This window comes from Galeopterus variegatus, unplaced genomic scaffold (genome assembly GCF_000696425.1).
Source record: "Galeopterus variegatus unplaced genomic scaffold, G_variegatus-3.0.2 Scaffold128, whole genome shotgun sequence".
Classification (NCBI taxonomy): domain Eukaryota; kingdom Metazoa; phylum Chordata; class Mammalia; order Dermoptera; family Cynocephalidae; genus Galeopterus; species Galeopterus variegatus.
This window is the reverse complement of record NW_007726239.1, coordinates 371,199-508,790: the sequence shown is the minus strand read 5'-3', so window position 1 is coordinate 508,790 and position 137,592 is coordinate 371,199. Positions and strand designations below refer to the sequence as shown.

The 137,592-nt window shown below is 33.5% G+C and overlaps 1 protein-coding gene across 2 annotated transcripts; it reads right to left on the bottom strand.

Moving 5' to 3' along the window:
* Positions 1–46,382: 46,382 nt before the first annotated feature.
* HNF4G (hepatocyte nuclear factor 4, gamma) lies at positions 46,383–108,157 on the bottom strand. Of its 2 annotated transcripts, none has more exons than XM_008588468.1 (10): positions 108,033–108,157; positions 65,627–65,798; positions 61,853–61,947; positions 59,117–59,223; positions 57,143–57,298; positions 54,042–54,129; positions 51,728–51,880; positions 51,365–51,601; positions 50,222–50,344; positions 46,383–46,723 (listed from the first exon to the last, which is right to left on the bottom strand). In XM_008588468.1, the coding sequence occupies exons 2-10, from the start codon at positions 65,770–65,772 to the stop codon at positions 46,602–46,604; spliced, it is 1,227 nt and encodes a 408-aa protein (XP_008586690.1). In that variant the 5' UTR covers positions 65,773–65,798; positions 108,033–108,157; the 3' UTR covers positions 46,383–46,601. The 2 variants fall into 2 exon arrangements, with proteins under 2 accessions (XP_008586690.1, XP_008586683.1); XM_008588461.1 differs by lacking the exon at positions 108,033–108,157 and adding an exon at positions 68,861–68,975 and having other exon boundaries at positions 46,429–46,723.
* Positions 108,158–137,592: the final 29,435 nt, after the last annotated feature.

Genomic DNA, 137,592 nt, shown 5'->3' with positions numbered 1-137,592 from the left:
AAAACCACCAAACCCAAACACACAAACACACGAAAACAAAAGAGGGGGGGGGGGGGGGGGGGAGAGGGGGGGGGGGGGGGGGGGGGGGAAGGGGGGGGGGGGGGGGGGCGGGGAAGAAGATATAACAACTATACTTTCATGAGGTTACTACAACAAGCAAACGGAAAAGACATTCTTGGGGGGGAGGGGAGAGAGGGAGGAGGGAGGGAGGTGTCGGTGATGGGCCATAATAATCATATACAGTGTATATTGACAAAATAAAAATTTAAAAAAAAAAAAAAAAAAAAACTGTCCTGTGTGTCAAATTCTCCTAGCTAATGCTCGACCTCTCCTCCCAGACTCAGATCAATCTCCTGATCTGTCAGCTCTCCACATTTCTCTTTCTTCCTCACACCTGGCCTCCAGATGCTCGTCCTCATCTCAACCCTCCCTTCTTCTTCCCCTTTATCAGGTAACAACCCCGCCTCAGCTCCAGCTTTTTATAACCCTTCTGTGAAGTGGCTGGTATGGAAGGAACTGTCCAAGTCCATGTACAGGGAGCAGGTCTGGATGGTAGCTCAGGTACATGCTCAAAATAATAGGCAGCCTGTGGGAGCTGGTGCTGTTCCTTGCACGGACCCAACTTGGAACTACCAGGCTGGCCACGGGGATCAGGATATCGAGGATAATATGATCACACCTACTTCATGGCCTCCAAAAGGCTACTCACAAGTCAGTCAATTATGACAAGCTCAGAGAAATCACACAGTGATCCACTGAAAATCCCAATGAGTCCCTAACTCGCCTCTCTGAGGTTTTACATGAATACATATGTATAGACCCAAACTCTCCTGCAGGCATGACCCTCTTACACTCTCATTTCATTACCAAATCAGCCCCTGATATTCAAAAAACTATAAAAGAGATCAGGCCAAATACCAGCTCCTGGCGAATGTCATTGAGGCTCACATACTCCAAAGCTGGCTACCTCATGAGGCCATCCACAAGTAAACTGTTTCAGAGGAGGTGAACCAGGCCACTCAGCATGGCCCAGTCCCCAACCTACAGCTTTTGGCTTCACAGCAATCCTTACTGGAGCTTCTTGGCTTTGCCCAGGAGGAGGACTGACGATGCCCAGGGCCTGAGGCCTCCACGGAGATCACCATGCATGAGCCCAAGGTTACTCGCCTTGCAGCAGGTAAGCCGATCTCTTTTGTCATTGATACAGGAGCCATTTACTTTACCCTTCCTAAGTACGCAGGACAAACAACCCTGTTCTCTATCACAATAGTGGGGGTCATGGGATCAGAATACCACCCATGGATCACTCAACCCCTTTCCTGCACCCTACATCACACCCAATTGACACACAAATTCTTAATAATGCCTCAATGCCAAGTCCCCTTACTGGGATGGGACATTCTTTTCAAATTCAAAGCTACTCTTACCCTAAACACTTTAACTCCAGCTACAATACTCCTGTTACAGGCCACCCCAGACCTGGCCCCTGAAGCTTCTACCATCGCCTCCCCCTTGGACAAGGTTAATCCCTAGTATGGGATGCTTCTTCTCCCTCCATTGCTATGCACCATTCCCCTAACCTTGTTAAAGTGCAGAACTCCTCTTTGTTCCCTAATGTCCCACAGTACCCCATCACTAACAAACACCTAATAGGCTTAAAACCTGTCGTACACAAACTCCTTTCTTCTCATCTCTCAGGGCTTACCCACTCACCTTTCAATACACTCATCCTTCTGGTTATAAAGCCTAATGGCTCATACAATTTAGTACAAGACTTATCCTGACACATGTCATTCCCAACAACTTCGATGGACAGTATTACCTCAGGGGTTTCGGGGTAGCCCCCACTTTCTGGTCAGGCCTTAGCTCAAGACTTATCTGAACTCCCCCCCCACCAACCGCTAGCACTTCAATACAATATGTGGATGACCTTCTCCTTTGTAGCCCCTCCTATTAGGATTCACAGGCCCACATTGCTGCTCTCCTTAATTTCCTGGCCTCCAGGGGATATCCAGTGTCCCCAGCAAGGCCCAAATTTTTTCTGCTTCAGTTCAAGAGTCTAATTTCTGAACTCCCTACTCCTACCACAAATGTTGAAATCTTTTCTTTCTTGAGGCTTGCCTATGGATTCCTAACTTTGGCGTGCTAGCAAAACCACTGGGCAGCCGAAGGGGATCCTGCCATTCCTTTAGATCCCACAAAGCCCATTCATTCTCCCTTCCAGCAATTAAAAGCCACTATCCTCACAGCCTCAGCTCTATCTCTCTCAAACCTATCTCATCCTTTTATCCTATACATCACTAAAACCCAAAGATTGGCAGTCAGGGTTTTGGGACAAAAGGCAGGAGAATTTTCTCCTTCGTTACATACCTCTCTAAATAACTGGACACCACATCTCGATAAGGGACCACTGTTTACAGGCCTTGGCAGCAGCTGCCCTTTTAACATACGAAAGCTCTAAACTAACTTTTAAACAACAGACAGTCAAGACCTTCTCAGCCATAAGGCCAAGTCAATTCTCTCTCTTTCCCACCTACAACTTATTCACCTTACTTTCATTGAAAACTCCCAGTTCTCCTTTAAACCTTGCCCTCCCTTAAAATACAGCAGCTCTAATCCCAAAACACTCATGACTCTTAGAATACGATTGCATGGAGGCTTTAGACCTCTTTCTCAATCTCTTTTCACACATTTCCCTGCATCCCATTATATGGTTCATAGATGGGAGCGCCACCTCCACGCCCACCCCCCTGGGCAGTTTATGCCATAGTAACTCTAACACAAGCTATTGAGGCTGCACAACTCCCAAAGGAGTTTGGGGTTACACACTGCAGAGGACACCAAACCTCCAATGACCCCATAGCCCAGGGAAACAAACTGGTGGATCTAACCACAAAACAGTCTGCTCAATCACCAGGCCCCCACTCTTCCTCTCCTGCTCAGGTCCTTCTCATGGCCCCTATGCCCTTAACCTAATACACACCCCAAGATATACAACACCTCCAACAGTTGGGAGGACCGAGGAAGGACAACTGGTATACTCTCTCTGGTCGCTATGTCCTCCCTACCACACAGCTGAGCAAATCCTTTTCGATTCCCATTATTCAGTTCATATAGGCTATGAACTCCGACTACACCTTCTTCAGCCCTTATGTCACTCTCCCCACAAAAGGACACACTATCTTCTAACCTTAGTAGATACCTTTTCAGGTTGGACTGAGGCTTTTCCCTGCACTTCAGAGGATGCTACAGCAGTAACACATGCTCTCACCTCAGAAACCATCCCTCGTTTTGGCTTGCCCACCAGTCGCTCACTCGCCTATGAGCTGCCCCCCACAAAACCACTGGACTCAGCCCCTTCGAACTTATGTATGGCAGACCCTTCACTCTCACACCTCTCCCTTCCAGCTCATCACCTTTAGGCCAGTATCTCCCTACTCTTTCACTCATTAGGGATCTTCTTAAGGAACAGGCCAACTTTCTATTACCTCATGCTTTCTCCACCACCCTCTCAGACTTTAAACTGAGCCCAGGACAACAAATGTATATTAAGACCCAAATCCCCAAACCCCTCTCACCATGCTGGGAAGGGCCTTATACAGAACTTCTCACCACCCCCATGGCAGTAAAAATACTAAGAAAGGCCCCCTTGGTTTCACTTATCATTGGTAAAACTAGCACCTGAGACTTTACCCCAAAATCTGTTAACACCAAGCCAGAGGGGTCCCTCTACTCAACCCCCAACCCAACATCTCCTCACACTTCATCCATTTTAGGACCCACAAAACTAAAAATTTCCAGGACCTTCTCTCTTCCCCCAATCCCAGAAGAAGGCTAATATTTCCCCCGGCGATTATCCTGTCACTCTTGCAGGCCCGCTCCACGTCCTTCACACAAGAGCTACTATTATACTCTCTGTTCTAGTACTTGCTACAGGACTGGCCAGTGCTTCCCCAAAAGATTGTAACATTATAGGAAGGTTTCTCGTGGCACATCCTTACCTCCTATCAGTAGGATGCTTCTTAGCAATGTCATTGTGACAATGTCCCCTTTAAGTTCTTTTGGCTCCCTAACCCTTCACATCCTTCCCGTGTTTTCCTCCTATCTCAATGCTCCCCCTTACCTGGAACATGGAGGTTCCAGGTCTGCAGGAACAATGCAGTCCTCAGCGAATCAGCCTGGTCCCTGAGTCACTCATCTGTCTCCCACTTTGTGAGAAACTTTTTGTGGTCATCCCCTCCCTTTCGATGCAGCCCACAGTGTTTCCACACACGTCTCTTCACTTTCCTCTAATGTCACCTCAGTGGGGACTGTCAGTGTTGTGCGGGGCCTGCCCACACTCTGCCTCACTAACACCAAATGCTGCCACTCACTTACCCCTCCTCATCCAAGCCCTAAAACCGGAATATATTTCCCTTGTAAAACTATGTTATCCTGTTACCTGCCCTCCCTAACATGATTTATTGCATATTCTTTAGGCCCATTCCTGACATCACCATCCAGATAGATGGAGAGATGGAGATGGGACTGGGACTAACTTCAGCTCTCTCCTCAGGAAGTGCCCCCCAATCCCATAGGGCACTAATTTTACCCTTTTAATTAGGGCAGATATCCCTCCTGCAACTGGAGCTGGCATAGCGAGCCCTGCTACTGCCTCTCAATTCTATCAAAAACTCTCAAGAGAACTAAGCATAGACAGCATCCCCTCCCTCCAGTGACAGGTCACCTCACTCACAGCAGTCGCTTTACAGAACCGTCAAGCCCTTTACTTCCTTACAGCCCAGAAGGAAGGCACCTGCCTCTTCTTGGGGGAGGAATGCTGTTATTACATAAATGAGTCTGGGGTGATCCAAAACCAACTTAAACCGTTTCACTGAACCTTTGGATACCCTGGCTTATGCCCCTACTAGGACCCCTAACTGTGCCTCATCCTACTTTTTGGACCCTATCTCTTTTGGTGTTTCTCTAATTTCTTGCAGGAATGTATGCAGGCTTTCACCAACCAAAAGGTCGCCAAATTGTTCCTGCAAGGAGGATATCAGGCCCTCAGAATCAGTGACCCTTCCCCAGAGGATACAGCCTCCCCACACAAGGCCAACATAAGTCTTTTATTTTTTCCATATCTTTGCCCATCTCCAGCAGGAATTAGCTTCAGAAGAATGAGACCTCCGTCCTTTCCCCCTTTTTCCTATACTTAAAAGGCAGGAATAATAGATCTGCAACATAACCAGCACCATTTTAGACAAGCCCAAGTACAAAATGGCTCTGTCCACCTCCTCCCCTGCCCTCCCCCATTATCTTTTATAAGAAGCCTCATGGTGCTGGAGAAAATGAAACTTTCGGTGTTTTTGCATGTGCAGAACTCTCCATTCCCATGACCTAACTCAATCCCCACCCTGGAATTACATCACCCAGCTCTTGGTGCCAACATGCCAATATAAGCTCTACCACCCCCACACCTGGTGCTGTCCACCATTTTCAGGGCAGTCCTGGGCTGCCTGCCACTCTGAGCACAGCCTGGCAGATTTCTTTCTTTGATAAAGCTTGATCAGTATCCAGCACCTCAGCTCACTTTCTTTCATTATTTTGTTTGTTTGTTCTACGATCTATTGTGGCAAATGTGGTACATTTTTCCAGCATGATTGTATATTCATTTATTTATCTATTAGTTCTGCCAAATTTTATTTTATATATTTTTAAGTTATGTTAATAAGTTCATGGCAATTTAGACTTAATCATCTTGATAAATTGATCACTTTTTCATTTTAAAATACTTCTTATCTTTAACGATGTTTCTTATCTAGAATTCTACATAGCATAGAGTTGTTAAATAAACCAGTACTCTTTGACTTAATATTTGTGTGAAATCTCTTTCATTCTCCTTTTTTCTAATTCTGTGTCTTTTATATAAGATGTGTCTCTGTGTGTAGTATATAATCTTGTCTGTTTGCTTTTTTGTTTGTTGTTTTTCCTCCCCAGCCTAAAATTCAGCCTTTTAACTGAAGAAGATTGTCTATTTATTCAGAATATAGTGTATACACTCATACATATAGTTTTTTTTTTCTTTTTGTTTTTTTTTTCCTTTTTGTCTTTTTTTGTGTCCGGCAACGGATCGCAACCCTCAGTGTCGCGCCCGTACCGGACCAGGACCGGCAACGGGATCGCAACCCTCGGTGCTGCGCCCGCACCTCGCTCAGCCAGTGAGCAGGAACCGGTCTGTATGTGGGATCCGAACCCTCGGTGGGAGCGCCACAGTGCTCCCAAGCGGCGCACTGTAGCAGTGCGCCACCGGGCCGGCCCGCATACATATAGTTTTATAGAAATAATTTTACTATTTGTTTCTTACTGTACTGCCTCTTTGCTAATTATCTTTATTTGTTTAAATCAATCAAATAATTTTTATTATTCCTTTTTAACTACTTAGCTATACCTTGGTTGCCTGAAGATTAAAATATGCATCATGTTTACAGTGTAATGCAAATTATTTCTGTTATTACTTATTATATATCTGAGCTTATATATAAATATATATCTATTATATATATATTTATATATATAATAATATATTATTATATATTATTAATATATAGTTATATATATTTACATGGATATATATATATATACATGTAAATGAAAGTGTGTTGGCATTAAATTTTCTTTGTTTTGTAAAAACATTTATATAACTTATATAATTACAGAATTTTTATTAGGTGTAGAATTTGGGGTTGGCAGGTATGTGTGTATGTTTTGAGTGCGTGTATGTTTAAAGATTTCATTTTATCACCTTCTGCCTTTTATATTTTCATTGAAAAGTCAGTTTTCAGTCTTTTAGTTTTGGAATGCAATGTATTATTTTCTGTTGCTACTTTTAAGATTTTCTGTTTGTCTTTTACTTCTCAAGTTTTACTGTGATGCACCTATATGTAATTTGTATTGTTTTGTTTTGTATTTTGTTTTTTGGATTTTTTTGTATTTATCTTTCCTGGCTCTCAAAGATTATAATCCCTGGGGTAAAAATTCTCTTTGGTTTTGGAAAATTCTCAGCCCCTAATTCTTCAAATATTGCTCTGCTCCTTTTTTTTTTCTGGAACGTCACTTATACATGTTAGATTCAAGCATTTATTACATGTCTCTAAAACTGATCCATAAGATTTTTTATTTCAGATTTTTAAAAATTAGGAATAGAATGTTTGAGTTGTTTTTTTAAAAGATTCCAATTTTATAGTAAAATTTACAAGTTTTTATTACTTTTCCACCTTTTTCAGTATTTTCTTTTAAATATTAATCATTATTGTTTTGAATTATTTTGTGAGCCATCTGGATAATCTGATTTTTTTCTTGATTTTCCTTACATGTCTGTGGTCAGTGCTAAGAATTTTTAATATATTTCAGCATATGAAAAAAAAATAGTGTCTCTAGATAATATGATAACTATACAGAGAGAGTTGGTCAATTTGTCTCCCAGTCATATAGAGAGTAAGTTGATCACTACCAGGATCTTCAACTAAGCGGTTTGTTCACCACAGCTCTTCTCTCTCCTAGACTTATTTCCTTGGTGGCATAGGCTACTGAAAACTCCATGCTCATTTTCCAAGGCTTTCAGGTTAGCTTTTAGTCTCCTGTGATGCTTAACTTCAAAACTTATCATATATTTTGAAGGAAATCTGGCCTTGTGTTGGTTTTCAAGACTATAATTCTGCTATTCTAATCTATCAACATCATCAAAACTGCAAATATCTCTACCTCTTAATTGTGGGTGTTGCCTGTTTCTGAATTTCCAACCTCTTTCCAGTGTCCAGAGTTGGTAATTGTCCCAGAGAAAAAGAAGCTGGAGTTCATCAGCTCTATGCTCCAAAATATTCTCTCTCTAAAATCTTAACACTTAATATATAATTTGCTTCAGCAGCTTTCTGGTCCTTTTAAAAACATTACTTTTGAAAATGTATCTGCATTTTCTAACTTTTCATAGGGGGAATAACAGTCTGCCACAGATGAGTACATCATACTTTACCAATTCTGTAAAGCAGAAACCTCACATTTTTCTTTAACATTTTGTTTTTGTTTGTTTTAGATGATCTTTAGGAATCACATCATTTAACACAAAGCCCTTTTATAAGAAGTTAGTATATGCTCTTAATTAACATTCTAAGTTTTTTTGTTTGGTTGATTTTTTTTTGTAAAGAAACACATAAAGTTAATGTTCTTTTAAACTAGCCATTGAATCTGCTTCCCATATGAAGAAAGATCAAATTGGTCTAGGTCTGGTATAAAGGCATTAGATCAATTATAATGGAATTCCAGGGTTTCCATTTTTTATGAGAAGGATCTTAGCTACCATGACTATGAAATCAGGAGAACCCTAAAACATGAGCAGAAAACAAATAAAGATAATTTTCTTATTTTAACAGAGACAAAGAAATGCTAAATCCAGAAGAAATGGTAAACTCAAATATAAATTCTTACCAATAAGCATCTCCAACAGCTGCAAAGATATCCCAGGTTATTTTCTTGAAAATGAAACACAAAAACTGTTTTGGATAGAAAAATATTCTCTGTGAAGGATAAGTACATTTTAACTGCAAAAATTTAGAATTACATATGAAATTAAGATGGTAAATATACACAGTGTAGCTATTGTTATTTTATATCATGTTAATATATAATCATTTGGTATTTCAAGTATTCATTATGTTTAAGAGAACTTGTCATATTAGATTACAATATCAGCTTGTGATTCCAGTTTGAAGTATGTAATAAAGAACTGATACAGATAATTTAAGTTGGAACCGAATTACCCTTAAACAGTTTGGGAATTTCTAAAGACTTAAGCTCACCATACATATAAATTTAATTTATTAGATTATCAAAAGTTATTTTACTGGTTAGACAGATTGTTCGATAACACAACATTTCTTGTAACCAAAACATAATTATTCACTTTGTAAAATTTCCCTTAAAATGTTAATTAAAATCCACTAGATTTAGAGGTAAAATATAGTCATGGTTACTAGGGGCTGGGAAGGGGCGAAGATATGGGGAATAGAAAGAGGTTGGGACAAAATCACAACTAGATAGTACCAACAAGTCCTACTGGTCTGCTCTACTGCTAGACACCTATAATTAACAATAATTTATTGTATATTCTCAACTGGCCAGAGGAGAGGACCTCAAATGCTCTCATCACAAAGAAATAATAAATTTTTGCAACGACGAGAATGCTAATTACCCTGATTTGCTCATCGCACATTGTATACATGTATTGAAATGTAAGTCTGTATCCCATAAATATGTACAATCAGTACATGCCAATTAAAAATAATTAACAAAGAATTCTTTTGCATAGAAAATGTGTCCATTCTCTCCCTTTTAATTTACTTATTCAATCACTTATTTATATCAGTATGGACCCATAGATATTTATTTGATAATTTGGGTTATATAATCTAATACTACATTTTTTTTCTTCCTACCTAAATTGTTTCAGCTTTAGCCACTGGGAGCTTTCTCAGTTGACTCCTAGGTCCCTTTGATATACCCCTACAGTTTTCGGTTTTGTTCTTCTGTGTTTTACATCAAGTCTGACAATTTCTGTCTTTTGACGTGTCTACCTAAACCATTCACATTTAAAGTACCTATTGGTATAGCTGGATTACTACCTATCATCTTTGTGACTGTTCCTGTTCTTTGCATTTGTTCTTTTTTGTTTTTTTTCCCTCTCTTTTTCTGCCTTCTGTGATTTTAACTGGACAATTGATATGATCCCATTTATTTTCTCTTTTCATATTACTTGTATTTCTTTGTAAAAAATTAGTGGTTACCCTAGAGTTCACAATGTTCATTTTAAAAAATTTAAGGTCACCTTTATGTAACACTGTACTGCTTAACGTGTAGTGCAATTAACTCTGAGTATTCCCAATTCCTCCCTCCCATTCTTTTTGACGTTGTTGCCATTCCCTTGCTGAGTAAAACTTGCCATGTGTAGAAATTATATAATACACTGTTCCTATTATTGTTTTAAACAAACAGCTATCTTTTAGATCAACTAGAAATTATAAAACAGATATTTTATTTTACCTTTATTTCTTCTCTAATGACCATCCTTTTTCTTTATACAAAAAAATTGTCTAATACATTTTTCTTCTGACTGAAAAACTTCCTTTAACTTTTTTTTTTTTTTACAAGAAAGTTCTGTTGGCAATAAATTCTTTGTTTTTGTTTGTCTGAGGATGCCTCTATTTCTCGTTCACTTCTGAAGACAAATTTCACAGATATAGAATTCTAAGTTGGTAGGGCTTACATGGCTTTTCATGAAAATTGTGCCATAATTTCTATCCTTTTTCCTATAGAGAAATTTTCTCTTTTTTTTAAAAAAAAATTTGGGCTTCCTTCAAGATTTTCTCTTCATCTTTTGTTTTTTGCAGTTTGAATACGATATGCCAAGCTGTGTATTTTTGTGGGGGAGGGCTTGGAGTTCGCTGAGCTTTCTGAACCTCTGTTTTGATCCTTGTCATTAATTTTGGAAAGTTCTAAGTTATCACTACTTCAAAAAATTTTTCTGATCCATTTTTTTTTCTGTTATTATAATTATAAATATGTTTCACATTTTGATATTGTCCCATAGTTCTTAGATGTTCTCTCTCTCTCTTTCTCTTTTTTCTTTCATTCCTTTTTCTCTTTGTATTCCAGGTGAGGATGTTTCTATTGCTCTACCTGCAGGTTCACTGATTCTTTCCCCATCTGCATTGAGGCAACTAATAAGCCTATCAAAGACATTCTTCATTTCTGTTACTCTGTTTTTTTTATTTCTAGCATTTTCTTTCATTATTAGAGTTTCCATCTTTCTGCTGGCATTACCTATCTGGTCTCACATGCTGGTTACTTTTTTTTATTACTGCTCTTAACATATTTAGTCAGTTATTGTAAATTCCCCATTTAAGAAATATGTCATCTGTTTCATATCTGAGTCTGATTCTGATGATTACATTGTTTCTCCAGACGGTGCTTTTTCTTGCCTTTTTTCTTATAATTTTTTGTTGGAAGCTGAATATACTGTATTAGATAATAGAAACTGAGGCAAATAGAAATTTAATGTGAGAATTTGTTTTAATCTTATTGGTGTTGGGCTGTGTCTAATGTTTGTTCGAGCTAAGATGGCCGGAGTCACAAATTCTTCTCGAGTTTGTGTTTTTGTCCTCCTTCTTGACTTTGGTGTTTCACTAAGCACTGCTACCCAAAGAGAATCTGATCCATGCAGCTCTTACTATTATCATATTAGAGCTGCCTTAGTGTGGTGGTAGAGTGTAGGGGAGACTGAGAATTCTATAATCTTCTAATTAAGTCTCATTCTTGACCAGCACAAACTGCTGCCTCATCAGTGACCCTGCCCTGATAGCTGGTGACTGTGAATGATGGCACCAACATGACCTGCCACCTCACCAGCAGCAGCACTCCCTACCACTGCCACAGACACCAGTGCTGAATGTGTGGTCATATGTGCAGCAACTGCTGCTGCAAGGGTGGCTTGCTGCTTCATAAGTGGCTTGCTGACTGCTCATCAGCATAGACCTAAGGAGAGTCACCAGTAGAGCCCAGGTAAAGAAGGGTGTGAGTGCAGACCTGTGACCCAGTGGCTCAGCCCACAGGGAGAATTACACTGCCTTATGCAGTAGCACAACTGGGGGTGGGAGCTATGTGCACAGCCCATGGACTGCCTTCATGTGGCAAGAGGCCCATGGAGACCCCACCAAGAGTACAGAAACCTAGGATACTCAAATAGAGCAAGGATGAAAATTCCCTATCACCATCAACTCATCTTTCAACTGGGGAAAGCAAGATCCCAGGAGGAACCTCTGCCTGTAGGAAAGAAGAAAGAAAAAACTCACCCATGGTCACCCATTCAAATTGAGGAGCACTAGCTCACCCATCAAGGTAAGGGGCTGCTAGCCAGAGTGCCAACAGGCCTGCTCAAGGTAACCCACCATAGCCAAAGAGTGACAGGGCTCTGAGACACTTACCACAGGAATTCAAGAGCTTGCCCGCTTCCTGCTGAACCAACATAGCATCACCCACCTCAGCAAGGAATTACTGTCTCAGGAACTAGGCTGCAGAGGCACTCACACATAACTCTAACACTGAATTCAGCCAAAATACCTACCTGGAGACTACACTACTGTGTCCACCTGGAACCAATACTAAGACACCCCATTCAATGGTCATTAAAAATTACATATACAGGAAGGACTCTCTCTCCTCAAAACCCACTCCAGAGTACTAGAAAAAGCAGCTGCTCTACCAGACGACTAGACACCAAGGTAGAAATATTAGAAATATGAAAAAACAAGAAACTATGATATCACCAAAGAAATATAATAATTCTCAGGTACAAGACCCTGTAGAGCAGGAAGTCCTTGAAATGACTGAGAAGGAATTAGAGCAGCAATCTTAAAAAACTCAATGAGATACTAGAAGACTCAATTAGATGACACAGCAAACTGAGAAAAAATATACAGGATCTCAATGAGGAGAAGTACAAAGAAATTAATGCCATAAAAAAATGTACCAGAGCTCATAGAGCTGAAGGATTCATTTAATGGAATAAAAAATACAACTGAGGGCTTAAACAGCAGGCGAGAATAAGCAGAAGAAAGGCTTTCTGATCTTGAAGATGGTCTTCTAGAAATAACCCAGGCAGACACACACACACACACACACACACACACACACACACACACACACTCACAAAGAAAGAAATAAGAAATTAAAAACTGATGAAAATCTAAGAGAGCTAGCAGACAGCATGAATTGCACAAACATCTGAATAATGGGGGTTCCAGAGGGGGAAAAAAAGGAAGAGTCATTGAAAACATATTTAATGAAATAATTGCAGAAAAATTCCCAGGTATAGGGAGAGATACAGATGTTCCGATCCAGAAGGCTCAAAGATCCCCAAACAGATTCAGCCCAAAAAGATCCTCTCTGAGACATTTTATAGTCAAACTGGCAAAGCTCAAAGACAAATACAGAATCATAAAAGCAGCAAGAGAAAAGTGTCAAGTCACCTTGGATTTGAGAATTAACATTGTGAAAATGTCCATACTGCCCAAAGTGATCTATGGATTCAATGCAATCCCCATTAAAATACCTATGACATTCTTCACAGAAATGGAATAAACAATCCTAACATTTATATGGAACAACAGAAGACCCTGAATAGACAAAACAATCTTGAGCAAAATAAATAAATAAGTAAATAAAGCTGGAGGCATAACACTCCCTGACTTCACAGTATGCTACAAAGCTATAGTAACAAAACAGACACATAGACCAATGGAACAGAATAGAGAACCCAGAAATCAGCCTATTACCTACAGCAATCTGGTCTTTGACAAAGGCATCAAGAAAACATACTGGGGAAAACATGCCTCTTTGATAAATGGTGCTGGGAATATTGGACATCCATTTGTAGAAGAATGAAACTAGACCCATACTTCTTGCCATCTACCAAAATCAACACAAAATGGATTAATGAATTAAATATACAACCTGAAACTACAATAGTCCTAAAAGAAAACACAGGAGAAATACTTCAGGAAGTAGGACTGGGCATAAACTTTATGAATATGACCCCAAAAGCACAGGCAACAAAAGAAAAAAAATAAACAAATGTGATTATATTAAACTAAAAAGTTTCTGTATAGTAAAAGAAACAATTAACAGAGCAAATAGACAACCAGCAGAATGGGAGAGGATATTTGCAAAATATGCACCAACAAAAGATAAATATGCAAAATATACACAGAACTCATGCACCTTAACAGCAAAAAAAACAAGTAACTGATTAAAAAATGGGCAAAAGAGCTGAGTAGGCATTTCTCAAAGGAAGATATAAGAATGGCCAAAAGACACATGAAAGAAATGCTCAACATCACACAGCATCTGGGAAATGCAAATCAAAACCACGTTGAGACATCATGTCACTCCGGTTAGGCTGGCTAATATCAAAAAGACTGAGAATAACAAATGCTGGCAAGGATGCAGAGAAAGATGAACCCTCCTACACTGTTAGTGGGACTGTAAAATGGTGCAGCCATTATGGAAAGTGTTATGGAGATCCTTAAACAACTTCAGATAAAACTTCCATATGACCCAGCTACCCTTTTGCTCTATACATATCCAAAGGAATGGGAATCATCATGTTAACGAGATCCCTGTACTCTCATGTTTATTGCAGCACTATTTACAATAACCAAGAGTTGGAACCAGTTTAAATGCCCATCATTGCACAAGTGGATGAGGAAAATGTGGTATATTTACACAACCAAATAGTACTCTGCTATAAAAAAGAATGAAATTCTCCCATCTGCAGCAACATGGATGAACTTAGAGAAAATTATGTTAGGTGAAATAAGACAGGCACAGAAAGAGAAATACCACATGTTCTCACTTATATGTGGGAACTAATTTAGATAAATAAATAATAAATAAATAAATAAGGGGAAAAAAAGACATAACAATCACAGTAATTCTTTGAACTTGTCAAGAGAAGTAAACAAAACTAAGGTTTCCAGGGCTGGGAAAGAGTGAGAAGGAGGGGGGAAAGGGAGGAATTGGTAAAGGGCCATGAGAATCAATTACATTCTATAATGATAAATTAAAAGAATAATAATAATTATACACCACGATCAAGTAGGACTCATCCCAGGGATGCAAGGATGGCTCAACATACGCAAATCAAAAATTATGATACACCACATGAACAAAATCAAGGACAAAAACCTTTTGATTATCTCAGAAAGATGCAGAAAAAGCATTTGACAAAATTCTACATCACTTCATGATAAAAGCCATCAGGAAACTAGGTATAAAAGGAAAGCATCCCAACACTATAAAAGCCATATAAGACAAACCCACTGCCAATATCGTCCTGAATGGGAACAAGACAAGGACTCCCACTGTCATCATGCCTACTTAATATAGTACTGAGATTACTAACAAGAGCAGTAAGACAAGAGATTGAAACAAATGGCATCCAGATTGGAAAAGATGAAGCCAAACTCTCCCTGTTTGCAGATGACATGATCCTATATAGAGAAAAACCTAAAGACTCTACCTAAAAACTCTTAGATCTGATGAATAATTTCAATAATGTTGCAGGATGCAAAATTGACACCCCCAAATCAGTAGTATTTTATGCTCCAGTGATGAACTAGCAGAAAAATAAATCAAGAAAGCAAGCCCATTTACGATAGCCGCCAAAAAGATAAAATACCTAGGAATCAATTTAACCAAGGAGGTGCAAGATCTCTACAACGAGAACTATAAAACACTACTAGAAAAAGTTAAAGAGGACACAAAAAGTGGAAAGACATTCCGTGCTCTTGGATTGGAAGAATTAACATTGTGAAAAAGCACATACTACCCAACGTGATCGACAGATTCAATGCAATCCCCATGAAAATACCAAGGACATTCTACACAGAAAGAGAAGAATCACTCAGCATACTGACACCAAGAATAATATTTAAAGATGATTTTTTAGAAGAGGAAAAATTACATCAGATAAAAGCTCAAAGATGCAGTATGAAATAAAGAGTAATGAAAATGGCTTTCATATAAAAGTAAAACTAACTAAATGTATAACATAATAAAATGCTTTTTGAGATTCAAAGTATATATGAGTTAGAATACAAAACAGCAATAACAAATGAGGTAAGAAGTAAGTGGAGTTAAAGAATTCCACGTTCTTTGCATTGTATGTGGTTTCTTAAAATAATTAATTTATATTATCCTTTAATAAGTCAAGGGTATACATTGTAATCTCTAAGGTAGCCAGGAAAATAATAGTAAGAGAATACATTAGTAAGCCAATAGAGGTAGGACAAAACTTATAAATATTTTAATACATGCAAAAGAAAGCAAAATTGAGAAGAAAAGAAATATAAAGCAGATGGGTTAAGGAGAAGGCAGAAAGAAAGCGATTTAAGTATATCAGCAATTACATTGAACATGTGGATAAAATATTTCAAATAAAAGGCACGATTTGTTAAACTGGGTAAAATAGCAAAACTGACTATATGCTGCTTATGAAATACACTATCAAAATTACGAAGCTTAGCCCTAGCAAATTCAAAGAAATTAGACTTCAAGACAACAAAGCATTAAAAGAGCTGAAAAGAAATATTTTCCAATGACAAAAGATTAGCTAACCCTAGAAGATATATAAAAAAATTAATAGGTATGCATCTAATAAATTAGTGTCATAACATAAAAAGCTAAAAATATGAGAACTAAACGTTCTGTGGGAAAGCACTTTGAAATCTTGAATAATACTGTAAACATGTGGTATTATTTTTACCATTATTTGTTTTATCAAATTTTTTCTATTTTTACAAAATGTGTTGTATATGAAAAGTCTCATTTTCCATGAACTTTGAGATAGTTTCGAGTTTTTAAATTCATATTACAATATGAAACTGCATTTAATTATCTTCTTGATTTCAAGTTAGCAGTCTTGTTAAGTTCTATCTTTTCATGCTTGAAGGATGCAAAATTAAAAGATTATTGAAGCATTTGTTAGGAATCCAATCAGTAGGCAGATATCTTACCACAGGGATAAGGTATCAAAAAATTGTAACAGAGCCATGGTTTATCTTTGATACACAAAAATAGAATAGGGTGTATCACATAGTGATTTTGAAAGTGTGATTGATATGCAGCTGATTTTTGCATATTCTGCTTTCAGTTATTATTTTCCCACACATAACTCAGAACAGAACTATTTAGAACACTGGTACCTTTGTAAGAGATGAATTACATTGCAGGATTTTATTAGTGGGATCTAACTGCTTAATGGGGATTACAGATAAAAATGTTCAGAAAGTTAAATTTTGTAAATACAGGTCTCTATTTGGAGATCATTTGTACTCCATAAACTCTCCTTTTACCCCACACTATCCAGAACCTGATTTCAATTCTCTCTTTTACTTTGCTTTTCGTGTATGCTCATTACCTCTGTGTTTGGAATACTGCCTGCACAGTCATTATATAAGTAAAAATACAGATATGGCTATATAAAATAACATTTACAAAATAATATAAATATAAAAACATAAATGCATAATTATTTATATAATCATGTACATATCATTTATACATATTATAGATATTTAGTGTCATAAATACAACTTTAACTTAACTGAGCAATATATTACCCAAAGGTTTCATGATTGCACTCTCCCAAGCCAAATGTCCAAATCAGACAAACGAGTCACAACTGAACACCAAGTAATATCGTTGGAAGATTGTTTGTAAACAAGTTATTGATCCTAGTTTTATTCTAAGGTACTAAACTCATGGCCAAAGATGATTATGTCTGTATATTGAACAAGCAATGACAAGTATCTGGCTAATAAAGAAAAACATACTTTTGATTTATTTGTTTAGATATTTTTAAGAGAATCAATTATAATGTTGAATTGCTACATAGATTATCTTAGCGTTGTACTTTAATTAATTGCTTTTCCAATTAGACATCCAATCCCTACTCTAGAGATCCTCTCACCCATCTCAGATCATTTTCCTTCCTGTTCTTGGTTCCTGCTACACTTATATCTTTACTCCCCTAACTGGACATGTCCTCTTAGGAATTAGGTTCTAATGGGAATTCTTTCAGCACTAAGTATTATAAGAACAAACATTGACAAATTATTGGATCAGACCACTACTGCAAAAGGTTTAACCTCAAGCAGAAGTAAAGAAAAGAAATATGCACATATACATACACACTAGTGTACTTCAAAAAGTTCATGGAAAGATTTGTATTGTCTTTTAATTCTATTTTTCCAAGAACTTTTTGAAGTAACTTCATATGTTACGTATGTACTATATATAGTGTATGTATATGTATATATATAGGGTGTGTATATATATATTATAGCATGTTTGTGTGTGTTGTATATATATTATATATGTATGCCTTGCAATCATGTGAAAGTTCTCATTTAAGATCTTGGAATTTCTCTGGAGCTACAGAAGATCCAGAATATATGTTAACAGTCAGCAGGATCCCAGTGTGTGACTCTGTACCTTATTTACTGATTAAATTGCAAGAAAGATCTGAAAGTTAAAAGTGGGCATCAGTAAAGGAGAAAAATTTGTAGACTTAAGAAACAGACAAGAAAAAACAAAAATACAGTAGTAAGTAAGTAGTAATAAGGGAATGCTTAATTAGTTGAAGAACTTCTGCTATCCAAGAACTTCAGGAATTATGTCTTAGAATGTACTATTAAAGAATAATTTTATATCCTTAGTGTAACATCCCTAGTTTTACCAATAGGAAATGGTTTAAAGTTTTGGGTTATCTCAAGCATTAAAGTGTCATCATTTCCTAATTTCATTTTGCATCACTGCCATTTAGTCACAATCACATCAAATTTGGAAGTGTCACAGAAATTCCAAATTGAAAGACTGCCAAATTCAGTCAAATTTAGTTTTGTTTAGCTTTTTCTCTTTATGCTTGAGGGCCAGATTATTGTACCTTTTAGATGCTTTCAGGGTTTTAATAGTCGGAGTGCTTGCCTCTAAGATTCTTGGTGCAAATTCCTGGCCTGGCTGCCACCCCAAAATAGTGTTATGAGCACACTGCTCATATTGGATGAAACTGCACAGAACACAATGTGATTTGGTGTGATATTTTGAGCATTATACTTCTAGAAAAAGTGTTCATTTGAGAATATAATTCTATGCTGGGAAAGGACTGAGTAACTATTAGTGCAATTTTTGGAATATCAGGCTTATGTTTACTATTATTCCCAAATTCCTTAGAGTACTTTCTCCATTTAATTAATACAAAAGCAAAGATTCACAGAATATTAATCTGATTTTTGATATGTTTTCATAAGCTTTATATTTAAAGTTTCTGAAATGTTCACATTTGAAATAACAAGATTTCCTGTTTGCATATATATGCCATAATAAGTAAATGTATATTTTAAAAATTAATTGCAATTGAATGACCATAGATTTAGTATTTGCATAAAAATATATGCCAGAAAAGTGAAGAGACCCATAATGTCAAGTTTTTATGTGGTCACATATTTAACAGCAGCATTTATTGGGAAAAAAACGACAAAATGACAGCTTTAAAAACAAAAATAATGTCAATAAATCATTTTAAAACTAACACTTTGGCAGCCCCCTCCACCTGTAAACAGGCAAGAGAGCATGCCCAGGGTACTAGGCAAGGAGCCAGGGGCTACATTCCTCTCCTCCCAAAAGCAGGCAAGGAAGCACACCAAAAACACCACTTCCGCATGGGTGGCTCATCATACTCACCACCACAGCCATGGCTGCCAAAAAAGCAGGTTGATGTCACAGCAGCAGCCATAGCCACTGTGCAGGTGGCCTGCCTGACACTCAACTGCATTGACACAAGAAGCGTCATCAGCAGAGACTGGAAACAGAAGAGGACATCTCCCTCCCCAAAGCCCACTCCAGAGTAACAGAAGAAGTAACTGCTCTACCAGATGGCCAGACATCAATGTATATATACTAGAAATACAAAAACAGAAGAAAATATGAAACCATCCAAAGAATGCAATAATTCTCCAATACCAGACCCTATCTAGCAGGAAACCCTTGGAATGACTGAGAAAGAATTATGAGCAACAATCTCACTGAGGTCTGAGAAGACTCAGACAGCATAATAAAATGAGAAAAAAACATCCAGGCTAAAAAGGAGGAAGTTTACAAAGAGACTAATACCTTAGAAAATAATGTAGCAGAATTCATGGAACTGAAGATTCACTCAATGAAACAAAAACCACAACTGATAGCTTAAGCAACAGAATAGAACAAGCAGAAAAAAAAAATTCTGATCTTGAAGATAATCTTTTCAAAATAACCCAAGTGGACCAATAAAAAAAAGGAAAAAAAAAAATTAAATAAAAAATAATCTGGGAAAGCTAGCAGATAGCTTTAAGCTCACACACATTTAAATCTTGAGTGTTCCAGAAAGGGATGAGAAAGGAAAAGGCAATGACAACCTATTCAACAAGAGGTCAAGAAGGTTTCAATAGTGAATTCTATCAACATTTATGGAATAAATTATACAAATTCTGCACCATTTCTTCCAGAAAAGTGAAGCAGTGGAAATACATTCTCATTCTTAATAATTGCCATTAGTAAGCTAACACCAAAAGCATACAGAGATACTGCAAGTAAAGAAAATTATAAAACAATATCTCTCATAAAATACATGCAAAATGTTCAACAAATTATTACCGACTCAGATCCAATAATGTATAAAAGGAATCATACAACTTAGACAAATAGGACTTATCCCAGGTATGCAGGAGTGGTTCAACATTTGAAAATCAATTAATGTAATTTACATCATTAACAGGCTAAAGAGAAAAGGCACATGACAGCATATAAATAGGTACAGAAAAAGCATTTGAAAAAATCCAACACCCATTCATGACAAAAACTCTCCAAAATTAGGATAAAAGGGAATTTCTTAACTTGAAAAAGAACATTTAGAAATAATCTGCAACTAGCCTTATACTTAGCATTTTCCCACTAAGTTTAGGAACAACATTATACCAGAAGTCCTAACTGACGCAATAACACAAGAAAAGGAAATAGAAGGTATACAGATTAGTAAGGAAGAAATAAAACTGTTTTTATTCACTGCATAAGGCATAATTGTCTATGCATAAAATCTGAAAGAATTGCCCAAAAGTCCTGGAACTAATAATTGATTATAGCAAAGTTGCAGAATACAACTTTGGTGTTTTGGAGGGTTATTATTGATTCAATTTCTGTAACAGCTATAGGCCTATTTAGAACGTCTATTTCTTCTTGTGTGAGTTTTGGCAAATAGTGTATTTCAAGAAATTGGTTCATTTTATCTAGGTCACTAAATTTAGGAGCATAGACCCTATCACAGTATTTCTTTATTATTCTTTTAATATCCACGGGATCTATAAGGATACCCCTTCTTTCATTTCTGATACTAGTAATTTTTTTTTTCCTAGTTAGCACAGGGTAATACATTTTATTGATATTTTCAAAGAACCACCTTGATTTGTTGATTTTCTCTTTTGATTTCCTGTTACCAATTTTATTGATTTCTGCTCTAATTTTTTATTAATTCTTTTCTTCTGCTCACTTTGGAATTTTTTTTTCTAGTTTCCTAAGGAAGCTTATATAATTGATTTTAAATCTTCTTTTCTAATACATGCATACAATGCTCTAAATTTTTCTCTAAGCACTGTTTTTGCTGCATCTCACAAATTTGGTATGTTTTATTTTCATTTTCATATGTTCAAAATGTTTAAAATGTTTTTTTGAGATTTCTTCTTTGATCTATGTTTTACTTAAAATGTGTTGTTTATTATCCAAGTATTTTGGTATTTTTCAGCTATTACTCTGTTATTGATTTCTACTTTAATTCCATTGTAGTCTGAGAGCAAACAGTGTTTTAGGCATTTTGAAAACTGTTTTTAGGTATATACACATTAAAAATTATATATTCTTGAAGATTGACCCCTTTTTCATTTTGTAATGCCCCTCCTTTTTTCTGATAATATTTTTTTGCCTTGAAGGATGGTCTGTCTAAGATTAATATAGTTTTTCTTGCTTTATTTTACTTAGTGTTAGAATGATACATTTTTTCATCATTTACTTCGTATCTATATAAGACTTTATGTGTAAAGTGGGTTTGTTTTTAAATCTACTTTGACAATTTATTTTTTAATTTGTGTATTTAGAGGCTTAATGTGGAAAGTAGTTATAGATACAGTTGGATTAATATCTACCATATTTATAACTGTTTTCTATGCATTTTTTTCTATAAATTTCTGTTCCTATTTTTGACTTTTGCTCTTATTCTCTTTTGTTGTTTTAAGCGGAGACTATTTTATACAATTCTATTTTCTCTCCTTTCTTAGCATAGCAGTTATACTTTTTTTTGGCTTTCTTTAGTGGTTACCTTAAAGTTTTTAATATACATTTACAACTAATTCATATCCACTTTCAAGTAGTACTATAACACTTCATGAGTAGTAGTGTAAGTACCTTATAGTAACAAAATATTCTTAATTCCTCCCTCCTGTCTCTTGTCATTGCATTATTCATGTCACTTATCCATAAACTCTTTTTATGAAATACATTGCTGCTATTATTATTTTGAACTGTTATCTATTAGATCAATTAAGAATAAGGAGTAAAAGCTTTTGCTCTTCTCATATGTGAGGATACAGTAAGTCAGCATCTTAAAACCCAGAAGATAACTCAACAGAACTCAGTGATGTCAGCATCCTGATTTCAGACCTCAAGCTTCCAGAACTATCTTGTTATTGTCAGCCTATTCTTGGACAAAAAAGAGGAAATATGAAGAGAAAGACTCATTCTCTCTACCTTTATGTCTGCTGCAGAATATCCCACTGGTCCAAAAACTGCATCAGCTACCAGGAACCTTTCATGTTTATTTCTAATATAGCTTTTGACAAAGTCCTTGTGGCATTAGACACTTTCACATTGTGTCACTTCTAAATATCTACTCATTTTTCCCCCATACTAACGGAAGTATCAGCTTTCATTTTTTTCCAAACTGAGTCTCTCTGTGTTCTTTTTATTCACGATTCGGTCCACTTCTACCCAATCAGGCACAGGATTTAAAAACAAAACTACTTGTGTTGTCAACTACCTGACAATGTTCTTATAAAGTAAGCAGGCATGAATATTTTAAATACTTAAAAACGTAACATTTTATCCAAAGTTTATAGGACATGCTGGCAGACATTTTACTCATTTAGGAAATATTCATTGAGTACCTCGCATGTGCCAAGCACTATTGTAAGTGATAGTTACACAGGTGTGACAAGAAACCATTTCTGCCCACAAGGAGTTTGGCCTAAATATTCTTCAGTAAACACCAGCCCATTTTTGTAAGCTGTGTAAAATTGGATGGGTATTATGGAAAAAGAAATTATTAACATTAAATAGTTTTTGAATCATAGTTAAGTTGTATCTTGCTTGAGGACTGAGTTCTAAAAAAAGAATTAAGGTGAAAATTGAATTTGAAAACATTACCCTTTAAACATTAGAATTACATTGAGAACTGTCAGATACTGACACTCTTTTCCCTCTTTATTTTCTAAATAAAATATTAAAGTTCAAAATAAATTTGACTATTCTTCAGCTTCATAATTTTTTAAAAAAGGAAAAAGAATTATCACCTTCACTTATTTCTTCTTCCCTAATGTTCTTCCTTTGTTTAATGTAGAACCCAGTTTCTAACCTATATCATCGCTCTGTGAAGAACTTCTATTAACATTTCTTGCAAGGCACATCTACTGGCAACAAATACTCTTGCGTTTTGTTTTTCTGAAATTGTCCTATTGTTCTTTCACTTTTAAAGAGTAATTTTTCAGGATACAAAACTCTAGGTTGGTGTTCATTTGTTATCAATACTTCACTTTACTCTTCTTGCTTTCATGGTTTCTGAGAAGGAGTCAGGGGTAATTTTTTTCTTTGCTCCTCTATAGGTAAGGTGTTTTTATCCCTGCTTCCTTCAAAATTTTTTTTCATCCTTGGTTTTCTGCAGTTTGCATATGATGTTATGAATAGGTGTAGTTCTTTTGGTATTTATTCTGGTTGCTGATCTCTGAGTTCCCTGGGTCTGTGATTTGTTGTCAGACATTAATAAGGGGGAATTCTGTCACTAGTGCTGTAAGTATTTCTTTGGTTGCTTTCTGTCTTTCTTTTTTCTCCGGTATTTCTATTTCATGTATGTTACACTTTTTATAGTTGTTTCACAGCTCTTGAATGTTCTGATCTTGTGTCTTGTTTTGTTTTCAGCCTTTTTTCTCTTTGCATTTTAGATTGGGAAGATGCTACTAACATATCTTGAAGCTGGAAGATTCTTTCCTAGGCTGTGTTTAGTAGACTAAGGAGCCCATCAAAGACATCTTCACTTCTGTTACATTGTTTTTGATCTCTAACATTTCTTAACATTTTTTTTTTGGTTCGTAGAATTTCCATCTTCATTTGGTTTTGTATGTTGTCTACTTTTTTTGTTAGATCCCTTAGCATATTATTAATCATTGTTGTTTTGAATTTACTCTCTGTTATTTCCAACATCCCTGACATACCTGGTTCTGATGCTCCCTTTGTCTTCTCAAACTATGTTTTTACGTTTTACTATGCCTTGTAAGTTTTCATTGAACCTTCCTTGATTAACTGGGCAAATTTAAGAAATTACAGTAAATAGCCCTTTAGTAATGTAATGATAAAGTATAGGGGGAGGAGAAGCTTTCTATAGTTCTATGCTTAAGTCTCAGTCCTTTAGTGAGTCTGTGCCCTCGGACTGTGAATTTCACAAGTGCTTCTCAGTCCCCCTCCCTTGGGTGGTACAGGATGGCTAGAAGTGGCTAGAATCAGATATTTCTCTTTCCACACATGAAAGCCTAGAGCAGACTGGAGTTGAGATTTCTTTTCCCCAGGTCAATTAGGCTCTGATAAAATCCTACTAGGTTAGGCGCTTGTAAAATAATTTATCTTAAGGGCAGGTCTTGTTGAGAAAACTGAATACTCTTGTGTATCATAAAATAGTTACTTTTTCCTGACCTCTGCTGGGAACCAGAAGGGATTTTTCTCCTACCTTCACTGTGAGAAACTGGCAGAGCTCCTGAAGATAGAACTCACAGAAGTGTGAGGGCCCTGCTATGACTGGGCTCCACCTGGAAATTTTATCTCACAGACTTGTCCACGATAAGCTTCCAGCACTTCATCAATTGCAGTTTAGGTTTTCCTACCTTTTAACTGATTCCTGCAGAGGTTTTTGCTCACAGATTTCTGCTTCAGTAGGTTGTGATTCTCTGTATCCACCTGTCTGTCTCTCCAACTTCTGGGGCAGCAGTTTGTCCTACTACCTCACATAACTGACAGATCTAAGAAGTGTTGTTGATTTTTCAGTTGGTTCAGGATTTTACTTGTTGTTAGAAAAGAGAGATGACTTCTAAGCTCCTTACATGCTTAGAACCATAAACTGTAAGTCAGTATACACTTAATTCTGTTTTTTAGTGTTCTGTTATTCTTCAAGCTTTATTTGACAGATAAAAGCATACTTCAAAAGTTTGTGGAAATACTGAATTAAGAGATAATACAAATCTTTCCATGAACTTCTTGAAAACACCCTACATACCTACATACAACTAATTGTTGAAGAACAGTATATTTTCTAATGAGGGTTATCTAAACCAAATTGTTGCTGTCAAAACCTGCATACTAATAATATCAAAGTTTTTTTCTTTTTAAGTATATCTATTAGAATTATCAACATTTATTTCTGCTTAGGTTGGACCTGATTGTATAAAGAAATTGCAAAGAAAAGATGACAACTTACATTTATTTTGATTTTACTACTCCAGCTATTTGTTTTTGCATTGCAAACTACCATAAAACTTAGCGGTTTAGGATTTGGTAAAGGGACACAAAAATCAACCACATTATATTTGATAAAATTAAATTAAATTAAATTAAATTAAAACCATGCTGCATATATTAAACATACTTTAGTATACTTTTAGATTTTCCAATAGAATCAGTTTGAGCCACATCTCCCAAAATATAATCACTTTTTATTTTTCTTTCACTAATATTTCACAACTACCAATACCATAAATAGATAAATAAATAAATAAATAAATAAATAAATAAATAAATAAATAGATGAACCCTAATAGTTCCACCACAGTATACATAAATCATCATTTTGGAAATTCTCTTTCTGATATTAACCACAGACATTCATATATATTTGCATAGATAAAATCAGAGGAGATACAATTTTTTTCTCTAAGCATTATAGCAGAACAATTTCTCGACGGATACAATTGTCCATAGCTATTGGAGTCATAATGTTTCATTACATGATTTGCTTGGTCATTCCTCTAATTTTGTTGACACTAATTTTAATGAATAATATGCATCTTTGTGTTTCCTACTTTTTTCTCTGCCTTTTCCTCCTCTTCCTCCTCCTGCTTTTTTTCTCCTCTCCTTTCTTTTCTTTCATTCGTATTGCATTGATTCCATAGCAGTATGGAGAGAATTAAAATCTTAATATTGATGAACCTTTCAATTCTCAAGTTGGTGTGTCTTTTCACTGTATTTTTTATCAGAAATATTTTGTATTCATTTATAGAGGTTTTGCATGTTTTTGCTTAATCTATTCTTAATTATGATTTGATGCTGTTGTAAATGGTATTTTTTGTTTTATTATTACCTGAATTATATAGAAATAATTTTTATTTATATTTTTGTATACTAGGATATTGTTGTAGTTTGTATACTGGGATATTGCTGTAGTGGATTGAATTATGTCTCCCTAAAATTCATTGAAGTTTGAATTGTGTCCCCCAATTTTTACATATTAGAAACTTAGCCCCCACTGTGACTGTTAAGAGGGTGGGAAATTCTATATAATAATTGAAGGATGGAGCCTTGAAGAGGCAATCCGATTGTAGGACCATGCAGTAGTGAATGGATTAAAAATGGTGTTCATGGGCATGGTTCTGAGGGCTTTAAAAGAAGAGGAGAGTCTGTCTTTCTCTCTTTCCTGCTCTCTCTGCTTCCACCATCTTGCAACGTGAGACCCCTGGGTCACTGTTGCCACCATAAGATGTGTTCTTTGGACTTTGGACTCCCGAGCCTCTGAAACTGTAAGCAGTAAATTCCATTCTCTTATAAATTACCCATTTCCAGGTATTTCTGTGATAGCAACACAAAAAGGACTAATACAATTGATAAATTCACTTATTAGTTCTAGGAATTTTAGTCTCTTTGATACGCACAATCAACACATATAAAATAAGATTCTTTTCGTTTCTCAGTCTTTATATTCCTTCCTTCTTTCCTTCCTTCCTTCTTTTCTTACTTTTTGCTTTATTGCTCAAGGTTAAACTTCCAGTACAATTTTAAATAAAAATGGTAAGAGTGTGGATATTTTTGACTAGTTACTCATTTCAAGAGGAAAGTGATCAATATTTTATCATGATTATTTTAGACTAAAGAAGTTCCACTCTAGCTCTAATTTACTGTTAATAATAATTTTTTCCATTATTTATTGCATCTATTGAGATTATCAGATAATTTCCCTACTTTATATCATTAATATGCTGAATTACATTTATTGACAGTTGAAACAACCTTACATTCCTGGAATAAATTGCTCTTCATCAAGATGTACAACTCTTTATATATATTGTCACATTTTATTTGACAATATTTTGTTAAGGATTTCTCTGTGTGTGTTCATGAAGATATATGTTTGCCTTCATTTTTACTTGAACTGTCTTTTCAGGATTAGGCTTTAGGGTTATTCTGGCCTCATAAGGAAGCTGGGAAGTGTTTTCTCTTCCTCTAATTTCTGAAACATTTGTACAGAATCAGTCACATTTTCTTCTTAAAAGTTTAATAGAATTTGCCATTGAAGGTATCTGGGCCTGGGAAAAGGTTTTCCTAAGAATTCAATTGATTTGACAAATATGTGGTTACTTAAATTTTATGCTCTTCTTATGGTAACTACAGAAAATTATCTTTTAAGAAATTTATTCATTTTATATGTTTTTATATTTGTTCCTATAAATTGTTAATAATTTTTATTATACTTTAATTTATAAAGAATTATCTTGATATCTACTCCTTTTTTACTTGTATTGGTAATCTGTTTTCTCTCATTTTTCTTGATTTTTCTTAATAGGGGTTTATCAATTTTATAAATTTTTTAAAGAAACAGTCTTTTATGTGTTAATTTTGTCTAATGTTTGTCTCATTTAACTTAGTTAATTCTTATTTTTTCTTCTAATTATTTAGGGTATAATTTTAATTTATTTTTTTAGTTTCTTAAGGAGCAAAGATATATCCTTGTACATTTTTCTTTAAGAACTGCTTCAATAAATGTTGATGTCATTCTTTCGTTAAAATCAGTTTAAATGATTTCCTATTTTTCTTGTGATTTCTTCTTTGACCCAAGAGTTATAGAAGTGTGCTGCTTAACTTCAAATATTTTTGACTTTCTAAATATGTTTGTTGAATTCTAATTTAGTTCTGCTGTGGTCAGAAACCATACTCGATGTTATTTCAGAAATTTGAAAATTATCATAACAAGTTTATATTACAATATATAGTTTTTCCTTATTAAAGATCCATCTACTTTTGAAAAGAATAACTATTTCACAATTGTTGGGTGTAATATGCAACAATTAAAGTTAGATGATAATTTTGTTTAAATCTTCTATGTGCTTACTGATTTCTCAATAAGTTTTTGCTTTATCAATTATTTAGAGACAAATACAAAAAATTTTCTAGCTCTGATTGTAAATTTGTCTATTTTCCTCTTTAGTTATCGATTTGCTTCATAGAATTTTCAGTTCTGATATTAAATACGTACACATTTATTATCATTATGGGTTCCTGATGAATTATGTAATATTATAAAAAGGTCCATATTAATATAGCCACTCCTTTTTTGTTATTTTCTACTCTTTATTTTTAGTCTCTTTGTGTTTTTATATTTGAATAGTGAATAACATATAGTTGGATTTTGCTTTATATCTAGTCTGAGTATCTCAAACTTTAAATGTTTAATTTATTTTAATGCTATTATTGATAGATTTGAGTTTGTTTATTATCTCATATTTTCACTATATTGTCTATCTTGTATTTATTTTCTAAATATAAAATGTGTTTTCTCTTTGTTTTCCCTGTTCCTTCCTGCTGTTGTCATTTTCTACTGTTTTAAAGCTTTCTTAAAGGTTAGTTTAATATTTTTAAGTATTCCATTTTGTCCCTATTATCATTTTATCTGTCACTCTTTGTAACATTTTTGTGGTTGCTTTAGGGATAACAATGTGTAGTCTTAACCTATTGCATCCTGCTTTGAAATAAAATTATATTATTTCATTTATAATGTAAGAACCTGACAGCAATAAAATTTCATTTACCCTCTCCCACATTTTGTTGCATAATTTACTATTACATATGTTAAAAAAACACCATAATACATTATTATTTTTTTGCTTTAAATTATCAAATTGTATTTTATATATTAATTTTTATTGACTTATATATTTACCATTTCCAGAGCTCATTTTTCTTCATCTAGATCCAAAGTTCAATTATTTACTATCAGGCAGAAGCATGTCCTTGACATTTCTTGTATTTTGAGGGTCTTGCAACTAATTCTGTTTTTATTTATATAAAGAAGTTTATTTGACCTCAATTTTGTAGAATATTTTCACTGTATAGAAATTTTAGATTGACTTTACAGGACATATACTGGGGATTCCCATTAGGGGAAAATTTCATTACATGTAATCTCACCCAATAGGCTACTCTTCTTTCAAGGTTGTATAATTTACAATTTTTGCTGCTCTCACCTTCTCTCCAGTCTTCAAAGAGTTATTTTCCATGTGCGATCCAGAGTTTATAATTTTTATCAGTAGGAGGATTAGTCTAACATAAGATAGTCCAACATAATGTAAACCAGAACTCTGTTCCTTGCTTCTACTGAATTATTTCCCTGAATAAAAATAGCTAAAATTTATTGAAACATTCTTAGCAAAAATAAAATCACATATTTTGATGACACATCTCATTCACCATGCTTGTAGCCATAAGTCATTTGAAATTGCCTTAATCCAAGTGTGGTGAGCCGAAAAGAGTCCCCCAAAATTTATGTCCACCTGAAATCTCAGAATGTGACCTTATTTGAAAATAGCTTCTTTTTAGATGTAGTTAGTTAAAAAGAGGTCATACTGGATTAAGGTGGACCTTTGTGAGGAAAATAGAGTAGTTTGGTCAGGCCCCCTAGCCTCGGGTCCAGTTGGGTGTGATGCAGCACATTCTTTGTAAACAAGTTGTATGGGGGTGGAGTTAGTGAGCATGCATGCCCACATATTTTTAGCTTGTTGCTATTCTTGTGTGTTCTTCAGTGTGTGTGAAGTAGTTGCTCTGAAGGCTGGTCAGTAGAGCTCACATCTAGAAATAAAGCCTATTATTTCTTCTTCCATGGCTCTAAGGACCTTTTCCTGCTACCTAGCTCATAGACCTGTGTGTGAAGGCTTTGTGAGTGGGCTTGAGGGGTCTGTGAGACCTAGCCCTAGCTCTACAACCTCAAATCCTATTAATGGTGTCATTATAAAAGGAGAGGACACACGGAGATGCACACAGAGAAGAAAGCCATGTAACTACAGAGACAGAGATTGGAGCTATGTAGCTACAAGCCAACAACTTCCAAGGACTGCTGGCAGCCAACACAAGCTGGCAGAGGGGCATGGAACAGATTCTTCCTCAGAGTCTCCAGAAGGAACCAACCTTTATGTTAGACTTATAGCCTCCTGAACTGTGAAAAAGTAAATTTTAGTTACTTTAATCTATCCAGCTGTGGTGAAAAACTGTGCTAGAAAACTGATATGCCACCTTAAAGTAAAAAGCACATAGTTGATGATATTAAGGTCATAACCCAGAATATGGTTTAAGGTACATAGGTAATTCACAAAGTGGACATTATATATTATAAGTGAGTATAGAAAAAGGCCAAAATACATTTAGAAGTTTAATTTCTAAAACTTTTGTTTAAAAATAAACCTGAGATGGCATTTATTTGGTATAATAGCCATGACTATCATTATAAAATAATGATTAAGAATGTAAGCTTTGGATTAAGATAAACCTTACTGATTTGAACTCCGATCACACTTAACAAATTTTGTGACCCAGAACGAATTAGCTCCTCAAATAAGTTGCTTCATAAATATAATACAGGCTTGTTGTGCGAATTAGATGATATTGTGTATGTTAATTCTGGGCTCAGTGATTAAAAAATAGTGAGAACTTAGGAACTTATTGGGGAAACGATTTTCCTATCATAATTTTGTGGCTATTACAAGTAGTGAGGGTGGGAAGCAATTCATGTGATTTGAGCAGGCATTCAAGAAAAAAATTGAGTTTTCATAAATTAACTTATGATTAGAAGAAGAAAAGGTAGAAGCAAGCACTGGCTGTATATAATAGCCCTGAAAATGAGTGTCTGTCTTTTAATTAATTAATTCAACAAATATTTGTCTATACAAGCCACATTCTATATAAACCTGCTAGGAGTACCGTGGTGAACAATCAGACAGACATGTTTTTTTGTCTTTCTCGGTAGAGAAAATAGCATGGTGAAAAGTCCTAAGTTCTATTAATCAAAACAATAATGAGGGTGATGATAAGAGTTTGATGTAGTGAGTGAAGGGTGTCTAATGAGAAATGATGAGGTTGGAGAGATAGCATGTATACATGATATAGGGCTTGGTGGGATCATGGCATGGAATTTACATTTTACTCTAGAGTAATTGAAAACCACTATGGAGCTTTAAAATGGGGACAGCCGTGATTATTTATGTTTATTTGTGACATACAAATTCAGAATTTCAATAGAACACTTTTTCTATTTATACCTTTACATCTTAGCCCAATTTTATAGGTTTGTGAAGGCATCTTCCTATGCAAAATAATTACCTCTTTCAAAATAGATTTTAAACAAATCAAAATATTTCACTTCATAAATCATAAGTGAAAATGTAAGTTTAAGCAAATATCTTCCTTTTTATTCTGGTTGCTACTAAAATTTCATGATTTTTTTTTTTTTTTAGCTGTTAAAATGAAGCAATAATTTTGCAATTTTTTTCAAGTGGTTTTCTAGGCAAGGGTATTCTCTGTATCTGAGTTTATCTGAATCTACCTGGGAGTCAGGAGACCATGTTGGCCCCAGAGTGAATGGCTGTGAAGACTTGACCAGATCTCAAAATTCGTGTGCAATGAGCACTTTGAGCTTTCTTAACTACAGGAAATCCTCAACTTATAGGAACTGAAGTGATTCTCATTTACAGTACTCTTGCAATTGCTCCTGTGTAATTATTTATGGCACTTAGAGCAGCAAGAGCACAGATTATGCCACTCAGGCTGTTTGGGTCTTATGATTGCCACATAAAACTTGAACCCCTGGATGGTGTCCCTGAGGTCATTCTAGCTACCTGTTTCAGCAACACCACCAATTCCTCAACAAGAACTAACCACTTCCTTACATTTCCACCATTTCTTTCCCTGCCAAGCATTTCTTATATAACCAAAAAAATTATGAGAGTTAACATTGCATATCTCTTTAAAATTATTATTTACCAGTTCAAAAACCTTTATTCTATACAATGACCAGATATTTGTTTTTCATTTCATAGTTCGATAATTATAATGTTCCTAGAAATATTTATAGGCTATTGGTCAGTAGGTCCTTGGGTAGTTTATGAAACTACTACAATGCTTAACCAGAATATGAAAATAGCATTGTCATATTAGAATACTATATTTTTAAAAAGTAATATGCAATATGCTTAAAAATTTCTTGTATCTATTCAAGTTATGATCAATACCAGATTAGTGGATTACTTTTTAAATGAGAAATATAGTTTGAGAATTTAACTAGTAAAAATGGGTTTATTCACCCAAGCACTTAAAATTTACCTGGCAGCATTATTAAGATGATTTATCATAAATATTCTGGAGAAAAAACACATTATTTTCAAAATGCTACTTTAAAGAGAAATTCACTCATGGTATGTTCTAAGGAACTAATGGAAGGAGTATGTAGAAGTTACAGTATTCTTAAGAGAAATATCTAATATGTGCATTAGTTCATAATTTTACAGGCAGACTTTAATCAAATATAATGATGAAGATAATTCTGCCATGAAATTCTATAAGAAATTTTAAGAGATTTTTTTCCTAAATTGTATTGACCTATTTTTCCAATAGTTTTTCAAAACTTAAAAATAATTTTAACACCTTCCTGGATTCTTCCTTCAATAAAAATCATCTTTTCGTTTGTGATTTGTATCCCTACCTATTCCAGCTCCATTTTCCAGGCTTCACAACTTGCCTCTCAGATGATGCTTTATTTCAACTACAGTAGTCCCTGTGGTTCAACTGCAATGGCTGATTCATAATTTTTCTCATATTTCATGGTTTCCACGTCTTTTACCATTGTGTTCCCTCAACCAAAAATGTATTTCACAACTCCTCATATAGTTTATATCCAAATCTTGCTTACAAACTCACCTCAAATATCTATCCTTTAGTAAACATTCACAATACTCATAAATGAAAATAATTGATCTTTTATCTGTGCTCTCAGGCCTCATTGTTTGCACCTTTAATAATAGTGGCTAACTTTTTCTAGTGCTTTCTGATCGCCTGATTCCATGATAAGCATGTTTTATAAACTTTCTCAATTCACCCTAATAATAGCGTAACTGAAGTTAGTACTCTTTGTTTTGCTTTGTTTGGAAATTGGTTCTCAGGAAGAACTTGAACATAATTTTACAGGTATTACACAACAGAACACACTTTTGAACCGAGGCTAAAGCTAAACTTTTAATGTCTATGATACATTTATTGCATCCTAATACTTATTGCAGTCTCTGTTATAAAGCAATAACTTGACAACTTTTTTCACTAGATTTCAAACCTTCTGAAGTACAAAACAAAAATATATGTCATCCGTCTTTGTGTGTCTGACTCTACTTAATGCTTTCTTGACCCTAGCATGCACAAAATAAATATTTGTGAAATATTAAATATGCATATATTAAAATTCTTCTTAATTTCATTTTTATTTTTAAATTACCAAGACATCTTTTATTAGAAGAATCTTTTCTGTATACTGGTAGAGAAATGTAGAGGCAATTCTGTGGCAATTCAGTGGCATACTACTTTAAGTATTTTGCTGAAACATCACCAAATTGTGTGTCTTGTGATGCCTTTAGAAGTCATTTCAAATTTTTTTTCTTTAAACAAAGAAGTTTTACTCTAGACTAAGGTCATTGTTTTTCTAAACAAATACCACTACAGGTTTTGATTTGCACTTCTGATCTTATTTATCTGCCAGTGAACTGCTCATTAGATCTTTACATTTATGTTTAAATTGAATTATTGTATAATGCAAGGGCAGTGATGATTTATATATAAAATAATCAGTACTATAACCTCAATTCATTTCTTTTACTGCCATTATCTTAGAGAAATCAGCATTTTTATTCTAAATTATCAGTCTATTAAACTCATGTGATTCCAAAGCTAAAAAATAAAATATTTATTTTATTCTAGATTATTAGTATATTGAACCCAAATGCGTCCATAGCTAAAAAATAAAATAAATAGGCAATGTTGTAACTGTAGATAAGCTTCCTGTGACCCTAATATCTAATATAAGTAGGAAAATTATTTGTATGAATGAGAATTTTGAGTAAATGAACATAAAAATGCCTAACATATTATAAGTAAAAAACATTTTTATGCTGTTTTTGATGTATAAAAATATATTATATTTTGTGTTGCAAAATATCCTTTTACAAAGTTTATACTTTAAGATAAAAATATAAGTAGAAATCTGTTTTAAAATATGAGAAAAAAATTATGATTTGATAATATAGATGAAGGTAAATGATGTTTTACTTACTAAAAAGTTGCATCTATTTTACTACCCAAATTTTCATTTTTAAAAATTAATATGAAAAATGTATAGTTTTATTAAAATAGTCACAATTATCCTAAAACAATCCATTGAATGAAAAGTATATATATTATTTTTTTCTTCAGCACATTTCTTTCTTCACCTTTATAAAAGTAATTAATAGCAATGAGTATCTCTTGTCTAATTTGGAAATCACTACTGATCACCTGCTAATTTCTGGGAATTCTGCTGAATCTTGGAAATTTAAAAATGTATCTGACATGTTTCCTGTTCTCCTGAGGCTCACTGTATTTGCAATAAACAACAATTAAAATATTGAAATAAATGCTATAAGTAGAAATATATGCAACAAATTGTGAGACACATGAGGGAAGTCTTTAATTTTACCTGAGAAAGATGTAAACATGTTCATGGAAGGAGTAAGCGTGATATGTTAACAGACCTTTAAGGAAAAGTAGGAGTAAGCCCGGAGATCAAAGAAAAGAAGAAAATGCTTTTCAGAAGAAATAGCCTGTGAAAAATAGCCTGCCACTCTTCCATTAATAAAATTCTTAATTATAATGTATTTTTCTTGTCAAAACTCAGATATGGCCAACTTTTCCATTTTAACCGCTATTTCCAAGCATCTATAGTTCAATTTTATACACACTTTTAATGTCTCCTTCCTCTCCCAATCCATCAGTCTTCAATGCCTCAGTTTACCTGGAAATGACTTAGAATCAGAAATCTCTCATTGTTTTCAATGTTTCAGTATAAATAGCTTTCATTAGATTATTTTATAAATTCAAATTCTGTTGACATTGTAATCTATACTTCATAAATCTGATTTTTACAAGTTTGAATTTTACAAATTTGATTTTTGTTATTGTAATCTATATTGTGATTAGTTTAATTTTATAATTGTCTATTGATAACATATAAACATAAATGAAATTTGTTTCTTGTTTCAGATTGGGTTCCCTAGGAATTAGACTCTGAGATTAGTGTGTAGGACATTTCTTAAGGAATGTTCTAAAGATCCGCATCAGAAAGGGAGGATGGAGGCAAACTATGGTAGAACAAGCAGTTAAGCTGTGATGCAGACTCAACAAAAGAATCAGCCAATCGCAAAATGAGATCTGAAATTAGGATGGCTCTTCAGAGTTTTCCTGATTTGGCTCAAGAAGTCGAGGCCTGGTTCTTGAGATGTACCTTCAAGAGGGCATTTCTTCTCTCTGTGTCTCTAACAGTTTCTGGCTGAATAGGAACCAATATGATGTTCTGTAAGATGTCAGGATAATCTAGGTACCCTCAGACTATATTATGGCAGGAGGCAGAGGAGTCAACACAGGCTTAAATCAAGACTGGAAATGTATACTGTCATCTGTTCCCAATGAAAGTAAACTGTTTCTGAACTTTCCGGGAAGAATGGAACAAAATGCATTCATTAGATCAACAGCTACATACCTCACACCTGCAGCCACATTAGTCCACTGCAAATAAGGCTACTATTTGGTTCTAGTTTGTGATGGTCTATTATCATTCTTCAGGGTCTGTCTGCCTTTTTAGGGTCTATGTGATGAATTAAATGGAGATTTAATGAATACCACTGCTTCTGCATTCTATAAATCTTTAAGGAATCATAATATTTGCTCCTTCTGTAAGATGTTGCAGATTGGTTTCCCTGGGAAGCAGCCTATGAAATTGAGGTTGACCTGCAGGAACTTAAGAAATGATCTTGGGATCAGCACAAGTGGGGGAAAGAAAGGATGCATGGCTAGAGGGAGAAGTTATGTTGTACTGCATTCTTAACAGAGAATTCGGCCAACCCCTCAGGAGGACCTAAAGCTAGATGGCTTGTCAAAATTATCTCAGCTGGAAGTGAGGGGACCAAGCTTTTATAGTCCTGCATTACTGGATGCAAGATGCCCAGGTGAAGAGAGTTTGACCTTGCATAAGTAGGCTCTTTACAACCAAGGCCAATTCTCAAAGGCTGTTTAGCACCTTCAGCAAGAAGTGCTACCAGTAGCTAAACGAACGAGTCTTTCAGCCCCGAGGGAGCTATTGTGTATTACATCACATATGATCATCTTGTATACAGTACCCTTCCTAAAGTTACATATAAATCCTAATATTTTGTTTATAGATTTAAATTAGTTTTATGTATACAGTCGCATAATCTTTAAAAACATGACAGTGTTCAGTTATTATTTTCAATATGTGTACATTTAATATCTTTTTCCTACCTTATTGTACCAGCTAGGACACACAATACAGTGTTATTGGAAGTAGAGAGTTTTTTTGTCTTTTAAGAAGAACGATTCAATATTATACCAATAAGTTTAATGTTAATTGCAGAGTTTCAGGAAGTTTTCTTCTATTTTTAGTTTGGTGAGAGATTTTCTTTTTCTATTGATGTTTCATTTTGTTTTATCATGATTAGGTATTGACCTTTATCAAGTGTTTTTTTCTGAATCTGAGACAATCATGATATTGGTCCTTCTATTAATGTTATCAATTACATTGATTTTTAAATATTAAACCAATCTTGCATTTCTGGAAAGCATATTTTGGTATATTATCCTTTTGATGTAGCACTGAATATAATTTAAGAATGTTTTATTTACATATTTTGCATTTGCATTTGTGAGTTTCTGGACTGTATTTTTTGTGCTTCCTCTATTTTTATTGAGTTTAATTAAATACTTTCTTCATTTTATTTTTCAATTCAGAAAACTAATAACTGAAATTAATACAAATTATATATTTTTTCTATTTCCTAAGTATTTTTGTTTTTATGTTTATATATTATTTTCTAGTGCTTTAAGTTTATTTATTCTTTTTATAAATTCTTGATTGTAATTTTATTTTATTTTTGTGTGAATATTATTGAGATTTAATTTAATATTGTAAAATATAACCATTTAAACGTGAAGTATGATAAATTTTTCCAATTTATACACCTGTATAATCACCACCAAAATCAAGGTCTAGAATCTTTCTAACACCACAAACATTCCCTCCTTCCCCTTTGAAGTCAGATTCCACCCCAGGCAATAATCAATTTGCTTTTTTCACTACACACTAGTTTTGCATTTTATACAACTGGAATTATACAGTAAGTATTCTTCTGTCTGGCTTCTTTTGTTCATCATAATATTTTTGAGACTCGTCTATTTTGTAGTGTGTATCCATAGTTTATTTTAATTGCCGAACTAATTTAATCTGTATGTGAATATGCCACAATTTGTTTATTTGTTGGCTTCTGTTGGATGTTTGGATTGTTTGCAGTTTTCAGCTATTACGAATAGAAAACTTTGCACAAGTTTTTAAGTGAAGTACATTTGTATTTCATTTGAGCAAATACCCAAAAGTGGTATTTCTGAGTCATATGGTAATTGTATGTTAACCCTTATAAGAAATTACTCAGGGCCAAATCCATGGCTCACTCGGGAGAGTGCGGCACTTGGAGCGCCGAGGCCACAGGTTCGAATCCTATATAGGGATGGCCGGTGTGCTCACTGGCTGAGCGTGGTGCGGTGACACCAAGCCAAGGGTTCCGATCCCCTTCCTGGTCACAAAAAAAAAATAAAATAAAATAAAATTACTCATTTCTTACCAAAAACAGAGCATGAAAGACAAGAACCATAAAAGACTAAAGGGAAAAATTGAACTTCATCAAAATGAAAAGTCTCTTCTCTTTAACAGAGGAGAATCATTAAGAATATGAAAAGTCAAGCCACAGGCTGGGATAAAATATTTTCAATGAATGTATCTGAATAAAAACTATATAAAGAATTGTACAAGTCATTAAGAAAACAAACAACCTAATTTTAAAAATGGGTAAAGTGTTTAAGTAGAAATGTGACACCGAAAAAGATATACTACTCACCAATGAGCTCATGAAAAGTTGTTCAAAATTACTAGTCATCAGGGCAATCAAACACCCCAATGATATGACACTATGTGCCCACTAGAATGCCTAAAATTTTAAGACTGACCATTTTAACATATTTATTTTTGATTCTTGTTTAAAACTTTTGAAATTATAAGTTTTCTTATATGTATTCTTTGGACTTTATCCCTAAGATTTAACTGTAGTGTTCTTTCTACTTTTGAAAGCTTCATGTCATTGCAGTTTTAATTTAATAGATTTGGATTTGACTTAATTCATTTAATTAATTTTTTGCTTTCAAGAAATGCATTTGTTTTACTTATTTTGTTTTTATTTTTAAGCTTTAATAGAATAATAATGCAGAATTTGTATTTTCTGGTTTTTGCACTGTATTGAGGTTTCTTTGTAGTCTAACATATGATTATTTTGAACTGTCTCTAGAAGCTTGAATATGTGCATATTCTTTCTTCACACAACATTAATTAACACATAAAAAAGTACAGATAACCCAGCTTATTAATTAGAATATTCAATTCTCACATTTAAAAATTTATCATAATTTGTCAAAGATTTAGAGTGGTATGTTAAATTTTCTGGCTGTGATGGTAATTCTTGTCAATCAGATTTATATATATTAATTTATTTTATATATTTAACCTTGGGTTAGACAGTACACACCTGTCATGTCATCATACTGAATGGTTTCTTTTAACAATGTAAAATTATACTCGTTGTTTCACTTGAATTTCTAAACTGTTTTTTTCTGATACCAGGATTCCTGTTTTATAATCATCGTTTTTTTGTTTGTTTGTTTGTTTAGTGTATAATTGGTGAGCCTCCATTGCCAACTCTCTGAAGTAGGCTCATTAAGGACAAGGACTGTGCTAGAGACTTGGTGAAAATGAGCCTTCTGATGAGAAGTTATAGTTTACTGAGAAAGGCTGCAAGGATACATTTTCAGAGAACAGGAGATAACTGTCTAGGGAAGGCTCAGTGTGCACAGCTTCTTAGTCTCCCTGCTACTTCATGGGTTGGTGGTGATGCTGCTCTGCCTTTCCAGGGAGCAGTTCTGCCAGGTCATATTCATAACCACCCAACTCAGACATTCCAACATGATTACCTAATACATGGCAAACACTGATTTTAGTGAACCATATCATCTTGATCTCACATTTGGGTTCCTGGTATAATTTTTTTCTTTTCTTCTCACTAGTGTGTCTTGGTGTGTTGCTACATCATCCACAGGTCATATACTATGATCAAATAGATCACATGTGTAAGTTTCTTTGCAACTTTGTACTAAGGTGAGCATGGCCAGCTGGTCAGACCACTTTACACCCATTTTCTACTTCCCAAGAATCACTCTTGACTTCCTACCTCACATACCGAGCTCAGAAGGTCTTATTGTGTCTGCTTTAAAATACGTACACAATCCATTTGGGTACTCTCATCCTAATCCAAGATAGACATCTTTTTTTCTCTCCCTTTTAATAATATAACTAGTTCCACTGAGGATGCTTCTGTTCCCACTGAACTCATTTTCCATATAGCAGAGTGTTCTATTGTAAAACACAGAATCAGATTATGTACCACCTACTTAAAACAGCTCGATGAATCACTGATATATTTCAACTAAAATGTAAACTACCTTGCATCATCTGTATGGAACTGCATGACCCGCCCTCTGCCTTCCTCCCCATCCTCAAGTTTTGGCCTTAAACTTGTTTGCTAAGTTTTAGCCACTGATATGTTCTTTCAGGTTTTTTTGAAAGTTTTTCTGACCTGAGAGTAAATTCATCTTATAAATTCTGTCATAGTACCCTGTCAACCAATGTAAAATAACCACCTGGTTGGGGATAATCAAAGAGAACTTGGTAAACAATTCTAGAATTAGGCAGCAGTCCAAACAAAATGGTTAAAAATGCTCCACCCCACCACATGTGCAGATCGTATTTACAGCCAGAAGAAAGAAGTGACATTTAGAAAGAACCTGATTGGCTGCAGGCATATTTGCCTTAGGTTACAGGCTGTTTACATATCAAGTTTCATTTCATTATGTGCAGAGAAATAGGCTAAACTCAAAATATGTATGGAGGCAGCTTTAGGCCAAACCTGTTTAAGATGTACCTAAAACTCAAGCTGAGTTGACCTCTTGGCTCTATTTTAGGAGCCTTAAGCAAATTGAAACTACTTTCTTTGTAAACCTTCTTATTACACTACAAAATAATGATTAGTTATTTAAGTTATTTGCAAGACTAGGGCTTAATGTCTCCCTCCCCGCAGCAAATTCCATTAGAAATAAGCACACCAGTGTCTACAAATTTATGGCATCTTGAAGGGGTTCAATATACACTTATTTGATAATTCATAAATGTCTCTTGTGAAAAATTATGTACTGTTAGAAAACATATATAAATTTTGTATTCTGATCTGATCTAAAAAGTAATTACATTGTAAATGTAATTAAAAATTAACTAAAAAAATCACCCATTTTTTAACATGTAAAACTTAATGAGATATCTAAGATTAGTCATATGTTTCCCATATTATTATTATTGTTTATACTTTCTTGATCTCCTTTTTTTTAAACTACTTCTTCACTGAGCTGCTCAATTTTTTTTATTCTGTTTTTCTAGAATTTTATATTTTATGAATCCTATTTTTGTTCTATTAAGGGTTATCCAGAAATTGTTTTTAAATTGCATTTTTTAATGAAGTATCAAGAAGAAATTAGTATATATAGTTGCCCTGTTATTTACATCCTATGTAAAATTAGTTTTAGGATACAATTTCTTCTTCCATCCCACATGACCCCAATTGCCTTTTGAGTACCTACTCTTTTATTTTTTGTCTCATTGGGCAACCTTTATATTATTTAAAGAAGTATTTTTTCCAGACAAGGGATCAAGCTGGCTATAAGAAATATGGTGTTAGCTGACTTTCAAAGGTGGTCATGGCAGGAAAGTTCACTTATTTGTTCATATTTGTTTATTTGCAGAGCTTCCATGTCTGAGTAGGTAGGTGCGATTGCCTTTGTCATTCATCTCATCCAACAGAATCCTTCCCTTTCAAAACATTGCCGTCTACTTAGACATGCCCACGGTTATTTCACAACTCCAGTGAACTGTGGCCAATGAGGAAGACTCTCCATTGTAGGAAAGAAGTTTACTCTTGCATTGGGTCCTTTTTTCTACATGATTGTTATGGCACTCTGACATTAGAGTCTCTCTATCTCTTCTGTAACTGAATGCAAATCTCCTAACGTGGAAATTGCTGTGGCCTTTACCCTCCACTCTGCTTGTCTGGTTCAAAGAGAATCAGATTAATATCACTATGAGTTCTCTATTTTTTGACTGCTGTAATCCCTTGTCTTTGATTTGAACTTCATTAACTGTCCCGTGCTCTATCTTTGGTCTTGGCCTCTAATATTACAACATTGAAATTTCTGAGGGTTCTACTTGTGAAATGTCACATCACTTTTGCAGTCTGTACTTCCCTCACTCTGATGTCATTTATTTTATAAAATGAAGATTTAAAAAAAAATTAAAGTTTTAGTATGTGTATAGGTTGTTTTTATTTTTAAAGTCTTTCTCTAGGTAGTTCAGTGTGATTTTGGAAGGATGTGAGGGAAATTGGTTAAAAGTATCAGCTCAAATAGCCAAGATGAAATGAATATCAAATTGCACTCAAGTATAGTGTTACAATAAGCCATATTATTAACACAGTCCATTTTTTTTTATTATTCTTAGTTATATTCCTCCTGTGACCCAGAGTAAGGACTGTTCTTTCTCTTCTCACTTTCTCTATGAAATTAAGCTATAATTCCTATATTCTTCACTTAGATATACAAATTACCCATTTCATGTTTTAAAAAGGTTTTTAAAATTATTTAAATAGTAATTTACTAATTAGTTATTATTTAAATAATAATTTCTTATGTAAAAAAATATTAATTTATTAAGAAATTTGGTGAATGTGGTGTGGGTTGAGTGTCTCTATAGAGGCAAATGTACTAAAACTTTTTTCATAGTAGGAAGTCAAGAGGCAAAGTCAAAAAAAAAAAAAAGAAAAGTGCAATATAAACATGTTTTCGAACTATGGAGAGAAAATATCAGATAAAAATCACTGCAGTATTTGAATATTGTTGCTTCAAAGTGGAACTTGGAGAAAAAGAGAGTAGTGGAACAGAGGGCTAGAGGTTTTCAACATAACCTTTAAGTGTAATTTGTCTTTTTGAGCGATGTACACATATTATCTCAATAAGAGTAAAAATAAAATAAAATAGAAGTTATTAGTAGAATTCTACAAAAGAAAAGATTTACTGGTCCTCATAATTTAAGAAATTTTACAAGATGATTTAAATATGAACAGAGATACCAGCAATTCAAATGTTTAGGTTAAAAACAAATTAAAGGGGCATGAAAGTCAAGTACAATGTATTTTGAGAAGCAAAATTTAAAAAAATAGAAAATTTAAATTATATTATACTTAAAAAAATTTTTTTCTACTCTCTTTTTTTTCTTCTCTTTTAAATTTACTTAATTGACCCATGATAATTGTACATATTTATGGAGTACAATATGATATTGGGGTACATTTATACTATGTGCAATGATCATACCAGGGTGCTTAGCATATCCATCACCTCAAACATTCGCCATCTCTTTGTGCTGGGAACATTCAACATGACTAGCTACTCGAAGTTACACAACACTATATGGTTGACTGTAGTCTCCCTATATTACTGTAGAACACTAGATCCCATTCTTCCTATCTGTCTACGATTTTGTATCCACTGAGTACCCTTTCCCCATCCCTCCTCCTCCTATCCACCGCCCCATCCATCTCTAGTGACCACAATTCTCCTCTCTCCTTCTATGAGATCAATGTTTTAACTTCCACATAGGAGTGGGAATATGTGGTATTTTTCTCTCTGTGCCTGGCTTATTTCACTTAACATAATTTACTCCAAGCTCATCCATGTTGCTGCAAATGGAAGAATTTCATTCTTTTTTATGGCTGAGAAGTATTCCATTATGTATATATTAGAGTAAAGACTTACGTGCCAAAGTATATCCATATAATGTTTAAGCTAGCTTAGGTCATGTATTTTAATTACTGTGGCAAAACTCAAAACCAAGCGAACTACACAATTAAAGTGCAGATGTGAGGATTCTTCCTTAAATCAGTGTCCAATTCTATAATTATTTGGAGATGTGCTAATTGATTTTGCTCTGGTCTCTGAAGATCATTATTAATAGACTCTATATAAATTTAATTAAATGACTATATGAAGTATATTATCAGTATCTCTAAAATGATGAAATCATTTTTGAACACTAATGAAACACCCCATTTCAGCTTTTTATCCTGTTTTTATTTAGAAACTTCAGTGAAACAACATGGCATCGCAGTTTAGAAATATTTTAATCTTGTTATATTTTAACATTTAAAAAATCTACTAATTTTTTGATTTTTGACAATAAAATTTATAAAAATAATTTTACATTTATAAAATAATTGTTATTTCACAATAAATTATTCATTTCTATTACCTGAAAAAAGTTTTATACTATATAAAAGCAATAACTTTCCTTATCAATATTTTGAAAATATGTTGAAAACATTAGTTCCTCTTTGTCCAGCATTTTTGGCAGTTCAGTATATAAAAACATTATATTACAAATCCCCTGACCATAGTTATTAAAACAAAATCATTAGTAATAATTTTTAAAGCATAGTGGTTTAGTAAATATATGTGGATAAATTAGAGGATTCACTAACAATGAATTTTGTTTTACATTTTCAAGGTATTTGCTATGGTCTGAATGTTTGTGTCCCCCAAAATTCATATGTTGAAATTCTAACCCCCATGTGATGGTTTAGGAGGTGGGCTGCTGGGAGGGGATTAGGTCATGAGGGTGGAGCCCTTATGAACAGGATTAGTGTCCTTATAAAAGAGGCCCGGGAGAGCTGTGTTGCCCCTTCCACATGTGAGGACACATGTAGAAGGTGCCATCTATGGACCAGAGACCAAACCTGATGGTGCCTTAATATTGGATTTCACAGCCTCATGAACTGTGAGAAATAATTTCCATTGTGTATAAGCTGCCCAGTTGACACTCTTTTATTATAGCAGCCTACATAGATTAAGACAGTATTTTTAAATATCTTCTAAGAGAACAACCCAAAAAAGTAAACAAAAACCTACAAAAGATATTTATATTTATAAAAATCAGCCAATCTTAATCATGAAATATACAGTACAGTAAGTTTTCAAAAAATAAGAGTTAAAAAAGTCCCCTCCTATCTCTCTCATCCCTCTCTCAATGTTATATTTTACAGTTTCACAAAGGTAACAGCTCTTGGAGGAATTTTATTGATTCTAGTAAATCAATGATAGCTTCTAAGTAATCATTTTTCCACATTAAGAGTTCGATTTTGCTTTAAGAGCCAATGAGTTAGTTAACATTAACATAAACTTTTTATTTGTAGGATAAATGAGAGTTATGAAATTATAATCTTAGAAATTTTAAAGGGTCTTGGAAAATCATTTAGTTTAGTCTTTTACAGCTTGAGATGCTCTTTTTATATCATTGATAATTATTCAACCAGTTTTTCTCTGCTTCGGCAAATATAGTGAGAGAGAGGAGTTAGTGCTTCGTGAGGCAGCCTGTCATTAATTGTTTTAAAATAAGCTCCAGCTTTAGATATATCAAATGGTTTGGAGCTTCAATGAACTGTACTTCTCAGTCTAGAATTAGATATTTGGTGCATCCCAGGGCTGTAGAATTTTTGAAAATCTGCTAAGTCAGTGATTTAAATTTGTTTTGTTTCTATCAAAATCTATCTGGCGTATCTTTTATTTTCCTTAATGTTTTTAGTGGAAGATTCTTGTTAAAAATGTAAAAGTGGTTTCTTATTCATGCCACAATAATTTTACATTCATTGCTTACATGTATATACACATTATAGGCAACAAGATGGATAGTATTTAATCATCAACCAATTTCATATATTTTAAAACCACACTGTGAGTAAAAAATTCACATTTTTCATTCCACACCAAAGATTTATTTTCATTAAAGTCAGCCAGTCCTGAGTTCGAATGTGGCTTTCTTACTCTTTAGATTTATGAACTTTATGTGTGTTCCTTAAACCCTGAAGCTAAAAGTTTTTCTACTTATAAAGGAGAGATAATAACACCTCATACAAGGTTATTGGGAGGATTAATGAGGCACATTAGTGGTAGATGGCTAATTTGTCTCCCAGAATTGTACAGCCGTAGGTGGCACAGCCTTTCTACCTAAAGACTACTCTCCTGGCCTCTCTGGGAGCTAGATGCGGGCATGTGCTAATTTCTAGTCCATGAATGACTGTTCTAAATTGTTTGAGAGAGAGAAATAAATGTCTCCCTTGGTTGAGCAACTGTTTTAGGGGTTTCTTTGTTACAGTTTAGCCCGTATTCTAACAGATAAAACTAACATGTTTTTACGTTAACATACATCTTCAAATACAATCAGATTCAAAGAATATCCAGTCATACTTGGAATGGCTATTTATAATTTTCTAAACTTAAGACAGGCATATTTAGCTGAGGCCAAAGAAATGCTTCTTATGCTAGCCACAGAATGCCCAGAAGTGATTCTTCTTCATAGAAATACACTCTATTCTAAAGCAACTGCTTTGTTTTTCTAATCTGCAAGTTTATAATTTATAAAAAACTTGGCTCATTTTATATTAACCTGGGATTTCTGATCTACTATTCTCAGTCAACAAACAAACAAACAAAAAACAAACAAAAAAAACACTTAGTTCTGCATCACATCACAATAAAGTAATTATTTACAGATTTAAATTAATATTAAGAAAACAAGTAAAAATAGTACATAAGATTCAACTGGTTCAGGCACAATACAGGGGCAGTTGAAAAAATACACTGTAGAAACATATTCAAATTCAGATATACATTGCTTGTATGTGAAAGCTTTCCACAGTAGCAACAGCAAACAAAAAGCATATAAACAACAAGATACTGTCTTATAACAGCACCATGAAGCCGTGGCTAAGAGTTTGCCAAAAGTACTATCCTGAGATATTTCAAGACCAACGCTTTCCACATTTGTGCAGTGCCATTCAGAAGTAAACATGTTCTCACAGTTGCTTTTGTTTGGAGAGAGGCTGGTGTGAAATGACTGAAGCTTGGTTTGCAGCTATTTTGTAATGTTCTTGCCCAGAGCCTTGAGGTGGGGAAGGGAGTGGGGTTTCAGGAGTTGCTGAAAAAGAACCAGAGAATTGTAATGTGATGGAGGCAGTCAACCTGCCCCACTCCCATTAAACCCTACACAACACCAATATGCACTATCATATTTTGAAAATATTTTAAATATATCATATATAAAATAGTGATTTGCTTTATCTGCCCTTGACATACCATTGGAGAGGCGCTCTCACCCTACCTCCCCAAGTAGCATTAAACAGGAAGAGGTTATGCTAAAAATCTTCATAGTCACTTTAAGGTGTTTTGTGCCCTCTTTTTTTCTTTGGTTGCTGGCCGATGTGTATGGGGAACCTAACCCTGGCCTTGGTGTTATAACACCGTGTTCTAACCAAATGAGCAAACTGGCCGAGCTAGCCCTTCTGCCTTTCTTAATAGCATTTATGAATATTTGGTTATTAAACAAGACCAGCAGAAAAAAGTTAGTGAAAATAATTAACAGAATGCTAGGTTTTTTCAAATATTAGTAAACAATCTTTGTAATTTGGAATTCCAAGTGCAAGTAAATTAAAAATATTTGAATTCCACTGATTCAGACATATTAGATGACATGAAAAGTAAAGGTAAAGGTACTTTAAATGTGTTTTGAAATCTAAGCTGTAGTCAAAAGCATTTGAAAAATACTGGCTTTATCACTTCAAAATTATTCTATTACAATCTGAGCTTGCCTGTTCCTTCCCCTTCAATGCAAAGAGCAAACCTGTGCAACTGAATACAAAGTAACTAAATATTTTAAAAGTTGAATATTAAAAAGTTACAGTTTGAGTACTTCATTGTCTAGAATAGTATTTCTTCCTATGGTAAATTTTACTACATAATGAAATAATATAGGAGCTATTCTGCAGTTTAAAAAACTTGAGATATTTTAGTACTCATACATTATTATTCTATATATTTAATAATAATAATAGAAAATTTTGATGATCAGACTGAGGCATTGTAAACTTCTTAGATTTTTTTTCTCAGTTTAAAAAAATTCTATACAAAAATAAAAACTGTCAACTTTTGCCTGGTGCTCTTTAATATATTAACTTCATGTTACTGTTAATTATGGATTAGCAATTACTTAGAAACAACATTTTAAAATGCAGTTTAATTGAGAAAAGAATATCCAAATTTGTTTTCAAAATTATTTCTGGATATTTGGAATGGGCCTAAAACTGCAGTAGCCTTCTCTAAAAAACAAGAAAACATGCATGAGCTTAAATTTATATTGTACATGTTTAATGTATTGTTTTGCATAAAATATAAACTAGTCCAAATGAACACAAACAAAGCCAAGTTTTCCTCTACAAATGATTCTATAAATATTATGTTGAAAGAGGAAAAATAAAAACCAAAAGAGTGAGGTGATTTTTAAAAGATTAAGATCAGCAAATAAGTTTTTTGAAGACTAGAACACCAACATTTAAAAAGTAAAGAATTCAACCATCAGGAGAATTGTCAAACTCTCTTGAAAGTTGATGCCTGCAATGTTTGATGTGTTGTTAATGTGTTTTATTTCCCAAGTTTATGAATAACTGATCTCTAACCCAATTCCATAGACTCTAGCATGGTATTGGGCTTGCCTCTCTTCCTGCTCTTGACTATCTATTAGATAAATATGGTAACATCTACTTTTCAGGGATGGTCCCAAGTTAATGTCTTGGGAACCACAGATTAAATATACCATATTATTTTTATAATTTGTATATTCTGCTAACTATTTCATTTTTGCCTCTCTTATATACCTGAAGAATTTCGTGTTTGAGACACAATTTACATAAGATCTACCAGTGCTTGTGTCTAAAGGACATTGTGATAGCTCCAAGTTCTGTGGGCTTTAATTTCTCTACCACAAGCTAGCAGTCAGGTGGTACTCACTAAAATGTTGTTTAAAGCATGAGACATTTGGGTAAAATAACATTGTAACTAGTTATTAGAAACTATTGTAAATTCAGTAGGCCATACAGATATGCATAATAATTACATCACTATAACTCAAGTCATTTCAGTGGGTTAGCTTATTTGGTATTCAGAAGCAATAGATCAAAGGTAAATCTGGAATTAATTAGTATAAACTCAGAAACAATTAACTAATTCTAAATATTTTGTAAAATAATTAGATATTTTTATTCCCAGAGTAACTAACAAAAATAGAATTTGCATTAAGTCTGCAATAATACCAGATTAACTTAGCTACTAACAACCCCTAGTATTTATATAATCATTTGAATTCCAAGAAGTTTTCATAAACAGCCATCACTTTGCACAGTTCTAATATGCATGAATTCCAGTTACCATGGCTTAAAATAGCATGTCTCACAATGTGCTTCAAATTTCAGTTATCATGGTAACTCACAATTAACTGCGAGTAACTGCATAAACACAAACCTCGCTGTCAACTCTTCAGTCTACGAACAACTAGCTAAATAATAGATGTGCTTTGTGATCACGTCACATCTTTCAGTTTGCTCATGACTGGTCATTGAGCATCTTTTATTCAGTTTAGGCAGCAATAAAAAAGTATATGGTTGTGTTGCCTTCCTGTCTCCCAGTGATAAATCCATGTGATATTTTATAAAGAAACAAAATGTGATAATGCTAGAGCAAAATTCACACTGACTGTAAGTGGAGTCATAGAAGAAGTAGTTGAATATGGGAATGTTGATGCTGCAGTTGTGTGAGTCTCTAAATATGCAGCCTGGAATTTAGTGAAGGAAAACTTGTCCACAGAAACGAGGAAACTGCATATGATGAAAAGGATCAAGATGTTCCAAAGAAAGTGCAACTGGCAAAAAACTTCAGTTTAAACAGATTTTCAGAGGGATTTCAGGACACTGGAAGTGCAAAAGATAAAACATGGAAGCTGATCCAAACTTACAAAGGAGGAAAATTCATCAGGGCACAGAAAAGATGCTCACCTTCCTCTAGTAAGTTATAGAAGAAGCAGGCAAGCACTGTTCGAACTACACTTGACAATATTTTTATAAGGAAATAGAACACTTTAACTTTCAGTGTTTCTAATGTTTTATATTACAGTGCACTAAATGTAATATTTTAAATTACAGTGAACTAAATAAATATTAGAACTACTATTTTTTCCAATTATTCTATGTGTTTATAATCTCTAGTTAAGAGAGTTCTTAATGTTTTGACATTTTCAGAGGTCACAACCATAATTTTCCCATTGATTATTAAGATTTCTTTCCATGGTCATTATTATGGTCCCACAGTACCATGCAAAGTTAGAACTACCTGTATGTTCTTTTGTGCTCCCCAAACCCATGAAGTAGAGATTTAAGTTCTCACATCATTTTAGGGAGCAAGCTCATGCCTAGAGAGACTAAGTGACTGGCTGAATATCGCAATTTCATACAGTTGAGTCCTGGAAAGTAAATTCTACCAAATTTTTACAATTTCTGGATACTAATAGAGTCTTCCCCAAAATTCCACTCTTTTCTCAGGAAATTAAGTTTAAGAAATATTATGGTGGAAAAATAGCCCAGATACTTACAGATCTGGTCTGTATGAACCAGTGTTGACATGGGACCTAAAAGTATAGTGTGTCCAGTTAATGGATCTTGAGACAAATGTGGGTGCATTGGATGATGGAGATGGCTACCATCGTTGGAAGCACCTTCAGAAGATAAAAAGATGCTTGCATTAGTGATACTTAATCAGGAATGGTGAGTTTACCTCAGCACACGTTTTGATTGACAGCTTGAATATTGCTAGTTTTGCAAAGTGCTTTTTGGGAATTCAAAAGTAAATTAATAGAACCACTGCTATATTAAAAACAATGTCAGCTTTCACTGTACATTGGCTAGATTAATGTTGTATCATATTATGTTGTATATTAATAATGGACTTTGTGTGCCATTTCCTGGAATCATTAGGTTTGCTGCCTGTTGTTAAGGCAATTCCAAGAATCACTTACCTCAACTTTATAGACTTTGGGATCTCCCTAATAGCATGAACAATTTTTATTTCAAAAAGATATCATTAGGAACACATTAAGCACCAGAAAACTAAAAACAAATACAGTGATTTTACAAGGAAATTTAATATAGATCAGAACATAAAATAAATGATATTTTAACTTATTCCTGACATTTATTGCAGGAATGAAATCTCATTTTCTCTTTCTACTGTTTTGTTTCAATTAATTACTCCAGGAGCACGATGTTCATTTTTAAGCTATTTACTATATATATTTTTAGGTTGTGTTGCAATCCCAGTATTCTTGAGGTTTCAAAGGAATCAGGTATAAAAACAAAACAAAACAAACAAACAAAAAACCCATAATATAGTTCAAGAGGTCCTACAAACAGGAAATACATTTTCATTTACCAAATTTGGAAGAATCTGAAAATTGAACTAAGAGGGATTGTGTGAGGTAAAGATGGTGGAGGCTGATAAGAATGGGGATTTGAATCCGTTCACGTATCTTTGTCCATGTCAAATGGGTTTTCCAGACTTTCTAAATGTAAAAATTTGAGGTCATTATGTCCTAGCAGAAGAAGGGAAAAGCAGGAACATGATGCAGCAACTTCAAAAGATGAAATGCACATGAACAAAAAAATGAATAGGTCAAACTTGTCCTAACCTACCTATTGTGCTGCTAATTAATAAAATGGAAATTCTTAAAGGTACTCACCACCCAGTAACATCTCCTGAAGTAGGTTGTCAATTTTAACCATCCCAAAAAGTTTAACAAACTGTATTTGCTCAATCATTTGCCAAGTGATGCTCTGCAGTGTGGGCAGGAGCAGAAGCAGCTCTCCAAACCTCCCCCTGGAGTCGTACTGCCGGTCGTTGATGTAGTCCTCCAAACTGATCTGCACTTGGAACCGCATGTTCTTAATTTTCACCGGGTCGCTTAGCCCTTTTGCATCTAATAAAAGAATAAAAAGGGCAATCTGAAGATTTAATCTAACTAGAGTATGAGAGTAAATATTCTAATGTTAAAAAGTTGTTTAATTTTCATTATATTAATTTTTAAGAGATTTTGAAAACAAACCTGGGTCAAAAAATACAATTGCCTTCAAACAAGCATACTCATTGTCATCAATCTGGATTTCTTGAAATGGTCGAACCAGCTCGTCTAGAACACGATTAGCCACACGGCTGATCTCAACTTCACAGCTGTTGCGGTGAATAACCTGGTTGTTTCCTAGTGGGGAGAAAAGAATTAACCACCTTGTCCTAAAAATGGTCAGATATTGTTTAGAGTTTTGCCAACCAATGTTGAAAATTGTCTAGCCTTGAAGGAATAGTGATCATACTGCAGGTTCTCTCTCCATAGGGTTGTTAATTATGTTAGAAAAACTTAAGAATACTTAAAGGCTCAATAACATTGATAATGTGATCACATGCATTTTAACAGCCTCAGTCACTGGTGATAACATGAAAGTACAGACTAATAACAAGCTAATAATTGACCAGTGAGAGTCAAATATAATGATTAGCTTTCCACTGTGTCAGTCATATATTAGTGTCTTAGTCATTAATGAACATAATGGAAATTCAAAAGAATCTTTCTTGCTTACAGTGGATTAAAAACAACACTGTTTTGATGCTATAGGCATATGAAAGAGTAAAAACTATGGAGACACAGTTTTTAACAAGCCTAAGTAAAGGAGGCTGACTTTTTCAAATTAACACGTGTATTCTGAGTTGTTTCATTATGTAATATATTCCTTCTTTCTGGATTTCTTTAAATAGAGACGGGATAACCACTTTATGGTGCTGAATTCAAGGGAGTTCAGAAACTGGATACAGAGCTGAGTCCTTAATCCTTAAAAGATTTTTCTTACTTAGAAACTTTCTGGCTATATTAGGATGAAGTATAGCTTCATTGCTATTAGCAAACAGCTAAATTGCTATTTTCTGGTTTTATGAAAAGCAGAATGTTATGAATTCTTTCACGGCAAGTGAAGACAATTTTTAGGGTAACAACATGTCCCAAAGTATTCATACAATGCAGCCTCACTCTTTCTCTTTTTTTCCAGCTTTATAGAGGTATGATGGACAAAAAAAAAAGAAAAATTGTATATATCTAAGGTGTACACTGTGATGTTTTGATATACATATACATTGTGAAATAATTGCATAATTATCACTGTCAAACTAATTAGCATGTCACCTCCTACAGTTCCCTTTGTAATTTTTTTTTGAGCCACACTCTTTCTTATGCAAAATTAGCTTACTTAATTGTTGAGAGTAAAAAAATTTAGAACAATATAGTAGAAATTTTGTTTTCTAGGTATATTGTATGCAGATCTATGATGAAAACAGTACTCTAGTACTTCATCACTACTGGAAATGCAAGAGAAGTATTTAATAGCATTTCAAAGCATATTTTTTGCATTCACATTATGTGTTTTAGCATCTTGTCTATCTTTTCCTAGCTTTGTGACCTTTGGTAAACTTTCTCTCTCTCCATTTCCTCATATGCAAAATGGGCTGAAAATAATAATATTTATCCCTCAGCGTTATTTTGAGGATTACATGAAAGAGTGTATATATGCACATAAAACATGTAAAGCAGTGCATTTACATAGTAACCCCTCAATAAATAGTAGCTATTGTTATATTATGTTCAATATATTTGAGGCCAAAATATCTATCACCAAAATAAACAATTAATCATCATTTCACTAAAGCCAAAGAGAGGTAGAGCTAGTAAGCAATAGAAGGATGTCAGCCTTTAAAACTTAATTTTATGAGTTGGGTAATGTGAAGGGATTAGAAAAAAACTACTTAAAGAAGACAAAGCTTTCAATTTGTGTCTTTTCTCTCTTCCACCTGTTATTCTACTTTTGCGCCTTCTAGCCCTCCTATCTATCAGAATTTTTCACACATTGCCACTAATTTTTTTTCTTATTCGGTTATTTTGAAGCATGTTATGGGCAATGGAAATCCTAGGAGATAAACATGTTCCTTAAAAGTATATAAAATAATTACTAGCAGAAAATGAGGGAGTGTGAAAACCCACTGAGACTCCATAGGGCGGTCATATAAATCACTAATTCTTTATCCTGATATGATATAAACATGACTCAGTATTATATTTATTGAGCAACATCTCTTTTTTTATTTTTAAATTTTAGTGCTCCCTGATAATCTCATTGCACTCTGAACTTACGTGCAATCAAGACAAGGAAAAATAGGGTCTAGAGAGGACACAATCAATTAAATCCAATCTGTGAAGTGACAGCACCATTGGACAGTGTCCATGAATGCTTGGTACACACAGAATAGATCCTGCATACTATTATAAAAATGAAATATGCATAATTTCCTCTTAAATTAAAAAAAATAAAAAACCTTACCCAAAAGCAAAATATCTTTATACATCATGGATCTCTTTGTAGCTCCAAGCAGTAAGTGTTCCCCTGCGTGAGCTCTCAGCAGTGCCACCTTAATGAAAAATTCAAAGTTTAACATTTAATTATAAAATACAGTGATTAAAAGATGACATTATATGAGCCTGATTAACTTACAGTATCCTTTAAGCCTGGGACTTTTTTATTATTTTAACAAAGTATAATATTCATAGATACTTGCCATCACTAGGCTAGTTTTCTATTGCAGCATGTCAATAAAGTTTACTTTTGGAATTTTCTAAAACTATCTAACAAGTCAATACAATGGCAGCAGAAAAAATGCAGACCAATTAGCTGTTTTGGAGAGAAACAGAATCAAACAAACTGGAGTTCAAATCCCAGCTTGGCCACTTATGAACTATTTAACTTTGGGTAACCAGTATGTTTGGGACTCACTTATTTTCATCTATAAAATGTGGGTAGGGGAGAAAAAAATCTCACAGTGAACTCATGAGGACTAAATGATAAAATATATGAAAAACATAATTTCCTGCATGTAATAAACTGAACAAACAAAAGCAAAGTGAGGACTTGTAAAAAAAAAAGATGGAGGCCTGGGTTCTGCCACTTTGTAGACTGAACTTCTAACTCTGCCGTAAGCTCTCAGCCGAGCTCCATTCACACACTCCATTACCTGCTGGGTGTCACTAGGAAGTACAGAAAACATTTCACATTTAACACCTACTCAGGTAATGTTTCTCCAATAGCCTCACCTTCCTAGTAAATGGCACCATCAAGAGTCTATTCTGAGTCCTCTCTAACTCTACTGCAAATCCTAGTGCTGCTTCTCAAATAAAAGCCAAATCAAGTACTGCTTTCCATCCCCATTGCTATCACCCCAGGTCAGTCCCTTGTCATTTGTTACCTGGACTATGGCAGCACACTCATAGGTATTCCTGCTTCCTTTCTGATTCCTTCATCATAAATCCTTGTTGACAGAGATTCTAAGACAATATTTGCTAAATAGTAATCACTTATCATCACCCCTCTGCTGAAAACTCTTCAATGTTTCTTACTGGGTTTCTTACTGCCCTTAGAATAAAATCCAACCTCTTCAACCATGCTCCCAGGTGATGGGAGGAGGGGGGAAGTTTCAATGCTTTGCCTCCCACCCTCCAAGTCTCTGACTTCTTGCAACACCCCTTGTCCGCATTGTTCCTGACTGACTCACAACCTTTGGACATGCTGTTCCTGAACCCGGAATGCTTTCTGCTCAGATCTTGGCATGCTTGGCCCCTTGTCATTCACGTCTCAGGAAATACCTTCTTGGATCCCCAATTTAATGGATCTCTTAATATCCCCCAATCATTGTCCAGCAACTCATTCTATCCCATTTTATAGCATTTTATAGGACTTATCCCCACCTAGAATTAAATTACTCATAATTTGTATATTTTTTATTGTCCGTCTCTCCCAAATAGAATGCAAACTTTATGAGAATAGAGAGGCAATCTGTATTTTTACTGCGGAATACCCAGAATTCCTAAAACCAAACAGCAGTCTCCTAATAACTATTCATTTGATGAATTTACTGAAAAAAATTAACTGAGTTATGGATCAGTTTAAGAAACTGTAAGATGAAGATAATGACACCTATGTCACTGAGCTTCTGAGAGAATTAAATACAATATTATAATTGATAATGCAACTGAAAGCTAATTCCCCAGTGTTTTATAATTATAGACATTCACTAGTTACTTTTATACTGTTAATATTAATTATTAGTATTAAAGAATCAGCATATAAAACTATTTTTGACTGCTAGATTTCAACTTCTCAATTTTTAAATCAGTGTCTTCATACATAAGTCAGCAACTTCTAAAGAAGAATGGTAATAAAAATATAAAGCTGATAAATAACATAACCCTACTTATATTGCTTGGGGTGAGACTAGAAGGTTTTAGCAATTTAGCATTATTCACCCTGGCATAACCTTCTGAGCCAAGCTATCTTTATGATATGTCAATAACTGTGACTCATACCAGGAAGGCAGTTACAGAACATTTTAAGAATGATTTCAGATTTCACAGTATTTTTTTTCCTGTCACCAGGTGAAATGCACTCTTAGAAATGTAACTGCTAACTTCCTATGATGACTTTTTTCTTGTGTAAATATTTTGCCCTTTTTTGATTTTTACACAATCGTGCCCTTTTCCCCTTGATTGTTTGTTTGTTTTTGTGTATCAAGGGTAAAGAACACTAGTCAGAGGGTACATAAATATACACTGGGCATAAAACTTATGTTTAATTCAATGTGAGAGAAATGAACATTTTCACATTATTTTCATCTGCAAAAATTATATACTACTTAGAAGAGTTCAAAATGAATCTAAAATAATCCAATCTTCATTGACTAATTAGGAAATTAAAGTTCTTAACTATTAACTAAAATGTCTTAATGGACATGGGACAAAGTATAAAAATATATGCATTGAGAAAAGATCACTAAATCTGAATTCTTTCTATTTCTCTGTAAATTTCATATCATAATTCTACGGACTTTTTAGCCAGATCTATTATTTTTGCAAAAGCTGGAATAAAATTGAAAGCATGAAAACCAAAACTTTATATTTCAATAGCAAAGTACCGACAAAGACACCAATGAATCCCGTGTGGTATCTCTGTAGGAGTCACCTGGTATTTCTGAGAAATTTCATATGGCACCTTCAGTAAACACCAAGACACAGCATTGCACCGTTTGCCTCCCAGACATTTACTCTTCCAATACTTTATCTCACAAGGGTATTACTTGCTGTCTTTCTTCCTCACATAAGCTTTTTAAAACTCCGAGAGGGCAGAACAGTGTCTTGTTAAACTCTTGTCCAATCGATAAGTTTGATAGACTCTTAAAATAGGAGTCAAAGAGTAGTGCCTCTTGATAGAACAAGAAGGCAAATGGACAAGAAAATCCAATCATTTTTTTCATAAGATAATTTATCTTTTGTCAAATGCAGTAAATATATTGCGGATATATTTGAAAGAACATAAAAACTTAGCAAAGTTCAAAAAATATTTTTTAAAGCGTTCATTATTTCTTTAACTGATACCTGGTCATCCAATGGTAACTCACAGAAGGCAGGAATATATTTAGCCCATTCCACCAAGACTAAGAGCTGCTGTTTCATAGATTCACAGACATCACCAACACTTGCAATTTTCTTAACATTTATGTCAGTGCTTGCCCCAGGGCTTGAGACTGAGATCTAGCATGAGAAGACCATACATTAATTGATTATTTAAAATAATACATAGCCATTACTCCTCTTTTTTCTATGACTGCAATAAATAAATACCATTGAAACAGAAATTATTATTGTCATAGTATCTAGAAATATACTAAACACTTTTTGACTGAGAAACAAAATATCTATCCACTTACAGATTAAATTGAAAATATTCAATACATGTCACCATGTTTTGGTAACAGTACCTAATTTTACTTGCCAAATCTGTAAACTAAGTTACCACAAGTTTTGGGGAGTTTCGTAATTCAAAATGGCTACATAAAACGACAGGCAGTATCCACACGAAATACTTTCTGTGACTCTATTTTAAATTAAAAATTATATTTGCATTAAAATCCATTTTTAATTTGTTGAGGTTTATAAACAAAACATTTCCAGCGGAAACATTTACCAAACTGGGGAGAAAATATTTGGCTCTTGACTTAGCAATGCTGAAGAGCTTAACATACAATAATAGATTTTTAATACTGTATATAATTTTTTTTTTTTCCTTTTTGTCTTTTTTCATATCCGGCAACGGATCGCAACCCTCAGTGTCGCGCCTGTACCGGACCGGGACTGGCAACGGGATCGCAACCCTAGGTGCTGCGCCCGCACCTCGCTCAGCCAGTGAGCGGGAACCAGTCTGTATGTGGGATCCGAACCCTCGGTGGGAGCGCCACCGTGCTCCCAAGCGGCACACTGTAACAGTGCGCCACCGGGCCGGCCCTATAATTTTTAACTATATGAAAAATGTACATGGTGTTAAAAAGCCTTTCTGCTGGGTTGACCAGTTGGCTCAGTTGGTTAGAGCATGGTGCTGATAACAAAAACACCATCTAAAAGTTTTAATAAACTTAATTTTTGAACATGAGTTGTGTATATGTCTTTATATGTATCCGGATATTTTCTCACAGCTCCCTAAAAGGATTCTCTAAACTGCTTTATTGGTTTCTGAAACATTCTCTAAATGCTTTACTGGACCATCAAGTAATCTTCAAGTAATGATGATAATGGTGATGTTAACCTCATCGATTACCCTTGTGTTATCAAATACAAAAGTAGTCACACCGACTCATTAAAGGATCTGATTAACTACATAGCAATTTCATAATTTGATTTATAATAGAAAAATATCATTAACATTTCTTACAGAGGCAATGCTAAAATAAACTGTCTTCAAAGGAGTTTTTTTATTTAACTTTTAAATGACTTATTTTTATGTATATAAGTAATGACTTGCTCTTTTTACTTTAGAACTGATATGCTCACTCTAGAAATTAAAATAATAAATCTCTGTTTCTCCTTTGTTTTCTGAATTCTGGCTCTTCATTTAAATATGTTTCCAAAGCAGATGCCAAGATGACTTCTTGAGTCCAGAAGTCATTTTCAAGGAAAGAAGCTCTGATGACAGGTCTCAACCAAATTCCCCAAAAGTTCTGGTAGCAGATTTTACAGAGTCAGCCAATAAAATCAAATACTGTCCCCAGAATACTGTGCCTTGTATTAGGTATTTTTAATCAACCTTGTAGCCAACTTTTTTTTTTTAAGCAATCTTAAACTTAAATTCATCTAACCTTCCCATTTAAAAACAGGGTCTTGTACAAGTCAAAATTAAGTCAGCAGTCCCACTAATACTTTCAAAGCAAAACTCTTGAATTTGTGTAGGTGTAGTTTATTTTGGCAATGAGTAAATTTCAATGAAATTAGATTATTTTGATAGATTATTTTAATCAAGTGCCTAAATAGACACGTGGTTCTGTTAAATGGGACTGGATGCTGGTGTTCAGCAGGTACCTGGCGAGACCGAACTTCAGCTTGTGCCAACGTGTTAATGGAGGGGATGTTGCTGCCATCAAATGTGTTTCTTCTGGTGCTTATTCTATCACGTTCATTTTGCACAGCTAGGGGAGAAAATCACAGTATTTATTAGTCAGTTCTCATTAATATATCAAGACATACAGTTTAAAGTAACAAAAAAATGTACAAAAGAATGAGAAAGGGTCTTTCTAAAAGACCTCTGGTGAGGGGGGAAGATTCAATCTGAAAATATTTTCATTCTGTACCACTTTTAAAGGTAGGAATGGCCACACTTGTCATTTAAGCCCATGAAATGTTGCTGTTTGGGACTTCATGATGGCATGCATGTTAGAAAGTGTTGGTTCAGCCAGTTCCACAGTGCTGTATTTTTAATAGGATGGTTTTCTATTCTCTCGAAGTTAATAACACTATAAGATAACTACAGGAAGAGTATTGCCTGTGAGATTAACCAGGTCAAAGATAAGAATGTATTCACTGTCAGAAAATATGAGTCATAGATTTGAAACTTCCATTTTCTTTTCCTATAGAACACTAGCAAAAATGGAAAGTAAATTTATCTTAGTTAAGATGATTTTAAGATTGCAATTTTATGATCTCTTATGAAACACTGTCCTTGGGACAGTTTAGTGACATTAATAAAGCAAAAGTTGAACCAGGTAGAGGCCTCTCCTGAGCATACTGAGGTTTTAATATCAGCATTTAGAAAGGTGAAGCAATCCTATTGTCATATGAAAAGTTTGTAAAAGAGAGCCAGATCTGCTTCCTTATTTCAGAAAGGAAAGAAAGAATAATGTATATTCCCAAATCTCTTATTGAAAACTACATTTTTAAATATAAGAAAGAATTAGAGAGAAAACATTATGTAGTATATTTGTCATATAAAGAATAAAATGAGTCGGGTTTCAAAGTTGAATTTCAAAACCTACTATGTTAAATTATCTTCCATTAACAGAGGAGAAAGAAAACAAGGCCTGTAGCCTCTAAATTACTTAGGTTAATGCTCCAATCTGTTCTGTTGGAAAGATAAGGCATTAAAGTATCAGGTATTTTTCTGCAATTTCTTTTATTAAACAACCACCAAATTCTATACATAATCTAGTAACAGAGACTCAAAACTTACTATTAACAATCAACTCCATTAAGTTGGGAGGGAAAATACTGGACGTTTTGCCTTTAAGAAAGAGTGAGTAGTCTCTAAATGGGAATGAATCACTAATATTTTAAAATTATACTTACTGGTAGCTTACTTATTCTATTTTTTTTTTAAAAAGAAATTGTTATCGATTTTCAACTTTAATTTGGAAATGCATATGTGGAGACATAAAATAAGATGTTATATATGCTTTTATGAATTTTATTTACATGATCGATCTCTAGAAAAAATGCTAAAAAGATATTGTGAATGTTTATAATTTTCTCACTGTTACCATTTTCGACATAAAATTATGTTTATATAGGTTTTCATCTAAATAATCTTCCAATTGTGCTATTACTGTAAAAAGGGGAAATATATCAACTTTGAAACTCAAAAGTTACTTTCTAATCTATTTAGGAAAATTAAAGCATTGTTTTATGAATAGTAGAAGATATAATTTCACCATTTTTGAAGTTTATTGCACAAATTGTAAAACTCATAAAGAAAATATTGTGATTAGCTTGCCCTTTTGTAGTGGTAGAAATGCGGTTCTAGTAGAAACAGATGAAGATGATTGACAGAGTATCTAATTAATTCTATAAACTACCAAATAGAGCTTTTATAACATTAGAAATAAGTCATTTTTGAAATGAGAAAGTGCTTCTTTAATTTTGTGAATTTTACTTTTTGTCGTCTTCTTTGAGACTAAAAACCTGAGCAAAACTAATGGATTTTTTTTTTATCTTTAAAATATCAAACGGCAAAGTAAAAAACTAAGTATCTTCAAGATGAGTTTAATATATTTACACTTCTATAGTATATAGTAATTTGATTTGATTTTTACGGTTTGCAAAATAGTTGTGAAAAATATATCTTTGTATATGATTGGCACAGGCATGCTGCAAAACTGACAGGCATAAAATCTTGTACCTGCCAAACATTTAGAATGTATTCAACTCATTTGTTTCTAAATTAACCATATTTATAATGGAGGAGAATACAATCAGATTATTTAGTATATTCTAAGTGAAATTAGTACACACTGAAATGGCACATCTAATCTGTTGTGTCTGTCCATCAATAGAATAGAAGCTCTCCAAGAGGGAGGATTATTTTGTCTATTATGTTCACGACTGAAACCTCAGCACCTAGAATAGTGTTTGGAAGATAACAATGTTCAATATATATGTGTTAAATGAATGAATGCATGAAAAGTAGATGTTCAATTAATGTTCATGAAATGAATAAAGATATCCAATAATTGAGAATTAAAAAGCCTTTAAAAATACACTTATAATTTCAACCTATTCATAGATTTTGTCTTTTATATTTTGAACAGGATGCTGGAATTTTATTTTGACAATAATTTTGTTGCCAGGGATAACAAAGTGGTGGAGAAAATGGTGTCCATAATCAGTCACCAGATAAAAGACTGGCTCCACCGCTGGATGTCCTTGAACTAAATTCTTTAACTTAAGGAATCGTAGAATCAGAACTCATGTAAAAATGTTATTGTAATTAATGAGAACATGTATGTACGTTTATCACTTTTCATCAATAATGTTAATTATTATTACCTTCTTTTTTCATTCCTGCTCTAAAACACTTTTTTAATCGACAGTATCTACATTGATTCCTTTTGTCCTTGTCAACAACACATTGCCGACTGAACCTATAACATCAAAGAAAGGTACATTAGTTTGTAGGTAACTATTATTTATCAAAAAAAGCATATAAACAGACAAAGACACTTCAAGTAAGTATGGTCAAATTTGGCTGAATAGAAAGAATGTGTAACATTGAATAGAAAGAATAGAAAGAATGTGTAACTATGACCTTTTCAGTCTCATTGTCAGCACGTACATAGAGAAACAAGCCTCACCTCTCATGCAGTCTTTATAATAAAATAAAACTGAATGACTGTCTTATTTTTGGCCAGTGTACATGATTATTTCTGTCATGAGTCATGAAAACCAAACATAGTTTTAAAATCTTTGACATATAAATTCTAGTTGCTCATTGCTGAATAATTTCAGTGTGATGAAGAATGTATTAGAACTTCACTCCCCTGTACATTCATACTTTTCTATTTTTAAATATTCTTCTATTAATTTTAAATGTACTTCACATCCAACTGAAGTTTACTCTAAATGTCAAATTACATCTCAAGGAGCCCTTGAGAGAACAGCATTGAGAGTACAGTCTCTGAACAATGAGGAACCACTTCATATCCATCAGAATGACTGTCATTCAAGAAAAAGACAATACAAGGGAGGATGTGGAACAATCGAAACACTTATATATTGCTGGTTTAAATATTAAGTGAATACAACTGCCTTGGAAGAAAGTTTGGCAATTTCTCAAAAAGTTAAACATAGAGTTACCATATGACTCAGCAATTCCATGCTAGTATATATATATACCCTAGAGAAATAAAAACATACGCCCACCGAAAAAGGTCAATAGACGGAAATAAAGTACCAATACATGCTACAACATAGATGAGACTTAAAAACACTATCATATTCTAAACTAAACAAGTCAGACACAAGAGACCACATATTGTGTGGTTTCATTTATGTGAAATGTCCAGAAGAGACAAATGTACAGAAACAGAGTAGACTCATAGTTGGGGAGGGAGTTGGGGGAAAATGGGGAGGAACTGATAAAGGTTTCTTTATAGGTGATGAAAATGTTCTAAATTGATCGTCGTGATGGTTGCATTACTCTGTAAATACACTAAAAAAACTGAATGGTATATGTAAGCAAAACAAAAGAATACAATCTCTAAAATTAGATCTGAGCTTAAGTCCCAGTTCCACCATTCACTCTCAGTAGAAGTTGGGGATTTTAAATAACTTTAATTTAGAATTGTAAAATATAGAGAGGACTTGCTGTAAAAAGTCATTGTATGAATGTACTTAAAGGAGTCTGGGGCAAATATTAACAATATAGTCAAAAATAACGTTTCAAAATTCCAGTATAAAGTTACCCATATTTATTTACATATCCCTGATTATTTATAGTTAATTATTAATGAGAAAAATAAGGGAATATATTCTGTGACCTAAAAAAGAAAATATTTCTCCTAAAAAATCTGAGTAGCCACTTAAAATTGAATGAGAAGTATAGCCTACTATAAATGAATTCAGCTAGAAATATGTGCTTTCAGGGTGAGCAAAAATGTGTTCATTGGGAACACGTGAGTGAGGAGACTCAGCAAAGGGGACCAGATTACCAAAAAGTACAACAAAGAGAACACATCCAATTAACATCAAATTGATAACAAAATTTGAATAAACATATATTATTAAGCACCTACCATGTTCAAAATCCTGGTGTAGGAATTAAACAGAGGAATATTACTCGTCCCCTTCATTCAAGGGAATTACAATCTAATAGAGTACACATACAGGTTTGCAAAGAGCCACCATAAAAAAACCTAATGTGAGAATGGTCAAAACAGCAATTTAGGGCCGGCCTGGTGGCACACTGGAGAGTGCGCCGCTTGGGAGCGCAGCGGAGCTCCCGCCGAGGGTTCGGATCCCATGTGGAGACCAGATCCCGCTCACTGGCTGAGCGCAGTGCGGGCGCAACACTGAGGGTTGCGATCCCATTGCCGGTCAGTAAAAAAAGACAAAAAGGAAAAAAAAACCGAGCAATTTAAAGTGCTTTGGGAGGGAAAGCCCAACTTCAGTGTGATGGAACAGTTAGAATGGAAGTGAAATTTGTAAGCTTAAAAAAATGGATAAATTTGAGACCAGCAAAACCTGAGATTAAAAATACTTTTATGCTCCTAAACTTCATCAATATAATAAATATTTTCCAAATGGAAAATCATAGCATTTGCTAAATACCAAAACATATAAAAAAAAGGCTACATTGGGAGCACCATTCATGATGGGAATGTGCAAGAAGTTAAACTTGACATGTTCTTAGAATATTTATAAATTTCTCAAAGCTGCTCTGGGAGCATTCATTTCCCATTCTTCCCATACAGGCAAGATGGAAATATTGAAAGCCCTTTGGGCTGATATTCTCTGGTTCTTACTAGTTGTTGTCAGATTTAGATGTATGGATCACCACTTTTCATGTAAATGTATTTCATTTTTAACAGTATACATGACTCCAAGAAGTGCTGTTTACATGTTATTTTGTATTTATTTCAATGTTAAGTTTTTAGGAGCACTCAATAGTCAATATAACCATAGAGAAAATGTTGTTGAGGAAGGAAATTGATCAACTCTTCTAGTTTCGATGTATATAAAAGCAAAACCCATATAAATTATTCTTTTTTGTTTACCAAGAAGTTTCTAAAATGGGTGGTTAACATTTCTTTCAACCTACTTCAAACTCTCCTGGAAAAATTACTGGAGAACACCAGGTAGATATTTGGGAAGTTATATATTAACTTTTATTATGCCCTGAGAAATGAAACAGCACCATGCTGTGAGAGAGTTAACTTCTTCTCAAATGTCCAAGTTGTTTTTAAAACAATGTAACAATCCTACACATGCCTTTCACTGTTAGGGCAAACATAGACTTTTTTGTTAAAATCAGCCATTTTTGTTAATAGCTTATATTCAACCTAGATGAAATCTGCATTCAGGAACCATCATACTGAACAAATGCTGATATTTATATCTAAGTTGTGTTATGATATTGTCTAGATAGTACTAAAAAAAATAGCCTACTAGAAATGTGTGACACACAAAATCTAGTTAAATAAGCTACGGATGAAACATTTAAATTCAATGGCAAAAAATATGGCATGAGAAATGTATTTTAAGTTTTAGGACTGAAAATTAAATTTCACTTATTGACAACAAGAAGCTACCAAAGTCATCTGCACTTATGTAGTTTTGCTTAAAAGACCCAGGATGTAATAATGCTAAAAAGGAAATCAACATGCAGAAAAATACACACATTGAGAACCCATTTAAATGCAGATTTTATAATGTTTACTGGTATAAGAACGTGTGGTAAAATGATAAAGAAACACAAGGAAGAGATCAACACCAAATTCCAGATGTAGTTACCCCTGGGAGACAAAGGAGAAGGCAACAGGGGAGGTGTCCACTAGAGGCTTCAACTATATTGGTCTAAGCTGGGTGGTAGGCATGTGGATTTTTTTATATACCTTTATAAGCCTAAAATGCTTCCATAAAAAGAAGCACCTGTGTAAATGCATCCTGCATGCATACCCACCCATTGTCACTTTTACTGCACCTTGGAGATTTTGTTGATAGAGTTACAGATATTTGAAAGCGTGAATTTTCTTTCCCTACTTCTTGCATGCTATTTTGGAACACCTCTAAAGATAACTTTCCTAAAAGGAGCATTTCAAGTACCTGCAGGAATAAACGTGACTCTTGCGTATGCTGCGTCTGAAGAAGCCCTTACACCCATCACAGCTCGATGCCCCATAGTGCTTTCCTGTTGCTCTGTCCCCACAGATAGCACATAGACAGTTGACACCATTCTCTGTGGTATTCATACTTGTTGTCTCTGGAGCAGAACTATCTGTTTAAAGAAAAAAAAAAAAGAATTGTCCTACTAGTTTATATTATAGGCTTGAAACAGTCCATTCCTTGGCTTCTTGGAGGCCTCACAAAAGTACTTTTCTTTCAACCACTGGCTGCTTCCATTCCAAGCTCCCCTTTCATTTCTGACCATTAAACTTTGGGACACCATAGTGCTGTCTTCCAACAACACTGTTTCCCAAAGGAGGTTCATCCAGTCCCATGACATTACATTTCTTCCATATGACGAAAAACCCCAATATTTTATCTCTAACCCTCATATTTTGCATGGGGTTCAGTCTGAAATGACTAAGTACTTATTTAAGAAATTCATTTAGAAGACTAATAAGAGTTACAAATTAATTCATCAAAACAGAACTCTTTCATTTTCCCCCTAGAACTTACCCTTCCTTCAGTCTTCCCTATATCAGTCAATGGTTCCATCTAGTACCTAGGACCAATAACTTGGGAGTCTTCCTTGATTTCTCTACTTCATCCTTCATATCCAACCCGTCAGTAAATCCACATTTAAGACACGTATTTCATCCACAACTTTTCACCTTTTCACCTTGGTGACCCTCATTCAGTCAACCATCATCTGTCCCCTGGATTATTTCAACAGCCTCCTGTCTAATCTCCCTCCCGACACCCTTGCTCCTCTGCTGTTTGTCTGTTACCCCAAAGCCACCAGAGTGATCTTGGTATAAGAAATTCACATCATGTCACTCTTCTGAGTCCAACCCTGCCATGATTTGTCACTAGATACAGAATGAAGCCTACACCCCTCACTATGGTCTGTAAACGCCTGTATGATAAAGTCCCCTCCCCCACCCCCACCTCTCTCACTCAGTATCTCCAGTACTGTTTTGCATCTGGTTCACTATTCTCCAGCAATGTTTTTTTTTTTTTTTTTGAAGCCTATTCACATCTCAAAACTTTTACACTTGCTGTTCCTTCTGCCTGTAAGGAAAGTTCTTCTTGAAGCCTTTCTCTGAGCTCGGTATCAGGTTTCTGTTCAAACCTCACATTTTGTGTAAAATCTTCCCTGAGCACACATTCTTCTAAAAGAGTCACCTCCTATCTTTAAGTATAACCTAGAGCCCTACTTATTTTCTTTTTCTTAAATAACAACCTAATTGCCTAGAATTACATTATATACTGCTTTACTCATATTTATTGTCCATCTTTACACTAGAATGTAAACTTTCAGATGTCAAAGAATTTATCTGTTTTAGTCACCCCTCTATTTTCCACTTAATAGAATTGAGCCCAGCATATAGTGGGCATCTAATATATAGTTTTGATAGAAGGAGCATTAAAAAATATGTAGATGATATTTTTACTAAATAAATATTTCTTAAATAAGTTAATATTGTTGACTATATCTTTAAAAATCTGTATGTATTCAACATATAGATATATAAGGTATTATATTAAAAATTTAATTTATCATAAGATTTTATAATATAAATATAACAACAACTCATTATTATATCTCCAATATAACAAAGCGATAAGATTAAAGGTTGTCATGATTCAACACATTCTGTGACATTACATATATTCTACTTACCAGTACTTTTGAGTACACAAGTATTGTCATACATAATTTTATAAAATTAGGAAAAAATTTTAAGGAGGGTATGCTTAAGGTTAATCAGGTGACATTATAGAATTTAAATGTTATAAATTGTATTTTGCTAACATTAGCAAGATAGATATTAGCAATATGTAAGTTAGAAGTGTTCAGAACTGATTGTATTGTGGAATAGTACAATCTATAGAAATGTGAAAAAAATTCAATTCTGTCTTCAAGTTCAATGCTGTGCTTACTTATTATTGACAACATTACTACAAACAAACAAGTTAGCTCTTTGGAAACAGCCATGCAAGTTAGTTGTTTCAGTATATTTTGCTAAATATTTATGTTGAATTTGTTTCTATCATTTAATAATTTAGAGTTTACTTTTTTAAAGTCATGATTCTAATGAGATAAATACTCCATTAAATATCTCTAAACATAAGGAACTAAAATATTGACTTCTAAGAATTGCACTACAGATTCGTTTTAACTCTATTTGTGCTAAAATTTCAGAATTCATCTTTTAACATTTTTTTCAAATCTCCCCACTAATAAGTTATCACTTATAGCTTATTAGAGCACTAAGCATACAAATTGTACAAAAGAGTAGATTATTAAGATATCTTCAGTACATGATGCATTCTCAATCCTGAACTAAACACACACACACACACACACACACACACACACACACACACACACACACACACACACACACACACACACACACACACATTTTCCAAAGTATACATAATTACTAGATATTAGGAATTCTAACAATTATAAGTTACCTTGGAAAAGATTTTTACTTAGAAAAATTTAAATTTGAAGTCGAGTAAACTGTATTACTTAAATACATAAACTCTAAACAACTCATGTCTTATTGAAAGTTAAAATGTTACAGTAGATAAATAACAAGAGCTTTGTGAGGCTAAACATTAGCCTGTCAAGTAAGGTTATAACATAAACCTTTGTTTCCTTTCATATTTGCATTCAATGCAAAAGCTTGCTAGCAAATTTAGATGCAGTTTCTCATCAGCAGCAATTCAGAACTGGAGGAACCAAAGGAGGAAGTAATCAGTAGATCTCCCCAGTGTTCTATGGAAACTGTTCTCTAATTCATTTTAAATATTGCATAGAAGACATATTTTCACAGCCAATCTGCCAATATTACGTATTTCTATGATTTACAGCAAATAAAATAACTGCTGAAACTACTCTTTTTACCCAACTGGCCTATGACAGAATTCTGAGGTTACTTTATTACACAAAATCAGGCTTTTCCTACCTCCAACATAAAATAGACTTAGCATTATTAATTTAAATTTTGTGATGAAGTGCAAAAGCTCAGATTGTGGCTTTACAAAGCAAGCACTGATTTCTCCAGCAATAAAACATTGAGCCACCCCCTCGGCCAGCTCAGTTTTACTTCTCTCATTAAACGTACTTTTCTTTATACCTATAAGTGGATGAGAACTCACCATTTGAATTATATAGGATCTGCATAGTTTCAAACTCCAAAGTTGTGTAAGTTGGGTCCAAAACTTCACTGTAATTTGCCATGTCCATGTCCAGTATCGATTCTGATACCCTCATCATTGACTTAGAAACGCACATACAGGTGGCACCTCAAGCCCAGTGCGTGTGATGACTGTTTTGCTTTCAATCTGTGAGTGATTATCCAAAGTTAACTGTAACTGAGTGACTTAAGTGCTGCAGTGGGAGGGGCTGTAAAACTGTAACCTTCTTCCACAGGCCATATTCTGTTTACTTCTTCTTTTATGGCCCACAAAAGCAATTCCTTGTGATAATCTTGGAATGCTTCGTGGAATCACCTTATCTGAAGTGCTGTAGTGGACTAACATGATTTCCTAAATCGATTTCCAGTAGACAATAAATGTGATCAAGAGGAGGATTAAAAATGGAAAAGAGAATCTCTCAGATTTTAAGCTGTAATTATAACATGAGGTATCCCATTTAAGAGGCTGAAACCACATGCTACATATTCTGAAAGATGGAACTTATTTTACTCTTATAAATTTGGTAAGTCAAGACTCTAAGTTAACACATAACAAAAGAACTTACTTTCAAGTTTTCTTATATGTACAATAAGATAACTTTATTTTGGAATAAAAAATTTTGTAATTTGAAATGACTGAGATTTATGATATATTCCAGTAGCACCCTGGGTATAAACCAAATTCAACCTTTAACGTATTCTCTTTAATTATCAATTTATGGGTCTGTGTCCCTTCCATGTTTGTAAACTTCCCAAGGACAGAACCAGTACAGTTGCCAGTATCTTGTAGACATTCAATTAGTAATTGTTACCTAAATGAGATCTCATTTCTTTTGACTTCTGATGCCTAATTGCATTCTAGGCATTAAACTGAAAAAGTGTCTCTAACATGCATGGATCTACACATTCCCATCATCAACCTTCAAGTATGCAGCACAATATATCTTTTATGTGTATATGTGACAAGGAGCATTTAGAATTTGGCAAATATTTAGAACCTAGTATTTAATGAGTATACTTTACTTCTGAGAGTATATTTATTGATTCAATTTTCCAAGAAAGAATTTCAGCCGCATTTACATTGTAAATTCAGAATTTTATTTTCCACATTTGTTAAAGATTACAGCAAAGTAATATTTTATTATTATTATTATTATGTATCATTATCATATTCATTATTGCACATCATGATTTTTCTTTATGCCTTTACCTGGCCTATCTCACCCCAGACCCTCTTCCTCCCTCCCCCCACCATCTCTGGTATCCCTAGGTTTCTTCTCTCCTTCTGAAAGTTCAATGTATTGTTGTGGTCTTTTCTCTCTCTCTCTCTCTCTCTCTCTCTCTCTCTCAGCACCCCATTATGAGTGAGAACATATGGTACTTCTTTTTCTTGTCTGGCTTATTTCACTTAACATAATTTTCTCCAGACTCATTCATGTTGCTGCAAATGGCAGAATGTCATTCCTTTTTATGGCTGAGTAGTATTCCATTGTGTATATATACCACATTTTCCTTTTCTAGTCATCTGTCAGTGGACATTTAGTTTGGCTCCATACCTTGGCTATTGTAGATAGAGGTGCAATGAACATGGGAGTGCAGGTATCCCTTCAACATGATGATTTCCATTCCTTTGGATATATACCCAGTAGTGGGATTGCTGGATCATATGGTAGTTCTTACTGTAGTTGTTTGAGGAACTTGCACACTATTTTCTGTAATGGCTGTGCTAATTTGCATTCTCACCAACAGTGTAGAAGAGTTGCCCTTTCCGCTCCTCCTCACTACCATTCAGCAAAGTAATATTTCTTGATCAAGTTCTTAATATCATAAACCTAGTGAATACTCTATATTAGAAGTTATTGTATTTCCCATCACATAAGACTGGCCTCTTAAAATCAACTCAAAACCACGTGAAGAACTGTAAAGAGAATAGCAGAGTCCTTTTAGTAGCCAGATTCACGAAATCAAACAGTTATGGCTGGAATAGTCCTCTTGCCTTCATATTCTGTTTACTTTTAATTGTGAGGATAATATTTTGGATTAAATTTTAAAGACTGATGTTCTTTAAGAAAAGCTAAACATAGTTATTCAGTTTGGGGGGAAGTGGGCAGCAAGCAAATCTTGTGGTTTTCATCCGTGTGAAGTCGTTCTCATTTGAAGTGAAGTAACCAAGACGTGTTGTCTATGGGAACCTAAGGGGTGAATTGTGCATAGTTCACAGTCTTTCTCACCTACGTGGTAACTAACCCATACTGAAGGATGTCACCAACAAAAGTGTCCCAATATAAGTGGAAAAAGAAAGCAAAAAGATAGGGAACCATTCATTTATAGGACTGCAAAACACTAAAAAAAATGCAGACATAGATCAGGAAAACAATGCTGTCATAGTTTTATTATTCCCCCCTGCTCTGTTCCCATGACTGACATCACTCTCAGATCAGGGCATTGTACTCTAAGGTGGAAGGGGCTACCTCAGCACAGATCTTCAACTAGCCACTAGCAATGAATCAGAGCTGGCTTTCACGATGAAACCTATTTCTCATGTTGTTGTAAATTAGTTTCTTCATTTCATAGAGTAAAAACTTGAGAATTTCCAGAAGATATAGTAGATCCACATAGCAGGCATAACACCTCAAGTGGGGAGTTAGTCTTGCTAATGATAACCAGATGTGGAAACACCCACAGAATTCAGTCAGCTTCAGCCTAAAAAAAGAATTTTCTTTGACATTTTTCTCAAAGAGATTACAAAGTATAGTGGAAGCCCTCTTTTCTTAAATTCTAGGACTGGTAATTTCCTGAACTGATTAGGCAAATAAAATAATTTTAAAAAGGAATTATAAAAATGATATATCAATACCTAATAACTTATTTGATTTAAATAGATATAAATGCTACTATTTTGTTGGAGAATGAAGACCTTTTCTTTGAGTAAGTATCCACTGATTGGGATTCTTTAGTAATTTTATTTTTATTTTTTTGCATGAATCTCATGCATTGCCTTTGATTTCTAGTATTTTTTTAAAAGAGGAAAAAAAGTCAAAGCTAGTATTTTTTTTTCTAGTATTTTTTTTTAATGAAGGGAAAAAAGTAAAGCAATGTGAATGCAGAAGCCTTCTGGAATTTTACAGTTTTCAAAATATTTTTTACATTTTTGTCAATTTGCTTTGATCTACTTCCAAAGTATTTCCCTTGATTTTTATGGGGGGAAGGGGGCATTTTAAACTTCGTATTGCTTTAGATTGTTCAATATCTAACTAAGTTATTAAACAAAATAACAAGAACAAATGGCGACAATATGCTAGATGACAAATACAGATGACTCTTGATGGGTAGATAGTGTTGGTGAGATGTGCACACCCTGAAAACTAATTAGTTTGTTCCACAAAGAAAATTGAGAACTTAAGTTAATCCTGATGGCTGGCTAAATGGAAATTAGACTTTCTCTTGTATTGATTTCAACTTGAGATAACTTGTATTTATAAATTAATGTATGTATCTCTTTATGACCAATCCTCGTCTCTACTCTAAAACCTATTAGGCCATATTCAGAATTTTTTTTATTTGTTTAAAGAGAAGAAAAGACAAAGAAAATGGATGAGGAAGAAAAGAAAGGAGAGAGACAAAGAAAAAGAAGAAAATGTCACATAGAAACAATTTTAGTTACGGTTAACTCTGGATTTTTAGTTGAGTATTATAATCAAGGCCAATATCACACTTTTAGTATGCCCTGTGTTTTTCATTCAATAGTGAGTGTGAAGTTTTCATAACTCAGGAAATACATCCATGGCACAACTGAACAAAATGTAATTATAAAATTAAGTTGCAAAAGCCTTAAATACATAAAACAGTTATGGTGTTCTTTTAAAAATTTTCACACTAAAATTCAGTTATTTTCAGGAAAACAACAGATAGATATCAGCCAAGCAAGCTTTCTTTATTGCTTCATCAACTTCTTGCAATGGGTAAATTCATTAAGGCTACATTAGATTAACAGCTTAAGTAGTTCAAAGAAAAACTATATTACCTTTACATCTTGGTGATAATAGATACAACTATCCTTAAATACATGGGACTTATGTTACTAAACCCTACAATCAACATAAATTTGGAAGTACTTTTAAGTTTAGTTCTAAGGTTTACTGTGAAAATACCAAAAATACATGCAAATATATAAAACAGTAATTTATAACAAGTAGCACACATTTTCTAAAGTAAAATTTATAAACAATCTATATTCAAAAATAAATATGTATGATATCTACAATCTACTGGAAATCTCACTTAGATGCCACTTTGCTGTATCTGTTCTTTAAACTGAGAAAACTATTACTGTACTGTTATTTAGTGTCATCTCATGTCTTCTTAGCCCTAGTCAAGGCAAATACTCAAGAGAGAATAACATTATATGTAAGTAAAAGGTTAATTTTAAATAGTACAACTAGTGATCTCAAAAAATGTTTCTCTCAGAGAAATGGTTCTCTAAACTGGCATGTGAAATATATTTAAATTTCTTTAGAGCAACATAACATGAGATGAAAACAGTACGGTGTTTAAAGAAGACAAAAATTCAGTTCACTATTGAGTGTTCGAGATAATAGCAGAAACATTTCTATCTTATCTGTAAGACCATTAAGCCTGTTAAATTGTTCTATACTTTACATTTGATGTAATCATTCCTTCACAGCGTGATTTAAAATAGAAAACAAGCTAATAAAAATCAAGGTTATTTGCATAAAGGAATTTTCATAAAAATAATTTGGAATGTCAATATCAAAATAGAAACATTTTATTTTTCAAGTATAGTTAATAAAATTTTCTCTAAACTTATTCCTTTAAGATTAGTTTTCATTACCCAAAGCACTACATATTAATCGCAAAAGCATTTCTGTAGTTTTTGTTGTTTTCATATCCCACTTCCCCAGTATGCAGATTACACAAAATACAATCACTAAAAGCCAGAAAGAGAAAAACAATAATCCAAGTCAACCCAGTGTATTTTTCAGTGCAAACAGGAAATCATTAAGTAGAGAAATCTACCCAACAAAATGGCTTAATTCCAAAAAAGCCACCTTTCATTTCTCAAAAAAAATTAATTAAATTAAACATTGTATTTTCTTGCCATCACTGTTTTAACCTAAGCATCATTCCTATTTTGAAATAGAAAACTTGTCTCTTCTTCTTTCTAATTTTGATTAGAGTAAATTTAAAAATTAAAACAATCAAAAAATCTGTATTTTAATCTTCAAAGCAAGTCACTGTCACTGATATACATGCCTATAATGATGGACTATGTTCTCAACGAGCTTCATAAATCTTTTCTTAAAATCCAGAATATATATAATTTTTAAGTAAAAGCAATTGAAATATTTTTTTCATTTTGTTTTTTGATCCTGAAGATCTATGCAATGACCAGCAGACACACATTAACTAATTTGTACACTTAAACCAAAGTTATTCCCAATATTTTAAAAAGTCTATTTTTTATCATTATTTTTGAAATATACTCATATCCTAGAACTGCTGAAAATTCTTATATTTAAACTGAAGTTCTATAGCTTTGCTTGCATATTGTTATAATTCCCCTTAAAGATTTACAATTATTCCATAGCTCATTTCTCAGTTTATATTGTTTTTCAGTTCATGAGCCTTAGGGCAAGGAACCAATTTTAAATACTTATTTTAGTTTTACTTCTGATCCACATCTTTTTTTTTTAAATCAATGCAAATGACTCACATCACTATAGAAAATGCCATTTATAGTAAAATCTAAATAAATTAGACTGAGATACATAAGCACCTTGTGAAATAGCTGAATTAGTTTACAACAATGCAAATATTGTTTATAGTAATTATGATTTACCTCAATATTTATATTTATTTTACTTACTCATTAAAATATCACACTATTATTTAAAAGTAGTTATATGCAAGTAAACCTAAAATCCAAAACTAAAGAAGAGTGAAAACTGTATCATAATTAAATCAGCCACCGTTAGGATAAACATAAGGACTGCACAGCAGAATCATAAATGTAGCCAAGAAAATACTCTGCATAAAAGCTTGGAGGTGATAGAAAAAATATGCATATATTAAATTTACTTCAAGGTCAGTCGCCTTGTGATTCAAAACACACTCTCCTTTCAGAAGATAAGAAGCTGATTAACACTAAATTATTAACTGGAATATCGATTATACTGGTAAGGAAATTTTTTTAAAAATTGTGGATATAAGAAACATGTTAGGATTTGACAGTCACTATTTCTTCATTTCCTTTTTATAATGGGTATTACCATTGCTGCCACCACAAACTCAGCAAAACTAGTAAGACTATTTAAGATTGTGGTGGCATTTTGATACCAAAGTTGCTGCATTATGCAAAATGAAGGTAAGTTATCAGTTTGGGCCAGTACCTATTTCAAATATGTTCTAAAGAGATATAATGTAAAAGAAGAATAGCAGCAGTATTCCTATGCTGAGTGCACATTTAGACTTGAACATTTTAAACAAACGTACTATAATGAACATAAACTTTAGCATCCAGAAGCCAAATAAATAAATAAATAAGAGTTACAGTTTCTCCATTTAAAAATGCAATGATATTTTATACATTACTGTTCAGTCAAGAACTGACTGCTCGGCATTCCTCCTTAAAGCTTTTTTAGATACATAGATAGAATAACATTTTAATATGATATTTGGTTTAGATAAAATGATATTTGCATCTCTAATAAAGGGGGACATACCATTGGTTCTTAACTGGAATGTTAAATATTTCACCTCCTTTTTGATAAATATATCTTAAAAATCAATATTGGTTGGCTTTTTGAAAATGCCATAATGAAGAAGTTGATCCTTGAACAATGCAGTGGTTAGAGGTGTTGACAACTGCACAATCGAAAATCTGCATATAAATTTGACTCTCCAAAAACCTACCTACTTAACTACTAATAGCCTAATGTTAGGTAGGCTATTTAACTGTTTAGTTAGGTATGTCATGAATGACTAAAAGTTTTCCAATATATTTATTGAAAAAAACTTGCTTATAAATGGACCTGCACAGCTCAAACCAATGTTGTTCAAGGATCAGCTGTATTTCTTTTGAAGTAAAAACGCAGAACATAGTTAAAATAGTATGAACAGTGAACACATGAATCTAATATGAACTAAACAGTGTGGGTAAGGTAACAGCTTTTGTAACACAAGCCATCACCACTCTCAAGTAAGTAGTGTGGAAGTGCTTGATGCCAAACTTGCATATTAGGTCAGTGTTTCACAAATTTCTGCTGCACTTTAGAATTGTCTGGGGAACTTTCAAAATCCCCCAAGGTCCGAGTAGCATCAGATATCAATTAAATCAGAATTTCTGCAGGTGGGAGCCAGGAATCAGTGTTTTTTTTAAAAAAAATCTTTAGGTGTTTGCAATGTGCAGCAAAGACTAGGAATTTACCAGTGCTTTATGATGTAAGTTGTTTGAAAGCAAAGATCTTCTATTTTCTGTTAATTGCTATGTCTCTACTGCCTAGAACACTGCCTGTCACATGGTAAACACTCCACAAATACTTATTGAGTATGTGAATAAAATATGTATGAAAATAATTTACTTTGACAGAATATAGTATTTACAATGAGCACATGAGTACATTTTATGTGTCAAGCACCTTTCCAGTCACTGGCTGTTTCTACGTGAACAAGTAGAAAAAAATTCAGCCCCAGTGGAGCTTACAATCAAGTAATTGTCATCAAAATAATGAGCATTATTATAATGGCGATGACTTAAATCAGTATAAAGAGACAGATTACTGAAACGTTGTCTTTCCACAGGAGCCATGAAACTAGGTTGAGAAATATAATTAGTGTCCTATACATTTAGACTTCTGAAACAAAGCAAACTTACTGGCTTGCAGGTAGGGAAAAAGAAGTTCATAAGCCCTCCTACTGTCTGACTCCTAAATGCCTGTGTTAATTTACACTGTTGTTAATTCTTAGGTATTCCAGTGGAAAGTTGAGAATTACGTATAGAGGATTACTAACCTGGAACTACTTTAAAACAGAAGTAAAACTCATTCTGATTTTTATTGTAGTCTCTTGAATGTGATCGTATGTCTATATCACAATACCAATGAAAAGACTTTCCAGAACACAAAGAACATTCTTCTAGTTGCTCCATTCACTTCCACTACAGGATTAAAGACCAGAGTTAGTATTTGGGAAGCATCAGTTAGTATGGTGTAAAAAGCAAACGCCAGAGTAGAAGTCACTCACATAAATATTATAGAGTACTTACCATAACTCAATATTAAGCATGTTTCTAAATAGTGAAACATTAAGGCCATTTCCCTTAACCTGGGAATACTTCAGGAGTATGCAATCTCACTAGTACAAATCAAATTTCTTTTTAGCTACTAGCAATGAGGACAGAAAATTTAAAAATTCATGTAAATCTTGGAAAATGATATAAAAATAACCTTTAGAAAATAATCAACTAGAAATAACAACAATGGTAATGATTCAATTTCCTTATATGTAAAAGCATATATAAGAATAACAATTATCTCAAAGTAATATATACAATTGCAATTAGAAAGCGTTTTATTTATTTGTTATTGATGGGGTAGAGGGGTTTTAAATGAAATGACATGAAAGCCATATTGAAGAATAAAAACTTGCAAATTGCCAAAACTGATAAATGAAAGAGTAATAAGAATGATCTTATCTGATTTTCAAATATAATATAAAGACATTATAATAAAAACAGCATGGTATTGTATTAGAATAGACAAATAGATCAGGAGATTAAAAAATAACCTTTCTAGTTTGCAAAACATTTGTGCATACATGGGAAATTCATAATACTATTGAAAGAAAGATGTGTTATCAGCTTCTAATTAAGACATTTACCATAAATTCTGACAAACTAAAGTGTTATCAGGCAAGATTTATGGAATTTTGGCAGTTCAAATACTTAGTTTTGTTGCCCTTCCCTCCCAACTTCTATCCAACCACCATCTACTTTTCTCAAGAATAGCAACTACTGATGTCTGTGGGTAGTAGACCACGAGTGTGTGAACAAAGCAGCAGAGAATAAGTCGGCAGAGGCCATGGCTCTCTTGTTCTAGGCATGTATGACCCTGGGAACCTGTGCCAGATGTTCCTAGAGCAAAAATTAGAGCTTCAACCAAAATATCTGGACCAATCTCACTGCCCTCAAGGATAGATTGTGCCAGCCTATATGTGTTGTCATTAGAAGAGCTTCCGGTCTTCTATGCTAAGCTGAGGTAAAAGAACAGTAAGGTGAAATTAAAGGCAACAGATTGAGATGTAAAAACATAAGTGAGTTTAAAGAGGAAACTGAGGAGAGTAAAACTGAAACAAAAAGTGAAATGGAAATAAAAGCTTCATTGGAAGCAGTAAAGAAAAAAACTGATACTGTAGTCAAGTCAGTGATTTAGAGAAGAAATCTAGTTCTTCCAAAATACAACAGAACAAAAGAAGAGTTTTTAAAAATTAGAAAAAGAAGATAAATATTGCGTAGATAAAGGTTATTCAAACCCAAAATCATAGTTACTTTGGAAGAAGAAATATTCAAGGATACAATGGGAGTCCAAGTATGTTTAAACACATTCTTGTAAAAAACAATGAAAAGAAATTCAAGTCTAATTAAAAGTGGATCCCCACTCTAGTAGTCTCTTAGTGCTTAATTAATGTTTTTACATGTAATTGATTACATGTAATTAATTTTGTATACATGATTATTATCTATTTCTTACAGTAGACTAACGGACTAATAAGCAACACCTGCTCCCACTGCAGTAGCAAATGGTTCCCAATCTCCACCCATCATCTTCCCAGCCTTGTACTTTTAACAGGATGACATTTCTATAAATAAAGTCAATGTTACTAACATTCCTACTTTTGCCTGCAGTTAAGAGAAACATGAAGAAAGTATAGGAAGAGGTTTAGGCTCTTCACTCTCCAGGTATCACTATACAATGAAACTGGAGAAACAGTCTCACAAATCCAAACAGAGAGGTAGCAAAGTTCTGGATGAACCTTCCTGTGCAGACCCATCTGAACTCATTCAAAGGCATCTAAGTTCGACCATTCTAAGACAAAGTATTGTAACATGTCAGAAAGAGTAGAATTAAAAGAGTCATTTCCCCCAAATACTGGCCTTACTCCATTTTTTAAACATAGAGAAAGTGAAATATTTTACAGAAGAAAATGTAGACCGCTAAAAGTGCTTTCTATTCTTTTGATATTCACAGCAACTAAGTGAGAGAGTTAGATCAGGGGTTCACATTCTTTATTTAAAGTAGAGAAAATATGTTTCATTGAGATTTTTCATGAAGTTTGAGGCTGCAAACAGTTAGGCTTGAATGTAACCACTCATGTTTTCCCATAGTCTCACCTCTATCCTAGCAGCAATCTAAAGAAGGAATCTGACAAAATACTCTGAAGCTGAAAAATGGCCTAGGAGGCCTATCAGGCCAATCCTACGGCACATCAATAGTACCAAGACATGAATAAGATACAGTGGACTCTTCCTCATTCCCCACTTACTACAAGTGCCAACTGTACACTTCCCAGCTTTAGGACTGAGCACACTAAAGAACAAGTTAGGCAAGGAAATTGCAAAATGCACAGTTATCCCCTCTCACATGAACAGGGCCAAAGGTAAAGGTACGGATAGCATGTTTAAAGCCTTTATTCAAGATTTTAAAAAGAAAACAATATGTTGAAGTAAAAGACTTAATTCATTTCTCTGAACTACAAGAAAATCTGAAGTCCTAATAAAGACTCATTCAAAAATATGGCTTATAAATGAGTCAGTCACAATAATTGAAAGATTTTCTATACCGATATTTGTAAAACTTACTTATTGTCTATGAATAAAACAAACATTCACGGTATCAAAACAGCTAAATAGTGTACCAGTTTCAGAAGTAAATATTAAACAAAATTATTTGAATTCTGATTGTGAGTAATGAAATGAAACACAGTTACCATTTTATTAATTTCTTAATGATCAATTATATTTTTGTTATATATTCTTGGAGACTGTAAATAGTACTAGTATATTATAATTTTCTATTTCAACTTCCTAAATGCAGAAAGGATATGTGTGTGTACGTGTGTATAAATACATACACATACGTACAGCTGATTCTCATTATCCATGGTAATAATTTTCTATAAAGTCAGCATAAACACTGAATTAGCAAATACTGATCTATTTATTGCTCGTAGGAAAAATAAGGATTATATTCCTTCAAGCCTTTGGTCACCACATTTTTCATAAACTAATCAATATATAACCTTCTTTTCATGTGTGTTTCTGTTTAAAGATATCTGTTTCCTATATATTGTTGATTCATTAACATTGAACTCACAGCCAAAAGCACCGTAACTCATTTCTGAATGAAGCTAACCTAACACGTGTATTTCCTCCATGAGACACATCACAGGTCTCTTGCTCTTACGATCCCTAGGCAACATTTCAGCACTGTGCTTGGGGACCATTTTAAATAGTAAAATCACCAACAAAAAGAATAAGAATGAGAAAAGTGTGGCACTAAACATATTGTAAAAACAGTAGTTGTTTACAGTAAGAGAACTGAAACAAGACTGGAAAGCAATGCCTTGTTTGACTTGACCTGGGAATACGCACATGAAGCAACTCAAACCTCTCTCTGCCACTCTGCACCACTCTTCACATGTCCAGGAATAATTGCAAAGTGCACCAGGTATTGATTTGGGGATTAAAAATAAATTTGAGCGAGTAGGTGAATTCACAAATACAGAATCTGCAAATAGTAAAGATCAACTACATTCTCATATATATATGAGAGCACTTCAAATAGTTCATGAAAATATTATTATTATCTTTCAATTTTATTTTTCCAAAAACTTTTTGAACTACCCTCATATATGCATTATAACTAAGGATTTTGACATACAATAAGAAGAAAGACATTCATTGGGTCATGTAGCGTATTAATTATATTTTGAAGCAAAGAAACCTTTCTGATAATTGCAAAATCTTTTTAAATGTGCATATTTTAAAATTCTTCTTTTAATTTCTTGAGGCACAAGAAAACTTTAAAAAGTTATGTGATTAGTATTTAGGTTTTAATGCAAAGAGAATTGACATATAGCAACAAATACATTCCCTATTAGGTTTGTCCTTTTTGGTTGAACCAACCTCCAAAAGTTTACAAGTCATTTATTTGATACGGAAAAGCAAACAAGAAATTTTCAGTGCCAGGACCCTAAAAGTAAAAACTCTATTTCTAAGTCTTTAACTTCAAAAAAACAGCAACAAAACTTCAGTCAGCAATATCACTGTCATGCTGGATTGTGACAGTAAATGGATGTTTGTTCAGTCAAGCAGTTACACCCACATTCATTAGGGCAATTAAGATTTTTAATGATAACTATACATAATGATAGCAGATATGTTCTTCTAACTATTCTCCCTTCAGTTATGGTAGAAAGATAGAAATGAAGGAAGGAAGGAAAGAAACAAGAAAGGGAAGAAGGGAGGGAAGGAGGGAGGAAAAGAGGGAAAATAGCAGCTTAGGTCATAAGTAAGGACTTCTGGAAAAGTTTAAGTAAGCCACAAATACATAGAATTTAAATATTCAATAATTATTTGTATCAAAATTCTAGGGGAAAAATAATTATGTTTTACTTAAGTATTAAGAGAGAGAATAATTGCTGTGGCATTACTACTATTTTTAAAAGAAAAATGAGTAAAAATTAATACCCAGTAGAAAAAATTCTTACAATTGCTGCTCTAGTATTTGTAAGGTCTGAAGCTGACACAACTTTGAGAGGGCTCCTGAAGAGGAACAAATTACTAGAAACACATTGTTAACTGAGGATTTTGAAGGGTTCACGCAACTGACAGGCCTGAGATTTGTTTCATTAGCTTCACTTGAAATCTACCTTTGACATAACAAATACAATAAATGTTTTTATTTAAAATTATATTATCCTAATTCCACCTCTACCTTAGTGGCAATTCCCTTTTCTCCTCTTCCTCAACCACCCCATAAATATAGACATTATTCAATTCTGTATTCTTTTGTTTGCTGCTATTCTCTTTTCCTTTGGAATCTCAGGCATTTAAAATCACCATCATTATTTAGAAATATGATTCCAAATTTTTATTATAGTAGCTACTTCATTGCAGTATATAATTTTACGTCCTTAGTTGTTGATTAATCTTTTTTTTTCCTAGAATGCTTTTCTGTCACATAAAGAAAAACTTTGCCACAATAATGTAAGGGCAGACCAAAAAGTTCAATCTCATTACTATGAGGTCAATAAAATGTGAGCCTATGAAACCTCACAGATGAGGTGGCAGTGGCACAATCCAAGTCTTTCCAGCTCCCAGAGGTGGTTTGGACATGGTAAAAATTACTCATTAAGGCTGAAATATTAATTGGGAAGATTCTGGAAGATACGATTGGTTAGAACTAAGACAGTGACGACTGACTGTCTCATTACTTTGCAGAATAGATTAATTGCTATTATCTCACCCGTCCTCTCATCTTCCCTCACGCTTTGAAAACTGGAGCTATAGGGAGCACGGAAGCCAACTGCCAAAAATATTATGCCCAAACTCTCATTATTATAAAAAAGTTGTTTACATATATAAACTGGAACTCTTTTACCCACTAAAACAAAAAAAAAATCTTTCCTTTCTGATTTCCCTAATTTTAACTTGGTATAATTATTTTTCCAATAACTCATCTATCTATCTATATATACATAATCTTGAAAAAAATATATATATACACACGTACAATGTTAACAAATATGCCAAATTCTATCTACTTTGACCTTCCTGTCAATTCAATAACCAAGCAGTACTGATTCATCCTAAATAATACTTTTCTTATCTGTCCCTACCTATGCATTCCCATAGTCTTCCTAGTTCAAGATGAAATCACCTTCTGTATAGGATACTGCAACAGTCTCCCAGGACATTCACTTCTTCCATCCTCTTCCCCATTCCTTTCATCCTGTGAACCTTATACAAGCTATTGTTCTTAAAATACTTATCTAATAATGTTGTTATTCTGATAAAAAATTTATGGCTACTACAATATAAAAATAATAAAATAAAGTTATCTTTACAAAGAGAAAAAAAAATACTTATCTAATAATGTTGTTATTCTGATAAAAAATTTATGGCTACTACAATATAAAAAGCATGTAACATATAAACATAGACATCTAAGGTAAATTTTAAAAACTATGCATGCTATAATACTGAATAATGATCAAACCACGTGAATTATGTGTCCACCGTAGGTCTTTAAAAGGAGCTCAGATTTCTGTGCGTAAATCCTAATCTGTGCATACATGGGTGTGTATTGCTGTGAAACTTTATCAAGCAATAGATTTATGATATATGCACTTTTCTGTATCTATATTATACTTCAATAAAGAGATTAAAAACTTAATATGCTGTGAGAATTTATCTTAATGTAGTTTCACTCTTTCTAGCAATTGAATGCAACCCCATATAAGGTGTCTTCTATTCAATGTTTTCATTATACCGCAAATATCATTACACTAAGAATATTCTTTGATAGAGAAGTGACAACTATTGATATTTCTATAAAAATATACAAGATCAAATATGCAGCATTATTTGTTTCTGGTCAGTTATGTTCAGGGTGACTGTTAATGCTATGCCTTGGGTTTCTTTTTACAAATTTACACTCTGTTTTGTGTTATGGGCTTTGAAGAAGTTTTTTAAAAATCTACAGAGTAGCTTTACCTTAAAAAATGTTCAGGAATTTACTAATCACCCCTGCATGCTTATATACCACTATTGCTCATACCAGCTTCCCCATACATTCAACATACTCACTAAGAAGACTCACAGAGATACCTCTCCTCTTTCCTTATTTATTGTTCATCACTAGGGTCCAAAATATTGGAACAATTAGATTATTATATACCTGACAGTGTTTGGTGTGTATGACTAGGGAAAGAAGAAAATAAAATAAATAATTGATTTTTTTTTTCCTGTAAGAAGAAGCCATTGCAGTAATGGGACTTAAAGGCCACTTAGGGAGCCTGTGAAATAAACAGAGATGTAATGTTCAAATTCCTTGATTCTAGAAGGCTGAATTAGTATCTGGGAGAAGTATTAGGGAGAAGAAATTCATCGCCCTGTGGATTCAAGGAGGTTGTTATTCCTTTGCACCACGTACGTAGAGCTGGGATTCAGAAAAGGTCTTTCTGATCACAAACGTTTTGCTTCTTTAATGTCATCTGTTTAGTGATATGCTTCAATTCACTTTGTCAAACTATGAAAAGTAACCAAATTTTGGTAAAAGTATTTCTGTTATGTAGCCATGCTATAATTCCAGCTTTATTTTCTGTATAAATACTTTATTTTACTTTTTTATTTTTATGTTTTATTTTTTACTGTGAAACGTAATTGATTTTACATATTAGTGAGGTACAGAGTTGAATGTCAATACCCACGTACAATGTGTGGTGATCAATTCAGGATAATTAGCATGTTCATCATTGCAAAACAATCATTCCTTGCATCCATTAACCCTTTCTTGCTAACCCCCTAAACCCCTTTCCTACCTCTAGTAACCACAGTTCTCCTCTGTCCTTCTGAAAGTACAACATATTATTGTGATTGTTGTTTCTCTTTCTTTCTCTCACTCTCTCTCTCTTTCTTTCTGTGCTCCCACTTATGAGTGAGGACATGAGGTATTTCTCTTTCTGTGCTTTGCTTATTTCACTTAACATAAATTTCTCCAAACTCATCTGTGCTGGTGCAAATAGCAGAATTTCATTCTTTTTATGGATGAGTAGTATTCCATTATGTATATATACCACAGTTTCCTTACCCAGTCATCTGTTGATGGACATTTAGGATGATTCCATATTACGGCTATTATAAATAGAGCTGCAATAAACATGGGAGTGCAGGTGTCCCTTCAACATGATGATTTCCATTCCTTTGGGTATATACTCAGTAGTGCAATTGTTGAATTACATGGTAGTTCTATCTGTAGTTGTTCGAGAAACCTCCATACTGTTTTCCATAATGGCTGTGCTAATTTACAGTCTCACAAACAGTGAAGAATTATCCTTTCTCCACACCTTCATCGGCATTTGTTATTCTCTGTCTTTTTGATAACAATGAGTCTAACTGGGGTGAGATGATTGCTCAGTGCGCTTTTGATTTGCATTTCCCTGATGATTGTGATGTTGGGAATTTTTTCATGTACCTGTTGGCCATGTATGTCTTCCCTTGAGAAATGTCTATTCAGCTCCTATGCCCATTTTTAAACTGGATTACTAGATTTTTTATGATTGTTTGCATTCCTTGCATATTCTGGACATTAATCCCTTTTGGAATGTATAATTTTCAAATATTTTCTCCAATTCTGTAGGTTGTCTTTTCACTCTGTTGATTGTTACCTTTGCTATCTAGAAGTTTTTTAGTTTGATATACTCCCGCTTGTTTATTTTTTCTTTTGTTGCCTGTGCTTTTCATAAAGGCTTTGCCCAGTCCTACATCCTGAAATATTTCTCTTATGTTTTCTTTCAGGAGTTTTATAGTTTCAGGTTTTATTTATTTTATTTTATTTTTTATGGCTTTATAATTGTTTTTTTATTTAATTTGATTTGATCAATATACAGTGTGGTTGATTATTGTGGCCCATTGCTGAACTCTCCCTTCCCCACCGTCTCCCCCTCCCTCCTAACAACCTCACATCTGTTTGCTTGTCGTAACAACTTCAAGGAATTGTGATTGTTGTGTCTTCTTCCCTACCCCCAGTTTATTTGTGTATTTATTTATTTTTAGCTCCCATGGGAGAAAATATTTGCAAAATATACATCTTTCATAGTTTCAGGTTTTATGTTGTAGTCTTTAATCCATTTTGAGTTGGTTTTGGTATACAGTGAGATGCAGGGGTCTAGTTTCATTCTTCTACACAGGGATATACAGTTTTCCCAGCACAAATTATTGAAAAGGCTGTCCTTTCTCCATTATATATTCCTGGTGCCTTTTCAAAGACCAGTTAACTGTAAGTATGTGGGTTAATTTCTGGGTTTTCTATTCAGTTCCATTGGTCCATGTGTCTGTTTTTATGCCAGTACCATTCTGTTTTAGTTACTGCAGATTTTGTGGTATAATTTGAAGTTAGGTAGTATAATGCCTCTGGTTTTATCTCTTTTGCTCAGGATTGCTTGGCTATTTAGGGCCTTTTTTAAATCACATGAAATATCATTCTACCAAAATTTAGGTAACATTAAAAAAATTATCTCAGCAAGGGTCAGATAAAAACAAAAAATTAACTGTTTCTCAACCAGGGTGATTTTGCTCCCTCACCCACTCAACTGGGGGACACTAGGCAATGTCTTGTAGAAATTTTTGGCTGTTACAACTGAAGGAGAGGGGAGAGGGGTGCTACTGCATCTAGTGGGTACAGTCTAGGGATTCCACAAATATCTTACAATGACAGAGGAGATGCCCACAGTGAAAAATGATCTAGGTCAAGTGTCAATAATGCTCAGGTTGACCTACAATAGAGTGGACAGCTTTGCTTTTACCAGTTGCTATGGTTTGAAAGTGTTTTCTAGATTTCACATACTGGAAATTTATTTCCCAAATTCACATATCGATGTTATTTGGAGATGGGAAATTTGGGAGATAATTAGGATTGAATAAGGTCATCAGGCAGAGCTCCCATGATGGAAGTGGTGGCTTTACAGGAAGAGGAAGAGAGACCTCAGCTGGCACTCTTGCCCTCTCACCATGTGATGCTCTCTACCATGTCGTGACTCAAGAAGAAGACCCTCACCAGATACTGCCACCACGCTCTTGGACTTCACAGCCTCCAGAACCATGAGACAAACTTCTTTTTTTTTTTATAAATTACCTAGTTTGTGGTATTCTGTTATAGCAACAAAAACAGACTAAGACGCCAGTCATGTTTCCTTGTAAAATGTTTTCAGCAAAATTGTGAAAATGTGCTTGAGTGTCTGAAAATTATAAGAATGAACTCTGATAATATGCTTCAGCCTTTTGAGCAGTATAAAGAATGGTTTAATCCATAACATTATTATTATAAAACAAGTGTTCATATAAATATATTCCGGTATACTCTAAGCTATACAGACACTGGCTCTTATAGATTATCATAACCCCAGTATCTCTACAGTCAGACAGTTGTATAAAAAAATTTGTTTAATTAATTAACTAATATATTAGCATAACAAGTGTAATTCCTTGGCAAGATCTTCTACATAGAAGTCTAATAAATGTAGCTGTTTTATTTATTTATTTATTTTCATGGAGAAAAAGTATTATAGCTTCCAATGTTAATTTTAATAACTAAGTATTGGGAAGGGAAATATACAACAGCATAAGATATGGAGGAATTATAACTCTGAAATACAGATACAATGGACATTTTAAAAGACAGTTTTCATTTAAAAGATAATGATTATATTTTTAATGCATCTGCAAAGCTCTGAAAATACTGAATTTAAAGACCAGCTTAGTCTAAGGTGAAATTCAGAAGGAAACTATATATTGACTAGAAGATGATACCAAATTAGTTTTATGAAGTAAGAGTATACATTTATTTTTGGTCATAGGCTTCAACTAGTTAAAACTGAAGGAATCAGTGGTTAGGACTGTTAGAACATTCACATACATCCAAATCCTAGAACAAATAATAAAATTCTTCACTAAATTGTAGGAATGACCACAATTCCTTAATGACTGTAGGAAAAAGCAATCAGTCAACAACTCCTTCTTCTTATTATAACTGAAGTAAATAAACATTATCAATATTATCAATAGATTTTTAGGCATACTATATATATATAACAGAGCTCAGCTTCTACCAAGCAAATGGTTTTCTTGTCCTGCACTTAATCAATTTCCCTTAATTTTCCTTAAAAAATGTATCCACTGCTCTTCTTTTACTTAGGGAATATAAGCCATAAGCTCTATAACTTCAATTTATTTATTATCCTCTGGTTTTATCTGAAAGGCTTAAGAAATACTTATTTCAACAGTTTAAACTTCAAATATTTATTCTTTTAGACTTTAGTATGTTTAACTGTTAGTCCTTTTGTTATTTTCCATTTAAAAATATCTCCATATAAAATAGTTTACTTATATTACATCCTGCTTAATATAATACATTAATTAAAAATTGAACAGCAGTAAATGCAAATGCAGAAAACTTGTCATTTTTCTTACATTCAATATTATGTATGATAGTATTTTCCTCCATCTCAAATATATTTAAAAAACAATTTACCTAAATACTATCAAAACACTAAAAATATTTACAATCTGTTTTCTAAAAAGATTGACTTTAGGTTATTCATGAAAATCAGCTACTTTTATAGAAAAATAAATTCTATTTGACAAAAAAATAAAAAGCAAAAAAAAAGCCATTTGGCAAACACAACAAACAAAAAGAGATGGTAGATGAGAAAAAATGAAACACAAATTTAAAATACTAAGTGAAAGTAAAATCATTTAAAAACTTATTAAGAATTATAAACTTTGGCAGTCAGGCAGTCATATTGAAGTGACTTCCATTAGAAAAGCAGATAGTATTAAATAAAATCGTAATTGTAAAATAAGTTTTTTTATATAACAACAACTATTGAGCTCTTTCTATATTCTAGACACTTTGCTAAGTTCTTTATTTTGCTACATACCATATCTTTTAATTACACAAACAAGTATATGGTTTAGGTAATATTACTTACTACATTTCACAAAGAGAATTAGAGAGATCAATTATCTCATTAATACATTTATTCAATAAGAAATTCAAAATTCAAAAGCACTTTGACATCTAAGATAGGTATAAAAAATAAGTCAATAAAAGGTAAAATTAAATCGTAAAAGACATTCAATTTAACACAGAGAAGGCAAAAAGAGAGGGAAAAAGAAACAAAAAGCAAATTGAACAGAAAACAACTATCAAAATGGTGACTTTAAATTCATCATATCAATAATCAGTTTAAATGTGAATAGTCTAAAATATAGAGCTAAAATATAGAGACTGTAAGTTTGATTTTAAAAAACACACAACTATTTGCTGCCTACAAAAACACACTGTACATATAAAGACATATAACATGAATAGGTTAGAAGAAAAAAGAGGAAACAAAGATATATCATGCAGTCAATAAGTAAAATAAAACTGTAGTAGTGTATTAATTTCAGAAAAAGGAGATTTCAGAATAAGAAATATTATCAGGGATGAAAAGTGACCTTCTAATATGATAAAGGGGTCAATTCTTCAACAAGACATAACAATCCTAAACATGTATGCACTTAACAAAAGAGCTACAAAATATATGAAGCAAAAATTTATAAATTGAAGTTAAAATAGACAAAGCCCCCAAAACAGTTAGATACTTCAGCGCTTCTCTCATTATATGATAGAACAAGAGGCAGAAACTCAGTAAAGATATAGATGACCTAACCAACACAATCAACCAACTTTATCTAATTGACGTTTACAGAACACTCCACCCACCACCAGCAGAATAAAACTCGATTCAAGTGCATAGGGAATGTTCACCAAGACTGACCACGTTCTGTGTTATAAAATAAGCATTAGAAAACATAAAAGAATAAAAATCACACAAAATATGCTTTTGGACTATAAAAGAATTAAATTAGAAATCAATAATAAAAAGACACCTGGGGAAAAAAATCCTCTAATGTTTGACATTAAACATACCCCTAAATAACCCATAGGTCAAAAAGGAGGGCTTATGGAAAAAGCAATATTTTGAACTAAATAAAAGTACTCTTCAAAATCATGGGATGAAGCTAAAGCAGTACTTAGAGAAAAATTTGTAGAATTAAATATGTGATGGTTAATTTTATGTGCTAAGGGATGCCCAGAGGCTGGTAAAACATTGTTCCTGGGTATGTCTGTGAGCATTTCAGTTGATAAACTCAGTAAAAAAGATGACCCTCACCAATGTGGAAGGTCATCGTCCAATCAATCGAGGGTCCCAAATAGAAAAAATGACACAGAACAGGTGAAATCATTCTCTCTATTTGGGGTGGGACAACCATCTTCTGCTCTAAAATGTTGGCATTTCTGGTTCTTGGTTCTTCGACCCCAACCAGAACCACAACGTTGCCCTCTTCCCCTCACAAACTCAAACTGAATCACACCACTGGCTTTCCTGTTTCTCCAGTTTGCAGGTGGCATATTGTGGGACTTCTTGGTTCCCATAATCATGTGGGCCAAGTCCTACAATTAAAATATGTGTGTGTACATACACACACATCTTACTTGTTCTTTTTCTCTAGACAATCCTGACCAATACAAAATGCTTATATTAGAAAAGAAGAAAAGTCTAAAATCAGTAACCTAAGATTCTACTTAGGTTACTGAGAAACTGAAGAAACTACAGAAAAAAGAGCAAATTAATCCTAAAACAACAGAAGGAATTTTAAAAAAATGGGCACAAAGCTATGTTTATAAGTTTTATAAGCTTATAAATTGTACAGTTGGGAATATAATTTAAACATTATCGCTCTGGAGTCTGGGTGGTCAACTAGGATTGGAATACTATAAAGACTAGTAAGCAAAACAATATGTAGACAGTAATAAACATAAACTAATAGTAATGGCCAACAATAACATTTCAGTTGAGAAGGAGGTGATCCTTAAAGCATTTTAAGAGTTTATGTTATTTAAATGACAAGTGTAGATACTGATTAATTTTAAACTTGAGTCAAATAAATGAATTGAAATTTTTAGTTTAATAAGTGAAATAATATCATTTAATTTACAGAAAAAGTAAGGATAAAAAATGGAGAAAGGATGAATGGGAAGGTATCAATGAAAAAGGCAAGAAATAATTTTGAAAAGGAAGAATAACGAAAATTTAAAAAATAAAAAGACATATGAAATCATTAAAAATTTAACTTGTCATTAAAAAAATTGATATATTTTCTAAAACAACAGTAACAAAATCCTGCTTTATGCTGTATAAAAGGAAAACCCTAAGAATAGGATATTTAAAAGTAAAACGATGGAGAAAATATACTAGTCCAAAAAATATACTAGTATATTTTATACTAGTCCAAAAAGAGTGTTACGTTAATATTAGACAAAAAAGATATCAAGAAAAAAAAAAGCATTATTGAAGAGAAAGAGAATTACTATGTAATGATAAAATCCTATAATTCATACAGAAGATGTACAGTTTCTAAGCTTATATATAGCTAGTGACATAGACTAGAAATACACAAAGCAAAAATGGGCAAAATTAGAAAAAGTGACACATCAACACTTTAATTTTTGGTGGCTGGCCTGTACAGGGATTGAACCCTGGACTTTGGTGTTATCAGCACCATGCTCTAACTAACTGAGCTAACCCGGCCAGCCCCACACTTTTATTAAAATATTTGATACATATCATTTTGCAACTGATAAGATGAAACAAGAAAAAAATTAACTAATTTAATGGACGTATACAGAAGCCATAATCCAATAATTAGAAAATATGTATTTTGGTCAGTAACTCATGAACATTTACAAAGTTTGACTCTACGGAAAGTCTCAACATAAAAATTAAAGCTATCATGTTTTCTAAACAAAACGTAATAAAATCATAAACTAAAAACATAGAAATAATAAAAAGCTCACTAGTTTTTACAAATAAAAAAAACTAAAGAACTCATAAGTTTAATTAGACAGTATAAAACAAAGTAAGGGGGGGGGAATCTACTTTGGTATGAAAAACTAAGATATAGTAAGAGGAGAATTTTGAGCCTACAGGAAACGGAGCTCCATTTAACATGGATTATGAAATACGTCAAACTCAGCTCTGGCTTTCCTCTTCAGCCTCACTTAGGTCACTTATTTCTTCCCTCTAAGCTTCAGTATTAATGAACTTCCTCAGCTCAGTTTCTCTCTTGTCTCTGTGTCTATGTACATGCTTACAGTTTCCCTCTTTCTGCTCTGATCACCTTCTGTTTGCCACTAATATTGCTTGTTATTCTCATTACTTGAGTAGTGTTTTCAGCTAAACTCTAAGCTCTTTCAAAATTAGTACTTTTGACTTCTTAAATCTATGTAGCTTAGTAGCTGAAAAAAAATGAAGCTTCAATAAATAGTTTTTGTATAGATAAATAGTTTTAAGTCTAAAAAATTCTCCCACAAGAGATTTAATAGATGTTCTTGCAGTTAAGGCATAATTTGTATTTAATTATTTAATGTATTTAGAATTTATTTAGGACCACGATGTTAAATGGGACCTACCAGCTTATTTCTTTTTTTTTTTAAATAAACACTTTTGTACAGACACATGTTGATTTTTATATAGACATATAGACAGTCCCTGACTTGTGATGGTTCAGCTTATGATTTCTTGACTTTGAGGTGGGTGTGAAAACACTTAGTAGAAACCACACTTCCAGTACCCATATAACCATTCTGTTTTTCACTTTCAGTACAGTATTTAACAAGTTAAATATTCAACACTTTATTACAAAATAGGCTTTGTGATGGATGCTTTTGCCCAACTGTAGGCTAATTGAAGTGTTCTGAGCGCGTTTAAGGTAGGCTAGGCTAAGCTATGATATTATGCAGGTTAGGTGTACTAAATGCACTTTCCACCTAGGATATTTTCAGTTTTCAATGGATTTATCAGGACATAACTCCATCATAAGTGGAGGAGCATCTGCATAGTAAAACTCTGTGAAAATATATCCTATTTGGATATTACAAGATTAGCAAATCATTCAAGTCCTCTGCCCAGTCCCCCTTCCCAAATAGGGTGTAAAAGTTCTTGTCAGGGATAGAAGATAGAGGGTATCTCCCAGCCCAATCTGCCTGTGTATAGAAAAGGGTCTCTATCTAGTCTACTTCTTACAGTATTCTCTGTGTCTATTCCTGCCCCCAAACCACCATTGTATCCTTAAATAGTGTTTAATAGCTGATATAATTAGTCTTCCTTCACTTTTATTCTTTTCAAAATCACTACTTTATTTTATCATGTTAAAATTATCTTTAGAATCCTTTTGAGAATTTTTGTTCAAACTATAAATTAATTTAGAAACTTCTAAATTCTCTATTCATTTTATTTTTCTTACTCAGGAACCTTTTCTCTTATGTCCTGAATTATAAAAGTCTCATAAGCTAGATAGTAAATAAAAAATAATACTAAAGTTTATAATATATGTAAATTAAAATTTAAAAGTCAGTTATTCATTCTTTTTTTAATTTTCTTTTAAATAACAAGTTTAAAATTGTCTTAAACCCATCACATATCTTGCTTACAATGATTTCCAAACAAACACCATGTAGTTTTAAAACATATAACTAGTTAAATTTTGGTGGAATGACTATATTGCTTTTTGAACCAGTTTTGTAAATTTATTATATTAAATGGTTTTGTAAAATAAATTGTAAAAAGAATAATAATCCTCATCATTACCTTTTCTCTTATGTCCTGAATTATAAAAGTCTCATAAGCTAGATAGTAAATAAAAAATAATACTAAAGTTTACAATATATGTAAATTAAAATTTAAAAGTCAGTTATTCCCCTTTCCAATTAACTCCTCAGTGATAGGGATCTAGAGATAGAGATTGTGATAAAGAGGTAGGAATGTAAGTAGGTAGATTATATATGAAAATAGATAATTATCCATCTACAATTTCTACATTATATATAATCCATATATGTTTTTATATATAAACATACAAAATATGTTGCACAAATGCACACACCTAAACATACACATATAAATGAAAAATGTTTATACACATATTTTTTTCATACACCTACAGAATTTTTCAGCCTTAATAAAATTATGGTGTTCAACTCTCAGAAAACGAATATCATTCTACATTAATACATGGAGAAACATCTCTTTTTATTTTTATTTTTTTTCTTGCCAAAAAAGGCATTTCAGTGGCTTCCACCTAGGCCACAGAAATTTGTCCTTGCTTGCAATGACAAAACAGTCTGGAAGGTTACTAATCTTTGGTAATGTATGGGAGGAGAAAAAAGGAATTTAGGAAAAGCCAATATGTAAGCAGCAAATTCACAAAATATTTAGGAACTATAATTTAATGTTAGTGAGCAGTTCAATCCTGAAATCTATTAAGCTTTAATTTAGAAAGGAGGTCAAAGGCAATGATATTGTAGCAATCAAGATATATGCTTCCTTGAAGGAACTGAGGGATAAGAGAATGAGGTGGCTTGTTAATTATTTTCTTTGATTAGGTTACCTATTTCTCCCCAAGTACATTTAAATATTAATCAGAGATTCACATTATTACTGTATTATTCAAAAGGATAAAATGAGGGAAGAGTTCAAGTATACAACAAATATTGCCACTTAAAATGGAAGATAAGAGTTCACTGCTTATTAAACTTAGTGTTTAATAACTAGTAAAGCCACTTGTAAATTTTATGAGAGTTTATTCTTGCTATCTTATAAAGGGAACTTTTATGTTTATGAAATTAGTTTAGTATTTGTTAGACTGAACTATCAAACTCAGATTCTTAAAATCACTAAATCTTCCTCTTTTCAGACCTATTAGTGTTTAACTTTTAGGTTGTATAGCTTCTAATACACTGGAAAATTGGTATGTAGTAGTAGAATACAAAGGTACAATTCTCTATAATACACACATGATCTTAAGTTATGTACATAATCATTTTAAAAAGTGCGCCTGGATTTTTAAAATGCAAAACACTTTTATTTTCATTAAGAGAAAAAATTCACTGAATTAATCAATTTTCAAAATTCAAATTTGTCCCCAAGAATCTTAATCTCTGGGAATGTCTTTTCCTTATTAAAAAAATAATAATTAAAATGCACTGTTATTTATTACAAACAGACTGTCAAGGGTCATTCCACTTAAATTACTGAGTAGTAAGCAGAGTTAATTATTCAGAATTTGTTTGTCTACAAAATATTTAAAATGTAACTTACAGTTAAATGGATTCAGAACATTCTTCTTTAGATGATTCTTAAACTAGATGAAAAAGTGTCAAGAATTCCTAAATATGTATATTTGCAACTTTTGCAACACTTGTATACTGGAGTTTACAATATAACTCTATCATAAGGCATGTTTATATTTGTTTGTGAATGATAAGACAGTGAAATTGAAGCAAAAAGTTTGGAAAATAAAACAATGTTGCTACATATTTTGCTTTAACTTTGTCCATATTTTAGTGAATGAATATGATTTCAAACATTCTGGTTTTGAGGTCCCAAACCTTTGAAACTTTTGTACTGTTTATCTTGTGTTGGAAAAGGGGTTAAAGAACAAGGTAGAGAGAGAAGTAAACTCATGGGAGACCATAGACAATCCAAATTCATTTGCATATTCCAAAGGTTTATCTGGAGCAAGAAATGCACAGTGTAAGTGAATCTGAAAGGCACAGCTAGCAAGGATCTCAGAGACATCTCAAACTAATGCTTCATTTTGCAGCTCAGAAAACAGAGGTTAAGCGACTTGTCAAAAGTCCACCAACAAGTTAGCAGAAGAATCAGGTTTGGTAATCAGTAACTACATCAAATATTTCATGGGTAAAATCAGTACCTTCATTCAAAAATAACACATTTGCAGAAAATGTCAGCATAGAAAAAGAGAACTTTTCTAGAAACCTTAATAAATTATCTATAAAATCCTCTGGAAAGAAAATTTCTCAGTGATAGTTATAATGATTGTTATGAGTTTAGTATATCCCAGATTCTGGTAGAAATTTCTATAATCCTCTACATTAGTGAATGGAATTAAGAAATATCTACCTTCCTTTCCACTCATGCACCACCAAATATAACAAGTATAATTCAACATTACAACATTATAGAGTCAGAGAGCTAAGAGGCTCACACTACCTCCCTCAATTCACAATTCAGTGCTTAAAATCCTAGGGTTGCTTGTATAAGTAACAAGAGATCATTTTAATTTGTAATAAAAAATCAAGACCCTAATAAGCAAGTTGTCATTAGAAGAATATAAATGTACAATTTAGACAGACAAAGGAAAATATAAATAGAAAATCAGCATATGGGAAAATGTCCAAATTTAATAATAATTACAGTACATTAACCTCAAAATACAATTTTATGCCTAGAAAATTGGCTTATTTTGTAAAGACATTATATGTTGCAAATAACTAATATCACTCATACAACACTGATAACATAGATTTCCCTCCTCCCACACATATATGTGTATAATATAGAGCTATTAAAGATATTATTAAAAATATATACTTTATATATAATTATTTTATTAAAGATATTATAAGAGCTAGTGAAATGCCTTTGATCTAGTAATCCCAGTTTTAAAAACAAACCTTTCTTGAGATTTAATAACCAGAACTGCACTTGGTATTTTAAAGGCAGAAACACTGTTGTTAATTTAAAGGGTAAGGTTACATTTTCTGTTTTCTTTCCTGATCATGCCCAGAATTTTATTGGCTTTTAGGATTATGGGGGCAACTGAGACTCGTATATTCTGAAAATAGTCTACAATGATTCCTAAGCCTTTAAATGACCCGGAACTTCCTGTTTACTGACTTTAAACTAGTTCCCATCCACAGCAAAGGATTATAGCTTGTAACCATGTGATTTTCCCACACCTGGCACACTCCCACAGGCACACCCGGAGTTGCCAGCAATTCCAAGCTCTGTGGCTATAAGTCACTCCGCCCCTTTCTCCCACTCAAGAAATCACTTCATAATTCAAGAGAGTAAGAGAGTTTTTATAGGTGCAACACTGATTCAGCTCTAACCTAGAAGAAACAATCCTCAAACTTCAATAAAGTATTATAAGTAACAAATTACTCACAACACAAACAACAATGATTGTGACACATGAGCTTGTCATGGCACCATGGATCTAGAACATAGCTCTGATCTAGAACAGCAGCCATTGCAAGAATAGCTTGACAACATCTCTCATTGGAAGCCAAAACCACTGGATATATAACCATCCTGTACTATTACTGTTACTGTTAGTATGAAAAATAATATATGACATTAATTAAAGTATCATTCTACACCAAGCCCTGCATTACTTTACATATTTTATCTTATTTAATATTTACGATAGCTCTGTTGGAGACTACCATTTTTTGTCTTTACTTTACAGAGAGGAAACTGAGGCTTAGAAAGTTTAGTAATTGCCCAAGATGTGGTCAGTGACAAAATCAAAAATAAATACAACGTTATCTGAGGTCAAAGTCTATTCTCTCAACCAGTGGGTCCTATGAAGTCTTCCATATGTAAAGTAATGTCCTTGTCCAGAATAACATCTTTTTTTTTCTTTCTAGCAGCATCTCACTATTTTGGAGTTATTATGTATCTGTCCAGAAAAAGTGATGCATGCAAAAGTTGTATGTGTATTAGAGTGTTTTTGTACTTTTAAAATACAGATAAATCATGATATATATTAGGTTCTGCATATTTCTTTGTTTGAAAATATCTCCAGGAAATATATCTATATCATTGTGCACTGAACTACTATCCTAATAGGCATGTGTTTGCTATTAAAGACATGATATCATGAATAGTCTACAAACATCTTTGCTAACAATGTGTGAGTCCTTCTAGAGACAGAATCCCTGAGTCAAGGATATTGACTCTTTTTTTTTTTCTTATTGATATCAAATTACTTCAAGGCAATTATAATAATTTACACATAAAACAATATACAGTAATAGAATTCTTGCTTTTACACAACATTATTAATACCAAATATTAGCAGACATTTTTATTTTTGCTAAACTGAATGGTACAAATAGTATTATATTGTTTACACTTGTGTTTCTTTAATTATTTTATACAGCAGGCCATTTTACTATGTTTAAAAGTTTATTTTGATTTTGAACTGATGTTCATGTCCTTTATCCATCAGGGTGGTTACTATTTTCTTATTGATTAGTAATAGCTCTTTAAATGTCAAAATTAACATTTATCTAAAATGTGTTATAAACTACTATTTTTATCATGCACTTTTAAAATTTCACAGTCATATTTAATTGTTTCACTTTTATATATTACTGTGTTTTTACAGGTATTCTCATCAGAATTAAAGAAAAACTTTTCTCTCAATTTCTCTCCCTCTCTCATACGACTTTTATATATTCATTATTTTATCTTTAAAACTTTGTTTTGAAATAAGTTCAAGGGATCTATTGTACAACATTGTGATTATAGTTAATAACAATGTGTCATATTCTTGAAAATCACTGAGTAGATTTTGGGTTTCTCACCACAAAAAACTCAAGTATGTGAGATAAGGCATATGTTACTTAACTCAATTCAGCCATTCCACAATGTACACATATTTTCAAACATCATATTATGCGCCGTAAATATATACAATTTTTATTTCTAAATTTTTTTAAAAAAACTCTTGTTTTATATAAAATATATGTGGGCATAATATATGCAGCCAGGACTTGAATATAATTGTTTTTATGATAGAATGCTGACCTATTGTCTACACACCATTACTGAATAAAAATATTGTTTAACAATGATTCGGCATAGTCTCTGTGTATAAAAAACTGTACATGCATGTGTGTGTGTTTGTGAGTGTACGTGTATTTAGGAATACATTTGGACTGTTTCATCTTATCTATCTCACACATACCAAATAACACAAAACTTTTCAAGATATTGCAGTTTTATAATATGTTTTAAAATCCAGTAGTATCCTTATTCTTCCCTCATCAGTCTTTTTTATTAGAATTTCTTCTGGGAAATACTAATATAATTACACAAGATAAATCATAAACATGCTATAAGTATATATATAAACAACAAATGTTTTTATATTTATATATGTTTATTTACAATTCAGTGGTTTTTAGATATATTAAAAAGGTTGGGTAACCATTACCACTGTGCAGTTCCAGAATATTTTCATCACTCCCCCCAAAACTCATACACATTAACAGTCATGCTCATCCTTACTCTGCAAGCCCCTAAAACCCACTAGTCTATATTTTTTCTCTATTAAATTTGCCTATTCAGGACATTTCATATGAATATAGTTGTACAATATTTGTTGTACAAATATTGTGTGTGTCTTGCTTCTTTCACTTAGTGCAATGTGTTCAAGGTTCATCCACGTTGTAGCATGTATCAGCACTTATTTTTTTAATGGCTGAATAATATTCTATTGAACGGATATATACTGCACTTTGTTTATCCATTCATTAGTTGATGGAAATCTGGATATTTTTTAGCTTTTATGAATAATGCTGCTAATAAACATGTTATATACTTTTTCATATGAACATATATTTAAATTTGGGGGTACGTATCTGGGAAAGAAATTGCTGGATCACATGGTAATTCTATGTTTAACTTTTTGAGAAAATGCCAAACCTTTTTCCAAAGTGGCTGCACCATTTTACATCCCAATCAGCAATATACGGAACTTCAATTTCTCCACATCCTCACCAACACTTGTTATTTTCTGTCTTTTTTTATTATAGCCATCATTGTAGATATGAAGTGTTATCTCAATGTTGTTTGAAATTGCATTTCCCCAATAACTAATGATAATGAGCATCTTTTCATGTGCTTATTAGTCATTTGTATATCTTCTTTGGAGAAACATCTATTCAAATCCTTTGCCACTTTTAATTGAGTTGTGCATTGTATTACTGGACTCTCAATTCTATTTCATTGATTTTAAGGTCTATTTTTATGTTAGAATTGTACAGTCTTAAGTACCGTACCTTTGTAGTAAGTTTTGAAATTGGAAAGTGTGACTCCTTGAATTGCATTCTTTTATTTGTTTTTCTCTTTTGCCTATTTTGGGTCCCTAGTATTTTCATATGAACTTTAGGATCAACTTCTTGAGGTCTGCAAAAAAAAGACAGCTGGAATTTTGTTAGGATTGTGTCAAATCTCTGGATCAATTTGGGGAATAGTGCCATCTTAATGCTAAATCTCCCACTCCATGACCATGGTATGTCTTTCCAATTATGTAGGTATTCTTCAGTTCATTTCAATAATGTTTTGTAACTTTTAATGTATAAATCTTGTACTTTATTTGTTAAGTTTATTTCTTAGTATTCTGTTCTTTTTAATGTTATTGTTAATGGAATTACTTTCTTAATTTTACTTTCAGGTCGTTCATTGCTAGTGTATAGAAATACAACTGATTTTGTACGCTGATATTGTATCTTGTACATTGATATTGTATCCTGTAACCCTGTTGAACCCATTTATTAGTTCTAGTAGCTATTGGCAGATTTCATGGAATTTACCATTTACAACATTATGTCATCTGAAAATTGAGATAGTTTTACTTCTTTTCCAATTTGGATGCCTTATCTTTCTTTTTGTTGCTTCATTGTCCTGCCTAGAACCTTTAGCAAAATGTTAGATAGAAGTAGCAAAAACCGACATTCTTGTCTTTTTCCTGATATTTGAGGGAAAGCTTTCAGTCTTTCAGCATTAGTATGATATTTGATTGGATTTTTCATAGATGCACTTTATTGGCTTGAGGAAGTTTGCTTCCATTTCTAACTTAAGGGTTTTTTTCATGAAAGTGTGTTGAATTTTGTCAAACACGTTTTCTGTGTCTACTAAGATGATCATGTGGTTTTTGTCCTTTATTCTTTTAGTGTGCATTGACTACTTTTTTTTATGTTGCACCACTCTTTCATTTGTGAGATAAATCCCACTTGGTTATAGAGTATAATTCTTTCATTACGTTGTTGCATTTGATATGCTAGAATTTTGTTAAGGATTTCTGCATTAATATAAATAAGATTATAGGTCTGTAGTTTCTTTTTCTTCTGATGTTTTTGCCTGGTTTTAGTACCAGTAATGGTGTGGCTTCAGAATAAGTTATGAAGTGTTTCCTCCTCTTTAATTTTTGGAAGTGTTTTCTAAGGATTTATATTAATTCGTCTTTAAATACTTCATAGAATTCACCAGTGAAGCCTTCTGATCCTGGGCTTTTTTGTATTATAATTTTTTGATTACTAATTCAATCATTTTACTTATATTACAATTTACTATTTCTTTGTAAGTCAGTTTTGATACGTTGTGTCTTTTTAGAAGTTTGTCCATTTTATCTAGCTTATTAAATATGTCGGCATATAATTGTTCCTAGTGGTATTTCCTTGCTTTTTCCTCCTATTATTTCGTAACCTTATGCAAGTTAATAGAAGACCCAATAACTGGGTATGGGTTTTTAAAAATATACTCCAAAATAAAGAATCGTAATTGAGAAAACATTATTCTTTTAGAGAAATTTGGTCTATATACAATGTGAGATGATATACAATGTTTGATTCATAGCATGAGAATCTTCTTTTAATAAAAAACAATTCCAAGGAATCCTATGAATAAACTCTAACCTAAAGTAACAAAAGCTAGGAAGACAGATATGTCTGGGCAGATTATTTCAGTACTGTGAAGAAAACCAGGACATCTATGAATGATGAAGGAGCAACCAATAAGAAAAAAAATTAATAATACAGATTAAAATAAAATAAAGATTTTCTGCCCTGAATTTGCTGATGAAGTGAACTAGCTGTATGAAATGATGTTATCTTTTTAAAAGTGGGTTATTTATTAGATGTATTATTTACCCCTCTTTTACTTTCTCTACCATGTCTAGCCCTCTCCTGGTCACTCTGACATCCAGCAGTTACGACACCCTCCTACAAGTAATCAGATGTGGTGTCCTTTGCCAGATAAAGTTAAATGTATTTAATGACACACAAACACAAATACATGTCTTTCTGCCAACAGAGAGAACAGATTTTGTTTTAAAACAGATATTCTACATACCTAAGGATGTCTGGACAGCTTTAAAGATGATTCAAATACAAATACGCACGGCCCTGTTGGTTCTGTCATTCAACCCTTCTCATCTGCACGGCATTTATACACCCACTCAAATCCAGCAAAGAGCAAGCCAAAGGCTGTGGACCCAACTCAGCCAGTATTTTCTGAATCACGGGGAACTGGAACTGAGAAAGTGCACGTTCTGCAGCAAAATTTGCACTTGATTGATAAGATAATGTTTCTGAATCTAGTAGCCACTGCTATTTTTGAATTTCCCTGAAACTGCAATTCTTATGCGAACAAAAGCTTACACTGGTCATCTGATACATAGCACAACCCTTCTTTACTTATTTTAATGCCGTTTACACATATAGTAATAATGCATTTGATGTTGCGCCATTACACTATAATTTCTACATATGACATTGCTTTTGTGTTTTCTATGAGTTTTCTCCACTGTTCTATTCTGGTTGTAGCAACATTAGGCCTGTTGATTTTTATGGAATAAAAACCAAATGTTATAGGGGCTTTTTCATGACAACCAGTTTTAAGCTTTTGAGCTTTGCAGGAGGATTCATAAATTATGTAGTAAGAACAGGTGTAAGATTCTTTAAGAATTTTAACATTTGAGAGTAAATCCCCTCTGAACTTTAAGAGATGGGGGATTCTGGGGAAAGCCACCAGAAATAACTAGAAAGTCGAAAATGCCCTGAGAAAAACTGTAGTAACACCAGACTTTTGTATGGGTAGCTACAAGTTAAAGGCTGCAGGAAACACAAACAAAGATATCACCAGTGTTGTGAAGTTAAATGCAACATCAATTGACTTGAAAAAAACAATTAAATTTAAGTATAAAATTATTTTTGAAGAAGTAACAGATTTTATATATTAGTTTTAGTATTATGTTATTTTCCCATGGATATTTCATTTATTTAAATTATAAGTTATTAATCGTACATGCTTATAAGTATAATAGTTCACAAAATTAAAAGACTGCTGAGAATGAAAGGAACACACAACCGATAAATAAAAAGGACAAAAACTATGAAAAATATTGATATTGTTCTATTTCTTAAGTTGGTAGCAATACTGTACCTATTTCAGTATTACCCTTTATACAGCATACATAGTGTATTTGTATGTATTAAATATTTCACTATGAAAAATTAAAGTTTTGAAAAAATAAAAAATAATAGATGTATATTATTACATCTGCCTTATTCGAGTTCCAAAGTTGACAGCATGCTCAGGCAGAGACACTGAAATATCAGGATCCCACTAACTCCGGAGCACCGTGAATTCTGAGATCTATAGTAATACTACAGATTTGTACCTTAAAGTCTTGTTTAATAATAATCTTCCACCCTTAACAACTGTAATAAAAATGGTAACAGTGGGGATATTTAAAATGGAGACTACAGAGAAATGACATATATAGTAATGTTTTGTGTAGGACTTTGCATGAGATGAAGTAACATTGTTGATGATTTCAAAGATGAGGTCACAATGAGAAGGGTAGCAGGGCACTATTTAATCTTTAAGTCTTAAAAACATGATCTGTGAGTCAGTAGCAAAAGCATAAACTCATTTTACTTCAAAATCACAGTCATTTTTCCTCTTTGATGATATTCATCTAGTAATGTCTTCAATTCTTGTTGTTGAGATATACTAGCTTACTACTGGCATAAATTACTCACTGACGGAGACCAAACTATGAAACTATGTAGTTTTCTTAAAACCAAAAACAATTTCCTTGTGCATAGCTAGCAAGTCATAATTTACAAGCAATTAAAAAAAACTGCTATTGTTATCTTTTTAAAGTAGATGTTTTTTGTTAAAGTAAAATATATTTTTCTATTATTTCCACAAATGCTGAGTTAATGGCACTATCTAAGACTTTAACCTTTCAGCACCTTTCATTCATTCATTCGTTTAAAAAAATAATGACTCATTCTGTTCAAGGCCCTAATCTAAGCAATAATTTCAAGGATTAATAAACTTCAGTACCTGCACTTAATAAGATTGTTTCTAAATGCACGTGATTCATAACATTTTAATGTACAATCTTTATTTATTACCTTCAATAAAAATAAATTTAATCTGTAGTTAGGAGCAGTATTCCCAATGGTCACAAATTAAAGCCCAATTTATGCAACTAGAATAAAAAACCTTATTAATGTTCATCTCATTATTTCAGGCAATAAAAATAACTTAAATTTTCACTTATCTACCACATGATTTTCCTTAGTTTCTTTCTACATTGTCATCTCAGTGTGTCTGAGTGTGTGTGTGTGTGTGTGTGTGTGTGTTTTGGAGGAGAGGAAGATTATTTTCTTCTCACTCTTTGCAAAAACACTTCATGTAACTTTAATAAGGCATTTATTTCATGCTGCCTGTTAATTTCTTGAATGTGTGTTCATAACCCCATTACACCTTCTGCTCTTTGCAGGAAGGTTTGATATTTTAGAAACAGACAACTCAGATTTTTTTCACAATTTTTTCAAAGTATGAACTCAGCTAATTTTCATGAATGGACTCTAAGTTTATAAACATTTATTATTACTAATATATATTATAATTATTTAAATATCAACACAATGCTGCTCAGAGAGCTCATATTTGAGACATTAATATAGAGAGAGTAGGTTCTATTATTTGACGTTGACACAAATGTGTGCAAATTTGCTTGGAGTGGGAAATGGAGCAAACTAGAGAAAATATAAGAAAATGTACCCCTAATTACTCGGGATGAATTTTCAAAAAATTTTTAAAAGAATCACAATAAGAACACAATCAAGCTTAATTAAATTAATAGATACAGCAAAGAAACTTTCTAATTCTTTTGATAATGAGTGGGAATTATATATGCTTATCAAATGTTGTTTAAACAGGTAAAAAACACTATAAAACTTACATAAATTGTTTTAAAACACTATTGTTAAAGTAGATAGTACAAAAAAGTTAAGAATATACAATTTTGGAAAATACAAAATGCGGTTAGTAGACAAATATGTAGAAAATTTTCAACCTAAACCGAACATTTTAAAGGGTAGTTTTTTTACTTTTCAAATTAGCATTTTATTTTTCAATTACAATACCTAGTGCTAACAAGGATACAGTAGAATGGATAATCAAACTTTTGCTGAAAACACTCAATAAACACAAATATTTTGCAAAGCTATTTCACAATGTATGCTTTATAACTTTTTCCTCAACAATTCCTGCTGTGAGAAAGAAAGGAGGCATTTTTCTAGGAATTCTTTGGGGAGGAGAAGCCTGGGTCTGAACGTCCTTCATTACTTCCCAGGACATGAAGCTCAGTCTACTTAGTATAGTTTAGTCTAACAGCTCTTTCCTTGAGATATTTACCTTGCTTCCTCCTCTAAAATTTTTTTAACACAAATCTGGTCCATTCTAATGATGAGTTTTCCCCTTCTATGCCAAGTTTAATTAAATATATAGAGATAGATATACATGGTTTTCAATACATATTTTCACACACATTTTAATATATTATGACTCACATGTCTGAATACGTATGTGTTCATATATACATATATAATACATTTTAATTTTGTTACAACTCTATTCCCTCATGCATCTCTTATAGAGAGGGGCCTACAGACTCCCACTTGCTTTTTGTGTCAAACCAGTCTTGTTCAAAAAACCACCCCCTACCTGCCCCCAAAAGGGAGTAGGCAGAGATGACTTGGTTGGGTGGTTCTTTTCTCACGAAAAATCAGCCTGTTGCTTATAAATCAAAGCTAAAGATATCTTTCTGGCCTTCCTCGTGTGGTTCATATGAGGATGAGATGAGTCCCTGTGTGAGGTCAGTGGGGATGGATAGAAAAGAACAGTAATAAACTTCAGAGTGACTTGGGACAAATCACTTCAACCTCCCATAGGATTTGGTTCTTCTCTACAAAAGAGGATCATAAGACCCATCTCATAGCATTGCTTTGAGGAACAAATGAGATAAATTAGTTGAAAGTTTTATGTGATCTTTGAAACAATGTGGCAAAATCAGTTATTGTTGGTGAGACTGGGGCACACATGTAAGATGTATACAAATGTAGGGAGTTACCACACAGCTCCAATCTGGTGCTGGACCATGCATTTTGTCTGATAGTACTCTCTTTTAACCAGCTTTTGAGTTCTACTTTAATTTTTCATTGTGTTGCTTCATAAGGGACAGTAAACGAGTCTTCCCTGCCCTACATGCTACCTAGCTGGATAGCTTTACAGGAAGAAATTTTTAAAGGGGATAGCACTGTATCTCACCTCAGAGGCTAGGTAGAGTGATTCAAATTATCAATGGTGAAAGAATTTTAAAAGAGGTGGAAACGAGTAGGTGGGAACAACAGGGATGGATTGGGTGGGGGAGGTGGCACCTCAGCTGGGCCTTGAAACAATGGAACGATGTTAAGAAACAACATACCAAGCCAGGAACTGAATACAAAAATAAGTGCAGAAAACTCATTTTGAAGGTGATTGCCTTCACTGTGCTGGGAAAAAAATGAAATGAGCCCATAACAATACATCTGGCTCAAAGCAGTGGTCAAGAACACCAGCACTGCACTGGAGCAAACCATGCCTAGAGAGATCATTGAAACAGGCTTGAAGATTATGGCCATAAGGTCCTTATGGTCTAAATCTACTTGTTAAGTTTCCAGCTTTGCTCTTCCTGTGCCCGTCTATTATCCACAGCAGTCTGTCTAGAATTAGCGGCCTCTTCAGCATGTAAATATTTATGATTTAATCCTTTGTCCTGTAACAGATTCACATTCCCCATTTCATTTAGAATTACAGTGATCTTATAAGTATGTTTTAATGCTCCTCTAATTTCTATTATTGAAAACAATTGCCTATAAGATGCTAAAATTGTATAATTACTGCATTTTAAAAAAATTCTCAGCATGTATCTATTGATATTCTACAAAAATATAATTGTTACAAAATTGGATTCTTAAGTAAAAAATTACGTATCGGTAATATGTTATAACTATCACTGATACCTAACACGTGTCTGTGCTAAGACTCCAAATGTATTAGAACATTTATTTTCCCAATAACTCATTGGGTAGATATTACTATCATCATCATTACTATTACTAATATTTTTCATTAAAATAGAAGAAACTGATGTTTCTTCTATTTTAGGCAAGGACTTTGTTACTTGCCTAAAGTCACAGAGTTCATAAATAAATGACAGAGATGGGATTGAAAGGCCCATAGTCTTCCAACATAATCAAACTAATTTTAAGGGACAGATGAGAAAAGTAGTTTTCTTGGATTTCCAAACTATAAGAGGCACTAAAATAACTTTGACATAATTCACAGAATTTGAACTAATCCTGAGCCTACTAATGTAGAAGCTGGAGGAGGGGGAGAGGGAGATGCTTATTATTAAGCACAGACCTCTTTCTACTGAGTGTTTTTATATGTATGTATGTATGTAGTTTCAGTCTGCAGAAAGTGGGCAGTCACAATCTGTACAAATTGCTCTGTTTACTGAACATAAAAGTGTCTTTCTTGCTATTTAAATTATAAACATTAGGGCCGGCCCGTAGCTCAATTGGGAGAGTGTGGTGCTGACAACACCAAGTCAAGGGTTAAGATCCCCTTGCTGGTCATCTTTAAAAATTATATATATATATATATACACACACACACACACACACACACACACACACACACATATTAGAAAAATTTTGGTTCAGAAAATCACCAAAGAAAACCTAAATGAGAAGAAAATATCTCAGAAAAGAGAAAGAATTTATAATTTTTTTCAAAACATTGACTCTACTACATCAGTTCAAGTGAATTAAATATGTGCATTTGCTCTAATAAACAATTTTTATTAATAAAAATAGTTTCTCCTATCATTAAATAAATGTTATTCAGATACTTTAAATTTTTTAGTTTGAAAATGTGCTAATTAATTTCTAAATATCGGGCTCCAGATTGCTACTGTCTGGTGCTCAGTCTGGCACATATGCATATGAACACTTATGATATTTTGCAAGCAGTATATCAGAAAAAGGAACCAATGACAAAAGGTCAAATCATAATATGGGCTGGACAAATCATATTTGCAATCGAAGATAGGAAGGAAAGGATTCTACAAGAAGGCTGTAGTCAGTATACACTAGGCGACCTTTCAGTATATATGAGACCCTAGAAAGCACAAGCAAGTCAGACAAGAAGAAAAGAGATCTTTACAAGGTGTCCAGGTAATAAATAATTTACAAAGCAATTTAGCAACCTCAGCAGGCACCACTTACAAGGCTGTGGTAGGGAACGGAGTCTATATTTGTAGAGAAGAGTAGAATCAATACAAGAAGTAAGCTGTCAGTGTTTTCTATAGTGTCAATATCTCAGACTGGCTGCTTTCACTGGTGCTCCTGTGGAAACAATTTCCAAAAGTATACTATTGAGTGACATACTGCATGGATTAAATGATTTACTTTAATCCCCTAACTGCATGTTGAAAGACCAATAGCCCAAAAGGAATACTAGAGAGCCTGAGGACAAAGCAACCTGTAATAACAGTGTGATTCTGGAATGGTTTATACTTAAGAAAGCCCTAGTGCCACAGCAAGTTCCATCCAGAACAACAAGTCAAAATGAGAAGTGGCCATGGCAGGCATAATAACCTGGCTACCGGGAGAATGGTTCACAATATTGAGAGATCTGATTAAATAGATTTATTGGTCAACTTCTCCATTTGTAAGTCATCAGATAAAATGGTGATTTGATCCTGGAACAGTAATGAGCAGTCTTAACTCCCTTTTAGTTTGTACCTATGTGTATGTATGTACCTACGTAAACATTTTTGAAGTGTCTTATAAAACTCTAACATGGGCTTAGCACTAAACAATCAGGCATAATAAATACTTAACTGATTAAATCAGAAAGTTCTAGAATTAAATTCAATATATAAAATTCAATATATAAATTCAATATATAAATTCAAATATAAAGCAGTGGGAAGTTTCAAAAACAAGTGTAACAGAAAAACACACCATCTTAGCCATGCTGGTAGGTTTGAAAAGTTGGCTCTCCAACACCATTGCTATGTGACTTCAATCTTTTAAATGAGAAGATGGGTTTCAAATTAGCACTAGTCCCTTCCAGTACAAATAATGCTATTAATTATAACATCAATTATTGCTTAGCATTAGAGAAAACTGATGAGTTGTGAGCTGTTGAGATGTGTGGGAACATTTTTTGAAAGGCATTGAACTATTGGGATAAAGAGCTAAGATGCAAATGTAAGAATGTTTCCTTTCCCGTTCAGATCCTGCCTTTTAGAAGCACTCACATGAAACTCAGTAGGTGGAAGAGATGCAGGAGCTTTATTGCTTCTCCAGAAACAGCAAGTGAATTAATGCTTGGGCTCCACCAAATATGAGATGCTATAGTGGCCTCTGGGTGTTTTCCCGGAATTCTGCCACCTCGATGTTGGAGGCTGTTGGATCATCACTGGCAGCTCCTTGATTCGCCAGTTAGTGATGGACCTGAAAGCTAACAGCAGTCTTTTCTAAATTTTGTTTCACTACACATTCCAGTGGTTTTGTGAGTACTTTGTTCCTTGAATTACATTTTTCCTGCTTCAAATTCCTAAAGTGTTTTCTGCTTTTCTGAGCAAACCGTGGATGAGACAATGCCTTTTAACAGATAGAAAACATCACACTACATATATTCCACTTTTAAAGTGTGAAGAATTAAAGTGAGAAAAAATGTCAAAGATAATGAAATAAAGCCTATTAAGAATGGCTGATCCATCCACTTAAATCTCAGTTTTCTTGTTTGTAAAATGAAGAATTTGCTGTATTAATCCTTAAGGCCCCCCATGATTTAAAGTCCTAAAAATGCATGATTCTAAAGCTTTTTGTTCAAAATGTCCAAATGTTCAGTTTTGTCAAATTATGTAGCAATTTCTAAACTCCCAATTAAAGGGTCCTCAGTGCTAAAGTCTGAAGACCTAAAGAAAGACATGAGATATGGTTCCTACCCTCAATCTATTGTAGAGTCAATCTACTGTGGAGAGAAACACTGATAAGGTTAATTAGCATGAACAAGTGGTAAACAATTATTCCAATTCTAGTTACTTCTGAAATTTAGAAGAAAATTCATAGTTGAGGACTGGAGTGACCATGATATTGAGTGTAAACTAGGCTTTATAAAATGAGCAGATTTTGATTGGTGGGCAAAAGAAAAAAAAATATTTTGGGGTGGAGGGAAAGCAAACAAAGAGTGTTTGAAAGAGTATGTGGGAAGTGTGACTGGACAGAAGGAGTGGGACTATTGTAAAGAGGGTTTGAAGAGCTAGGCAGAAAATTTCAAATTTGTTTGCATGAATGATTGGAAGCCATTAAAGATCTTTTGAACAGATAAGTGATATAATGTGTACAAACCAAATGACAAATAAAAAAGTTCAAATATTTATTTATCCTAAATGTCTTAAATGTGGCAGGTTCCAGAGCCAAGGGAATGTTGTAAGTTTTAAAAAATATAATAAAGAAAAAAAAAAAAGAAAGAGCAAGAATCACTGATCCACACATACAATTATATGTGAAAGATCTGTCCCAAGATAAACATAATCCTAATAAAATTAAAGGTTGTGAAAATGAGTTTTAAAGCACTTACATAATTCAGAGAAGAGTGAGTAAACAAAAAACTGGATTTGTAAGCTTTGCCATTTTTTTGAAATTGTTAAAATATTAAATGGGAATTTAAAATTACCCAGTTTTTCAATTCACTTTTGGAAAGTGAATTTCCAAAGTTAACTTTAAATTTTTAAGTCTAGAAAAGTTTTTAAAATTTTTGTTTATTGTTTGCTTGAGTTTGTCCAGGTTCCATCTACAAATGCACAGATGAGCTAGAATTTATTTCTTCAAATAAACCATAATAAATTATAACTATTTTAACTACAGTTTGAATTACTGCCAGACAAGGACTATTGTTTATATATATTTTGTCTTTATCCTAGTGCCTTAGCTCACTACTTTGCATATAACGAAGGCTTAACATGCATATAGGATCAATGAAGGAAGAAAAGGTGGCCAAATCAGGTTATTCAATCCTGGTTATTAAAATACAATAAAAAGCACTGTCGAGGTTCAAGCAGAAAACATGTTGGGGTCTCTGAATAGGGACAATGAAGAGTTATACTTTAACATATGTGGGGGGGGTGTCTTAATAATTATGCAAAGGCAATTCCTAGGGAAAATGTCCAAAAGAAGGACGGTCAGGTTCATTTGTGAGGTCAGAGCCAAGAAGTCCCTGTGGTAGTCAAAAAAGAACAGCTAGAAATTAAGAATCCAGTTAAGGCAGGGGTTGTCATTCATTCATTTAGTTATTCATAAGTTTTTTCATGAATCCATGAATAAAAATAAGCCCTCTTAACACTCAGGGTTCATACTAATGCTCTGGACAGAGGATAAGGTGGGCAGCTAGAGACCCCCCCATTATGGGAGTCCTGGTAGCTGCGACAGCCATCATAATCTGTGTGTCAGCGGCATGACTTAACTCCAAAGTCCACCAAATACTGTATCTCAAGATACCTGTCCCTGTTCTGTCAAAAGTCTAACAAAGGACGGTGGCCTAAGCCCGATTATTCAGTCTTTACTCATCTGTACATACTTCCCAGAGCAGGAACAATCAAGGCAGCAATCACAGGAAGGAAAGCCAAAAGAAAATGTATGACAGAACTATAGAGAGAAATTTTAGATGTATATTACCTTGGTGAGTTTCAGAAACAAAATTAAGTTCTGAAAGGCAAGTTCATCTTAAATAATGATGCTTGCAATAAATAAAACAGGTGTCTTTAAAACTGGACAATATAAATGTCTGTGATAAAAAAATATCAAGAAGACTAAAAGGCACATATAGAAAGAAATATACTCAACCAGTTCAAAACGTTAATTAAGTTTCTATGGTATAGACTTTGTATGGCATCCTATTCTACAGTCTTTTTATTAGATTTTGCATAAAATTTTCCACTAAAACTTTAAAAAATATATTTCAAAGATTGACTTTGAATTAAATTATTCAGAAAAATTAATCAATTGCAAATTTTATGTGAATTCACAAGATAGTTATCAATTCGCAATACATAGAACTCTTATTCTTCTCTTTCCAAGATCTATTTATTCACTGAAAACTCTTTGGAATTTGGTGGCAAAATATTTGGACTTGAGACCCAGCTCCACCATGTTGAGGTGAATAGACTTAACAGTTTTCTTTCCTTTTACAGAAAATGGTAACTAATTGGTGTAGAAATCTTGGGGAATGTAGAATTGTATGCAAAAAATAAAAACCACTGCAATTCTACCACTATTTTTATTTTTATATTTTCTTCAGAATTTAACATGTTTATCAATTCATTACTATGAATAAATTATTAATATAAAGTTGATGATATTTCACCATATTTGACTTACAAACATTACCATTTAATACAGTTCAGTGAGACACAGCTGTCTTATTAGTTAAATCGGTACAACCACTTACGCATTTGGTGGCTAAGAGCTTGGGAACTACATTCAAAGACATCAGGTTTAAATTCAGTTGTTCGCTTACTTGCTATATAATTTTGGACAATTTTTTTCTCTCTAAGATTTAGTTTCTTTGTTATAAAATGTGATAAAGATGGTTTGTACTTCCTAAGTTTTTTGTGGGGCCTGAATGAGATTACATGGAAAGTACTCTGATAATGCCACGCACCCATCCATTCATTCATTCACTTCTTCGACTAATGTTTACTGAGTTCTTCTATGTCTCAGTCACTGTGACAAGCATTGAGTTAACAAGGATGGAGTTACTGCTCCAATCAAGCTTATCATCTACTGGGGAAGACAAGACATTAAAAAGACATCACAAGGTAATTAATTATAATTGTAATAAATACTATGAAGGAAAATTAGAGTGTCATGAGAACATAAAAATTGGGGGACATAACCTGTTCTGAAGCAACCCTGCAGATTAGCAAAGGCTTTTCTAAGAAAATAACATTTAAGCTGGAACCTGAAGGAGAAGTTGGCAGGCAAAAATGTGAAACAAGGGAATTCTAAGCAGAGAATTCTAGGTAGGCCCTGAAATGGGTAGAAGCTCTGAACATCGGAGTCCTCAAGCTCAGTATTCCAAGATAGGTTTCCATAATTGCAATCATATGCACTATATATCTGTATATCCTGCTGTTTTCATTTATCATTAATCTGTGAACATTTTTGCATGTTATTAAAAAACATGAGTTGTAATGGCTGTTTAATGCTTATCATAAAGATGCACTATAATATACTTTTCCATTCTCCTATATAGTCATTTTGTTTGTTTCTAATAATTTCTATTTTAAGAAAGGCTGAGATAAATATTTTAATTCCACATAATGATATATTGGGTCAAAGGGAAGAATATGGTCAATTTTGCCAAATTTCATTTCATTAAAAGAGTAAAAATTTACATTCTGAGAAGCAATCATCCACTTGGCTTCTTTAACTTGAATCTTCCTTAATTTTATTTTTGTATCTGTGACAGTAATAATAAGGTTTTGATAACCCAATAGGGTTATTTTATGTGAAAGTATCCATATGCATAAAAAATTGTACTAAAGGTTAGTTATTCTTATCAATACTGTTTATTATTGATGAAGACATATTAACATAAGGATAATAGTCTAAACAACTATAACCAGTAATACTTGTTAAGATGAAAATTTGTTTAATTTTGTAATGGGTGTTATTATAATAAATTTTTAAGAGAATATCTGGCATATACTTAGTTTAAAAAATATTATCTACATTCTATTTAAATACATCACTTTCTTTAGTTTTAAAGGGTATACCTATCATTGGATAAACCCAGCTTTAGATAAATGATATTGAACTTCAATGAATAGTTGCACAGACGGTACTTTTTAGAATGAGAAACCTGAAAAATTTAGACCGTGAGGCCACTTAGTGAGATGCAGGGGGCAGTGTAACAAAGGCTGAGGAAAGAAATGGATGAACTGCAGGAGGCAGAGCAGGGAGGGGCCGGGCACCAGCGGGAACTTCCCTGGGTAGAATAGGCGGATTGTTCTTTTGTAACAAGAGACCACCTCTGCTGGCTTTATGTCAGGAGCCCTGTCAAAGAGAAAAGATGCCTAGTAGTGCAGACAAGTTCTGGGCCAATCAAAACCACTCAAAGAACTACATTTGTGTTGCAAAGAAAAACTGACCATCTTTTGAGTAACTTATTAAGAAAAAAATAGAAAAAAGTTTATCTGATTTACTTGAAATAAATAAATAAGCATTTTAATAAATCAACTCATTATTTTTAGAAGTATAATCAATTTTATATTTATTTTAGTAACATGAAAAAGTACTAGCTATTTCCTCATAATTGAAAAGCTATTGTTTTATCATAGACAAATCACTTCAAACTATTTTATGATGCCTGTGCACGCTCAGTTCACATGTCATTCAGTTTAATTTTGTTTTGTTTTGTTGGCTGGCTTGTACAGGGATCGAATCCTGTACTTTACTCTTATCAGCATCATGCTTTAACCAGCCAGCTTAGTTTGAGTTTGGAAGTGTTCAATCATTCCTCCTGAATATGCAGTCACTACTGAATACTCTTACTTAGTGGTAAGCAGAATAAGGTATTAGATTAAAATTTTAACCAGAACATGTTAACTAGGAATTACTTTAAACAACAAACAATAATAAAATGATAGTGTAAATATGTTATAAACACTACCACTGCTACATACAGAATTAAGATATGTGTGCTTCCAATTTAAAATTCAAACATATTCCTAATAGGAAAAAGGAAGTATGATCACCAGCAAAGTAATATTTTTTAAAATATTATGGTGTCAGTGTTCTAGTGTATGGTGACAAATGCCTAAAGGTGCTCAGGAAAAGCATATAAAAGAAAACTGGACTCTAATACAAACTATGTCTTTCAAGATCAACACAAGGAGGTCTCACTAAAGTCCTCTCAAATTCCCAGGTGAGACTTTTGATTTCTTCCAGTCAACTAATCTACCTGCTGTTTACATAATTATAGTAGAACTGTGGGATGTTCCTTAATCTCATTCTTATTCTGGAAGGTTTTTACATTATATTGTAAAGCATCAAGTAGGGGACACTCTAAGGTTAAGAACAAAAGATTTTAGCTTGGAAGACAATCTACTTATAATTTGATCATCTTGAGGACCTTGTCCCATTGCCCTTGACAGTCAAGTCTGCGCTATTTTTATCATCATGATTTTATGCAAGCTTATATAAAAAGGCTATCTGCGCATTTCCAGTAAGATTCACTAAATTTTGCTGAACAAAGGTGCAAGTAAATAGATTATTTTCATGATAGAGGATGGGGACAGGCACAGCACATGCACTTCAGATATGTATACAAGTGACCAACACACATTTTTTTTTTTGTATCTTATGCTTTTTAGCATCAAATGAGTTTCTAAAAGTTAAAAATTCCATTACAAATTTAGACGTACAGTTTTTATTGAAATAGAATTTGGCAGTGTTGATCTTAAATTTTTCTGAGGACAGTTGTCAGAAACTTCATTTAGGTTGTGATAATCCCAACCCTCTTGATCAAATGTGCGGACTCCAGGGAATGTCCTAGCATCCCACCATCACTATCTTCTGTCCATCCCCCTGCTCTTGCTTATGTGATCTGCCGAACCCATGTAGGGTTGAGAGATGATGACTCCTCAAATACATAACAACCACAGTAGAATGGAGAACAGGTAAGTGCCTCATAAACAACACTAACACTGTTATCGAAAGTCCAGGGAGGGAGAGTTTCTTCCTGGTAAGTCTATTCATCTCAGAGATGACCACAAAGTTGGACCTTGAAAAACAAGGGGAATTTCAACTAGTGAAAATGCGAAGGTGGGTTTCTGAAAAATCTGGAGCATAAGGCAGTTTCAGAAATGGAAACACCCAAAATGTGTATGGCAATTCCTGTGTCTGACTCGAGCACAGGAATCAGGAAAGAATTGGATCATAAAACGTTAAAGGTGAAGGAACTTCAAATGTAATCTGGAAGTTCTAGGGGCTTTTCAATCCTTTATTTTATGGAAGTATCTTCTAAACAAATTTCAAGCATGCAATCAATAGATAAAATCAAAAGTCAGAATTGTGTGAGGAACTAAGCACAATCTGTAGGACTCCGCAAAGCACTGTTTGAAAACCAGTGATCTAACCAACCTCTGTGAAGAAAAAGGAAACCTAGAGAAATGAAATTACTAGCTCAAGGTCATGACTAGGATTAGAAATCACTAATCACATTACCTACTTTGCAGTAATATGTATAACACTATAAATTACCCCAGTTATGTTTTCTGGCAAGGTTCAGGGAAAATAAGGTAAAATATCATTCAGATACCGATACCACACTTTGATATGAAGAAATTAATAATGTTGGATGGATTTTTAATCTCCAGCTGAATTTTGTTTTATTTAGACTGTTATCTTTATCATTCAGTCTCAGTTTTACTGATGAAAATTATGTTTTAATCTAAAACTAAAAATCAGAAAGAAGACCTGTAGTTACTTATCAGAGTGCAGCCATGTTGCAGGATTTGGCCGGAGCTGCCAACTCTGCTCTCTTATACTTCCGCACTCAATAAATGGGGCGCCATCATGGCTGCACAAGTGTGCACTCAAAATGCTGTGTCCCGCTCAAAGACATGAAAATGTTTTTTCCCAAATTTGGATTTAATTTGACTGGATATATTAGACACTTTCCAGTTAATGTTTACTAAAGTTTTGTGTTACTAATTCTTGGTAAACCTTTTTTAAAAAAAATTTAGATTAACAAACTAAAAATTACCTTGTATATCGATAAATAAGCAAAATATTACCTATTAGACAATTAAGCATACATTCTATAAGAATTGCATTGTTCTTAAATTACATGAGATTTTTCCAAAAACAAAACTCTTATCTATAAACTCAAAAAATAAATAAATAAATTAGGGATATTTTTCTGTTACATAAATCATAAACTTTTGTAATATGTTTTTCTTTTTTCAAATAGTATGGTATATCCTAACCAATTGAAAGTATCATGAAAAACTACTTTCCTCAAACCAATGCAAACAAACTTAAAAACACTGATGCAACAAATAGTTTTTCAGAAACATAATGTTTATGAAACCAACCACAGAATATATAAAAATTTAAAAGAATATTTCTTAAAAATTTTTCAGCTTACTGTAAAACCTTCCTTCACATATGGCAGTTAAACAAACAAGAACATTAGTATTTTTCCCTCTTGTGATCCAGTTTCTAATAAATGAAATGTGTGTTCAACAAATAAGTACTCGTGCACAGCACAGCTGTTTGTTTACACAAGACACACACACACACATACAGCAAAAAAAAATATTCAAATCAAGTGAGAGAATCTTGGTAATGATGAAGCCTTGATATTAATTTCTAGACTCCCTTTCTCTCTGATGATTTACTGTGTCGTGAGTAAATGTATGGCTCTAAATACAGTCTCCCCCAGTACAAATCCTGGCTCTGCTGAAAAATTTCCACAGAGGAGACTACTAAAAAACAATCCTCTCCTAAACATAGAGGATCGATTACTCTTGATCCCATAAAATCTGCATTTGAAAATGGCATTATCAGCTAAATATGCAAAAAATAAAAAGTCTGATTGGCACCACGCACAGAACATTTTTTAGGTGCAATCCACTGCCTGTTCAAGAGCAATCATTTCTATTCCTTTAGATAAAACAATCATTTGCCTTCATCCATGAGAAAGCAAAGCTAAGAGAGATCATCTAAGAAGCTGATCTATCGCTAAGGGTTGTAATTTGGTCAGAGATGATTTAGAGAGTTCTACTTGAAAAGAGAATACTGTGCTCAACAGTTGCCTGTGCCAGGCATTTTGCAAAGGCCTTTTCTCATTTAATCCAGATCTTATAAGGTATGTGTTACCATCTCCAGTTTTATAGATGAGAAAGCTGAGACTAAAAAAGGTACAGTAACTTGAGCAAAGACATGGTACTACTGACAAAGCCAAAATTCTAATCTAAATTGATCTGAATTTATCTGATATCAAAATGTACCACATCACACTTTAGCACTCGAGTCTAACAAACCAATTTCTTCCATTTTTGGGGTAGAGTCACAGCTCTTGTGTTCCCAGACTGTACAACTATCACTTTCTTTGCTATGAGTTTCACTGTCTTCACTGAAAGAAAAACATTTGTTAGAATACTCATTGTACAAAGCCCTGGATTTTAGAATCCATATAACAAAAGGTTTTAGAATTTAAGAATGCCTGTACAATTATTATAGAGTTCTCATATCCATGATTTCCATTTCCCTTAAAAAGTTTTCATCCTTTTGTCCCCAGAATTACTTGAATTTCAGTGCATATTCTCACGAATCATGAGAACTTGTTTTGTTGTTGTTGTTGCTGTTGTTGTTTTATAATGGTGCAAATAATAAAACAAAGAAATGCAAGAAGATCTAGCAGAATAATGAAACCTGGATTTTTGGTTTTACTTAACTTGTATGTGGATCCTCTTTTAAACGTTTACATGGAAAATAAATGTTTCTCTTGTGTGAATATCCATTGCCCTTGTGCTCCCCACACATGTGTTTCCAAATTTGCTCACCTAAAAATGAACTGTTCTTCAACTCTTGTTCATATAAAGAGATTGAAAGATTTGATCCTAAATATAGAGGGTTCAATAGACAATGGTACTGATAATATAACATAAATCACTCTCCACTGTGTGATTTTAACACTAAAAAGTCCATGGTTCAAAAAATTAAAATAAGGATCTTTTCAAAATTTAATGGTAGGCTCTAACCTCAGGGAACACATGTATACATCATGTCAAATGGTTTCCTGTTTAATTTCAGGATAATCCAAAAAAACCCAAAATATTTAAGATTCTGAAACCAAAACTGGTAAGTGCTTCTATTTCGCCCCTACAAATTCTACTAAAGGTGCTATCAAGTAAAATTGACAAGATGATAAAACAAGGAGTTTGAGGGAGGCTAATTAATTCTAAAGCCAAATACTCAGTCTTCAGTTTTATTTTGAAAATAGATAAGTAAACCAGACTATCAACCACTACATTAAATGAAACTATGCTTAGTTTTCAAATTGAATCTACTCATAAATATTAGAAACACTAATATTTGCTGAGAGGCGAAACTTACTCCTTACTCCTGATGTTTCTTTCTGTGAAACTGGAGCTGTCTCCTGTCCTCCCCATCTATTCACCTGGCCCTAGAGGATACAAACAGACTTATCCATTTGGCAAATTTTGGAAGATTAAACGGGATGCACAGCTCTGCCCAGCCCCTCTTTCTTTGGGGAGCAAGTTTCATGCAAGTTCCCTCAGAAGGCTACACAGACAGGAATTCCTACCTTTGAACTCTCAATAAAATATTACATGAATAATCTTCAGCACATGCAAAAACAAAACAAAAACAAATTTTAAATACTATGCTTGAAGTATGTTATCTCCTCACAAATGTTGAATAACATAATGGTTAATTCTGCCAATAAGTTTAGCCTAAAAAGTGTAAAAAGAAACATAGACCTGATATTGAATAGTTGATAGTAAGATAAACACTCAAACTCAGAAGTTCAACGATTTGCATTAGAAATCGAAAGTAAATTAGAAAGTTACATATAAATTGCCAGTGAGATACACTCAACATGTTTTAGTTCCCCCTCTACAATAAAAAATTGTACTTCTATAGTTTATTGTAAATTAAAAGTAAGACTGGGAACTGGGCATTTTCTTCTTGGCACTTTAAAATAAAAACAATGAATGAATAAATAAAAAACCTCATTTGAAGCTGTAGGTTTTCAGTGCTCATCAATATAACTGATCCATGAGCCATTAGTGGGTCATAAAATAAAAAAGCTCAATAAAATAATCATAACCTCACATGTTTATTTATTTCTAAGACTTAAATGATGGACCTTTGTACCTGCCCATGCCTAGAGACAGTTTCATCACGCAAACGCATGCACACACACACACGAACACACACACAAACACTTAAAAACACACTTAGGCTCATGTTCTTTCTTTCTCTTGATTATACAGATTCACATAACCATGTGTTCATGCGACAACGTGTAACATGCTATCATAGATTTCCTTTAATAACAACAAAGGGGTATTGTTTAATTTTCTTTTAAAAATAAATAATAAGCCATGTTTTTAAAATTTTTGTCACAATTATTATTATTTATAATTTTTGATTTATGAATTTTTCTTGTATGTAAGGCAAATGGAAAATAAAACAAACAAAAAAAGAGCTAACTTATGTGGACGTATTTCAGCTCTTTGTATAATTAGATTTCTAGCTTTCTGAAATTGTTTCATCATTATAAAATTCATTTTAAGTAGTTTTTAAGGACAAAAAATCCAAAACTTTCAATCTTCTTTCTAACTTCCTAATATGGAGAATGGCCAAACTTATATAACATCACAACTGATCATAGTTTATTAAATAAACTTAGGATGAATAAAGACTATGCCTAATATACTTCATAAGATGGAGAATGGCCAAACACATAATTTCTCAACTGATAATAGTTTATTAAACAAATTTAGGGTGAATAAAGACTATACCTCTTACATAGACTATGTTTATAAATATAAAATGTCTTTTGTTACTAATGCCAAAGTAGTAAGCTACTGCCACATGGCTGATTAAATCAGTCTTGCTCTAATAAATCTTCAGCTTAAAGAAAGAAATGTTTATTAATTCTGTCTGTCGTTAAGTTTGTGTTATCTACAACCAATATCCCTACCCCATCTCCTCTGGTCTTAATTGCTAGATTTTAGGGGAAGGGGAGTTTCTTCCCTCCAAAGTAATCTCTTTAACTAGGATTTTGATGCCTTTTCTAGATGCTTTTCTATCTACGTCTAGAGTGCTCTATTGACTATCTCTGGTTAACCACGAAGATTCTCACTTCCTTCCTATCTTAACAAAAGCCTTCTCCTAACTATTATCCTACTTTATTTTTTTTTTCTCAGATGGAAGTTCTAAGAAGTTGTTTACAATTTGGTCTTCATTTCATCATCACCCACTCAATTTTTTTTAACCTCATTCTGCCCCAACCATGCCCCCAGAACTGGTTTTCTCTCTCAGTTGTCACCAATGGAGACCATTACTTCCTTATCCAGTGCTACCTCTTTTGCATAGTTCTCTATCTAGTCTCCCCAATCCCAATACAATTTATTTGTTCCTAACAGATTAATCTTTCTAATCTTTCTAACATGTAGTTTTGTTTAATATCCTTAGTATGGAGGGTGGAGACGGTGAGACAGCGAAGAGGATTTTCAATGATTCTTCAGTACCTGAAGAGACAGAGGGATTCTTCTTTCCCTGGATAGATTTTAACTTAATCTCACTATTCTCTTTATCTCTGAATAGCAAAACTATTAAACTCAGTATTTTTCCACAAAGCATTCACATGCCTGTTTCAAACTTCAGTATTCCCTTTTTCTAAAACAGTATTTTTCAAACATTTTTAACTGTGACCTACAGTTAGATACATTTTAAATTGTGACCAAGTATACATGTAAGCATATTGATTCATGTGTTTTGTTTATGTCTGTATCACATATGAATCTAGACAAATTTCTTGACATGACACTGTAACTTTCTATATGCAAATCATGACCCACTAAACTTATTCTATTCAGTAATAAGTTTTGAATTCTTTCATTCACCATATAACAAAGAGCAACTTAATTTAAACATTCTGATCTAGATTTTCTAAATTCTTGCCCTATTCTAAGACTGGTTCAATTATATAGCTGATTTAGTCACTCATTTAATTTGAAAAACACATATTAATTCCCTACTGGAAGTCAGACAAGTCCATATGCATTGGGAATAAAATGATCATGAGCAGAACAAAGAAGTCCTTGACCTCTGGAGTTTGCGCTATCCCTTTCCCCCAAAACAATGATCATCCATGCTCTTCTCGAAGTATTTACCTATTTCACCCATTTCATAGTTACATCATGCTACTTTATATCTCCTCATCTATCGTATGTGAAGTTCTATCTGCACAAATAGACTATAATATGTTTTAAGGGAAGAGTCTAAATTGTATTTATTTGCACTCTGTACCTTCACTTAGTGAGAATAACAATAGGATAAAGGCAAAATACAACTGAACTCCAGCCCTAGCTCACTACTTACCAGCTTTGTCAGCTTAGGAAAGTTGCTCAACTTCTCTCAAACTCAGTTTCTTCATCTATATGATGAGAGAGTTGGGCTACATTAGTGGTTTTTAAATTCTGCTCCACAAAGTTTTCAGGATTCCATGGAGGTCTTAAAGCATAACAGAAAGGGGTCTTCACTCAAAAGGACAGCAGGAGCTTGGATCCCTATCTCCTGCCTCAATTGAAGGTTACAATTTTGTTTGAAAAAAAGAATCTCTATGCTAAACACTTTTTCATTGATCAGATCCCAAGATCCTGCAATCATGTTCCTCCCCTTCTCTACCATGGGAAGTTGAGGTGGGAGGAAGAAGAATAAAGTAGGAAGAAATGAAGTAGGAAAGAGTCACAATAGGAGAGAGAAAGGAAAGGAAGAAAGAAGAAAAAACGTAATTAATAGAGTATATTTATATGTGTTAAGAACTATGATAGAATCAGCATATACGTTATCAAACTTTTCAATAGCCTTACAAGATAGGCATTATTTTTATTTTTTTCCTTTTTGTCTTTTTTCGTGACTGGTAACAGGATTGCAACCCTCGGTGTCGCGCCCGCACCGCGCTCAACCAGTGAGCGGACCAGTCTCTATATGGGATCCGAACCCTTGGCGGGAGCGCCGCCACACTCTACTGAGTGTGCCACCGGGCCGGCCCCAAGATAGGCATTATTAAGCCCATTTTGCCTATAGGAAAATGAAGCTCAGAGGATTAGATAACATGATTAAGTTCTATGATTAAGAAGCACTGTGACCAAGGTCTGCTCTTTTCCCATTATCTCAAGCTGCCCTCAAAAGAACCTAATGTGGACATTACATTTGCTCTTTGCATTTTTGTCATATTTCTCCTGACTTTTTTTCTCACAACTTTTGAGAATATATTTCAGTATTAGTCTTACTTGCCAATTAGGAAACCAAGGTTCAGAGAAGTGAAAATGATCTCCCCAATGTCAAAGTAATTCAATGAGGCAAGGATGGAACTAAATACCTGAATTCATATTCTGTGCTCTTCCACCACACCCAACTGCCTCCTTTAAAAGAAAAATAGAGAGATGGGGAAACATAAGGGAAAAGGAGGTAGAAGGTATGGGACAGATTGGACAATTATAAGAATTCCACCACTTACTTCAGAGGGCTATTGAGTCAAATGAGATAATTTAATGGAAAGCACCTTGAAAAATCTGAAAACGTGTATCAACAAAAGGCATTATTGTTAACAATTCAGACTGCACTGAAGATGTCATTTTATATTTTAATGAAATTCTGTGTGTAATAGCAAATATAAAAGAGCTATGTAATGAATTAATTGCTGGGACATACTGCAGAAACTCATACGGAAGGACAACAATCTGACACTCTTGAGATTATGTACAGAGTTGCTTACTTATGTCTGCTTTCTGTTCATGATATACAGTCCCTACCGGCAGTAGAATAATTCAAATTTTCAATTTTTCTTGGATTTCATCACAAACTCAATCAAAAGCATGAAAGTCAGTATTTTAATATCCTTACACCATGTGAAAAATAATAGTATGCTCTACTACCTGAACTCTGAAAGCATTATTTATTTTGATTGTCTTCCCATTATAGTGAGAGATTGTCAGGACTTTATCAGGAAAATCATCCAAACAAACCAGGACATTATTAAGGTTCCAGCAGTGCAGTAACTCACTGAATGCATGAGTGATTAAAAGCTATACAGTTGTGACAAGGACCATAAGGAGATCAGACAAAGGAGGTACATGTCTTTAAAAGAAGGAAAAAAAGAGACTAGAATGATTTAACCCCTATATCCCTTGCCAGCGCTAAAGCCACAGCATTATCTGATCAATATTGAAAGCCTTCTGTGACTGGATTCCCTATACCAAATAAACTCCAAAGGTCAAAGCACTGGAAAATGGGATTAACACCTTAGAGCATAATTATTGCCTTGACACACTGTGAGGATTCCAAAAAAATGATATTTAATATAGCAAGATGCCCTAGTATTAGTAAAATGCTACTTATTTTGTAAATTGTCAGTGATTATAGTTTCACTTTCTTGGTTCATTAAATTATTTTGGTTCTAGAACCATATTTTCTTTTCATTTAACATTCATAAAATTGTAAATTAAATGTTTCCTATTTGCCAGGCATTGTAGTGAGCCCTGGAAATAAGGTATAAACTCAGAAAAGATGCTCCTTGGAGGAATGCACAATCTAGGGGAGAAAAGAAACAACTAAATTAATTTTTCAGTAGAATATTAATTGAAAGAATGCCTGTGTCATATCATTAGATGAAATAATTGTACCTTAAAAACAAACAAATTACCTACCAAAACACTAACTGAATTCTCTCAAGCAAAAGAGAACAATGATTACTACAGATTGTATTTTCTTCTTTACATCTCATATGCCTTCTGATATTTATAAGGGTCTTTTACTGCTGTTATAATCCAATGTAAAGAATCCATGAAATAAATTCTTTAATGGGTAGTTGGGCAGAATGCTGTGAGAACTCTAAGAGAAGGCCACTGATGTCACGTGAGACACAGGAAAAGCCTGAATGCGAAGGTGACACCTGAGCTGTCCCTGGAAGATGACTCAGGATTTACTGAATGAGTGATATTTAAGGGAGTGAGAGAATTGTCTGAAGAGTAATGAGCTTTGCAGTAAGCATTCCATGTAGTTTCAGAGGTGGATGGGGGAGAGGAAATAGAAGCTGTAGGTTCCCTAGGAGAGAAAATAATGAGGCCGGACTGTAAAGGGCTTTAGGTACCATCCTGAAGACACTTGGATTTTATCCCACAGTGCATGGAAAGCCAGGGCCTCAGCCTCTGAAGCTCTAAACATGGACACTTCCAGATTTCTTTTTTATAAGATCTCTCTACCTGCTGAGGTTATGAGGTAAAACTCTTGGTTAAAAATGAAAACTCTTAATGGAATGAAAACTGGGTATGGGGATTTGGGAGTTACATTGAGTTGGAACTGACAGGATGTGTTCACCAACTGGGTATAAGGATGAGAAAGAAGGAAAACTTGCGGATAACCTGAAGAGATTTGATGATAGAACATTAAAGGATGGCAGGTTTAGGGTAAATGAAAAATTAGTAAAATGACTGGTGCATATGAAGAGTGAAGTGCCTGTGGAATCTTCATTGAACAGTTTGAAACCCAGGTCTGATATTCAGCATAGAGAGTAAGGTCCTTTCCCACTGATTTTCACCACTACTACAGTAAAGTCACTAATGATGAAACATGAGCAAGTAAATGAGTAACCTTATTAATGCAATAAGTGAAACCCTTTAAAAAAATTGATGAGGCTTCTGTTAATGACAAAACAAAAACTCAGGACAGCAAGAATACCTATACTTAATATTCATATACATTCCTTCTGATATAGATTGGATTATCGTCCTAATTGTTCAGTTCCTTGTACTAGGATTATATATCCACATCCTGGGTTATGTAATTTTACAGTACCTCCCATCCCAGTGCTGGCCTTGGCCATAAAACTGCTTTGACTAATGGAATGTTAGTGGACATGACGTCGTGGCCCGCATGCCTTGGCTTTCTCTCTTGTGCACCTGTGATCTGCCACAAAAACAATTTGCCAATGTCTCCACTGCTCCTTCAGCCTGTACCTGAAACCTAAAACCCAATCAGAAGCCTAATAGTGTATGTTGGTCCAGAGGAGCCTAGCCTAGATGGGCCAAATTACAGCCCTGTGTGTACAAAAACAAGTAAAAACATCAGCAAGCCAATGACAGTTTTATGCCTTTTTTATTATTATGCAACATTATTACAGCAATAGCTGACTAATACAGCCTTTTTTCTTTTTTAACCTCGGAGTAAAGAAAAGACTTGTTTTTTGTTTTTCTTTTCCCTCAAGACTGTGGTTTTCCATAAAATCCTAATTTACTCATCTTAACTTACTTTACAGATTATCGGGAGGTGATAACAAGGCTATCATATCAGGAAGAAATTATTAACAAGTACAAATACTTTTAGTATTGGAACACTGTAAATATATCTCTTGTTGACCTTCAATTCACAAAATAAATATACATTGGGAGATGCAGGTTAAAGCAGGGTTCTTGGGAAATTCTTAAGTCACCGCTGCAGAACTCCAAGTGTGGAAGAAAAGAGCAGGACCAAAGAAGGAGCCCTCCCTGGGGAACATCAGCATTTAACTGGCTGAGAAAAAAGAAGTCAATGAAAAAGGCTAAAAAGAAATGATCACAGAGAGGTAGATATAGAACCAGAAAAACTATATTATAGAATTAAATGGAGAAAACAGTGCAAAAGATTGGAATAATAGATAGAATATTTAAATGTCATTCCCTTTTAACTATCATTTCTCTCAGGCATCTAACCCAAAGATAAAATTATCAGTATGAAAAGGAATATATGTGTGTGTATACATATATACGAAGGGTCTTCAAAAAGTTCGTGGGAAATGTGTACTATGAAAAACCTATGCATGGATTTCAAAATTTTTTTGCACCCAGATAAATGTGCAGTAACTTGTTAAAACATGTCAGAACAGGATCTGGTTTGAATCACTAAGAAGGATAAAACATCAACTTGAAAAGATTCCTAACCAATATGAATTCTACCAAAATTGAAGAAAGAAAAAAAATACCAATTTTATGGTGAAGCTTGGGTGGAAGAACGGTGAGATCACTGATAGTTTACAAAAAGTTTACAGGGACAATCCCTGCCCCTCACCCAAATCAGCAGTATACCAATGGATAACTCATTTTAAGAAGGAAAGAGATGATGTTGTAGGTAAAGCCCACAGGTGCAGACCATCCACATCAATTTGTGAGGGAAAAATTAATCTTGTTCATGCCTTAACTGACAAGAACCAATGATTAAGAGCAGAAATAACAGCCAACACCATGGACACCTTAGTTGGCCAAGCTCACACAATTTTGACTGAAATTAAGTTTGATCAAACTTTCTGCTCAATGGGTGCCAAAACTTTGTGCCTAGATCAGCTGCAGACAAGAGCAGAGCTTCAGTGGACATTTTAAACATTGATATCAAGATCCTGAAACATTGCTTCAGAAGATGAAACATAGCTTTACCAGTATGATCTTGAAGACAAAACACAGTCAAATCAATGGCGGAAGTGGTCCAGCCAAAGCAAAAGCATCCCATTCAAGAACAAAGATTACGGCAACAGATTTGGGGGTCATTCAAGGTATTTTGCTTGTTGACTTTCTAGAAAGCCAAAGAACGATAATATCTGCTTACTATGAGAGTGTTGTCTGGCCAAAGTTTTAGCAGAAAACCCCCAGAGAAGGCTTTGCCAGAGAGTCTTTCTCTACCAGGACAATGTTCCTGTTCATTCCTCTCATCAAACAAGGGCAATTTTGCAAGAGCATTGATGGGAAATCATCAGGCATCCACCTTACAGTCCTGATTTGGTGACTTCTGACTTCTTTTTGTTTTGTAATCTTAAACAATCTTTAAAGGACACCTATTTTTCTTCAGTTAATAAAATATAAAAGATTGTATTGACATGGCTAAATTCCCAGGACCCTCAGTTCTTTAAGGATTAACTAAATGGCTGTATCATCACTTACACAAGTGTCTTGAAGTAGGTGGAGTGTATATTGAGAAATAAAGTTTATATTTTTATTTTTATATTTTAATTCCATTTTTTCCCACAAACTTTTTCATGTATGTATATGCACATGAAGAGACTTCCCAAAGTTCATGGAAAAATAGAATTAAAAGATAATATAAATCTTTCCGTGAACATTTTGAATATGTTTTTGTGTGTGTGTGTGTGTGTGTGTGTTTGTATACATTTGTCCCTTGGTATCCATGAAGGATTGGTTACAGGATCTACTGCAGATACCAAAATCCGAAGATGCTCAAGTCCCTGACATAAAAAAGTGTAAATATTTGCATGTAACGTACCCACATCCTCCCATATATTTTAAATCACCACTAGATTACTTACAATACCTCATACAATGTAAATACTGTGTAAGTAGTTGTTATACTGTATTGTTTAGGAAGTAATGAAAAGACAAAAAGTCTGTAAATGCTCAGTTTTTTTCTCTAATATTTTATTCTCTAATATTTTTGATCCATGGCTGGTTGAATCCGTGGATATGAATGGATACGGAGGGCCGACTCTATATATGACAACATTATAATAACAAGGAACCAATCTATAACGGTAAGCAGATTCTTGAGATTTAGTGTGAATGTAAGTCGCCTACAACATTTGCAACTAATGCAGATTCCACAAATCCACCCCAGTAACTCAGATTCAGTGGTCTGGATTGGGACCCAGGATTGTCAGTTTTAACAGTGCACAGGGGTGGATATGATAAAAAATTTCTAGGAATGACATTTCAAAATATGCTGACTTCTGGATGTCTAAAAGGAGGAAGCAAAAAATGTGGATGGATGAAAATTTGTGATCTCAGTGTGCTGTTTTCTAATATAAGATTTCAGAAGTGACCTGTGAGTGCTGGATAACAACAGGTTCAATATGTGGCCACTCCAATGAAATGGAGTTTGGGTGGAGGGTAGTGATAAGGAGAAAGTTTGGGTAAAATGCTTAGCACGTAATGAGCACTCACACATTTCTTGAATAAATAAATGAATGCTTTAGTAAAGAAACTTTCTCAGGAAGGTATGTGATTGGAGCATAGATCTAGGAGTAATTTTAATTCAAGAAAATGAATGAGAATGTACTGGAAGAACATGTAAGGATAAAAATATTCTAAAGGACTTTTTAATTTAAAAAAGTGAAAAATATAGAGTCAAAACAAAGACAAAAGAAAGAATGGTCAACAAAATCAAGCAAAACCAAGAAAGTGAATTTTCACGTAAAGAATACCATACAAAGATTCTTCACAAAGTTCATGAAAAGAATTGTGTTGTCTTTTAATTCTATTTTTTCCATGAACTTTTCAAAGTACCCTCATATAAGGTAAAATTTAGCAGAGCAGTCTATTAAGATAAACTGTATTAATAAAATAAAATACATATAAATGTATTTGACTATTACGAGGGCATCTGAGAAAAAGTTGTTCCAGAAGAAAGTTGGAGGACAAAGTAGCAGTCACTACTTGGTGACAGACATGAGGCAAGAGAGAAGCTATTAACCACATAATCTCTGAGAAAAGGAAAAGGAAATTTTAGTATGAACGTAAAGAAACAGAAGTCTAGCATTGAGAAGCTAGATGATGTGTTTAAACCTATTTGAGAGATCTCTACTTGAGATTCCTTTAAAGTGACTAAATAACAGACATTAAATTCTGATAGCAAAGAAAACAGAAGCTATTTAAATACTGGCCATTTCCTGATTTTTATACATATTCACTTTGTATACTTTATTTCATCAGATGCACACACACACATGCACGCACACACATACCATGACTAGGAAGCAACAAGGACTTGAAGTGAACTATCTCATTCTATTATCCCAGGCTGTTTCCTATATTTAAAAAAAAAAAAAAAAATGGGAATTCCAGAAAGGGTTAGAAGTAGAATAAGTGAATGAAGGGTTGAGTTGTTAGGAAAGAAAATAAGTTCAACTTTGAAACTTACATCCTGCTTTTGTTTGGGTATATTTTCTAGTGTTTTTGTTGATAATTTCTTCTCTCCCATTTTTAATTTTCATTTTCTGATTCTTATTCTCACTAGCTCCTGGATTAGTTTTCTTTGTCTTTTGTCTTTGATTTTATATTTTTGTTCTCTTTCTACTTTTGCTCTTTGACATAAGAAATATTTTTATTGATTACTTTTTTAGGCTTCTAGTGCATTTTATGTTTTGATTATTATATGTTTAATTTCTAAGACTCCTTTCTAGTTGTTTAATTATTTCTATATTTATTTAAATTTTTAGAAACTATAAAATGTACCATACAGTCATAAAAGCAGATAAAATATTATCTTCAAGATTGTCTTGGCTATCCTTGTTCAAATCTTTGATTAGCAAATAGATGTTTAGAATGAGCTTACTAATTTTCACTAAAAATAATGCTTGAATTTTTGTTGGAAATGCTATGGTTTTATTGATCAATTTTTGAAGAGTTGACAACCTTGATATATTGAGTCATCTAATTCATGAACATGATATATCCCTCTATTTACATTATTTTCAACTTTGGAATTTTCTGCATGGAAACATATGTATACACATATATGTATATGTGTGTATATGTATGTATATATGCATACATGTGTGTGTGTGTATACACAAGTATTTGTATAAACATACCTCTATGAGGCTGTCTGTAGGCTTTCGTGATACCTCATTCCCTTCTTGTCACCCTTCCTGACAGTCAACAAACATCAAAGCTCCAATTAGGATAGACAAGGTGGTGATCTGCTTTATTTCCAGATGCCTTGGGAATTTCAGGAAGACTTGGTTGTATCTCTGTTCTACCCTAATCTAGCCAGATATTAGAAAATAAGGTTTATCATCCCTATACAATTCTTCATTTCTTTTCCTCTTCCAACATATTCTCCTGTCCTTCCTATTTGCACCAAATTGATGAACCTCTGTCCACACTTTGATGATACCTTTTGAATCTAGGAGACATGATTCTGGAATATTTGTTCCCTGGTATTTTCCTGAAAACTGCTTCAGCGATAATGGAAGCCTCATATATATTCCTTGGTCTAAACATGAAGAGCTGGTGGGTACTCGCAGGTAGAAGGTAAACCAATGGCTAATATATCAAATTACTAATATACAGCTTGATGGGCTTTTGAAAATTGAAATAACAATAAATATACAAAGTTATATAAAATTAAAAAAAAAAAACAGGAATTTCATTGAGGAAATGTAATGAAGGGATTTCTAGGATGAAACCTGCACATCAGGACTGGAAAGGTGACAAATTCTGAGTGAAGCAGGAAATATACATTCGGCACCACAAAGGAAGTTTTCAGGAGGAAAAATCTGAGACAACATAAGACTTTGAGGGGGTAAAAAATTGGGGATAAGGTAAAAGCAAATTTAGTCCAGGAAACAAAAAGAAAAACAATTTGAAATTTCAGGATAAAAACAATTCTGTATAAAAAGTACCAGAACCAAATAAACCAAATGCAGTAAATTTGAAATGATTTTATATAAAGCAAATATAAATTTAAATCAAATGTAAATTTGGAATAATGTCAAGTAATTGAATTTAAAAAAAAAAGAGAGAGAGAGAGAGAGAGAGAATCCATTTGAACATGGTGAACTTTTTCCTATGCATGTTCTAGGTTTTCTGAGAGTGAATCTTTACTAAAGAATATAGCATACAATGTGACTCGGCACCAGACAGTATCTGTGGAGTGCCAACATTGTGCATACATTTCCAGCTTCAGAGCCAAGGCATTAAAAAAGACTTGGTGGTGGTTATAGGAAAATGTAAATGTAAACAAGCTTTCAGCAGACCATAACGCAACCACTGAAGAAAGAAAAAGTTGAGGAAATGAGTAGTTTTAGAAAGTCAAGAGTGTAGACTCTTGAAGAAAAGAAATAAACTTCTTTTTTTTTTTTTTTTTTTTTCCTTTTTGTGACCGGCTGCACTGTGCTCAGCCAGTGAGCGAACCGGCCATCCCTATATAGGATCCGAACCCGCGGCGGGAGCGCTGCTGTGCTCCCAGCGCTGCGCTCTCCTAAGTGTGCCACGGCTCAGCCCAAAAAGAAATAAACTTCTAACTATACTATTTTAAGTTGTAAAAGTAATCAATAGAAGAACAAAACTAAAAGTGTTAATGTCAAATATTGAAAGGAGGGGCAGGGAAAGATGGGGTAGTTAAGTGGGACAGATCCTCAGCTTTTTTATCAAGAGTCAATGATGTTGTTTTAAAGTTGGCATATGTGATCAAGAATTATAGAGCAACATTCCCAAGAAAAAGAATTAAAAACCAACAGTTAGGGGCCAACCCCATGGCTCACTCGGGAGAGTGCGGCGCTCTCGCGGCGTTCAGATCCTATATAGGGATGGCCAGTGCGGATGGCTGAGCGTGGTGCGGCTGGTCACAAAAAAGACAAAAAAACAAAAAACAACAGTTAGAAGCTGCCCCTGAGAATTGGATCAGAAAGAGAGAATTAGGCAAAGATGGTACTTTCTATGATAACTTTTCTACAATTTGAGATTATGGTTTATTTTAAAAAATGATTTTTAAAAGGCTGACACAGGATTCATTTCCCATAAAACTACTAGTTGTACACTTATAGTAGTAAAAAACAATACAGAAAACTACATCTTAAAAAATTAAGTACCTAACGTGGAATGAGAAAAAGCCATCAGCATGCTAATAAATTAATTCAAATGACTAAATTTAAGAGACATTATAAACAAACAAACAAACAAACAGTCATTGAATGCTAGAGGGGAAAAAGGAAAGAGAATATTGAGCAGCAGAATATTATTCAATAAATAAAAATAAGGCCTACAAAATATTTAGCATATTTAGAAAATAAATTTTTGTAAGTTCATTATCAGACATTACTTATAACATCTGAGTTCAGCATGTAGTATTTTGTCTGCCTTCTCTAACCTTGTTACTTTCTAAAAATGAGAGAGAAGAAATAAGGATTCATTGAACACCTACCAGCAAAGTGTTTAAATATGTTTCCATTTGTTCTGAGGAATAAAATTTGGTATAGCTCACCACCGCATCAACTCTAAAGAGAGGACACTAAGAGATCTGTCTGAGATTATATAGTTAATAAATGATGAAGCAAAAATTTTTCTGGATTCAAAGCTACTTCTATTATATTATAATACTATAGTTATTTTGTCATTATTAATCTCAGGGATTATATTTTTGGTCTATAATATCTGTAATATCAGCCTACCAATGGTGCACTAATGCCTGGAAGCTATGAATGTTACCTTCCATGCCAAATCATGACTTTGCAGATGTGATTAAAGATCTTAAAATGAGAGATTTTTCTGAACTATCTGGGCAGGCCTGATGTAATCACAAGAGTCCTTAAAAGATGGGACAGAGAAGCAGAAAAATCAGCAATGGAGATGTGGGGGGAAAAGCAGAGATGTGGTTGATGGGATTGTTGGCTTTGAGGATGGAAGATGGACAAAGGGGCCAAGCAATGGAGGAAGACTGTGGAAGCTGGAAAGGGCAAGGAAAAAGATTTTCTCCCAGAGTCTCCAGAGGAATGCAGCCCTGCTAACACCTTAATATTAGCCCAATCAGACCCCTTTTGGACTGTAACCTCCAGAGCTGTGAAATAATAAATTTGTTTTGTTTCAGGACACTCAATCTGTAGTAATGTCACATCAAAAATAGGAAGCTAGTACACAATCTCCTTCAGAATCCAGAAGACCCAAGCTTAAGTCTTTCTCTTGCGTGATTTTGGGCAAGAACTTTAACCACTATGAACCTCTGTTTGTGTACCTGCAAAGTTGAAATCATAAAAAGCAACCATTCAGACAAGTTTGGTGATCATTAACCTACAGTAAGAGCTCATTAAAGCCTAGATGTTATTATTATTTGGTAATAGTTATAGAAAGGAAATTAAATAAAATTTGTAAACAATGATGAAGATTATTTTCTGCTTCAAAACCCCAAAGTTGGTTAACCAGTGATTCTTCATGAAATATTGGCTACAAGTTGAAATATGAAGGGGGAAACCTGCTCCAATATTGAAACCACTTCATGATTTGAGCTCATTCACTTCACTCTTTAATATCTAGCCTCTTTGGGGAAGAGGCAATATCCTTGACTGGCTATAAATCTATGAATGTAGTTGCTTTTATGGCTCCGAATGCAATAGAACCTAAGTAAATACTGATAAGTTCTCTATTCTTCTGAAAAGTTTCCACCCACATAATATTGTCCTATCATTGGAAATCCCCACAGTTTTGATAAGAATGAAGGCAAGAACTCTTTTATATATAACACTTGTCAATTAGAATCAGAACAGCATTCATCATTTTTGTTGGAAAGGCTATGAGTTTTTTTAAAAAACTCACTTGAAGTGTATAATGAAATTTGACCCTTCTTGTCTTTTGAGCACCTTCAGCTGGATTGGGAGGTTAATGTTGGCTTTCAAGTTCATTTTTTCCAAGCATCCTTTTTCATAGTTTGCATTTATTGATTAAATGCTTAGCTGAATTAAAAGAAATAAGTATTTCCAGTCGCCAAAGCCTGAAATAGAATTGAAAATCACATCCATCTTTTCAGTATAGGGATAGGTACTAGCTTCATTAATGATGCCTATAGGAAACTATATTAACTCTTTCAAAACACTTGTTTACTAGTCATTTTCAGGAATTCTGTGTACACTGTACTTAAAGAGTTTTATTTTTTTTTCAGAAGCTATTTATTGATTTAAGATTTCTGTATACAGGATCGTAACACAGCAGGAGTTAATTAGTATCCATGAGGCTTCACAACCAGGTGAATTCTTTCAGAAAACCATGAACATTCTAAAAGTATAAAATATGACTAAAGAAAAATGATTTACTATGTAACTCTCCCTATTCTATGGTGTATTTTCTTCTTCGGTATGTGAATTACTTTATGTCACAACTTACGTTATTTGAAAAACAACTCCTTTTGTCATTGTGCACAGTCCAGAAATAGGGAGTTTTTCTAGATGACTAGCATTCTGAAGACAAGTGTCTGTCTTGGTGCCATCGGACCCTGGTGTGTCTGGATAACGGCAGTGGATAGGAGCTACTGATAAACAAGTATATGATAAATACATAAATGAACAAACATTTCTGGAATAAATATGTATATGAATTAGTTCCTGTGTTTCATATGAGGATGTAGCAGACTCTGATAATATGAAGCTAAAGTACACAGGTCATTTATAAATACAACTGCAAAAGCAACATTACAGGGTCAAGACTAGAATGAATCTTCTATTATCCAGAATCCTATCACCCAACAAATCAACTATCTTTTTTTTATGCTTCTATTGATTTTCTGATCATGTATTATATAGTATATTTGTCTAGCACACAGAAGTCAGAATTTTTTTACATACTGAGAAAAATTCAGCCACAAGTTTAAAATTCTGCACATACATTAGGCTTTACTTTCTTGATAGGCCACATCTGATGTCTACTTCCAAAAAACTCGTGACACGTCTGGTATTATTATTTGGCCTGCATTCTATTTAATTTTATGAATGTTTTATTTACCTAGCTAGTAGAAAGTTTCTTCCAACTTGGGAATAGAAATTACATCTTTTTAGATCTTTGTAGTAATAGAATTACATCTGCCTAGAAGGGAGTGATAAATAGGTAGATAGACAGACATCTGTTGAATGAACGTTGAATAAATGCGGTCATTGTAAGCAAATACAAAATGAATGGGAAAAAAAACTTTTAAATGCCTAATATTTTATATTGTATTTTGAATGTCATTGTAACAGCTCGTTTCATAATCTTTGTCACCTGAGATGAAAACTGTTACTAATCAGCATGTTTTCATTAATGTCATATCTATTAAATAGTAAAGTATCAAAAAGTCATTAGAAAAATAAAAGAGCGAGAGAGAGTCATTATTCTCTTTAGTTTTCACTTTGATTTAAAAAGCATATGTAAGATGAAAACTATGTCATCTATGACTTAACTATGACTCCAGTTATGATGTTGAAGTACCGTGAACTCTGCCCCTGAATGCCAACCTGCAAGTGGAGGCTACCACTTCTTCCCCCAAGGATATAAATTCAATTCAATCAATGCATCACCTGTACCAGTCATTCAGGAAACAAAGAAATTAAGAAGACACAATTCCTGTCTTCAAGGAGTTTACAGGACAGTGGGGACATTTGAATTTTTTTTTTAATGGTCAAAGTCAAAACAGGCTTTTGTTTGTTTGTTACTGCTGTTGTTTGCGTAGAAATCATGAAAATTTGCCCCCTGCTTCCTTTGAGAAAATGAAGCCTTTGAAAATCAGTCTGAGTGTCTCTGTTTTCAGTTTCCCTCATTTTGACAACTATTCCCCCGTGGCTAGTAGATAAAGTTAGACCATTAAATACAAACAAACAGTAGTTTCCTGCCTCCTGATCGCATTCTTTCTTCCCCATGTCCTCAGGTGAGTTTTACATTTTCTTCCCATTTTTAATCCAAAACTTGGTCTTTTTATCTTATTTTTTAATTGACTTGTAATAACTGTACATATTGCTGGGATACAGAGTAATATTCTGATACATGTCTACACTGTGGGATGATCAACTCAGGGTAATTAGCATATCCATCACCACAAACATTTATCATTTCTTTGTGATAAGAACATTTGAACCCCTCTCCTCTAGCCATTTGAAAATATACAATAATTATTGCTAATTATAGACACCTAGCTCTACTATAGAATACTAGAATTTATTCTTCCTACCTAGCTGTAATTCTGTATTTAACCAACCTCTCCCTATCTCCTCCCCCTCCTAGCCTCCAGTAACCACAATTCTACTCATATTTAACCCTATCTCACATATCCATATACACATTAACTCCATAAGCTTATGTACAAAAGGAGCAGCTACTATTATCATTACCTCCTAAATTTATATGTCTAATTCTAACCATCTAACAGTGAGAATAGTCAGATAGACTCATGTTTTAATTCTGGCTCTGTTACTTGCTATCTCATTCTGGACAACTTCAGTTTTTTTATTTAAATAATGGTGCTAAAAAGATTTGCATCAGAGATATAGAAAGGGATAGGCATAATGTATGGTCATAGTGGGCACCAACCTCCCTATCTTAAGTCCAAGACAGAGGATCGTATAAAGCTACCTGCCAAGTCAAGGTACTACCTGACTGTACCAAATAAGAAGCGAGGTGCCTGGGGTGTTAATGTGCATCTTCATCTTCTCACCGTCTCTTAGATGATGTGGACTGTAAAAGGCATAGTTCTTCACCATGAAAACTGATGTATATGGGTTCTCTTTACAAGTGTATGGTAGAATTGTCTATGGCTGTAATATGAAGCCTTAGAATCTGTTCTGCATATTTCAGATGCTTGGTGAATGGCTGAAATAATTAGTTAATGGATCATTTCTGGATATATTAGAGATTTAGTAACTATTTAAACAAATTAACTAGTTAGAATATTCCTTATTCTGCATGGCTTTAATATAGAGGGTTAATTTTATCATCCTCTGAAGCTATGGATAGATTTTGGTTGCTGTCTGAGAGACTTTCATTCTTATAGTTTCTAAGAAAATATTTGAGTTAATTCTTTTCATTTAAAAATAAAGCAAATTAGGCCTAAAAAAGGACCAGACAAGATACAACATCAAATATAAACTTGAAATGAGAACTAAATAATCCAATAGCACAGAAGGAGTTATATTTTTCAGAGGACCTGGCTTTCAAGAAAATAGAAAAAGGATTTTTTTTTAAAAAGTCTCAAATATACAAATAAGCAAATGCTTATAGTATTTCCATAACTCTCTTCTTGAATTGTGTTATAACTCAGGGCCTATCTCACCTTCAAATATTTTTATTTTCCTTCTTGGAAAGTACTGAATGCATTTGAGATTAATCCTCCACTATTCTGTTTACTTCCTCAATAATAATATGAATATTATGTTGAATTTTTTTTTTTTTAACTCATGCCATTCTTTTTTTTTTTTTTTTTTTTTTTAAATTTTTTTTTTTTCAATATACCCTTT

Excerpts from the sequence above, each read along its gene's own strand:
- HNF4G (XM_008588461.1), bottom strand. The coding sequence starts at position 68,975 with ATGAGGGTATCAGAATCGATACTGGACATGGACATGGCAAATTACAGT. Across the intron at positions 61,948-65,626 it reads AGTCACGTTTATTCCTGCAG|GTTCAGTCGGCAATGTGTTG; the intron begins GTACTTGAAATG and ends TTGATGTTATAG. Across the intron at positions 46,724-50,221 it reads GGTTCATACAGACCAGATCT|CAACTCCTGAAACCCCACTC; the intron begins GTAAGTATCTGG and ends GTTCTTTTTCAG.